At 43.4% G+C, this 144,179-nt stretch overlaps 2 protein-coding genes across 4 annotated transcripts in view; both read right to left on the bottom strand.

Moving 5' to 3' along the window:
• METAP1D (methionyl aminopeptidase type 1D, mitochondrial) overlaps positions 1 to 5,111 on the bottom strand; it is a 333,044-nt gene extending 327,933 nt beyond the window's left edge. For both annotated transcript variants that reach the window (XM_077448002.1, XM_077448003.1), the window contains exon 1: positions 5,018 to 5,111. In XM_077448002.1, the coding sequence (XP_077304128.1) occupies positions 5,018 to 5,057 (40 nt within the window). In that variant the 5' untranslated portion in view covers positions 5,058 to 5,111. The remainder of the gene's footprint in view (positions 1 to 5,017) is intronic.
• Positions 5,112 to 27,395: 22,284 nt separating this feature from the next.
• Positions 27,396 to 143,771, bottom strand: HAT1 (histone acetyltransferase 1). Of its 2 annotated transcripts, none has more exons than XM_077448001.1 (11): positions 143,649 to 143,771; positions 135,781 to 135,852; positions 129,487 to 129,562; positions 128,043 to 128,163; positions 92,690 to 92,869; positions 89,711 to 89,832; positions 89,103 to 89,207; positions 85,034 to 85,140; positions 47,540 to 47,691; positions 29,999 to 30,115; positions 27,396 to 28,092 (listed from the first exon to the last, which is right to left on the bottom strand). In XM_077448001.1, the coding sequence occupies exons 1-11, from the start codon at positions 143,653 to 143,655 to the stop codon at positions 27,925 to 27,927; spliced, it is 1,227 nt and encodes a 408-aa protein (XP_077304127.1). In that variant the 5' UTR covers positions 143,656 to 143,771; the 3' UTR covers positions 27,396 to 27,924. The 2 variants fall into 2 exon arrangements, with proteins under 2 accessions (XP_077304127.1, XP_077304126.1); XM_077448000.1 differs by lacking the exon at positions 143,649 to 143,771 and adding an exon at positions 137,577 to 138,050.
• Positions 143,772 to 144,179: the final 408 nt, after the last annotated feature.

Below are 144,179 nucleotides of genomic sequence, written 5' to 3'. Positions count from 1 at the left end.
GAGTTCCTAGTCAGTGTTTTAGTGTACTGTGGGAGGTTCTTTTACTAGGGGGAAGAGATGGGATTTGCTCCTTGCTTTGCAGAAACACAAATTCCATCCCTTCCCTCCTGTCATAATGGCGATCTGCCTTGTTTAAATAGGCAGACCACTGTTCTGTGTCTTTCTATCTTCACAGTCAGCTGGTGTCCGCGGACATCAAACCAGCAGGTCCTGCAGATCAGCTAATTATACAAATCGGGAGTGACCCGCCACCGGCGAGCATGCGCGCCCTCTACCCAGAAGTGTCGAATCACGTATATATACACACACATGTGATCTGGCACACAGATGCTGCCCTGTAGCAGTAAAATTGCTATAGGGCAGACCTGAACCAGTTAAACTTTGACAATAAAGCCTGGAAGCTGATTGGTTATAACGCAAAGCTGCACCAGATTTTGCATCATGGCATTTTAGTAAATAACACCCTGTGTGTTCCTGTGCAATTCACTTGCTGAGTGCAGTTCGATTTCAGACCGTTCATTTGAATGGGCGGAAATTGCATCTGACCATAGCAAAAGTAGTGCATGCACTACTTTATAAAACGCAGAACAAACGGATCACTTGGTATATCTGTATCATGTGATCCGGTGCAGGCAAATGCGTTGCTTTAGCAAACTGTGTCAATAGCATTGCACTCATACCTGCTGCAGATTATAAATGCAGTGAGTTTTTAACAGGCAAGGAACACAGAATTCCTGCACCGCATTCCAGTGTATACTGGCCCTAAGCAATAATTTATCTCCTTTCACACTTTCTTGGCTTTACTCTAGCATAGCGAAGGCAAATTTTTTTAATGTCAGGAGGAATGGAGTATTGTTTTAAACTGCTGTAAGGGTACCAACAAATCTGTCCAGGTCTGTATACATGTATACACACATACAAATACTGTAAAAAGACACATATATAGTAAAACCTTGGTTTGAAAGCGTTTTGCAAGACAAGCAACATTTTTTAATTCATTTTGACTTGATATACAAATATCGTCATGTCACAACTGAGTATATAAGAGAAGAGAGGTGCCTCTAAGTGTAGCAATATGGTTCCATTTAACCACCTGACACGGCCGAATGATGGCCACAGCGCGGATGTGAATTCCCGGGAGGACGTCATATGATGGCCTTCTCTGCGCACGCTCCCCCTATAGAATTGGCAGCAATAAGAAAGAAAAAAAATTGTCAAAAAAACACAGTGCGGGGTCCCCCCGCACCCCAACCCATACCATGCCCTTCGGCCCAAATATTTTTTTTTTAAATGGCGTGGGGTCCCCTTTAAAATCCATACCAGACCCTTATCCGAGCATGCAGCCCAGTGGGTCTGGAAAGGGAGGGGACAGACAAGCGTTGCAGCCCCCCCCCCCCCTCTTGAATCATACCAGACCACATGCCCTCAACATGGGAGGGGTGCTTTAGGACAGGGGGGGGGCTCTACCCCCCCACCCCAAAGCACCTTGTCCCCATGGACACACACAGCCCAGCTAGGGATTGAGCCTGCACAAGTGCCCCCTTAGCAAGTGGGTTGCAATGGAGGCACTTGGAAGGGGGGGGGCCAAGAGCACCGGCAGGGGCCCCATGCAGGGAGGATTTGGGCTGTTCTGTGCAAAACCATTGCCTTAATATAGGCTTACCTATAGGTAAAAATCATGCATGGTGTTAAAGCGGAGGTCCACCCTAAAGTGGACCTTCCGCTCATTGGAATCCCCCCCCCCCTCGGCGCAACAATTGGCACCTTTCAGGGGGGAGGGGGGTGCAGGTACCTGTACAGTACAGGTATCTGCACCCACTTCCGGGATATCGCTCTGCGGAAAGGGGCGTAGATTCTGCAGAATCTACGCCCCTTTCCGAAAGTCCCCCGCTGCCTGCTGGGAAACACACAGATCCCAGAGGCAGCGGGTCCATCCTTATTGCGCAGCGCGACTCGCGCATGCGCAGTAGGGAACCGGGAAATGAAACCGAAAGGCTCCACTTCCTGATTCCCATACCCAAGATGGCGGCGGCAGCACCCGAGAGATGATCGAGAGATCGGGTGCCGACATTGCGGGCGCGCTGGGCGGGCAAGTGTCCTTATTTTAAAAGTCAGCAGCTGCAGTATTTGTAGCTGCTGGCTTTTAAAAAAAAAAAAAAAACGGCGGAACTCCCGGCGGACTCCCGCTTTAACTCCCATTTTAAACTCAGCGTGGCTCTGCCTGCATAGCTGTGTCATCCATTCCATTAATGGAGATACTACAAGTCCCATCTACCACTATGGGACACACAACGGTGATGTCACCACAATCGCAGCCCCATAACGCAAGGTCTGCAAGTGCAGGCTCACACCAGAGTGTGTGCATGTTAGTGAGTCAGTTGAACATTAAGTTGGAAGCAATGAAGATAACAAATGGGGTGACCCACTCCGAGGCCGCCGCAAGAAGCCAAGAGCAGATCATCCCATGTTAAAGCATACAGTACTGAGACGAAACTCAAGAAAAATAAATAAAAGGACCGTTATATCCTATAAAGCATGAACCAACAACACAGTAACATGGTATATAAGAGAGCTAAAATATTACAAAAACAGTGAAAAATAGACAGAAGAGATGGGCCACAAAGCCCCAGAAAGGAAGGAGGAAAGAAAGAGGCCACGCGGTGTACAAAAGGTGATTAAGGAGCGGCTTAACTGCATTAAATGTACCCAGAGTATTCCGCAATCTAGCCATAGATAAGCCATAAGATCCTCCAGTCTGACTTCTCTAACCTGTTGTAGAAGGGCAGAAAATGTCGGGGGGGGGGGGGGGGGGGGCTCTGCTTCTATCGAGCAGAGATTAAGCATGTAATCGCTATGCGTCATCAATTCTTTTAGGGATGTTCCTAGCTCCATTGGGGAGGCCCATAAAACGTGTCAAGCGGATCGTTTTTGACCGCCCATTTTCTTTTATGGACTGCCAAACACGTGGAAATGTGTGGGGAAAGTTTGACAGAAGCGACTTTTTAAATCGTGCCACACCAAACCGCATGGTACTACGGCATCACACGTTTTAATGGCTGCAATGTGCACGTTTGCTAGCTGCATTTGGGATGTCATTAACAATTAAGAGCACCCCGCGCCTGTTTAACTAGGGATGTGTGTTCTTGTGAGGTGCAGCAAATGCCATGCAGAAACATGGGCCTGAACTCCGTACACACCTGGGGGAGACACTACAACAGCCTGTACAGTGCGCTTATCTTGATTGCAAAGTTCTGCAGGCCTGAGTGCAAAAATATAATAAACGCAGATTTCTGATGGCCTGTCGCTGCAATTATGACATTAGCTGGTAGACTGTGCCTCCTGGGAGCTGCACTGACATTATCTGGTAGACTGTGCCTCCTGGGAGCTGCACTGACATTATCTGGTAGACTGTGCCTCCTGGGAGCTGCACTGACATTATCTGGTGGACCGTGCCTCCTGGGAGCAGCACCTACATTATCTGCTGGACCGTGCCTCCTGGAAGCAGCACTGACATTATCTGCTGGACCGTGCATCCTGGGAGCAGCACTGACATTATCTGGTGGACTATGCCTGGGAGCAGCACTGACATATCTGGTGGACCGTGCCTGGGAGCAGCACTGACATATCTGGTGGACCGTGCCTGGGAGCAGCACTGACATATCTGGTGGACCGTGCCTGGGAGCAGCACTGACATATCTGGTGGACCGTGCCTGGGAGCAGCACTGACATATCTGGTGGACCGTGCCTGGGAGCAGCACTGACATATCTGGTGGACCGTGCCTGGGAGCAGCACTGACATATCTGGTGGACCTTGCCTGGGAGCAGCACTGACATTATCTGGTGGACCTTGCCTGGGAGCAGCACTGACATTATCTGGTGGACCGTGCTTCCTGGGAGCAGCACTGACATCATCTGGTGGACCTTGCCTGGGAGCAGCACTGACATTATCTGGTGGACCGTGCTTCCTGGGAGCAGCACTGACATCATCTGGTGGACCTTGCCTGAGAGCAGCACTGACATTATCTGGTGGACCGTGCCTCCTGGGAGCTGCACTGACATTATCTGGTGGACCGTGCCTGAGCAGCACTGACATTATCTGGTGGACCGTGCCTGAGCAGCACTGACATTATCTGGTGGACCGTGCCTGGGAGCAGCACTGACATTATCTGGTGGACCGTGCCTGGGAGCAGCACTGACATTATCTGGTGGACCGTGCCTGGGAGCAGCACTGACATTATCTGGTGGACCGTGCCTGGGAGCAGCACTGACATTATCTGGTGGACGATAAACAACAATGAAATGTGCTACTACCCCAAATTAATGAAACTCCTCCTGAGCCGTCGGGTGCAGGATGTGCAGTTGCTCAGCTGCCAAAGTGATGAATGGATAAAGGACATTCCGCAACTCCATTCATGCTCTTTATATCAGTCCAAATTTATTATATCTCCATAAATATAAAAGTACAGCAGAGGTAGACACGATTCAGCCACAGCGGCCTTGTTCACAACATGTACGGAGTTGCGGATTGTCCTTTATCCATTATCTGGTGGACTGTGCCTGGGAACTGCACCGACATTATCTGGTGGACCTTGCCTGGGTGCTGCACCGACATTATCTGGTGGGCCGTGCCTGGGTGCTGCACTGACATTGGTGGGCCATGCCTGGGTGCTGCACTGACATTGGTGGGCCGTGCCTGGGTGCTGCACTGACATTGGTGGGCCGTGCCTGGGTGCTGTACTGACATTGGTGGACTGTGCCTGGCTGGAAGCTGCACTGACATTATTTATGGAACCCCCATAATGACAGGCGAGATGCCTACAAACCGCTGCATGTACACAGCTACAGAGCCGATATTACAGTATAAAGTATATGAAGAGTAAAGTGTCCGGCATGCAGCAAGTATGTGACATTAGGTGAGTGGACACAGGCACACATTCCGGCTCCTTCCCGAGTTCCCGCTCTGCTGGAACTATTTATCCACAACATGCCGGAATGTGACCCCTCCGCCGCCTCTTACCTCTCTGCACAATACAGCGGAGTGCTCTACACGCCGGCATCGTGATCAGCGCCTCCAGTCAGATGTCGTCACGTGCTACAGACCCGTTTCGGCCGATTGGCTATTACTCACTGGCGGAAGACCTATCTTTAGCGCTGGGCACCGCCCACTAGTGGGCAAATCTGGCGCCAGCGACGGAGCTGAACTGAGCCAAAAAACTGAAACGCGAAGTCTGTGTGCTGTGTCAGTGATGAGATGTGTGATCGGTTATGTAAAATATCTTAGGATCCTTACTCCCTCATATGATCGCTGCTGATATCACGTCATCTATTTTTAGTAAATTGCACGTCTCTTTGGAATCTGTATTGGAAGATAAGCCCAAAATCCAGCACCTTAAAGGGAAACACACATTTAATGTTAAAGTGTTACTAAACCCCTTAAAAAAAAAAAAACATGGTATACTCATACCTCCCAAAATTTTGAGATATTAACCACTTGACAACTGGGCACTTAAACCCCCCCCCCCCCCCCCCCCTCGTGACCAGACAAATTTTCAGCTTTCAGTGCTCTCACACTTTGAATGACAATTACTCAGTCATGTAACACTGTACCCAAATGAATTTTTTGTCCTTTTTTTCATACACATAGACCTTTCTTTTGGTGGGATTTGATCACCTCTAGGTTTTTTATTTTTTGCTCTATAAATTCAAAAAGGCTCGAAAATTTTGAAAAAAAATAACAAATTTTTCTTTATTTCTGTGATAAAATTTAGCAAATTATTAATTTTTCTTCATAAATTTTGGCCACAATTTATACTGCTACATATCTTTGGTAAAAAATAACCCAAATTAGTGGATATTATTTGGTCTTTGTGAAAGTTAGAGAGTCTACAAGCTGTGGTGCAAATCATACATGGATGCAGAAAAAAAAACCACACTGGACTGCATGCAGTGTGAACTGACCCTAAATGATAAGTTCACCTTTGGGAACATGTTACACCCAATTTAAGGGTGGAACATGTAACATGTTCCCAGTGCTGAAGTCGCAGCGGTGTGGGATTCCACCCACATAGTCATGTCATTTACACACACAGCTCAGTATGTGAATGAACTACAAGCCCTGACATCCTTTGCGGTTGTCAGCTTGTAGTTTTCAATGAACTACCGGGCGCTGTGGTAGTTCATTGAGTCTTCCTGTCAGGGAGTATTGGCTTAGCTGTAGGTGATGTATGGGAACACAGATACACTGACAGTCTACAAGAGACCTGCATGACATCAGTAATCTGCTGATCTCTGGTACAATGCTTTCCAGGCTCCTACTACAAAAAATAATAAATGCACATTATTTTACCTGCAAAAGCATTTTTAAGGCTCCATTCACACTTTTGTGACTTGTCATGCATGACAAGTCACTCCCCATGTTTCCCAATGATAACCATTCATATATGCAACTTGGGTGCCATAGACGTCAATGTTGTAGTGAAGATATTTGCCAGCACACCATGGAATGACATAGATAGCGTCCAAATGGGCGAATCATTGCATGATCACAACACAAGAATAGTGCAATGTTTCGGAGCCACGCAGGACCTCTTCATCAGGCATGTGATAGACTTCAATGTTAACTCCCAGAAGCTGCATAAAAGTCATACCTGAATGCTATACAATGCAACTTATGTGCAACAGTTGTCCATTATCACTGGTCAAAGCCAAAGCCGTATCCAAGTGTCACCCATCCAAAGTTATGACTCCAAAGTTGTGCAGACTTTGGAGTGCAAAACTATGAATGGAGCCTTAATGGATGATCATCCATTCTCAGATGTGTGCAATGTTCCACAGATAACAATGCAGCTCATATCAGACAACTGTTGCACACAAGTTGCATTGTATAACATTCAGGTACAACTTTCATGCAACTTTTGAAGGTTAACATTGAGGCTGGGTTCACACTTAGTGCGGACATGGGTGAAAGCAGATGTCCGGTGTGTCCCCGTTCTCCGTGCAATCCGCTCCACGACCGCCAAGAGATGTGTGAACCGGCACAATCTACTGTCATGCGAATATGATGTGGGGAAACCCACATCCAATTTGCACTAGTGTGAACCCAGCCCTCAAGTCTTTGGCCCTCAAGTTGCATGAAAGTTGGATCAAAGTAGTGCATGAACAACTTTGAAGTTGCTGCAACTTTGAAGTTTGAAGTTGAAGTTTAAGTCGTACATATATGAATGGTTATCATTGGAAAACATGGGGAACGACTTGTCATGCAACAACTTTAATGTCCAAAGTTTCATGACAAGTCTCGCAAGTGTGAATGGAGCCTTACAATATTTTTTCCATAGAGATGCATTGATGTCCGTTTTCCATCCATCAATGGATGGATGAAAAACGGACAAATGATCCGCATGTGTGAAAAGGACCTTAGCCTCCAAGCTGGTGAGAACAATCAAAGTGATTTAACTGAGGCAGCCACACCTTGTAATATAAGAGGGCAAACGCTTACTTCTCTGGGTGAGACTTTATTCTTTGCTGTCTTCCATCACTGCTGCTATCTTACACTCCTATGGTGCTGTAAAGCAAAGTCCCTGCTGGGCACCTCTTCCCACTGGCCACCATATCACTACAGGCTCCAGCAACGAGAGGAAGCACTGAAGAATTTTGTCTGACATAACCAGTAGTGTGGTATAGCAGTGGTGTCTTTTGCAGACTGCTGAGGGGTTATAGATTCACTAGGCACCAGGGAAAGCCAGAAGCCAGTCATTTAACCCCACTCAACCCTGTGAGAACAGTTGCTGTGAAACCAGAGAGGGAATCTTCAAGGTAAACCTTAAGCCTCATACACACTATCAGTTTTTCTGCTGAGTTTTTCCTTCAGGTTTACCAAAACCATGTAGTAGAAGGGCCTGCCTGATTGCATACACATTGAAACTCCTAAGGTTTGACCTCATATTATATGGTTTTGGTCAATCTGAAGGAAAAACTCAGCAGAAAAACTGATAGTGTGTATGGGGGCATTGCCTTGATCAAACATGCAGAAGGGGTCATCATAAACTGTATCTAGGCAGACAATTGTTGGATTGGTGAGGGGCCTTCTTGGCCACCTTCCTGTGAGTTTATCATACCTATTTGAGGAAACGACCGTCTTAGGTCCCATTCACACCAATGTGTTTTTTTTTTTATGCCTTTTGCAGAAACGCAAGACATTATTTTTTAACATGGGTTCCAATGGAACACGTTTACATCAATGCATTTTTGTACCTCTGCGTTTTTGGAAAGGGTCAGGGACATTTTTTAACACAAAACGCAGGTTTTTTTGGTTCAATAGACTTCAATGGAGAAGCTCCAGAAAAGCATGTAGTTCGTTTTTAATGTGATTTGCATTTTTAGTACAAATTTGACGAACAAAAAAGCATAAATGCAAATCGAGGCAAAAAAAATACAAAAAAACATGCAACATGCATAGGTGTGAATGGAGCCTAAGTAGCTGCTGGATTGCTGGATTTTGTGAAGACACCTTTAGACCCCTTTTACACTGCCAGCGGGCTGTGTTAGCGGTAAAAAGCCGCTAGTTTTAGCGCCGCTTTTCGGTTGCTAGCTGGGCACTTTTAACCCCCTCTAGCAGCTAAAGAAAGGGTTAAATGGGCCCGAAAAGCACCACTGCCAAAGCGTTTTGGCAGTGTTGCCCGTTAATTTCAATGGGCAGGGGCGGTGTATACACAGCTCCAAAAAAGATGCTGCTTGCAGGACTTTATCTAACATCCTGCAAGTGCACCACTCCAGTGTGAAAGCACTTGGGCTTTCACACTGTGGCTGCAGGGGAGGCGTTTTTCAGCACTATTTTTAGTCCTTTATTGCCTGAAAAACGCCTCCAGTGTGAAAGGGGTGTTAATCACAAGCGAAAAAACAGATGGGGAAAAAAATGTAATTTTTTTTGTTTGTTCTAAGATTTTGCACTGATGTGCGCTGATAGGCTGCACTAATGGGCACTGATGGGTAAACCCCAGATATCTGCTATTGGTGTATCGGTGTACTATTGGGTCTAGTTACAGGGAGAGTTATCACTAGAAAATGAAGCAGAACCCAATATTTATAGCAGCTCCTTCAGGGCATTGCAACTGTCAGATTTTTATGTTTATTGAGGTTTCATCTGTTAACTATTCTGGTGACTGGTGCCACCTGGAAATGAAGAAAGAAAATCACAGCAACAATCCATATCTAAATTCAGTTCCCAAGGAATTTCATGGCACCATTACAAATGCAGCATACAACGTATATTATCAAATATGAGTATGCATTTATAGTGTAAGTCCGCCATAAACTAAAATTCCCTGCATCTACAGATATCCATATTCTAAAGCCTCATACACATTAGATTTTCTGCTGATTTTTTTCTTCAGATTTACCAAAACCATGCAGTGCAAGGATCTGCCTGATTGCATACAAATTGAAACTCTTATGCCTTGTACACACGATCGGACTTTCCACCAACAAAACCGTGAAATTTTGTCCGAAGGGCGTTGGCTCAAACTTGTCTTGCATACACAGGGCCACACAGATGTTGGCCAACAATTACAAACATAGTGACGTACTAGATGTACTACAAGCTGATAAAAAGGAAGTTCACTAGTCATGCGCCACTCTTTGGGCTTCCTCTGCTAATCTTGTGTTAGTAGAAGTTTGGTGAGTGTCGATTTGTGCTTTTTAGCCTCATGCTTGTCAGTTTGTTTCTGTTCTTCAGTGCATGCTTGTCAGTTCATTTGTTTCTCAGAGCGTTCTTTTTGGTTCGCTTCTGATTTTCAAAGCGTGCTTGTTAGGTCGTTTCTAATTTTTAGGTCGTGCTTATCAGGTTCTTTCTGATTTCCAATGCCTTCTGTCAGTTAGTTCTGAACGGCCATTCGTATACTAGCCATGTGGCGTTCTCGTTGGAGAGATTGTGCTATTGTTGGGCTTAGAGTTATTGCTTTAACCCAAGTCCAGTTCAGGGACAGGGGGAGGAGGAGTTCTTGGACCAAGAATTGGTTGCTTAAAGAGGAAGTAAACCCTGATGAGTTTACTTCCTTTTTGATTCCCTGCAAAGGTAAAGCATAATGGACTACTATGCATCGCATAGTAGTCCATTATGTGTCACTTACCTGACACAGGAGCCAGCGAAGTCACCGCTGTCCCTTGTAGTCCTGAGCATCCATCTTCTTGGTGGATCTCGCTGCTCCGCCGCTGTCATTCAATGAAGCCGTGATGATGTCACTCCCGCGCATTCGCACGGGAGCCGCCACTCGCGGCATATCGCCGTTGACAGCGGCGCGCTCAGTGCGCCGCTGTCTACGGCGCATGCGCCATAGACAGCGGCGCCTGTCTTTCAGCAAATATCTCCTAAACCGTGTAGGTTTAGGAGATATTTCTTTGACCTACAGGTAAGCCTTAATCTAGGCTTACCTGTAAGTCTAAGTGGTTTGTAAGGGTTTACAACCACTTTAATCGTGACCAGTTCTCTCATATGCCTTTGTTGCGTGAGCTCCAGGAGAATAATCCTGATGATTTCAGGAATTATCTCCGGATGATGGACCCCTGCTTTCACCATCTATTGGCTTTGCTGTCCCCCTATATTACTAAGCAGGACACATGCATGCAGCAACCCATCAATCCTGAACAAAGGCTTATCGCCACCTCGCGGTATGTGGCGACAGGGGAGTCTCCAGGATCTGAAGTTCACGACTGGGATCTCTATTCCAGAGACCTGTTCTGCCATCATCCAAGTCCTGCAGAAGGACTATATTCAGGTAAGTTTTAGCCTTAAACATCACATTCTATGTATTTAATGTTTGCTAATGTATTGTATTAATTTCTTCATTCCATAATTACCATTATTGTAACATTATTGTAATATGCTATGAATGTCCTCTTTGCCTTCATGCATGCTGTTAGCTTTTATTGCTCTTTTTTGTCCTTTATGCATATTTGCCTTTACTAACCTCCCCAGCGTGCTATCTTGGGCCCATACACACCTAGCCTAGTAACTTAACAATGTATTTTGTCAGCTACATTTTTGTGCTTACCGTAAACACCCCCTAAAATATGTACAAATGTTATTGTTGTCCTCAAATTCAGGCAGAGTGCAAGAGGCTATTTTTTTGGGACCCAATCTCATTTTGAATCCTCCCTTCCCCCAACCGCTAAGTCAGCTAATACCAATACTCTATCTGCTGGCTTTGCCAAACCCATACACACTATACCTCTTTTATAGATTAATTCGCCAAAGCATGTAGTGCAAGGGCCTGCCTGAATACTTTAAAATGGTACTGTTGAAAGTTTTGTTCTCCTATTATCTTGGTAGGTAATTTCAGAATGTAAAAATGTGCTTCAATTTGGACAGTGTGTATCCATATTTTTGGATTATGACACTTTTTACCTGTCCAATGGGCTGCCAATAGTGTAAGGAGGGGCTGGTCAAAGTAACACACATTATTTATGCATTCAGCTCTCAATGAAGTGGAGAGGGTTACCTGACCAAAACATATACCCACCCCTCCCCCCCCAATTTTTTTTTAATGGGCCACCAGAGGGGGTGAGGAATCTGAAAGTTGACCTTATACTTTTGTCTTTAAGTACTCATTTCAATAAATGTTATGTTTATTACATTTATTTATAACATTTATGTTAGTCAAGAATGTTTGTGTCTAATCTGCTTGCAATGTTATGTGCAAAAGTACTAATTTTTATTTTCTGTTTGACTCCACAGTCTCCACAGTTTCCTTCAAACCCACAGGAATAGCAGACCGTGGCTTCCCAATTTCAGCAGTGGGATTTTCCCAATTGTGGTGGTGCTATTGATGGGAAGCATGTGAGGATTGTCCCACCACCCAACTCTGGCTATTATTGCTATAACTGCAAAGGCGTTCGTAGTATTTGTCCTGTTAGCGGTGGTGTCGGCCAATTATGAGTTTTTGTACCTGGATGTTGGCAAGAACAGACAAAACTCTGATGAAGGAGTGATAGCTCAGACAGAGTTTTACCGGCGGCTACAAAATGGCACCTTGCGGCTGCCATCTACTGAGGAGAATGTGGAGGGCCTCAACTTTTTTTGTAGCCGATGAGGCCTTTGCTCTGGGGAACATCTCATGAGGCCATTTCCCATGAGGAAGATGACCCCAGAGTAGAGAATTTTCAATTACCAGCTGTCTTGTGCCAGAAGAGTGGTGGAGAATGCCTTTGGCATCATGGCAAGTCTTTTCTGGATTTTCTTGACAGTGATGAACCTCAAAGAATATAAAGTCAACCATGTGGTGTTGTGCTGCAGCATTCTTCACAACTATTTAAAGAGGAATGCAGCCAGCTATCTGGCCTCAGTTTCGACTGAGCCCAACTTTGCAGCAGAACCAGCAGTGATGACAGCTCTAAAAAGTGGCCGTGCTGGCTTACCCACCAAAAGTGCCCGAGAAGTCCGACAAAAATACTTTGTGGGTAGAGGGGCAGTTGCTTTACAGCAAAATGTGGTGGATGTCCAATAAAACTTTTTTTGAAAACTAAACTCATATTTCATTTGAATTACTGTTTGTGTTTCTTATCTGTCTCCTAGGTTCTCAAATGGCCTTTTAATTTTGTCCATTTTCTTCAATAGTACAAACGTAACTTGTTTGCTCCATGAGGTGACAATCTCTTCTTCAGCTATTATGTTGTGCTGTGGGTCTACTACACACACACAATCAGGGCTCGAGTCCTATGGGAACGGCATCCGTGCACTTTTTTCATAGCAGGAACGCTGTTCCCTTTGCAGGACTAGAGCCCCCTGAGCCGATCCTTCACTAAGCGCCATATAGTGAAGGACGGCGTCCTCCCCTCCCTCGGTCCTTCTCCTCCAGCAGCCGCGGCTATACTATACAGAACTATGCCTGCCAATCTGGAGAGCTAGATCCCCGCTGCAATACTCTCATTGGCTGCTAAAACTGCCATTGTCCCAACAACCAATGACGTCACCTGTGCTCCCTGCTCTCATCACCAAGTTCCTCCACCCGGCTTTTGCCCCCCTGCAGCATGCTCCTTCGTCAAGGACTTATCCAGGTACATTTTTTTTCTACTTTGTGATGGCTCAGTCACAACTCTGATGGGGAACTCTGGGGACACTCTGATGGGGGGCTCTCTGATGGGGGTATTTAATGCATTAATGATAAAAATATTCAGGCTTTTAGTCCCTAAAATTGCCTGATTTTGGCACATTTTACAGCACATTGGCACTAACTACACCAACTTAACAAATACAATGGTATTGAGCATTGAAATAAGAAGCCACACATTGTTGAGTATAAAACATTTTACTCCAAGCACATTCACATGTGTGGTAGAAAACGTTTTTGAACAAACCAACATCTTGCTGTATAACATGTTGTTTGACAGTATTTAGCCTTTTTGGGGCTAAATAGGCATGTTTAAAACCATAACCTGGCAAGAAGAACCGAAGAGGGGGACAAGACCCCCGAAGTTGGAAGAAGAGGGCGGTGGTGACGAAGAAGAAAGCCGGGCTCCTCCGCTAGCAAAAGAGCTAGCAGAAGATAGCGGAGGAGTCCGGCGAGAAGACCCCCGAAGACGGAAGACCCCCGGAGCTGTGCAATAAACTATTTTAACCCTTGTGTGTTGTTTTTTTTTTTCTTTTGTTCACAGGTGAATGGGTAGGGGTACATTGTACCCCATACTCATTCACATAGGGTGGCCCACCCGCAGACCCCGACAACCCTGGCCCTTGTCCTCATCAACATGGGGACAAGGTGCTTTGGGGTGGGGGGGCCGCGCGGCCCCCCTTCCCCAAGGCACCCCCCATGTTGAGGGCACGCGGCCTGGTACGGCTCAGGAGGGCCCCCTTTCCTGGCCGGCTGGGCTGCATGCTCAGGTAGGGGTCTGGTATGGATTTTGGGGGGGAACCCACGCCATTTTTTTCGGCGAAGGGGATTCCCCTTAAAATCCCTACCGGACCTAAGGGCCTGGTATGCCTCCCAAGGGGGAACCCACGCCGTATTTTTTTTTACATTTGACGCGGAGTTCTCCCTTAGGATTCATACCAAACACAGTGCCTGGTATTGGCGGGAATCCAATTCGGATCTCCGCACCAGTGTCAACCCGGCCAGAGATGCTTGTCGCTTATCGGGAAAGGAAAAGAAACATTTTTCCTTTCCCGATGCGAGCCAGCTCGGCGCTGGCTCCCGTGACGGAGCTCGTAGGGTGTCAATCTCACCGCTAGAAGCGTTTGCCATTGCTCTCAGCACTCTCAGCACTTCCTTCCACATCAGCTGAGACTCCTGAGGTCCACCCTGGGCCTTCTACACAGGAAAAGGATGTGGAGGAGCCCAGCTTGAGCCAAGTATAGCATTGTTGAACATATTTGTGGGCAAAAATTAAATGATGTTAACTAGATGTTATTGATCCCAAATTTCTGCTTTAACAATGTGCTTTACATATCAATAGACAGTAGTGGCCAAAAATGATTGGGACAAGAATGAAAAATGCTGGGGTCAGAATGATAGTCTTTTCTATAAGTTAACATTCAACTTGCAACAGTCATGAGCCCAAAATTATGTGTGATTGATGAACAAAAACCTAACACTAGGGGGCGTGGCTTGGACATGGCCGAGTGAGGAAGCAGACCTCTTGAGCTCCTCAAACTCAGCAGCTTCATCAGCTTGATCCGGCGGATCCATATAGGCCACAGGGACCACAACGGCATGTCCCGACACCGGAGGGCCTCCTCCAGAACTCAGGCCATGGCAAAGCACGGCAACGGCTCCATCGGCTCCTATTTCTGCGGCGGAACACAACCGCGTGGCGAGCCGTCCAAAATGGCGGCCGGGAAGGACAGGGGGACAGATGCTGCAGGGAAGGCCGCACCAGCACCTTAGCCGCAGCACGGAGGGTCTCCTATCCAGAAGCCGCAACCGGTAAGCGATGCGACCCCCCCGAATCCCCTGGCTCATCGGCCTCACTAGGCCTGGGACCAGACCTGTCTGAGCTGGCAGCAGACCGGGACGGCAACATATATGGTCACTCCCCACCAGAAAGGACCTGGACCGCTTTGCTACCAGGGTGGAGAAGGCCTTCAAGCAGGATATAGAGCAGTTGAAGGCTGATATTACTCAGCTGGGCAACAGGCTGGAAACCTTAAAACAGACTGTTGAGGAGACGCTGCCAGCTATAACACAGCTAGGAGACAAGTGTGCAGCCCAGGATGACCACATAGAGGCTTTAATCTCGCAGTTGGATGACTGAAAACCGTAGTCGCAGGTCCAATATTCGCATAAGGGGGTTGCCAGAGGCAACAGGAGCTAGAGGCATTATGCCCACCTTACAAGGCATATTCACAGAATTGCTGGGCCTCCCACCTAATGAAAAAGTGGAGATTGAAAGGGCACACAGGGCCCCCAGACCCCCCTCACAGGATGCAGACAACCCGCGTGATGTCGTATGCAAGCTCCATAGATATACAATCAAGGATCGAATTATGCAGCTTATGCGGAAGCGCCCCCATTTTGAATTCGATGGAGCCCACTTGTTCTTCTATCAGGACTTGTCCCGCCGCACCTTCATGCAATGCAGGGCACTGCACCCCCTTTTGGAATTGTTACAATCAGCAGGCATCACTTATAGGTGGGGGTTCCGCTTTAGCCTTCATGCAGACAAGGGTGGCAAGTGTGCCACCCTACGCAATAAGGATGACCTCCCGCGTTTTCTGTCACAACTGAAGCTGGGGCCTGTAGACTTTCCTGACTGGAGGCAATCTACTGGTCCTTTGATGCTGCCAGCGCCCCAGCCTTGGCAGCAGGTTAGGAACTCCAGGAGGCACAAACGGACCTCCTCTGTCACAGCGAGACAAGGGTCCCCCGCAGGGGACTGAAGAAACACAAGGACTCTCATTCTCTCAGGGACAGACCAGAGCTGGATGTTGTGAAGCGCCCATTGACTGATCCACTCTCTCTTGCCACATAGGCAGGAAGGTTGCCCATAGTTGGCACCTGATCTGACAAACAGACTGCCGCTGGACTTGGTCCACTCCCGACCTTTGCTGGTCACTTTGATAGGCCCAAGTTCTTGACATGACACTGTATCCTGGACACTCAACGCTTTAGTTTGTGTGGGGAGCGGGGACCTCCTGGCTTTCCATGTCCGATCACGACTCCCCAGTAGGCCCACCCAATTTGGGTGACTGCCCGGTTATGGGCACCTTGCCTCACTTGCGCTGCCCCCCGACTCTGGGGGGGGGTTGCATGAGTCAGGCAAACAGTATAGGGTATTACCGCGGACCGCCTCTGAGGCCTCCGTGGTCCCATATTGTATCTTCGATGTTATACTAATGTTTATTTCTCTCCTCCCACCCTCCTTTGCTCCTTTCTCTCTCTTTTCCCTTTTTTACTCTCCCTCTCCTCTATGCACAGAAGGTGGAACAGCTCTCACCGGTCCTGGCAGGATGGGGAATTGGCGCCTGGACGGCACTCCCAGCTACACCATGGCAATGATTAAGGTAGTATCATATAACGTACGTGGCTTATGCTCCCCTAATAAGCGGAACAGACTGTGGTTGGAACTAAAAAGACTGGGGGCAGTGGTGCTCTTTTTACAGGAAACTCACTTTACCGATTCCTCACCCCCCAAATTTCCCACACACCTATTTCCGCAATGGTACCTTAGCAACTCCCCAAAACCTAAATCAAGGGGCACAGCCATCGCAATCCATAGGCACTGCCAGTTTCAACCCTTGGATCACAGGGTAGACCCTCAGGGACGGTATGTTTTTTTAAAAGGCACAATTATGGGTCAAAAGTACACTTTTGCTACCTTATACGCCCCCAACACACAAAAACTTACATTTATTGACCAGGTCCTTGCCCAGTTGGCTGACTTCTGCGAGGGTAGACTAATCCTAGGGGGGATTTTAATGTTAGCCCTGACCCTCTCTTGGACACGCCCTAGGTACCTCGAATTTGTTTCATATGCATTTAGGGGAAGAAAAAGAACAAAAAAGGTAGTCAAATATGTTTCCTCTAAGGAGCTGGAGCATGGGGCACCCCTCTCACCATTACATGGTGGGGGAAACCTGCCCCAAAGGGATCGAATATCCGGGGCGGGCAGGGAGCCCTTCTGCTCACGCACCATCTAAAGACGCTACTCCCCGCTGCTGTGATTGCTGTGTTTACTTATGCCCAGACCGTGTCACATCAACCATTTGATGACCCTCACCCCCCCTACCCCTTCTCCCTGTGGCCCCACCCCTCCCCTGCCCCCCCCTTTTTTTCTTTGTATTCCTTGTTTTGATTGGCTGTTTTGGCTATGTTGTAATGTTAAGCTGGAAACATAGCTTGGAAATTAAACTGAAAATGAAAAATGAAAATAAAAAGTTATTTAAAAAAAAAACTAACACTATGTACCATTTTCATACACAGGAAAGTCTCAGCCAAAGCCAAGAGGCCGTGCCAAGCAGCCAGACTGAATGCCAGGCTCCTCCCCTCCTCCCTCCAACAAAAAGCACCAAAAAGTTCAGAAACCTGGATGAGGCCACAGCTGCATTTCTCCAGCATGCAAGAAGTGCGATTAGGATGGCCCCTGATTCCCAGGGGGTTTTGGCTGCATGACAGGTAACAAACTAAAAGAGATGGAGGAGGACCAGCGCACAATGTGCAAAGAAATCATCCTTAAGGTCCTGAACAAGGGAAGAAGGGCCAAATCACCCCTAAAACGCGTCTCTGCGAATTTGACCACCCTCTTCCACCAACACAACAGCCACCCCATCCACCACAACAGCATGGCGGACCGTGGCCAATGCAGAAACAATGCCACTGGGCTGGGGATTATCAGCACTATAATTTATACTTTTATTTTGTTTAATTAGATTTTTTTTATATTTATATATTTGGTGCAGAGAATGCATTTTTGATTTAATTTCTTTAATTTGTGTTGAAGAAAGTGTTGAGAGCGATGGGTTCGTTGTGGTCTGGCCAAAAACCCAGGCTGTTGTAAGACCACAGCCTCGAGACATGGATGTCATCTGCTGCTGCTCCCGATCTCTCGGAGTCCGGGACCATATTGTGCTCCCTATTAGACTCCTCAGGTTACCATCAGGTTTTGAAATTCAAATAATTGATGTGTGCCCTGGGGTACAAAAGCTTCACCAATTCCAGCTGTTTATCCATTGTTGCCTTCTTCTTGATTGTTATGACCTTTTGCTCCCTATTGAATAAAAATGTTTGGTTTGCAAAATACTTGTGTTTTACTTAAAAAAGGACAATTTGTTTGTGCGTAGGCAGGTACATTTCAAAAATACAATGTCAAATTAACAAGGGACACCAACATAGTATCTTTGAGCTTTAAAAATACGAGATAATAATGGTGTTGTGGTAACTTGACACAAAAAAAATATTATTCTGGAGACCACTATTTAAAAAAAAAAAAATTAGTTTAGAGATCACTAGAAATTTTTTTTATTATTCTGGAGATCACTAGAAAAAAAAATATTATTCTGGAGATCACTAGATAAAAAAAATAAATGAAATATGTTTGTCAGAACTCTGCAAACATCACCAGCAATGCAGTTGCATTATTATACCATTATAAAGAATAGAATGCGCTGCAATGAGAGATTTCATAATTTGCTGCGTCGCAAATGTGATATCTCCATTACAAACGCTATTTTTTCAAGACAGAGTGCTTCCAGCTTGTCCTTGCTTCCAAGCATGCGTGTTTGTATTTAGGGCTTTTGTACGATGGACTTGTGTACACACAATCGGAAAATCCAAAAACACACATTTGTTGGCGGGAAATTTGAAGTCATGCTAGCCAACATTTGTTGGCGGAAAGTCCGACGATTGTCCAATAATGCATACACACGGTCAGATTTTCCGCCAACAGCCTGATATTGAACATTTCCCGTCGGAAAGTCTGATCACGTATATGGGCCTTTAAGGGTTGACCTCATATTATATGTTTTGGTAAATCTGAAGACAAAAGTCTGCAAAAAATGTGTATTTATGGAGTCTCAGATTAACCTATCTAGCCCTGTAAAGAAGAAATTGCTATATATACCTTTTCTGAAGCTGATCTGATCCAACCTCCAGCAGTGGAAGCTCTGCAGAGAACACAGCCTACAATGGCTGTGAAATGAATGGGGAGTGACGTCACCCATAGACTTACTATGGGGCTTCCATTGTCGAATGTGTCCTCTGTAACAGCTTCTATAGCGAAGCCACAGCTGACAGCTCAGCGTGGGATCGGGTCAGATCAGCTGCAGAAAAGGCACATATACTGATTTTATTTTATTTACAGGGTTAAATAAATTAGCGTTAGTGGATCTCTGTAGATCCAGGGATTTTCGTTTTAGGATGGACTTTTACTTTAAACATTCAAACACACTGGGTATTCCTGAATTATTAGGTTTACCGAATATGGCAGCATGTGCATTAGACACAGCCAATCAGAATTCTAGATTTACTGTCTGTGTGTGGTAACTAGGGCTTAATGCACACGTCTTTATCTCATGATATCTCTTTCTACAAATTTCACATGGTGGCTAACCTATATATTTATTCTTCATCCTACCTAAGGGCTTCTTTACACATGCATTGCCCTCCACAGTTGTTGCTTTTCAGAGGGCCGTTTGACAGCCAGTGAGGAAGCAATGTCGCCTCCTCGCCACCTGTTTTAACTCCTAAAAGCCTGCACCATGGCTTAATTCACTTGAAGGGGTTACGTTCAGCAGGTGGTATAATTCTTGCATAGAATCCTGGCTGTTGCAACTATACAACTGCTTTTTCACATTAAAGAGATCTTAACCACTTCCCTCTCAAGATTCATCATATGTTGTCCTGGACTTTAGTGGTGATATCTGAATGATGCCTGCAGCTGCAGGCTTCAACCAGATATAATTTTGTTCAACGGGTGATTCCCTGCACCACAACTCTCCATAAAGAGGACCTGTCACACACTATTCCTATTACAAGGGATGTTTACATTCCTTGTAATAGGAATAAAAGTGATCAAAAAAAAAAGTTTTTAAAAGGAAAGTGTAAAAAAAAAAAAAAATGTAAATAAAAAAAAAACCCGAAAAAATAAATAAATGTAAATGTCCCCATATGCAGAAGAGAACGCATACATTTGTCATGTCCGCATTTGTAAACTACGTTCAAACCACACATGAAGTATCACCGCAAACATTAGAGCGAGATCAATAATTATAGCCTGACACCTCCTTTGTAACTTTAAACAGTTAACCTGTAAATAATTTTAAAGCGCCACCTATGGAGATTTTTAGGTACCAAAGTTTGGCACCATTCCATGAACATGCACAATTTTAAAGCATGGCATGTTAGGTATCCATTTGCTCAGTGTTACATCATCTTTCAGATTATACAAAAAAATTGGCCTAACTTTAAAAAAAAAAAAAAAAAAACGTTTGAAAAATTGCTGCACAAAGACCGTGTGACATAAAAAGTTGCAACAACCACCATTTTATTCCCTAGGGTCTCTGCTAAAAAGACACATATAATGTTTGGGGGTTCTGAGTAATTTTCTAGAAAAAAATGTGCCAGAATAGGACTGGGCTGGAAGTGGTTAAAGGATAAGTTCACCTTTCATAGCATGTTACACCCATATTCAGGGTATAACATGTAACATGTTATGAATGCACGAGCCCTGCAATCCCTGCTGTGACAGCAGACCGGGATCTTCTTCCCATGTCTGCTGCCACAATAAAAAAAAAAAAAAGTGTGGTGCTCCTCCCACCCGGCTGCGTCACTCATTCACAGTCCTCTGTGAATGGAAAAAAGAAGGTCTGGCAGCCTTTGCTGTGAGCACTGTGGTAGTTCATTGAGTCTTCCTGTGAGAATGTATCGGCTTCCTCGTATGAGGTACGTATGAGGTACGAGCAAGCCGATAAACTGACATCTACAGGAGACCTGCATGGCATCAGGCTCCCAAAACAAAAAAATAAATGCACATTTGTTTACCTGCAAAAAAAAAAAAAAAAAAAAGGATTATTTTTTGGCAATACACCGCTCCTGCCCATTGAAAGGAATAGGCATCGCTGCAGAAGTGCCTGCAAAACTATTCAGCAGCGGTGCTACATAGGCGCATTTAACCCTTTATTCGGCCGCTAGCAGGAGTTAAAAACGCGGCACTAAAATGGCCTATTTTTTACCAAGAATATGTAGAATACATATCGGCCTAAACTGATGAATAAATTTGTTTGTTTTTTTAGAATATGTATTATAGCAGAAAATTGTTGCTCTTTTTTTGTTTATAGCGCAAAAAATAAAAACCTCAGAGGTGATCAAATACCACCGAAAGAAAGCTCTATTTGTTGGGGAAAAAAGGCATCAGTTTTGTTTGGGTACAGTGTCGCACGACTGCGCAATTGTCATTTAAAGCGGCGCAGTGCTACATCGCAAAAAAAATTGCCTTGTTATTAAGGGGGTAAAAATCCTTCCGGGACTGAAGTGGTTATTTAAAAAAATAACAAACATGTTATACTAACCTTCTCTATCCAATGGTTTTGCACCGAGCAGCCCTGATCCTCCCCCTCTCTGAATGCCACTATAGCAAACTGCTTGCTATGGGGCACTCCTGCGTGCTCACTCCCTAGCCCTGCTCTGTGTACATTCCTCCTCACTGGCAAAGACAAAGTGATTTATATAGCATTTACTTCCTGAAATCCATCTGCCCTTAGCTAAAAAAAATAGTTAATGTTGATTGAGAGTTTAATTTGTCTTTAAGGAGGTAAAAATGCAACTCAGCCATCTGTTATTACCACCACCCTCAACTGCAAGTGTAAACTTAACCATAAGAGTAGTATTAGAAGATGCTGCAGAGAGTAATTAGGGAATATCAGCAGAATAGTAAGCCTCTGTGACATTAGAACCTTGGAACATAAATGGCAGCTTTCTGGTGCTAAACCAATTTAGGAAGTATTGTTTTCTGAATGGCCAAAATGAACTAACCATTCAGATGTTATTTCATAATAGTGAGTATAGACAGGTAATCGGTATAAGACTGACTCCGATTGGCCCATATGGGTTTGTGCACAGCACATTCCACTTTAGCTTAAAGAGGAAGTAAACCCTGATGAATTTACTTCCTCTTTGATTCCCTGCAAAGGTAAAGCATAATGGACTACTATGCATCGCATAGTAGTCCATTATGTGTCACTTACCTGACACAGGAGCCAGCGAAGTCACCGTTGTCCCCTGTAATCCGGAGCCTCCATCTTCTCGGTGGGTCTCGCTGCTCCACCGCTGTCATTTCGACGAAGCTGCGATGATGTCACTCCCGCGCATGCGCACGGGGCCACATATCGCCGTTGACAGCACAGATGGGCATGGAAAGGCAGCACAGATGGGCACTGATAGGTGGCATTGTATTGTTTTGTACTGATGCATGCCAGTGATGCCCATTGTGGGCACTGACTAGCATTGCTGGTGGTCTAGGGTGGCATACCTGGTGCTGGGCATCCCTGGTTGTCTGGTGGAATCCCTGGTGGTCCAGAGTGGGCATCCTCGATCAGCACACAGACCCCCCCTGTCAGAGGAGCAGCCGATCAGCTCTCTACTCGCGTCTGTCAGATGCGAGTGTGGAAAAGCCGATCAACGGCTCTTCCTATTTACACTGTGATCAGCCGTGATTGGACACAGCTGATCACGTGGTAAAGAGTCTCCGTCAGAGACTCTTTACCAAGATCGTAGTTGCGGGGTGTCAGACTGACACCCCGCAACAACGATCGCCGCGATACGCACCCCCGGGGGCACACATCAGCTCAAAATCCTGAGGACGTCCAGTCAGGATTTTGAAACCAATTTGCAGCCGTCATTCGCCTATAGGGTGGGCGGCAAGTGGTTAATAAATGAGCCAGCGTAAGGTAAAGCAAGAAAATGATCATTCCTGTCCCTCCAGATTGACACTTTACAATCCACGTACAACCTACTAAGCTTTTTCTTTTTTTGTAAAGCCCTCTTTGCTACAGTAACCTTAGACAACCAAATGCACAGTTAAGCTGGGTATACACTAGTAGAATTTCATTCCCACATTTTCTGTTGTAACAACATTTGTTCGGCTTTCTAATCATGGATGGGTTATAATGAAAATGGTGGGCAGGGGACAGGGGAGGGTGGAGACAAAGTAACCCCACACTCATGAACATAAAAGGTATCAAATTGCCTCATCTTAGAATCAGAAAAACAAATGTCGGACCACGGTCCATGGACTTTATAGGTACAACACAATCTATAGAAATTGAATACAAACTTTAAGTAAACACAATTAAAAAGTAATTAAATTCACATCAAAAATATAGTAGCATCCTGCACCCTTATGGTAATAACAGTACACATACAAGATTAGTGGTACATAACATACATGTATTCATCCAGTGGTTGTCACTATCCATTTACATAAAGCTCAACATGTTTCACATATATCACTTCCTCAAGAGCAGATGTGCAAAATGTGGATTGTTACACAGAGTGTCAGCAAAAGGGGAATCCCAAAAATGATATGCCGCAGAAACCAGCCGATTCCCTTCAAAGAACAGGGGAAGAAATTAGGATGGTGACAACACCTAGATGAATACATGTATCTTATGTATCACTAATCTTGTATAATGTGTACTATTACAGTAAAGGGTCACCACCGTAACCAACATTAGGGTGCAGGATGTTACTACATTTTTAATGTGATTTTAATAACTTTTCAATTGTGTATTAATAAGGTTTGTATTAAATTCCTATAGATTGCTATTGTGCCCATAAAGTCCATGGACCGAGGTCCGTTTGTTTTTCCTTAATCATGAGTGGGGTAAAACCCACCGCTTGACAAGAAAATTTGAAGGTGCAAGATAGAAATTTATACATTCAAGAAAAAAATTCCAGCAGTATACGTGGTTTTCGTTTTTGTAAAGTTCATTTATTCCAAAAGTGAAAAGCAAACAAAACCTTGAACTACTTTAACATCACTTTTTTTCTGAGAATTTTCATTCAAAATTATACTAGTGCATACACAGCTTTAGAGAATGCACGAATACAGTATCTACTTCATCCTAAAATAAGAGACACCGTCACTATAGTGTCAAAACTAAAATTAATCCAACCTGTAAAACAAGATACTATATACCAGGAATATGCAATTAGTGGATCTCCAGCTGTTGCAAAACTACAAGTCCCATTCATGCCTCTGCGTGTTATGCTTGTGGCTGTCAGAATCTTGCTATGCCTCAATGGAAATTGTAGTTCTGCAACAGCTGGAGGTCCACTAATTGCATATCCCTACCTTTCAAGCAGACCCGGACTGGCCATAGGGCAGAACAGCCATGTGCCCACTCCATGGCCTGTTGATGATCAGGCCGTACAGCGGGAGGTAAGTGGAGGCTATGGCTTGGACAGGGTTAAGACAGGCCGCCGCTCACCTCCCACTATGTGGCCATGCCTGTGTCTTCCCCGGTGGAACTCGCAGCTGCATGGGCTGAGCTGTGTGCATCTCTCACACACAGCTCAGCCTCAGAGCCGACAGTTCCGCTCCTACGGACTCCTCCTCCAGCCATGGTCATCCGTATGGTGGGGCAAGGATGTTTCCCCTGCACGCCCCCCCTCATGTCAGCAGCATGGGAGAAGAGAACACTTCCTGCCTATTCTTCCATCCCCATTGGCCAATCAGAAGAAACTAGAGGGGCATCATAGGAAATGTAGTCCTGGAGATTGGTGGCCTAATTGTTCTCAGCAGTGAGCCGGCTACAGTCCCCAGCATGCACTCTGCTGGGGGGAAAAAAAAGGGACAACTCGGAAACAAGTGTAGCAGCTACAGGAAACATGGAAAAAGAGAGGACTGTGCTGAGGGAACCAATAGCCCCAGCACCACCAGATAGAGCCAAGCTGTACCCGCACCACCAGGGAGCCACGCTGTACCCACACCACCAGAGAGCCACGCTGAACCCGCACCATCAGAGAGCCACCCCTGCGAATAAAATGGCTGGGCCTATTTTTTGTCCCACTCCAGGCTTGCTTTCAGGTGACGTAGGTGTGTACAATCTGCTTAGTTGTCGCTTTCCAGCCACTCCAGGTATCCGTCCCTGCAGGGGGTGTTGAAAACCTACACCCCTGCCACACACTGTGGTTGCTTCCATTAGCATACATCTTATCGTGTAACAATAAAGTCACAGTGTGACACAAGGAGCAGGTTATCCTCACACATCAGAAGTGTCAGTTACTTACAGCGGCCGGGGAACAGATATAGGTGCAGAGTTCTTGAGCATAGACTGCTAGAAAAGTATTGAACATCTTGTATTACAGGTATGGTTTATTTTAGTTTCAAATTGATGTCAGCATAAGTACTTTCAAGAATATTCTATAAACAGTACGAATGAGATCAAGGATGTGCTGAGGGCAGTAATCCATAAAAACTCAACATTTTGGGTTACAAGAAGCCCACTGCTATGGATTACTGCACTTTTTGCATTATCATTGCTCTGCACTGCCTACTTGCTTTTCTTTTTCAGCATTATATGACATATGGGAATATCATCCCCAACTACCATTTTGAATGACCCCATCAAAGACCAAGAAAGCATTTACATCTGTAAAATAACCCCTTGCATCCCTATCCATTCCTGGGAAAGTTGTCTTCCTACTACTTCTCACCTATGGCGTCTCTGAGAGCTCCCAACATAGGGAGTCTGGATTTAAGACTCATAACTGCCTAAGGAAGTCCTCCTTCTGCAAAAAACATTGTAATAAATGCACAGAAATTAGTACATTAAAAGTTGGTCATAGATGGGAAGAGGTTTTTCAAACGAAAATTCTTAGGAAAAGAAAGTTCTAAGAAAGTTTGTTTTAATAATTATTAGTGGGCCAAATCAATGTTAGTTTTACACCACAGTGACTTGAAAATTCAAATGAGCAAGGACGACATTTTTTCCATCAAATTTCCAACAGTGCATGTGGTTTTTATTCAGTAAACTCCGTTCAACTTCATTCCAAAATCAAATGTGTAAAGCAAATGTTCTGAGAATTTCCAGTGGAGACAAGACATGCACACAGGTGCATAAACAATCTGTGTTTTGATCCATAACACAAGATCCAAAAATCTGCACATGAGAATATGCGTATGTATTCTGGGATTGAAAAAAAAAAAAAAAAAAAGGAAAATTTTGGATATAAAAGCAAGTATCATTTATGCAGAAAACTTTTGTGTCAGTAACATTTTTATGGTCATGTGAGTGTAGCCTTAATGTGCTTTTATAGTAAAAATGTGCATTTATAAAATGTTTCATGTCACAGGTCATACACCAAGGCAAAACTGAGCACAGCAACAAGACAAAGGTTATATTGCATCAGTAAGTTCTCTCTCAGGCAGGCTGGGGTTTCAAGATGTGCTGTTCAAGCTCTTTTGAAGGAGCACAAAGAAACCGTCAATATCGGGGACCATGGATGCAGTGGTCAGCCACCAAGGAAACGTAATGCAGCAGACACCAAAGATGTCTAGCAGTGCCATCGGCATAGAACTGGTGGAAACCAGTGGGACCCAAATAAACCCTTTTTACTATCTGGAGAAGTCTGGCCAGAAGTATTTTTTCCGGAAGAACGGATGTCAAAAAGCCATAGCTGACATGGAAACAAGGCTAAGCGACTCAACCATGCACAAAAACATAGGACCTGGGGTGCAGAAAAATGACAGCAGATGCTCTGGACTAACAAGTCAAAAGTTTTAACATTTGGTTGTAGCAGGAGGCAGAAGGGCTGGAGCGCGGTACAATAATGAATGTCTGCAGGCAACAGAAAAGCATGGTGGAGGTTCCGGACAAGTTTGGGGCTGCATTTCTGCAAATTAACTGAGATTTGGTCAGGATCCATGGTGTCCTCAATGCTGATAAATGCAGGCTGATACTATCCATCATGCCATACCACCAGAAAGCTGTGCGATTTGCCACAAATGTATTCTGCAGCAGGACGATGACCCCAGCCAATGTCATTAAGAACTATCTTCAGTGTAATGAACTGGGATTACATGAAGAGACAGAAGGATTTGAGGCAGCTTACATCTACAGAAGATCTGTGGTTAGTTCTCCCAAGATATTTGGAATAACCTACCGGCCGAGTTCCTTCAAAAACTGTGTGCAAGTGTATCTAGAACAATTAATGCTGTGTTGAACGCAAAGGGTGTTTACACCAAATATTGGTTTGATTTCGACTGATTGCTGTTCTGTTCATTTACTTTCCATTTTGTTAACTGATAAATATAAAAACTATTAACACTTCTATTTCTGAAAGCATTCTTCACTTACGGCATTTTTCACACCTGCCTAGACCTTTTTGCCAAGTAGTGTATGCATATTCTGAAGTGTGAATTTTACCATATCAAGAATTTAGGAAAATGTGTTTTACAAAGACAATGCAAAATTACTTTATTTTTTTTTATTTTAGAGTTTTAAGTGCTACTGAGTAAATATTGACATTTGAATTTAGTCAACTAGAAAAATAAAACCGCAGAAAAGCACAGAAAACCAGAGAGCTGTATTTATAGGAATCATGACCAGGGCAAGCAGTACATGGTATATTTACATGTGAAAATTGTTGCCATTAGTGATGCTTGAATAACCTCAGAATTATACAAAAAAAAAAATCACCAAAAAAAACAACAAATTTTGCCCAAAGATCAACTTTGCACCTTCAAAGTAAAGGCACCCATCAGGTAATGCAATCTTCAACAAGTGGTGTTTGAACCAGTAATGTGTTGGTTGATAAACTTTATTTAAGCAGCAAACACAAACAGTTTATTGCTGTCATTAACAGGTTACAACTGAATGCCATGTCTGAATTTAAAGTCCACAATAAAGCAACAGTACTCAGTGGGCTTTGTATGGAATAGACTGACTGGCAACATCAGGCTGTAAAGTAGTTGAGAAGTTTCAGCGCACCAACGATAGATCTATACTTGGGCAAGCCTTTCCACTGTCCTTCTGTACTCAGTAACCAGCTCCTGATAGCTCTCCTCAAGCTGTTCATGTTGTGTTTTCAGATCTATTTGGTTCATCTGGTTTGTAAGCTCCTCTGGTTTTAAGCATCTCCTCATCTTGGCCATTTCTCTCTGATTTTTCTGTTAAAATACAAACAGAGTATAAAAGCACTGCAAAATATAGGAACAGATCTTGGAAGTGCAGCTGATTTAGATGTGGATGGTGATATTTTTGCAACACAGGAAGTAGTAATAAAAAAAAGCTCTTCGCTCCAAGCTGCTCCTCCACAAATGCCACTCAAGAGGCCTCAGGTGCCAGAGATAAACCAAGAAGCCGCCCTAGCTCACAGACCCCATTGCAGATAACAAAAAGATGCTCCACACCAGAGGGATCACCAACATCCATGTGGTTTGTATAGGACATCCACAGGCATTGCAATGACAGTCACCACTTCGTCATGGAGATGGGGAGGCTTCTTTTAAAAAATATTACAAGCAGCACCTAAACACATCTCAAAGCACAGTTAATACCCCTAAAAGAATACCGAATGTGTTGGCAGTATTAACAGTCTTCATGGTATACTGCCCAGTGCAATTCAAACATAAAACCTCATTCTTATTAAGCTTCAATTTAAACCTATTAATGTCTGAAAGGCTATTTGCATCATATACTAAAGATGTTTTCCACATGTTACAGTTCGGAATAAAATGAGATAAGACTTATCACTAAGAGATGTACCCTTTGTATATGGTGTTAAGGACATGAGAAAAAAGTTATTGTCACATGTCCAGTTTGTGGCAAGATGAGCAGCTACAATAAGTAATATGTTATTTGTGATTATGTGCATCTCCAGAGCTAGTGTTGGTACCTGGTTGAGTACTACAGTGATGTACAGGTGTGGACATTCTCGACGCTCAAGTTGTGTTCATCTTGGGCAGGGAATGCCATTGCAATGCCTGTGGATGTGCTATACAAGAAACATGGAAGTGTGTGATCCCTCTGCTGTTTTTTTTTTCCCCATAGGAAAAGTAGTTCACACGGTTCACCTAACTTATAAAGGCCATAGATTATGCAATTTTCTTTCCTGTAACCATGAGTTGCAGGAAAGAAAAATCTCTCCTATGGTGCTATTGTGTTCTCCCAGCAGAGGGGCATGGGGATCCGGCCCTGCCGGGAGAACACACCGATTACTGTTAGCAGCTATAGCTGCTGGCAAGAACAGGTTGCTAAAAATCCAACATGCTGACTGTACCCAAGTTGATTGATGGACCGACTTAGGTACAATCAGCTTGCCCATAGATGGATCGAATCTCAGCCAGCCATCTATAGCCAGCTTAAACTTGGCCATAGATGGGTAGAATTTCAAATGACAATTCTTAGAAAATGAATATTCCAAGAACGTTTGTTTATTTTTGTAATCATTAGTGGGGTCAAATCATTTTTTGTTTTCAATTACAGTGACGAGAAAATTTGAAGGATGAAAATTTTTTAGAAGAAATAAATATTACTAAAAGTGTGGTTTTATGGTAAAATGCATTCTAACCAAAATCAAAATGTTAAAAGCAAACAAAATCTTTAACACAACATTCAAATGTTCTGAGAATTTTTATACACATTTTCGTGAGACTTTTCCTAAATTCTATCAATCTATGACCAGCTTAAAGTGAAGCAACATTTCATTTTGTTGTCAGTGCTAAAAAAATTACAGCTGGTTTGAATACATTTTAAACAACATTGAACTACAAAATGGCTTATGTAACAGGTGTTTTTTTCCCTTCCTACGAATGTGGACTTCTACAAATACAAAATATGGTTAATGGTTAATAGTGTTCCTTTAATAATAAGTGGTGAAGCGAGTATAAGCCACTATTGACTGGAAAGAACAGCAAGAACAGCTATTGATCTTAATACTATGTGATCCCCAGAAATATATGAATGAATAGAAAGTATATATGTTAAGCTACCATGATAATACTCATGGAGAAAAAGTGTACATTGGGATTCCATCAAAGCCGCTATGATAGAGATTGCAAAACACATCCATACCTTATATGGACCAACAAGTCTCTTTTTGATTTCTAGTCTGTAAGCCCTGGATTTTTCAGGATCACTCATGTCTGTTGCACGAAGCCGAAGAATTTCATAAACACGTCTTGCATGTTGCTAGTGATTAAAAAATACAAACAATACAACAGAACAACATTACAATGTTTCCTCTATTCACAACAGCATAAAAGAATACCTTTTCAAAAAAATAGAAACTTTACAGAAAGACAAAAACAGTTTTAGGGATTCTGGATAATAACTTACTAGTAATGTGTTTCTAGAACTGTAAATGTGCTTCTAGTCATTGTTATCACCGTAGGTGATATGCAGCAAAGCTGTGTTTATGTGAATGCTCAAATCCTAAAGCTATGGCTTTCACCCCACCCTCCTACCCTAAAGATACTTCATTGTGTACACTCTGAATGGCAAATCATTTTTATATTATATGATTTTTCTAGCACATGATTGGCTGATTGATGTGAATATAGCTTCATCTAATTTACCATACACCATGAACATTCACTCTGCAAAAGTAGTAAACAATCGCTACTCCTTTTTTAAATAAATCAAATTCTATGGTTCCCCAAGATTGGTATCCATCATATTTTCTTTCTAGGCAGTAGACTTGCAGGAACCTGCCACAGTGCATGTCACAACACCTGGGATGGATTAGACCAGGGATCTCCAAACTAGGGCCCTCCAGCTATTGCGCAACTACACATCCCATGAGGCATTGTAAAACTCTGACATTCACAGACATGACTAGGCATGATGGGAATTGTAGTTCTTGGACAACTGGAGGGCCGTAGTTTGGAGACTCCTGGATTAGAGGAAGGTTTGGGAAGCCATGAAGACCCGAGCTTGTGGATATTGTCTTAAGTAGGAATATGCAAACAAAGTACTGTTGTTGCATGTAACCGAAAGGATAACTTCACCTTTCGGAGCATGTTACACATTACACTCATTTTTAGGTTCTACCGTGTAACAACTCCAGCACATTTCCCTGTTTTCTTCTACAAGCAGGGAGAAATACCTTTTGATTCAGCAGAAAAGAACTTTGCTCCTAAATCCTGCTGTAGGCTGACAACATAGCATTTTAGTGGACTGAGTGGTGTCAGCTCTACCCAGTTGTCTTTTACTAATCAACTCCAATACTCCTGCTCTCAGGCCTCCATAAACATAAAAGGTAAACCATTCTGTAGTCCGTGATAAGAAATAAGATTTGAGAGTGCAGGCAGTGTACACATGAATTTCTGACAAGATCAACACACCCCCCATCACAGATGTATTTAACAGACAAAAAAGAAAAGCAAAGAAGCAAATAAGAAAATTCCATTGTTAGGGTTTAACATGCACTTTAACCAGTTAAAGACCACTCACTGTGTATATACTGCAGCAGGGCGGCTCTATTGCATGAAACATACCTGTGCGTTGTTTCGTGCATGAGATACTGTCACCATGCACCGGAGGAGCGCATGCATGGGTCCGCCAGGCTCAGTGTCCGCCGGCCACCTGCAATCTATCCACAGAGGCTGGACGGCCCCTTTGTGACAGGGGGGGAAACCGAGATCGTCTGTTCCCAGTAATCAGGAACAGCAATCTCTGTGCTGTCCCCATCAGTTCATCCCCCACACAGAACGCATCCAGGGAACCTAGTTAACCCTTTGATCTCCCCTAGTATTAACCCCTTCCCTGCTAGTGTCATTTTTATAGTGATCAGTGTATTTTTTTTTTATCACTGATCACACTGTATTGGTTCCACTAGTCTCCAAAAAGTGTCACTTGGGGTCAGATTTGTCTGCTGCAGTCCCACTAAAAATTGCAGGCATTACCAGGAAAAACAAAAAATAAATATATCCCAAAATTTGTAGGCGCTATAACGTTTGCGCAAATCAATCAATATACACTTATTGTGATTTTTTTTTTACCAAAAATATGTAGACGAGTACATATTGGTCTAAACCAGAGGTCTCAAACTGGTGGCCCTCCAGCTGTTGAAAAACTACAAGTCCCATGAGGCATTGCAACGCTGACAGTTAAGAGCAAGACTCCCAAAGGCAATGGCATGATGGGACTTGTAGTTTCGCAACATCTGGGGGGCCACCAGTTTGAGACCCCTGGTCTAAACTGATGAAGAATTGTTTTTATTTATTTGGATATGTATTATAGTAGAAAGTCGAATAGTGTTTTTTTTTTTTCAAAATTGTCATTTTTTCTTTATAGCGCAAAAAATAAAAACCGCAGAGGCGATCAAATACCACCAAAAGAAAGCCGTTTGTGGGAAAAAAAGGGCATGAATTTTTTTGGGGTACAACATCACCTGACCGCGCAATTGTCAGTTAAAACAACGCAGTGCCGCATTTCAAAAATTGGCCTGGTCATTAGGGGGTAAATCCTTTTGAGGCTGAGGTGGTTAAAGAGACCCCACCCATTCGTATTACCGTGAAAAAGTTATGTACATTTGCCACACTTCCTCAGAAATGCCAGCCAGATGCCGGCACTTCTCTTCTGCTCCCATCCCAAGCCCTGATATTATCCTGATAGTCTTGTAATATCTGCAAGGGCTTGCTGGCTGACCCCTTACCTTACCTTCACTGATTGAAGGGAAAACCTGTCTGCAGACCATCTGTTGAGGAACTTTTCACAAAATTTGTTTAAATTCAGATTAAAGTTCATCACATAGTTTTGTCTCAGCTAAGTATGACTATAATGCTTGGGAAGAGACACCCAAAATTTATGTTATTGGCTTATTCTTCAACCACCTAAATACTGGACACTATCACCCCTTTCCTGCCCAGGCCAATTTTCAGCACCGTCACACTTTGAATGACAATTACTCATGCAAACTGTATCCAAAAGACATTTTTATCATTGTTTTTTGAGACCGCACTTTCTTTTGGTGGTAATCACTTTTTTTTTTTATAAGCAAAAAATAGGATTTTTATTACAGCTTACCTGTAAAATCCTTTTCTTCGAGTACATCATGGGACACCGAGCCTTAATTACTTAATGGGTTATGGGCCACCTTCAGCTGTTGACACTGGTATACCCAGTGGCGTAACTAGAACCTTCAGGGCCCCGATGCAAGAAACCATGAAGGGCCCCCCTGAACCCCAGCCAGGGCCCTTCCCTCCAAGTCCGGCGGTGGAACTCCAGGGCGTGGTCAAAGGTATGACCTTTGTGAGCCCTGTAGTTCCACCATTGGCATCAGTAGTTTTTATTATTAGTTTTTTTTTTTAATTTTTAGGTGCCCCATTGGGGGACTGTCCCTAGGCAGGATGGGGTCTCCGTCCCCAGAAGAGATGAGGTCCTTTTCTCCAGGGCAAATGAAGTTACTGCCCCCAGGTGAGAAGGGGTCCCTGTCCCCACGTGAGAAGGGGCCCCTGTCCCCAGGGGGAGAAGGAGGGGGTATGTAATGGTGTGTGGGGGATGGGGTCCTCTTACTCACCATGTCCAAGCTGCAGGCCGTGCACTCATCAATGTTGGCCTGGGCTCCATCCAGTGTGCTGGACGGGTGATCAGCATATCTCCCAGAAAGACCTTTCATCACCTGTGTATGACGGGGAGGAGGGGGGCTGGCAGACAAGCCTGCAGTGTCCTCCGGGAGCCGGCTCTCATAGGGCTGCACTGCATCTGTGTGCTTAAAGTTTGTTTACCCGGGAGAAGTATGCAGTGCAGTGTGGGCCGGACTCGGGGGGGGGCGGGACTCTGGCTGGGGAGAAAAGACATCGGACTGAGCGGCAATGCATGGAGCAGGAGAGGGGTACTCTGAGGACACAGGTCATGCGGGGAATGCACAACTAAAGAGCAGCCAGTGCGATAGTCGAGCATGGAGCTCTGCTAGTCACCCTCCACCTCCAGCCACCCGTGTGCATGGTGCACTGGTACCCCTAGCTGCCTATGCTGCTGCCGGCCATATGTAGAGGGGGCTGCATGGGCCCCCTGCAGCACAGGGCCCAGTTGCGGTTGCGACTGCTGCACCTCCTATAGTTACGCCCCTGGGTATACCCAATCAAGGAATTTCACTCCCCATAACTCCTACCAGGAGCACATTAGTTTTTGTAGCAAAGCAATATACTTAAATCCTGAAAGAGGGGAGGGACCTATGTGTCCCATTATGTACTCCAAGAAAAGGATTTTACATGTAAGCTGTGATAAAAACCCTATTTTCTTTATCGTACATCATGGGACACAGAGCCTTAAGTAATTACTTAATGGGACGCCCCATAGCAATTCTACTTGAGGGGAGGGAGAAACAACCCGCAGGGTACCCACAGACTTGAGGACTTATACTGCTTCCTGCAGTATACTGCACCCAAAGGCGATATCCTCATACCTCCTTACAACCACCTGATAAAAAAAAAATTTTTTGTGAATGTATGCACTGAAGACTAATTTGCGGCCTTACCCATCTGAGTCATGGAGGCCCGGTGATGCACTGCCCAAGAAGCACTAACGCTTCTGGTAGAGTGTGCCTTAACTTGAAAAGGAGGAATCTTACCCCTTAATTTAGAAGTTTGAATTATAACTTGCTGAATCCACTTAGCAACAGTGGATCTCGACGCTGCCTGTCCTATCTTAGGACCCTCTGGCAGAATAAATAAGACATCAGTCTTACGAAACTGAGCAGTTGCCTTTAAATAGATTTTCACTGCTCTCACCACATCAAGACAATGTAGTGACTTTCCTTCCCTGGAACATTGTTTTTGAAAAAAACAAATGGCAGGACAATATCTTGGTTCAGGTTAAAACCTGCAAATACTTTTGGCAAACACCACTCTGTTCTCATGTATAATCAAATATGGCTCTTTTCGAGAAAGAACAGCCAATTATGAAACCCTCCTTGCTGAGTATATAGCAACCAAAAAATACCAGCTTCCTTGTCAGGACTAAGGGAATATGTTGTATTGTTCAAATGGCTCTTTTTGTAACACTCACAAAACAAAATTCAAGTCCCAAGGTCTTAAAGGTGATTTAACTGGCGGAGTAATCTGCATCACCCCTTGCATAAAAACCCTGGACTAAGAATGCATAGCAAGGGGAGCGTGGCCAAGATGGCAACCAGCTAGGACGTGTTGGAAGAGAGCTCCGCACCTGGCAGGCTATTTATCCGGCAATTAGGGACATACATCTATCCTGTTGGGCCGTTGAAGTGGTGGTGAGGACTGGGTATGCGCAGGGGCAGCTCCGGTTCCCATCGGAAGAAACACACAACACCGGGAACCCCGCCACAGACCCGCGCTGCACGCGGGAAGGCCCACACCAACATGGCGTCTCAGACGGAACAAGCCGACACGCCGCCGCTGGGAGCTGAACAGTTCCAGGCTCTCATGCAGGCGATTACGGGCTGCCAGACTACCCTAACAACTAAGATAGAACAGATACAGCTTGACATGGGGCTTATCCGGCGTGACATGGATAAACACCGGGAGTGGCTCACGGAGGCGGAGCGGAGGATAGGGGACGCGGAAGATGTAGTCCGCGACCATGATGCCTCCCTCCGCACACTACAGGTGAAAATGAAGGCGCTGGAATCCAGGGCGGAGGACCAGGAGAAGAGGAACAGGAGGAATAATTTACAGTTGGTGGGCCTGCCAGAAGGTGCGGAGGGCCGAGACACTGAGGCTTTTACTGAACATTTGCTGCCCACACTGCTCCCGCTGGCTGTGTTCTCCCCTCATTTTGTAGTGGAGCGGGCACATAGAATGCCGTCTGTTCGAGGCCCGCCAGGAGCCCCGCACATTTATTTTCCGCCTTCTGAACTTTAGAGACAGAGACCTGGTTCTTCGGGAGGCGAGAAAGGTGGGCGAACTGCGCTCTGAAAACGTCAAACTAATGCTCTTTCCTGACTACTCAATGGAGACGCAAAGGCAACGCAGGACATTCAACCAAGTCAAGGCCCAGCTGCGCACCAAAGGTCTCAAGTACAACATGATGTTCCCCGCGAAACTCAGAGTGGTTGATGGTGAATCCGTCCATTTCTTTAACTCCCCGAGTGAGGCCTCCAGATGGATTGATTCCCTCCCCCGGCAAGGCTGATCCTGGATGGAGAATCCCTGACTGGGGTCCACACGCATCACCGGCTTTGCCCTGCGGTAAGCACACCTGTCCCCCCCCCCCCCCCCAATTTTGACCCTCGATCTCTGAACTTGGAGATCCGGTTAGACTGCCTCCCCCCCTTCCCATCAGTTGTTTTGTGCAGGGGGCGAGGGGATGACATGGAGTTGCTGCTTATGCACTGTTGTTCCGCAGGGGAGGGGGTCCATGTTATTATCCTGCTGGCCTTCTGGCCTCACTTCCAACGAGTTTGTGCCTGAGGGGTGTACTGCCCCATTTGTAAGGATACCTCTGGACATGGACATGCTATACTGGGGATGCCGGACTTGGACACTCTGATAGCCCTAGCTCCCGGGGCTGCACCTTTTTCTCCCCCCTTGTTTTGTCTTATTCCCTTATTTTTTTCTTTTTCTAATTTTTGTCTCTTCCCTGCTGGAAGTGTTGCAACTAAGAATGGGCCCTTAGAACAATCCAAGCGAACACTGTACTTCAGTCTGAGGTGTCACCTATACCCTTGTTTGATCCCCTTTGACATGTATTGCCTCCAGGAAGCGGCTGCGCTGGAGTCTGTCTACTCTAACGCAGAAGACTCTGTCCTAGGTGTGCTGGTTGGTACACACCGCCCCCACAGGAGATTTCTCCTGTAAATGAGTTCAATTACCCCGGGGCTGTTTTTCTGGGGTGTGGGGTGGGATGGGAGGGGAGTTCTGTTTGTTTTTTAGTTGTTTTTTTGTTACATGCTTATATGTTTTTTACTGCGGACAGCTCTATTACAACAAATGTACTGTGTATGTCATTGCATTATTCAATATGAGATATTCGTGCCTTGACCCTGGTCAGGCGGTCATCTCCGTTGGCCCCCCCCTGCCCTTCCGGGTTATGGCTCCATTGAAGATCCTCTCCTGGAATGTTAGGGGGCTTAACCAAAAGATTAAACGCTCTCTTGTTTTCGATTACATGAAAAAATATGCACCGCATGTTTGTATTCTTCAGGAGACGCATCTAGTAGGGGGAAGGATTATGGGCTTGAAAAGGCCCTGGGTGGGATACCACTATCATGCCACGCATTCTGGATATGCCCAAGGGGTTAGCATACTGGTCCACAAGTCCCTTAATTTTGAGCCTCTTGATATTGTTACAGATCAGGAAGGGAGATATGTGCTGGTGCATGCCAGAATAGATATGATAGAGATGGTGCTGGTGGGTCCCTATATGCCACCTCCGGCGAACCTGTCTCTGCTACACAAATTGACTGCCCTGATCGCCCAATTCCATACTGACAATGTAGTTCTAGCGGGGGACTTTAATATCCCTCCCAATCCTTCACTAGATAGGTTATGGCCTGACCAGGCTACGGACTCGCCACTTTCTCGCTGGGCCCTAGGAGGTCCGACTAGCACTGGGGTCCATGCAGTCGGGGAAGACCCCTGGGGAGGATGGGATACCCCCGGAATTCTATAAACGCTATTTGGAAGAGGTGACTGTTAGGATGCACGACATGTTTACCGCATCTCCCCAGGAGGAGGATCTCCCTCCATCTATGGCACAAGCCATTATAGTGGTGATCCCTAAACCTGGGAAGGACCCCCAGCTGTGCTCGTCATACCGACCTATTTCCCTGCTCAACTCGGACGCAAAAGGTCTGACCAAAATCCTTGCCAGGCGACTGAATGATGTTATACTTACCCTAATCCATGAGGACCAGTCAGGCTTTATGCCAGGGAAGGGGACAGACCTTAATATCCATAGGCTCTACACTGTCTTGGCCTCGGGGGATGCAGAAGGTGGGGGAGGAGGTAGTGGCCTCCCTAGACGCGGAGAAGGCCTTCGACTCCGTGGAGTAGGACTATCTCTGGGAAGTCCTCCGTAAATTTGGATTTGGTCCGGCCTTTGTCTCCTGGGTCAGGGCAGTGTACAAGGCTCCCACAGCTAGAGTGCGCACGGTCCTCTCCCTGCTTTTTTCCCCTCCACAGGGGAACCAGGCAGGGGTGCTCCCTGTACCAGGGGCTTTTTGCGCTGGCAATTGAACCTATGGCGGGTCTGCTCAGTTCCTCCCCTGAGGTTCGGGGCCTTGTCAGGGGCCCTTTGCAGGAAAAGGTTTCGTTATATGCTGATGATACCTTGTTGTATCTCAGAGATGACGGAGCCTCTCTAAAAGCAGCATTGTCGATTATCGACAAGTTTGGACAGTTCTCGGGCATACGAATAAATTGGGCAAAATTGACTTTATTTCCATTACATGATGGTGCTGGCAATCCTCAGGTGGATGGGCAACTGCAGAGGGTTTCTCAATTTAGGTATCTGGGTGTGGAAATACACCGAGACCTGAAACAGTTTATTACTCTTAACCTGAGTCCAGTGGTCACCCAGTTAGCCCAGAAGTGTAATGTGTGGAGATCCCTGCCGCTTTCACCTGTGGGACGGGTCAATTTAATCAAAATGGCGGTTCTCCCTAAGTTTACCTACCTTTTCCGCCAGACCCCAGTCCATATCCCAATTAGATTCTTTAAGCAACTAGACGGCATTATCTCGTCCTTCGTTTGGAATGGTAAACCCCCTAGAATAGCTAGAACAACCCTCCAACTGCCCCTTGTGCGCGGAGGTCTGGCATTACCCTGTTTCTTGAAGTATTACTGGGCGGCAGTCCTGGTGACTATTAAGTGGTGGCTCTCTGAGGGCCCAGCCAACCCTGCATCCTCGGAGGCGGCGTTGTTGGGCTCTTATGCGGAATTAAGGAACTTAATCCATAAGGGACCCCGATCCAACCCTGGGATAACTCTTCAAATGCGCACGACTCTTAAGGTATGGGAATTGGTCAACAGACAGCTGGTGGGCCCAGGGGTGTGGGCCCCAAGGACCCCCCTTTGGGGGAACCCCCGTCTGCCCCATTTTCAGTCCATCCCTGATCCAATTGTCTGGGCCAGGCATGGAGTTACATCACTGGGGGACAGTGTCTCAGGGGCAACTACTTTCCTTTGACGCACTAAAGCATGATAGAGACCTGCCGAATCATATGTTTTTCAGACTTCTGCAGCTGCGGCACGCCTTCCGGTCTTAATTCCCATCCCGAATGAATCTGGAGGTGTCAGCGGTGGAGGACATGCTTGGTTCTGTGGGGGGGAGCGCACAATGTCTACGATATAAAACGCGCTGGCTACACATGACAAGACTAGGATCTCCCATTTGTTTGAGCTCTGGCACAGTGACATTCCAGAACTTACTGAAGAGGACTGGTAGGAGGGTATACAGCAATACCTGACCCTGGCGATTTCGGCAAGGGACAGGTATATACAATTGAAGTTCCTTCACTGGGCATACTTTTCACCGGCACACCTGGCAAGGATTTACCCTGACCGACTGACTACCTGCCCTAGATGCAACGAAGACTATGCTGACTTTTTTCACACGGTGTGGTCCTGCCCGGGGGTGGGGGTATTTTGGAAAGACGTCCTGGCTGACAATGCTGTGGGGGAGCTTACGATCTCACTTAGCCCAATACCTCTCCTGTTGGGTAGCTGCGATTTTTTGGAAATCTCCTGGGGGAAGAAACTGTTTATTTTCTACACCACACTATATGCGAGGAAAGCGATACTATTGCAATGGAATCAACCTCTCCCTCCTACTAAACAATTGTGGCAGTCCCTGGTAAATGTGGCTCTGCCGCTATACAAACTGACGTATCTAGGCAGGAACTGCCCCAGGAAATTTGGGAAGATCTGGGTGGCATGGGTTGAGGCGAAGCATTTGACCATTGATTAGGCCGGGGGGGGGGGGGGGGTGGAATCCCTTCTTGTTATCTTATGTGGTTTTTGTATTGAGGAGGGAGGTCTCGGGCAATGTCTGATATCTGTAACGTAATGACTAGTGACTCTACGTAATACTAGGAAATGAATGTGATGAGCATCATCTGCTGCAATGTGGATATCTGTTTGCGCATTTTATTTTTGTAACCTGTTAACCACTTGCCGACCGCCGCACGACGATATACGTCGGCAGAATGGCACGGGCAGGCATATGGGTGTATATATAAGTCCCTGCCTGCCCGCGGGTGGGGGGCCCGATCTGGCCCCCCCCCCGGTGCCTGCGGCGGTCGGCATTCCTTCGAGAGCGATCCGGGATGAGGGGGCGGCCATTCATTCATGGCCACCCCCTCGCGATCGCTCCCGACGAATAGGAATCCCCCGTGACATCACTTCCTCTCCTGTAATGTAAACACAGGAGAGGAAGTGATGTATTCTCTCCTCCGTGTCGGTATTTTTCGTTCCGACACGGAGGAGAGCGGATCGGTGAGTTGCACCAACACTCTACACACACAGTAGAACATGCCAGGCACACTCACACCCCCCCTTTACCCCCCGATCACCCCCCCAATTACCCCTGCCCCCCAGTCACAGTGACACCAATGTCTTTTTTTTTTTTTGCATTGGTGTCATTTGTGACTGTAATAACTGTTAGGGCAGTTAGAGTTAGCCCCCTTTAGTTCTAATGTACCCCCCTAACCCCCCCAATAAAGGTTTAACCCCGTGATCACCCCCCGTCGCCAGTGTCACTAAGGCTGGGTTCACATTGCAGCGGTTTATGAGAACGAATGTGATTCGCACCGCACTGCAGTGCAAATCACATCCGATCTCTGTGCGATTCGAGTTCAGCCATTCGCCGCACCCGCCGCAAATTCGCACGGGACCCTTTTTTTGGCCCGCAGCAGAATCGGATCGCATGGGTGTTCACACCATGCGATCCGAGTTTGCAGATCGCACTGCGATATGCGAACTGATCTGGGGGTGTCAGTAACATTTCACTGACACTCCCAGCAGTTCGCATAGGGCAGTGTGAACTGCCGCCGGGAGGCATGCGATGCGGGAACCCGCCGCGGATTCGCGGCGTTTCCGCATCGTTCCAGTGTGAACCCAGCCTAATAAGCGATCATTTTTCTGATCGCCGTATTAGTGTCACAGGTGACGCTAGTTAGGCAGGTAGGTATTTAGGTTCGCCGCAGCTTTTTATAGCGCCAGGGACCCCCATATACTACCGCATAAAGCCCCCTGATTGCCCCCTAGTTAACCCTTTCACCTGTGATCACCATATAACTGTTACAGGTGACGCTGGTTGGTTAGTTATTTTTTTTATAGTTTCAGGGCACCCGCCATTTATTACCTAATAAAGGTTTAACCCCCTGATCACCTGGCGGGTGTCATTTGTGACTAATAACTGTTAGGGCAGTTAGGGTTAGCCCCCTTTAGTTCTAAGGTACCCCCCTAACCCCCCCAATAAAGGTTTAACCCCGTGATCACCCCCCGTCGCCAGTGTCACTAAGGCTGGGTTCACATTGCAGCGGTTTATGAGAACGGATGTGATTCGCACCGCACTGCAGTGCAAATCACATCCGATCTCTGTGCGATTCGAGTTCAGCCATTCGCCGCACCCGCCGCAAATTCGCACGGGACCCTTTTTTTGGCCCGCAGCAGAATCGGATCGCATGGGTGTTCACACCATGCGATCCGAGTTTGCAGATCGCACTGCGATATGCGAACTGATCTGGGGGTGTCAGTAACATTTCACTGACACTCCCAGCAGTTCGCATAGGGCAGTGTGAACTGCCGCCGGGAGGCATGCGATGCGGGAACCCGCCGCGCATTCGTGGCGTTCCCGCATCGCTCCAGTGTGAACCCAGCCTAATAAGCGATCGTTTTTCTGATCGCTGTATTAGTGTCACAGGTGACGCTAGTTAGGCAGGTAGGTATTTAAGTTCGCCGCAGCTTTTTATAGCGCCAGGGACCCCCATATACTACCGCATAAAGCCCCCTGATTGCCCCCTAGTTAACCCTTTCACCAGTGATCACCATATAACTGTTACAGGTGACGCTGGTTGGTTAGTTATTTTTTTATAGTTTCAGGGCACCCGCCATTTATTACCTAGTCTCACTAGTGTACCCCTAAATTTAGGGGTGTCTACTTTCCAAAATGGGGTCATTTGGGGGGCGTTTGTGCCATCTTGGCATTTTATGGCCTTCAAAACTGTAACGCCCTTAGAAAGCCTGAAGGCGGTGCTTGGTTTTCGGGGCCCCGTACGCGGCTAGGCTCCCAAAAAGTCCCACATATGTGGTATCCCCGTACTCAGGAGAAGCAGCAGAATTTATTTTGGGGTGTCATTTCACATATGCCCATGGCATGCGTGAGCAATATATCATTTAGTGACAACTTTGTGAAAAAAAAAAAAAAAAAAAAAAAAAAAAAAGTTTGTAATTTTCCCGCAACTTGTGGCAAAATATAAAATATTCCATGGACTCAACATGCCTCTCAGCAAATAGCTTGGGGTGTCTACTTTCTAAAATGGGGTCATTTGTGGGGGTTTTGTGCCATCTTGGCATTTTATGGCCTTCAAAACTGTAATAGGTAGTGAGAAGTGAACTCAAAAATTTACGCCCTTAGAAAGCCTGAAGGCGGTGCTTGGTTTTCGGGGCCCCGTACGCGGCTAGGCTCCCAAAAAGTCCCACATATGTGGTATCCCCGTACTCAGGAGAAGCAGCAGAATTTATTTTGGGGTGTCATTTCACATATGCCCATGGCATGCATGAGCAATATATCATTTAGTGACAACTTTGTGAAAAAAAAAAAAAAAAAAAAAAAAAAGTTTGTAATTTTCCCGCAACTTGTGGCAAAATATAAAATATTCCATGAACTCAACATGCCTCTCAGCAAATAGCTTGGGGTGTCTACTTTCTAAAATGGGGTCATTTGTGGGGGTTTTGTGCCATCTTGGCATTTTATGGCCTTCAAAACTGTAATAGGTAGTGAGAAGTGAACTCAAAAATTTACGCCCTTAGAAAGCCTGAAGGCGGTGCTTGGTTTTCGGGGCCCCGTACGCGGCTAGGCTCCCAAAAAGTCCCACATATGTGGTATCCCCGTACTCAGGAGAAGCAGCAGAATTTATTTTGGGGTGTCATTTCACATACGCCCATAGCATGTGTGAGCAATATATCATTTAGTGACAACTTTGTGTAAAAAAAAAAATATATTTTTTTTTTTGTCATTATTCAATCGCTTGAGGCAAAAAAATAAAATATTCAATGGGCTCAACATGCCACTTATCAATTTCCTTAGGGGGTCTACTTTCCAAAATGGGGTCATTTGGGGGGGTTTTGTACTGCCCTGCCATTTTAGCACCTCAAGAAATGAGATAGGCAGTCGTAAACTAAAAGCTGCGTAAATTCCAGAAAACGTACCTTAGTTTGTAGATGTGACAACTTTTGCGCAAACCAATAAATATACAATTATTGACTTTTTTTTTACCAAAGACATGTGGCTGAATACATTTTGGCCTAAATGTATGACTAAAATTGAGTTTATTGGATTTTTCTAATAACAAAAAGTAGAAAATATCATTTTTTTTCAAAATTTGCGGTCTTTTTACGTTTATATCGCAAAAAATAAAAATCGCAGAGGCAATCAAATATCATCAAAAGAAAGCTCTATTTGTGGGAAGAAAAGGACGCAAATTTTGTTTGGGTACAACATTGCATGACCGCGCAATTACCAGTTAAAGCAGCGCAGTGCCAAAGTGTAAAAAGACCTCTGGTCATTTACCAGCAAAATGGTCCGGTCTGAAAGTGGTTAATGTATGTCAGTTCTTTATTTATTTTTTGAAATATAAATAAAATATGTTAAAAAAAGAAAAGAAAAAAAGAATGCATAGCAAGAGGTCTTTGAAATAAGATCGATAAGGCTGAGACTTAGCCCTTAATAGCACTCAGGGCCAATTTCATCTCTACGCCTATTTGTAGAAAGGCAAGAATTCTGCCTATGATAAAACTCCGTGGGTGTCAACCCTTGGATTCCCAGCAGAAAACATAAGCCCTCCAGACTCTATAGTATATAGTTCCGGAAGCTGGTTTCCTTGCATTAATCAAAATAGAGATAACTGACACGGAAAGCCCACGTTTTCTCAGAACGTGGGTTTCAATAGCCAGGCCATTAAATCTAGCGTTCGTAAAGTAGGATGGAATATCGACCCCTGTGAGAGCAGGTCTGGCTTTAGTGGAAAGGACCATGGATCCTCCACTGCCATCTTTACGATTTCTGCATACCATGACCTTCTGGGCAATGCTGGTGCTGCCAGAATTGCCAGTTTTCTTTCCAGCTTGATCCTACAAAGAAGTCGAGGCAGCAACTGAATAGGGGGAAAAGCATAGATCAGTGAGAACTGATCCCACGGTATCACCAACGCATCTGTTCTGCATGCAAATGGATCCTTTGTTTTGGACACAAAGGTAACTTTATGTAGAACCGGACGCTAGAAGATCTACGTCCGGAGTCCCCCACATTTGACAAACAGCCCAAACATATGTTGGGGTGAAGAAACCATTCCCCATAGGAATAATCTGCTGGCGACTTAAGTAGTCCACGTGCCAATCTTCTATTCCCAGAATGAAGACTGCCGATAGGCACGGAATATTTCTTTGTGCCCAAGTTAGAATATGGTTCACTTCTCTCTGTGCGGAGAGATTCTTGGTGCCCCCCCTTGGTGACTGATATAGGCCACAGCCGTGGCATTGATGGATTGGATCCTGTCAGGACAATTACTTAAGATGGAAGTCCAGGCTTTCAGAGCCAGACGCACTGCCCAAATCTCTAGGATGTTGATGGCAAGGCTCTTTTGGTTCTTGAACACTGTCCTTGGACAGTTGTCTTCTCTGAAGGATTTACCTTCTAGCAGATTCTTTAGTAACCGATTGACCCTTGGGGACAGCCGCATTGACAAGTCCAAAGCTTGGATTGTTTTGTTCCAAGAAAATAAAATACTGTTTTGTAACAGTCACGAATGGCACTGGGCATAGAGAACTGCTTCAAATGAAGCCACCATCCTTTCTAATAACCTCATGCAATTGTGAATGGAGGGATCTCCTTTTGACCTGACCATCCACACCAACTCTCTTATGGAGTTGTCCTTTGCCTGGGCAAGAACACCCTTTTTCTGGGCTGTTTCTATGATCAGACCCAAATACTCCAGCTTTTTTTAGCGGTTTTAAGGGAGACTTCACTAGGTTGAGAACACAACCCAGACTTTTCCAGGTAACTGGTTGTAATGCATACACCTTACTCCGAACACTGATTGGTCTATTAGCAATAGATCGTTTAGGTATGCCAAGACTGTTTCAGCCCTGTGCCCTTGACCTGGCTAGAGGTGGGGCTAGCACTTTTGTGAACACTCGGGGTGCTGTAGCTGGACCAAAGGGCAAGGCTATAAACAAATGCTGCTATTCTACTTTGAACCACAGAAACCTTTGAGCGGGAAATATATGGACATGCAGATATGCATCCCTGATGCCAATAGGCGCAAGAAGTTTTCCTCCTTGTAGGATAGAAACTACTGACCTGATTGACTCCATAGAAAGGAGTGGATCTTAAGGAACCGATTTAGATTTTTTTAGATCTAGAATGGATCTGTTGAATTTCTGCATGGATCTGTACATGCACAGGAAACGCATGAAAAAGGCAGTAAAGGTTTTAAGCAACCTAAGAAAAAAAAGATCGGCTGACTCTACTAGAGGTAGCTTGAAAGAGGCACGAATCATCTTGGTAAGAGATTTGTACCAGCAATTTCTCAGATTGCGAGGCTGAAAAAGGTTCAACTCCAGTTGTCTCCTCCACAGAGGAGTAATTGGTTTGCCTTTCTTCCTGATCACTTGAGGGTATCCCTTACCCACTGTTCCCTTGATAAGGGATCTAAGGTGGGGGAGGGGGATCTAACACGCTTCCTATCCTTGGATAGCGGATGCGGTTAAAGTCGCTAAATTTCCTTATAGGCCCTGCAGGGCGGAGGAAAAACGCATTTTTAATCATGTACACAGGAGCTGAATGTTTTCCCCACTTATAGAGTCTGACGGTGGAGGCCGTCACCACTGCCTACAGGCAGCAGACCCTGGCACAGGGGAAGGAGTCAGTTTAAATAAAAGGACGTTTATACCTTCTTGGACAAAAGAGGACCTTTCCTGCTAGAAATTGGATGTATTTGACCAAATCTTCCCCAATGAAAAGGGATACTAGTCAGATGCCTTTTTGTAAGATGCTTCGGCTGAGCAATTTTTTAACCACATGGTCATACACATGTGTTTTAGCACAAGCACAGGCCTTGACGCTTGGTGGATAGAGTCTTATGGCGTCTATGGCAAAACATAGCACCTTTGGTAGGAGGATTTTAACAAAAAATTCCAACTTCTTATCTGTTGGATTCTTAAGCATTTATGCGTCTATTGATGCTGGAAATCACAGTGTCTACTGATGGCACTTTCCATCCTTTGTGAATTTTTCCTCCATGATAGAGAATTGAGAAACACTTTGGAGGGGAAAAAAGCTTATCCGGATGATCCCATTTAGCATAAATAAGCTCTTCTAGAAATGCATGAAAAAGGCTTTAAAGTTTATTTATTTATTTTTAACGCCAAGGAAGGGACCGAACTTTCAGCGGACTCTGTTAGGAGTGGCATAAAAAGTGGAATGAACCATCTCTGTAAGAGTTTGTACCAATCTGTCAGATTGCGAGGTTGCATAAAGGTTCAACTGTTTTCTCCGCAGAGGAAAATTCGGCTTGTTTTTTACCGTGATCACCTGAGGGTAATACCTCATCCTGTGCCCAATGTTCCATTGGAAAAAGGGGTTTGGGGTGGGGGAGAGGGGTCTAGCATGCTTCCTATCCTCTTAGATGGAGGATGCGATTAAAGCTGCCAATATTCCTTCTAAGCCCTGCAGGGCAGAGTCACAGTCACATATAGAGAAGTAGAATAGCATCCATTCATCCAACATGTACAGCGATGATTGACCACAACTATCATATGGTACAGATGCAGTGCGATTGGCCGTGCCTGTACCATGTGATCACAGAGATCAACACAACAGTACACAATGAACGGCTATGAATGAAAGCCATTCATTGTGAACTCATGTGATCTGTCGCAGTGATCACATGGTACTGGCAGTGGCTGGGTACAAGGATTTGTCATCCACTGTGTCTGGTAGAAACAGTGGGTGACAGATCATGTCGCAGCGTGGTGTGATCCTGGGAGGACATGCACCCAAAATGATAGCTTGGCCTTCATTCATTCAATTATAGGTCGGGCAGAAAGAGGTTAATGCATGCAAATATGGCAGCTTCTACCACAGAACATACATAATCCCACAGGTATAGAATGTGCAGTGTACTCCCTTCAGTTTTTCTATCCATTTAAGGAGATTTAAAAAGCACATAATGTATATTTGTATCAGAATTGAAAGTTCATGCTTTTCCCACTATATGTCAGCATTTCTAGGAGTGTAAGCTAAATTCCCATGAAAGCCAGATAATGATATGGAATAGTCTGCAGCATTCATGTCAGGAAGAAGGGGGAAATATTCAGGCTTTAGGAATTTTTCCCGAGTCAACAGCACGTCAATGTAAAGAGTAATACTGTGCTCACCAAGTCATCACAGGCGATGCTATAGCTAAAATACCTTATTTATCTTGAGTTTCTGTTGAGCCTCTGTCACCATTTCTTGACTGAATCCTTCAAGAAGTTTTTCAGGAGAAAAACACGGCAGATTCTGGCAAAGCTTTGCAAGAACAAAGTCTCGGAGCCTGACAAAGTTTTCTGATGGATCTTCAGCTGGACAAAAGAAAAAAAGAAAAGAAATTAAACTGTCAAAATCTTTTTTTTTTCTTCCAAAACCCCATTATTTCTCTGCCTTGCATTCTGTATACAAATAACTAAGCAAATAGGAATCAGGCTTTAATGTTGCAATCATTGGTACAGCCTTAAACTTCATTTTTGTTAAGAAAAATATTTTTTTTTAGATAGATTGGAGAGGGATTAGAATTGTCAGTTATTGTTGCCTGTTCCCCTGTTAGGGAGATACATCCTCACTATTTGTCCCACTTACTCTTATTAGTGAAAGTAAAACAAAATCACAATTTTTGGGTTGACATCAAAACACTAACAGGGGAAAACTTCCAATTGGGACACTAGTTCTGGGGACACAACAGGATTCCCTTACTTTGGAGGGATTTACTTTCACTTCCTGTTTGGTTATGGGACAGGAAGCCAAGGGAAATCTCCCTAATAGGACACAAATGGCAAAAATGGTCAGGGGGTGCAACGCTCCCTTATTCCATTTAAAAAGAAAAAATAAACAAAAAAAAAAGAAAAGGTTTTGCCTTTAGTTACACTTTAAAGCCACATTCCTCAAACTATTTTTAACCCCCTATGCTGCTAGCATTAGTGAATACAGTAAAGCATATCAGAGAATGATTTGGGGATTTTAAACGTGCACAAATACAAGTAAATAAAAAATTATTGAACATTAAAAGCAATATAAAGACATGAATATATCCAAAATGATCATACAATACATAGACAGGTGCAAACTGATTGACCCTCTACATGTTTCGCTATACCAATTGCTTCTTCAGGAGAATTATCAGGCACTGTACAAATGATCGCTAAAGAGTCAAAAATAGAAAATGATTTTGAGAGAAAAACAGAATATTACAAAATATACAAATATACATTTTAAATTTTAATTTCCCGAGTTGGCAAGGATCGAGCGACAACAAAGACTAGATTAACCAACCACTTTACGACCAGCGCACGCCGATGTACGCCCATTTTTGAAGAGGGATATCTCAGTAACGGCAGCAGCTGCTGCCACAACCGAGATATCCATCTCTTCAGGCGCCGGTCGTGTGTGCGATACCGGAGCCGTCCGTAGCGGCGGAGGCGATCGGGTCCTATCAATGGCTGGGTATGGAGACGAGTGAGGCTAAATTGGCCCCCACTCATCTCTATACCATAGGAGGGCGGAAGAGACGTCAAAACGTCACTTCCGCCCATACCTCTTAAAAGAGATATATATATATATAGATAGAGATATATATATATAGATAGAGATATATATATAAAAAAAATTTTTATATTGCATTTAAGTTCAAATATGAGATCTGAGGACTTTTTGACCCCAGATCTCATATTTAAGAGGACCTGTCATGCTTTTTTTCTATAACAAGGGATGTTTACATTCCTTGTAATAGGAATAAAAGTGATTTTTTTTTTTTAAATAAATAAGAATAAAAAAAAAAAAAAAAAGGTTTTTAAAAATACCCCGTCCCGACGATTTAGCGCGCAGAAGCAAGCGCATACGTGAGTAGCACCCACATATGAAAATGGTAGTCAAACCACACATGTAAGGTATCGCCGCCATCGGTAGAGCGAGAGCAATAATTCTAGCCCTAGTCCTCATCTGTATCGCAAAAAATGCAACCTGTAGAATTTTTTAAATGTCTCTTATGGAGATTTTTGAGGCTAAAATTTTGACATCATTCCACGAGCGGGCGTGACATGTTGGGTATCAATTCACTCGGCATAACATTATCTTTCACAATATAAAAAAATTGGGCTAATTTTACTGTTGTCTTATTTGTTTATTCAAAAAAGTGGACTTTAAGACCGTTGCGCAAATACGGTGTGAAAAAAAGTATTGCAATGACCGCCATTTTATTCTCTAGGGTGTTAGGAAAAAAACAATATAAAATGTTTGGGGGTTCCAAGTAATTTTCTAGCAAAAAAAAAAAAACTGTTTTAAACATGTAAACACCGAGTCAGAAAAAGAGGCCTGGTCCTTAAGTGGTTAATTACCTGTATATTCAATAACTAAATGTAAAAGATTTTAAAGGCTCCAGAGTCATTGGGATGAATCAATTGGTGTAACCATAGAGAGCAATATATCTGTATAAATAAATGCCCAATAATAGTCCATCTAAGGGGGGAAACTGAATAATCAATATCAAGGATTTTTATCCATCAATCCTGAAAATAAGGCAGAAAAGCCTACCTGAGGCTAGCAATGTTGATGACAAATTCCAAAGATTCTAAATAATTCCCATTATTCCCTTCTCAGATATTTTATCTGAATTTTTTCTACAAGATTAAATTCTCGTTAATCATATTTGTATAGAAATTTTTCTATTTCAAATTTTGTCTGCAATCAACCTGTAACCTGGATTGGCAAGGTTTTCTTGATTGCGCTTCATGCCTTGTATAGGTAATTTGCTTTAAAGAATTTTAACAATGGGTCAATGAGTTGTTTTGTCTATTAATAATATATGTCTCTCCTACTTTGAGACACTCTAATATACAGTTATCTGTCTGTTAAATTGATTTATAGGGGATTGGATCTGGATTAGGTGACCATATGCAAAGCCCAGAGCGTAATCATTTGTGGTGTCCGTTCCCTTGGACTCCGCTAGATAGCACCTCAGTGTCCCATTCCATGACCGGCATCACAATGTGTGGCCTTTGTCATCTAGGGCACGGTTGTGGAGGGCAGTAGTTTAGAGACCATGGTGTCATCATGGCGCAGGTTCCACGTTTCTACGTGGGATGGCCGACACCATTAGGGCACCGACATCTGCGTCGTTTACCTCTAACATCCTACGTCTTTAATGCGCAATGTTTGTATCGTCTGGCATCATTTACCGGTGGGTGCTGTCTTTTGACTCTATTGTACTCAATGTTTTTGACGCAATTTCCGGCACGACCTCGGCATGCGCGCTGGAGCAACAAGGCGTCCTCACCCCCATTTGGCACCAAATTGTCTCCATTGGGGGTGGAGGGGGATATAAAAGGATGGCAGCCACAGTTGGTGGTTATGGTCCAGCACAGGAGGGGGGAGAAGATATGGTGGTCTTTTCATAGCAGGTAATTATGCTACTTTGGAGCCAATGTTTTACTGGCTCTTATCCTTGACTGATGGGAGACGTATTTGTATTGATTTGGTCATTTGTTCTTGGTTTTAAAGGTGGCCTCTGATGAGTTAGAGCTCTAAGGAAAAAAAAAATAAAAATGTTCTCCCCTCCACTCCCCTCTTATATAGTTAGTAAAATTGAATAAGGACACCAGTCCACCCAATTCAACCTGAGAGTGGATGCGTGTCTATAGTTGTCCCTATCCCTGTACATTGTGTCTCATTAACCCTTTCATGACTAAGCCTATTTTTGGCATTTGGTGTTTACAAGTTAAAATCCATATTTTTTGCTAGAAAATTACTTGGAACCCCCAAACATTATATATATTTTTTTAGCAGAGACTCTAGAGAAAAAAACGGCGATTGTTGCAATATTTTATGTCACACGGTATTTGCGCAGCGGTGTTTTAAATGCAACTTTTTGGGAAAAGGGACACTTTCATGAATTTTAAAAAAAACAGTAAAATTAGCCCAATTTTTTTGCATAATGTGAAAGATAATGTTACGCCGAGTAAATAGATACCAAACATGTCACACTTTATAATCACACGCACTTGTGGATTGACGACAAAGTACGGTACCTAAAAATTTCAATAGGCGACACTTTAAAAATTACGGTTACCAGGTTAGCGTTACAGAGGAGGTCTAGTGCTAGAATTATTGCTCTCGCTCTGACGATCGTGGCGATACCTCACGTGTGATTTGAACACCGTTTACATATGCGGGCGCGACTTCCGTATGCGTTTTCTTTGCTTCGCGAGCGCTTTAAAAATTAATTTTTTATTTATTTCAAAATGACTAAATTGTTTAAAAAAAAAAAAAAAATTGATCACTTTTATTGCTGTCACAAGGAATGTAAACATCTCTTGTGACAGTAATAGGTGGTGACAGGTACTCTTTATAGAGGACCCCCCGACCCCTCCTTTACACTTCAATGTATTCAGATCGCCGAAAACTGCGATTCTGAATACCGTATACATTTTTAAAACCGGCACCATTGGCAGCCGAGTAAATGGGAAGTGACGTCATGACGTTGCTTCCCTGTTTACTATGAGGAGACTGGAACGAAGCCGATTATGGCTTTGTTCCAGTTCCTCCCCAGCGGCATCGCACACGGAATCGGTGCTCCCGATCTAACGGGAGCACCGGTAACAGCGGCAGGAGGGGGATGTCCCCTCCCACTCCTCCGGCATAACAGCCGAGCGGCTTTTAGCCGCATCGGTTGTTATGGCTGGAAAGCCAATCACCCGCTGAAGAAAATGGTACCGGGATGATGCCTGCAGGTGCGGGCATCATCCCGGTATACCCCCCAGAAGCCGAGTACGCACATCTGCGTACGCTCGGCGGGAAGGGGTTAAGATGCTCATCAATTATATTGTTTTATTTAAGGTACCCATATAACACTGTCAATTTTATGCAGCGCTCCACACACACATTGGTCTCTACCCTCAAGAAGCCAACAATCCAAGGTCCCCAACTCACATTCATATACTGGGGCCAATTTTGGACAGAAGCCAATTAACCTACCAGCAAGTTTTTGAAGTGTGGAAAGAAACCGGAGTACCTGGAGGAAACATACGCAGGCACAGGGAGAACATACAAACTCCAGGCAGGTAGTGTCGTGGTTGGGATTCAAACCAGCGACCCTTTTTACTGCTAGGCGAGAGTGCTACCAACTATACCACTGTGCCGCTCTTGGTTCCTCCGTTCATCTGAGAAAGGAATAACGGGAAATATTTAGAAATTTTGGAATTTTTCATCAACATTGCTAGCCTCAGGTAGGCTTTTCTGCCTTATTTTTTGGCTTAATGGATTTTTATCCTTGATATAGATTATTCAGTTTTTCACCTTAGATGGACTGTTAGTGGGCATCTGTTTATACGGCTATAGCCCTCTCTATGGTTACATCCCCTGATCCATCCCTATGACTCTGGAGCCTTTAAAACCTTTTAAATTTACTTATTGAATATACAGGTAATTAATTGAAGTCCTCCTGTCGCTCAATCCTCAATTCAATTTAAAATGTATATATTTTGTAATATTCTTTGTTTTTCTCTAAAAATCTTTCAATTTTTTGACAATTTAGTGATCATTTGTACAGTGCCCAATAATAAAATTTCCTGAAGAAGCCATTGGAATGGCAAAACATGGAGAGTCAATCAGCACCTGTATGTATTGTATGATAATTTTGGATATATTCGTGTCTTTATATAGATTTTAATGTTCTTCAATAAATTTATCTTTTTTTACTTTCTTGTATTTGTGCACCTTTAAAATCCCCAAATCCTTCTCCGATATGCTTTGCTTATACAAGGGATCTGGTGCAAAATGACTCTGCCGAAAATCTGACTTGTATCTTAGTGCAGACTTCTGGGAAAAAATTTTGAGCCAATCAAGCAGGAAATTACTTTTCGGGGAAGGTTCTGTCCACCAACTGCATACAGAAAGCCTCCAGGTTGTCATATTGCACTGAATTTTACAGAAAATTACAGTGCTTTAGATTGAAAAGGAAAGGTAATTTTTAATAACATTCTATTACAATGTGACTTGCGTAGCAACTGTATGTGCAATTTTTTATTTGCTATTGTTTCACCCACGTGGAGATATCTTAAGTGTATTCTGTGTAAAATATATACACATACACCCCCTTATAATAAATATATATATATATATATATATATATATATATATATATATATATATATATATATATATACACATACACACACACACACACACACACACACACACACACACACACACACACACACAGTACTGTTGTTCTAGACAAGTCAGACAAAAGTGAGAATGCTGTCAAAAATAATGAAATAATAAAATAATTTTGTTTTATCAATTAACCTACAAAGTTCATACAGAGAAACTAAACAAACAATAGTTTGAGTGTCCACCCATTTCCTTGAAAAAGGCATCAATCTCTCGGATACACTTGTGCACAGTGAAAGGTTTTGCAGGCATATGATCTACAGCATGTTTGAACGATTATGGCAAATGGGTGCTAATGACCAATTAGATCAAATGTGGGTTAAATACAATAATTGAACCAACATAACCAGCTGTGCAGGAGGAATGATATTGGGTGGGGAAAATCCATGCTTAAATGAACCTGCAGTGATCACTGCTGGGTGCATTGAAAGTACGTCCAACAGGATCACAGCAAGTAATCACTGGCTGTGTGGACAGCCCCGAATACCTGCTTCTGCCGGCGACCTGTCATGGTAGTGAATGGGGCCATTGGCTGCACCTAGCTGCTGAGAGCTGGAGGAGGAATCTGCGATTCCAGGCATTACTATTCATATCAGACCTAATTACCAGTGGGAACATAGCCCAACTAAGCTGAGGTCACAGAAGACCGGTAAATATTAAAAACATCTTACACAAAGACTGAGCACATCAACACTGTTTTATCAACATCTCTTACAAGAAGACATATGGAAGCAAGATGGGCGATTTCAGATGTACTGTCTAAGCACTTCTGCAGACGCACAAAAACAGGCAAAGCCGAGGACCAAATGTGCAGTGGTCAGCTAAGAAACTTAGTGTCCCAGATGAAAGATAAAGTCGTTTGCAATTGTAAGGGGTCCTGTAGCACTAGCAGCCCAGTCTTGGCAGAAACCACTGGGACCCTGGTACACCCACTAAAAGTCGGGCAAGTCTTCTGCCATGGAAACAAGGCCAAGTGACTTTGCTAAACATAAGCACAATAACTGGTGTTGAGAGAAATGGTTGCAGGTGCTCTGGACTGATGAGTGCAAATTCAAAATATTTGTCTGTAACAAAAGGCAGTTTGTTCACTACAGGCCAGGATAACAGTATAAGGTTGAACATCTAAATGGCAAAAGTGAAGCATGGTTGAGGCTTCTTGCAAGTTTAAATGCTCTGTCTCTAAACGTGGAACTTGGCTGAAATTATTGGTTTCCTCAATTCTAGAAAGTACAGGCGGATTTAGTCCTGGAAGAAATCTCAATGAGTCTGAGATTACTGAAGAGACAGAAGCAACTGAAACTGCCTAAATCCAACTGTGTTTGTCAGGGTCTTGCAACGTCTATAGGACGTAGTTTCAAAACAACTGGAGGGCAGAGGTTGCCTACCCCTGCCTAAACGCTGCTAAAAGCCTGTGTTGTGCATGGGTACATGGGCCAACATGCAGGGGAGTTAGAGGGTAATGAAAAAAAAAAAAAGCCAGATGGCTCTAAAATCAGCTGGAAAAACATCCAGTGTGCATGAGACCTTAAAATGAAAAACAAAAAAAAACACACACCCCTCCTAATGAGGTTCAATGAAATCTCCTTAAAACGTATGTTACCCCAACATTTCATATTTTTGATCGGTGTCTGATACCATGTACGTGTATAAAAAGTATCTTGCTCTCTTTGCATTGCTTCCTTTGTATGGTCAGTGCATTCTATTTTGGAGCACAGCCAGCCTGCACACCAATGGTTAGATTTGTGCTGACACATCCCCCTGCACAGCTCTTCACTGAAAAGATGAAAAAACAGTGTACTGCAGAATATATTATATAGTATAATATATTTTAATTGCAACAGTTTCTGCACAGTGCATCTCACAGCAGCTTTTAGACCTGCCAACAAAGCTGGAGAAAACTACTACACATATGGAATCCTATATAGGAAATAAAATTGACAAAGCTTGTGGTACTTTTAAAAAGATATAAACCTAAAGGAAACGAGTAAGCGCATGAAAAAGCTGCAATCTTCAGAAAGGAAAGGTGGAGTTTCACTTTAAGATAAAAAGTAAAAAAAAAAAAAAAAAGTCAAATTAAACACTTGCCTATTTTCCTTTTCATATGTTAATTATACTTTGCCAACTCTGCCTTGTTTAATGAAAAGATCAATACAAATAGACAAACGATCATTTTGAGGTGGATGGGTAGACCGAGACATTTACACATTATATTTTACTGTGTAAAGGGCTTACTAATCTTAAGAATCGACACAGCTGCCTGGGAAAAGCAGCCTGGCTACCATTATCCAAGGTCATTAGCCACTCCATTGTACGGTAAGCACATAAATACCCAGCATTTCAAAGAGAAGGAAACAAAAAGATTTAATTGTTCAGAAAAGCCTGTACCCTTTTACTGCCAAATCACTAAGCCAATTCTGGCATCCTTAACCCCATGGAACATCAACAGGTCAATGAGAATTTCAGACCCTTAAACATTTACAATAAAGAAAAAATCTTCTAGACAGATATCTCCATGTGTAGAAAGGAATCAGGTCTTTTACCAAGCAACTTTTTTTAAAAATAAAGCTCTCACCAACACAGATTGGGCAACTTGTTGAGGGACACAGTCTTTCACATTCAGGATGTACTGCCACCAACAGGAGTACTGGACAATGGCAAACTAAAACCCTGTAGGCCAGCCCAGGAAACTTCTACCATTATCTACTACTTGCCTCTGTTCTGTAGTAAAGCTTGAGTCTCTATTCATACTAGATTAACTGAAAAAAAACACAACCCCCCGCTGGCAATAGCTTTTGTAGTAGCGTTTTAGGACCGTTAACGCTTTCACAGCAAAGGGGGGGTGGGGGGCGGGTAGCTCAAAAACGCTACTACTAGTAGCATTTAGGAGTGCTGGAAAAACACTCCAAGAAACAAAAACAAAAAAAAAAAAACAGAGGCCTTAGTCAAGGAATTATGAACGGTTCGAAATACCAGTCAATATTGGCACAAACTTCAGACATCTGCTGGAAAGCTGAACATTAAAGTGATATAATTTTTTTTTAACATACATATCATACTTAACTCCACTGTGCAGTTTTGCACAGAGTGGCCCGATCCTCGATTTCTGGGGTCCCCTGGTGGATCCTATCAGATAACTCCCCTAGGAGAAGCGCTCTCCCGGGAGATTATCTTGCAGGCGCACTCCTGAGTCCATCATTCGGTGTCCATAGACGCCAAGCGTAGGACTTGGCCCCACTCCAGTCTTTGGATTTGATTGAAAGCAGTGGGAGCCAATGGCTATCAATCTATAAAATCAAGAGCCAAGAACCACAAGCAGAGGGACAGCACGTCTCCACCATGGGAAATTCCAGGGCTCAGGTAAGTAAAACAGAGGGGCAGGGGGGGCCGGTCACTGGCAGGTGTTTTTTTCACCTTAATGCATAGGATGCATTACATTCAAATCAACAAAGGAATGGCTTTACCAGGAGATTCAAGTTTTGGAATGGCCCAGCCAGAGCCCAGGCCTGAATCCGATTGAAAACCTGTGGGGTGATCTGAAGAGGGCTGTGCACAGGAGATGCCCTTGCAATCTGACAGATTTGGAGTGTTTTTGCAAAGAAGAATGGGCAAATATTGCCAAGCCAAGATGTGCCATGCTGACTCATACCCAAAAATACTGCGTGCTGTAATAAAATCAAAAGGTGCTTCAACAAAGCATTCGTTTAAGGGTGTGCACACTTATGCAACCATATTATAGTTTTTTTTTTTTGTTTTTTTTACTTCCCTCCACAAAAGATTTCAGTTTGTTGTTCAACTGAGTTGTACAATTTATAGGTCACATTAAAGATGGAAAAAGTTCTGAAATGATCTTATCTTTGTCTCATTTTTTGACATTACAGAAACCTGACATTTTAACAGGGGTGTATTAGACTTTTTCATTTGTGTAATCCTACCAAGCTGTTCACAACATACAAGGAAATATGCCATCATAGAAAAATTCTGCAATGCTGAGGATGTAAGACCTACAACATCTGGTGAACACATTTAACCCAAGAGAAAGAAAAAAAAAATATCACATCGAACATATCCGGTGCAGGACATACTGTTGACATGCCTAACATTCTTGTAGAACACATATGTGCATTTCCTTGTCAACCAAATGATCAGAACATTATACACCCCATACAAATTCCATACAAAAATGTATCACATTTGTCAGTTATATTATAATCAATTGTGTGTGTGTGAAGGACTGCCCATGTACATACAAGTGCGTGTGTGTAAAGTTGTGCTCATAAGTTTACATATCCTGGCAGAATTTATGATTTCTTGGCCAATTTTCAGAGAATATGAATGATAACACAAACTTTTTCACTCATGGTTAGTGTTTGGCCGAAGCCATTTATTATCAATCAACGGTGTTTACTCTTTAAATCATAATGGCAGCAGAAACTACCCAAATAACTCTGATCAGAAGTTTACGTACCCCAGTTCTTAATACTGTGCATTGACTCCTTTAACATTAATCACAGCTTCAAGTCTCATGTGGTATTTGTGGATGAGGCTCTTTATTTTCTCAGATTCCTCTTGGCAAAAAGCCTCCAGTTCCTGCAAATTCTTGGACTGGCTTGCATGAACTGCACTTTTGATATCTCCCTAGAGTGGCTCAATGATATTAAGGTGACTGAGGAGACTGAGATGGCCACTCCAGAACTTTCACTTTATTCTGCTGTAGCCAATGACAGGTCGACTTGGCCTTGTGTTTTGGATCATTGTCATGTTGGAATGTCCAAGTACGTCCTACACGCAGCTTCCTGGCTGGTGAATGCAAATGTTCCTTTCATCATAGGCCTTGACTCCTTTCCAAATGTAGTGTTTATGGTTGTAACCAAAAAGCTAAAATTTTGGTCTCATCATTCCAAATGACTTTGTGCCAGAAGATTTGAGGCTTGTCTGTGCTGTTTGGCGTATTGTATGCTTTGTTGCATTTGTGTAGTAATGGTTTTCTTCTGGCGACTCGACCATGCAGTCCATCTTTCTTCAAGTGCCTCCTTATTGTGCATCTTGAAACAGCCACACCACAGGTTTTCAGAGTCCTGTATTTCACCTGAAGTTATTTGTGGGCTTTTCTTTGCATCCCAAACAATTTTCCTGGCAGTTGTGGCCAAAATGTTAGTCGGTCTACCTGGTTTCAACAGAACCCCTAATCTTCCACTTCTTGATTAGTGTTTGAACACTGCTGATTGGCATTCTCAATTATTTGGATATTTTGTTTATCCCTTTCCTGTTTTATACAGTTCAACTACCTTTTCCCACAGATCCTTTGACAATTATTTTGCATTCCCCATGACTCAGAATCCAGAAATGTCAGAGCAGCAGTGGAGGAAAGATGTGAGGGTCTGTCGGCAGACCAGAAAATCATTGACCTGTTATGCACACAAGCAAACATATCACAGGTGAGGATGGTTACCTTTAACCACTTACCCACTGGGCACTTAAACCTCCTTCCTAACCAGACCAATTTTCAGTTTTTCTCACACAAATAGAGCTTTCTTTTGGTGGTATTTAATCACCACTGGGTTTTTTTTTTTTTTTGCGCTCTAAAACAAAATATACTGAAAGTTCTGTAAAAAAAAAAAAAAAAAAAAAAAAAAAAAAAAAAAATGCAGTATTCTTTGTTTGTTATAAAATTTAGCAAATTAGTAATTTTTCTTCATGTGTTTTGGACAAAATGTATACTGCTACATAGCTTCGGTAAAAAATAACCCAAATCTGTGTATATTATTTGGTCTTTGTGAAAGAGTGTCCACAAAGTATGGTGCCAATCTGAAAATGTATCACACTTGATGTACTAATGGCCCCTCTCACAAGCCAGGAAATACCTTGGAATGTCTTTCCCCCAAAAGACCTCTTTCTGGAAAGCAGACATTCCAAGGTATTTAGTAAGAGGCATGGTGAGTTTTTGGAAGTTGTAATTTTTTTCCCCACAATTCTTTGCAAAATCAAGATTTAGATTTATTTTTATTTTTTCACAAAACTGTTATATTAGCAGGTTATTTGTCACACACAGCTTATGCATAGCACAAATTACACCCCCAAAACACATTCTACTACTCCTCCTGAGTATGGAGATACCACATCTGAGACACACAGCCTGGCCACATACAGATGCCCAACATGCAGGGAGCACCATCAGGCATTCTAGGAGCATAAATTACACATATAATTTGACTACCTCTTGCACTTTTGAAGGCCCTGGAGCACCAGGACAATGGAAACTCCCAAAAAATGACCCCGTTTTGGAAAGAAAACATCCCAATGTATATCTAGGAGGCATAATGAGTCTTTTGAACATGTCATTTTTTTCAAAAAGTTTTTGGAAAATGTGTAAAGAAAGACCAAGTTAGACTTACCGGTAACTTGTTTTCCAGAAGTCTTTCAGGACAGCACCTGAGAGATAGCGACTCCACCCTCCTCGTTAGGAAACACCTTCTTCCTCCAGACTTTAAAGGGAGGCGCCTCCCTACCACACATCAGTTGTAGAAGAGAACCTCCGGCCCCGGCTGGAACACATAAACACATACGTTAGTCACAGCGTAGCATAATATAATACCATAGGGCCGGATGCTTGCTGTCCTGAAAGACTTCTGGAAAACAAGTTACCGGTAAGTCTAACTTGGTCTTTCCCAAGGCGTCTTTCAGGACAGCACCTGAGAGGATAACAGAGACTTACCCCTTAGGGCGGGACAACAGCTTGCAGGACCTTTCTGCCAAACGCCTGATCGCTGGCAGAAGTGAGATCCAGTCTATAATGTTTCACAAATGTGTGAAAACTCGACCACGTCGCCGCCTTGCAGATCTGCTCAGGGGTGGCACCAGCTCTCTCTGCCCACGTAGACGCCAGAGCTCTGGTTGAGTGTGCACAAATTTCTGCTGGAGGAGATAACCCTGCCTGGGAATATGCCTCTGAGATAGCTAATTTCAGCCATCTAGCTAAAGTAACTTTAGAAGCCTGAAAACCCTTTTTTCTTCCTGAGAAGAGTACAAACAGTGAATCTGAACGCCTGAAGGACTCCGTCCTTTCTAAATAACTCAGCAGAGTCCTTCTGACGTCCAAAGTATGGAAAGAAGTCTCCTTATTTCCTTTGGGGTTAACACAAAACGTTGGCAGTACTATGTCCTGTATACGGTTCTGAACTGAAGCTACCTTCGGTAAGAATTTTGCATCTGTTCTAAGAATAACTCTATCAGAAAAAATGGAAAGATATGGTTCTTTAATTGACAGAGCATTTAGCTCACTGATCCTGCGTGCAGAGACAATGGCAATCAGAAACACGGTTCTTAATGTGAGAAACCTAAGGGAATCCTCCACAAGAGGCTCAAAAGGCCCTTTTGTTAGAGACTGTAGGACTACCGACAAATCCCATCTAGGAAAAACCTTAACAGGAGCTGGCCTAGATCTTTTAAGAGCTCTAAAGAACCTGATCACCAGCGGATCTGAGGCCACAGATTTTTCTAAGAACACTGTCAGGGCTGCTACCTGCACCTTCAGGGTACTAACTGCCAGTCCCTTGTCTGCACCATCTTGTAAAAACTCCAAGATGGAGACAAGGCTCCCTGGCACCTGGGCGGCTGACAAACACCAAGTTTTATAACGCTTCCAGACCTTAGAATAAATGGCCCTCGTAACCCTTTTCCTACTTGCTAAAAGGGTCGAGATCAAACGGTTGGAAAACCCCTTGCTCCTAAGGAGCTGCCTTTCAGAAACCAGGCCGTGAGAGCCAGGCTGGCCACTCCTGGATGGTTCACTGGGCCCTGCAACAACAGATCGTGTCTGAGGGGCAGACGCCAACAAGGCTTGATTGCCAGGCCTAGAACTGTCGAAAACCAAGCCCTTTTTGGCCAAAAGGGCGTGATTAGAATAACTGGTACCTTCTCCCTCTGAATTTTCCTTAAAATTAACGGGATTAACTGAAATGGGGGGAAAGCATAGCAAAGACGAAATTCCCATGGATAAGCTAGCGCATCTGTGCCCAGCGAGCCATCGCGACTGTCCAGGGAAAAGAACTGCGGAACCTGGGCGTTCACCCTTGAGGCGAACAGGTCTACTTCTGGTAAACCCCATTTTCCGGCAATCATTGTGAATACCTCCGGGTTTAGAGACCATTCTGCTTCCCGAATAGCGTTTCTGCTTAGGAAGTCCGCTACCCTGTTTAGATCCCCTTTTAGGTGGACTGCTGATAGGGATAACAAATGTTTTTCCGCCCACCGAAGAATCTCCATGGCCAGTACCTGAAGCGACCTGCTTCTTGTACCCCCCTGTCTGTTTAAATAAGCCACTGCCGTGGCATTGTCTGTTAGGACCTGGACGTGATGGGACTGAAGCTCCTGAACAAACAACTCCAGAGCTAAGGCAATCGCCTTGAGCTCCCTCCAGTTTGAGGACCTTATTGTCTCCTCTTTGGCCCAGGACCCCTGAGTGAACCGTGTTCCTAGATGGGCTCCCCACCCCCAGGAACTGGCGTCGGTTGTTAGTCTTTTTCCGACTGGAAAAGCCCAGACTAACCCTTCCGATAAGACATCCTGTCTTTTCCACCACCATAGGGACCTTTTTACCTGGGTTGACACTCTTACCTCTGCCTCTAGGGATGCCACTGTGTGATCCCAAGATTTTAGAAGGAAAGCCTGCAGACACCTGAAATGCATTCTTGCCCACTGGACTGCTGAAGTCAGAACCCCCAAAGCTGACATAACCTGTCTTACTGTCAGATTTTGGCTGGTCTGTAATAAAGACACTGCACCGGAAATCCTGTCCTTTTTGTCTAAAGGAAGGAAGATTTTTTGCTCCGTCGAATTTATCAGAAACCCTAAAAACCGAATCTCCTGAGATGGGTTTAGGGACGACTTTTGGAGGTTCAAAATCCAACCCAACGCCTCCAGATGGCTGCGAGCTTTGCCTAGATTGGTCTGCAATTCCTCGCTGGATGGGGCGAAAAACAGCAGATCGTCTAAATAAGGAATAACTGCGATTCCCTGAAGACGCAGTGGCGCTAAAGCTTCTGCCATTATTTTGGGGCCTTCGTAGGTATGCGTCTTTTCGGGGAGATGATGACAGGCCGAAGGGTAGGGCCCTGAACTGGAGATGATGAACCACACCCCCCAACCTCACCGCCAGCCTGAGAAACTTCTGAGACTGGGGAGAGATCGGAACATGTAGGTATGCGTCTTTTAAATCTACTGACGCCATAAAACATCCTGGCGTCAACAGATTTCTGACCGAAAAAATTGAGTCCATTTTGAACTTCCTGTACCTTATGGACTCGTTTAAAGGTTTTAGGTTGAGAATCAACCGAAATTTCCCTGTCGGTTTCTTTACTAGGAAAACATGGGAATAAAACCCCTCCTGCTGTTCTTGCAGGGGTACCTGTACTACTACGCCCTGTTGCATCAGTTCCTCTAGAGAGGACTTCGTGGCCAGGGCCCTTACTGGGTCCCGCGGGGTGTTGGTAATCAGGAACTTTTTTGGGGGGTTGTTGACAAACTCGAGTGAGTAACCCTGCGCGAGAGTGGTCAGGACAAACTGATTTGAAGTTATCCCTGACCACTGCGGAAGAAATTTTTGTAGTCTTCCGCCCACCCGCAGAGACGAGTCATTGCGATTTTTCGGCCTGTGTAGGAGGACGGAAAAGAATTCCGCCTCTACCCTTCGGCTTCGGGGCGGACCAACTTTTCCTTCTCCCTTGCAACTTGCTGTCCTGATCCTGAGTTTTTTGAGGTCGAAAAAGACGTTTTGGTACCTGCCTTTTCTTTTTGACCGGAAAGGATCTCTTTTTATCGGCTGTCCTGTCAAGAATATTATCGAGGTCAGAGCCGAAGAGCAAGTCTCCTGAAAAGGGTAACCCACACAGCTTATTCTTTGAAGCCGAGTCACCCGGCCAGGTTTTAAGCCATAAAGCTCTTCTTGCAGCATTAGTTAACGCTGCTGACCTGGCTGATATCTTAATTGCCTCAGCTGAGGCATCTGCAACATAGGCCACTGCCGTAATCAGGGTAGGAAAAGAATCTAAGATTTCCTGTTTAGGGGAATCTGCAGCTATATGTGACTTTAACTGGTTAATCCAGTATTCTAAATTTCTGGCTACACACGTTGTGGCCATTGCTGGTTTTAAATAACTGATTGCCATGATCTCTTGAGCAAAAGATCCATCCGTTTATCCATCGGATCCTTCAAAACTCCCATGTCCTCAAAGGACAGATCTGTGGACCTTGAAACCTGGGAAAAGGCGGCATCCAGTCTGGGCACCTTGTTCCATACTGCTGCAGGGTCCTCCTCGAAAGGAAAACGCCTTTTGTGGGCTTTTGAGAAAAAGGGCTTTTTCTCTGGATCCTGCCATTCTTTCCTAATGGCCTCAGAGATGACCGGATGAACTGGGAATGTTCGGCCCCTAGGCTCATCCAACCCAGCATACATGCGGTCATGGAGTGATAATTCCTTTTTCTCCTCACTTAAACCAAGCGTAGCATGAATGGCTTTAAGGAGCCCATCGACCTCTTCAAGGGACAGTTTGAATTTAGAGGGGGCTACCTCAGAATCCTCCAACTCCTCTTCCGAATCTTTAACGGAAAGAGTAGTGGACTGCTTTTCCCTATCTGAAGAGTCTTCAGGCAGAGATTCTAACACCGGGATTGAGAGAGATCCCTGGGAAGACTCTGAAGTGGAAGGCTGACTAGCAGCCGGGTTAGCTAGTGAGTCACGAAAATTCTGGATCGTGGCGTACAGCTCCTTCTTTACAGAGGCCACCAGATCCTCACATACAGAGGCAGATTCCTCCTTAACTAAAGAAGTAATGCAGGGACTGCATAAGGTTTTCTTCCAATTTTCTCCCAGCTTGGCCCTGCAAGAAGGACACCTTTTCTTTGGGTCAGAGCTCTTAGCCTATGAAGAAAAAGACAAAAAAGGGAAAAAAACCAGGGAACCCTTTGTGAGACCCAGTCTCAGCTTTGATAGGGATCACCACACAGGTGCACTGAGAAGAAACCAGTCAGCTTCTAGTGCCCAGACAGGCCCCTTGCCACCAGGGGGGAAAAAGGAGAGAGAGAGCGAGACCAAACGCCAGGAAATCGAAAAAAAGAAAGGCAGACTTTAACTGCTGCCTCTTACCTGGGCTTTGCTGGTGCCTGTGCCTGTCCCCACCGCTGCAGACGCTGAATCTTCCATAACAGCTGTGCAGAGATCCACTTGTGGCTAAACGCCGCCTCCGGAGTCACGCCGTGCAGCTGCACCGGACCGGAAGCGGAAATAGGCACCAGCACCTGTCCTCCCTCCTCCCCCCTGCGTCCACGCCGGAAACGACGTTTCAGCTGACCCGATGACCCGCTCTGTCACTTCCGGCGCGACCGCCGAAAAAAATATGGCGGCGGCACACGCGCGCCGCCGCGCCTACGAACGTGCGGGCCACCGAATCTTCGGCTCTCTCCGAGCACAAGAGGGGAAGAGGAGCCCGCTTGCTACCGCTGACAAGGCGTGGGTAGGTCGGGAGGACAGCGGGTCTCAAAAGGAGGAAAAAAAGGGAAAGAAGCCTAGTCCCTCAGGAACACCTAAGAGAAACAGACTCCCTCCCAAAAGGTGTTCCCTCCGGGCCGGAGGAAACACAAAAACTGATGTGTGGTAGGGAGGCGCCTCCCTTTAAAGTCTGGAGGAAGAAGGTGTTTCCTAACGAGGAGGGTGGAGTCGCTATCTCTCAGGTGCTGTCCTGAAAGACGCCTTGGGAAAACTAAAATGCTTTTTTTGAAAGTTGTCCATTTATACAATATTTCTAACACATAGAAATACATGTACATACCAAAAATTACACCCCAAAATAGAATCTTCTGAGTACGGCGATAGCACATGTGGGAGACTTTCACGCAGCCTGGCCACATTAGTGAAAGAAATGTTTTGTATTAACATTCACATTCTCTGAAAAATGGCCAAGAAATCACAAATTCTGCCAGGGTATGTAAACTTATGAGTACAACTGTATGTATCTAGTTCTATTCCACTTCTACCAAGTAGTGTGAGCATAACTAATGGAAAGTAAATAAACATAAGAGAAATCCAAATTAAAGCGGTTGTATACCCGCTGAAGTTTTTTTGTTTTTTTTCCCCCTGACCTGCAAAGGAAAAGGCATAATGAGCTAGTATGCACCGCATATTAGCTCATTATAAAATACTTACCCTAGAACGAGACCCCGACATCTCGTCCGATCCACTCCGAGGGAGCCGACATGTTCCCTTGGAGTTTCTTCCGGGTATCGCGGCTCCGGCGCTGTGAGTGGCCGGAGCCGCGATATCGTCACTCTCGTGTATTTTCGCGGGAGATCTTTCCGGCAGGGTCCGGCGTCTGCCGGACTTTCAGCCGAGAATCCTGTGCGCATGCGCCACTGCAGTCAGTGGCGCATTGCGAGGGGAATATCTCCTAAACAGTACAGGTTTAGGAGTTTTTTTTTTTACCTACAGGTAAGCCTTATTATAGGCTTTCCTGTAGGTAAAAGTCATTTTTATGACTATACAACCCCTTTAATATTTGGTGTGACCACCCTTTGTCTTCAAAACAGCATCAATTCTAGGTACACTTGCACACTGTCTCTTCATGTAACCCCAGATACACTCCATGATGTTGGGATCAGGGCTCTGTAGGGGCCATACCATCACTTCCAGGGCTCCTTGTTCTTTATGCTGAATTAGTATCTGCCTGTATTGCTCAGCATTGCGGACACCACTGATACTGACCAAATCTCCAACTACATTTGTAGAAATACAGCCTTAAATTTGCAAGGAACCTCCAACATACTTCACTGTTGCCTGCATACACTCATTGTACATCATTTGACTCATTGGGCCAGAGAACCTGCTGCCATTTTTCAATGCTGAGAAATACAGGAAGATACTTATCCATCATGCCATAGCACCGGAGAGGTGTCTGATTGGCCCCCAGTTTATTCTGCAGCAGGACAACAACCCTAAACATACTGCCAATGTCATTAAGAATTATCTTCAGTGTAAAGAACAAGGACCCCTGGAAGTGATGGTTTGTCCCCCACAGAGCCCTAATCTCAATATTATTGAGTCTGTCTGAGATTACATGGAGACAGAAAGATATAAGGTAGGCTACATCCACAAAAGATATAATGATGACTTGATTTTTTTTCTTTTCGCTCACTTTGCATTTTATGAATTGATAAATATAAAGAATTAAAATATATATATATATTTTAAAGCATTTTTATTTTACAGCATTTGTTCCCACCTGCCTAGAACTTTTGCACAGTAATGTATATTATATGTAAAAAATATATACACAGTATAGTGTGTGCGCATGTTTGAGAACACATACTTTATTTTATTTGTGTTTGTATGGCTTGTAAAATCCAACTCGCATATTAAAAGTAACTCGCCATTGCTGGCAATTGTAAGAAAAAATATTTTAGGGTTATAAAAAAAAAACAAAAAAAAAAAAAACACATTTCTTGTTCAATCCATATATAAAAACTACAGAGGTCTGGAACCATCCCCTTTGGGCAGAGAAAATATGTAATAAACACTTAAGTAGCACTTAAAATGTGCATAAAAATAGCTCATGCATGTTAATCGTTTCAAAAATTCTACCTCTTCAACAAAGCCCAGGCAGATCTTGTAAGTGCTCTTTCCCTCCCTACATTTACAGCTGACGGGCCAAGATGCAGGAAGTGCGGGTACTGCCCATTCTGAAAAGTATAGGGGGGCATACAGCCACAAAGACATTCAGACAGATCTCTTCACAAAAGGGAAGGCTTTGTGCAGCCTGCAATGATTATACAGGGGACATGCAGGTGTTTGAAAAACTAAAATTTTCCACACATTCAAAAAAAAAAAAAAAAAAAAAAAAAAAATACTGACATATACAGTATTCTGCAAACATTTAATGATTGTACCTCTATCCTTCACGGTTTTAACTACAAATGATAAATACAAATGAAAACTACTACAGATTTATATTATGTACTGTGCTTAGTAGCACTCACAAAATAACAAAAAATGTATAGTATGTTTACATAAGCATAATAAATTAGATCCTCAACAAGAACTCTAGTGAGCAGTGTTACTTATAAAGTGGCCACATAACTTAGAATTTTATAAAATAAAGAAATCACTGTGAAAAACACTTCTATTGCCATGGCTCAGACATCCACTCTGTCACATGATGTTAAAAAGCGAGCAGGCTGAGACATTATTCAGACCACCAGACATTGGGTTAAAGGTCAGCTGCTATAGTTATAATAAATGATTTCAACTAATTTGTAAAGAGAACCATTTCCTCTACTATAGTATTTCCTGAGAGAAATATGGAGGCTGAATTGGCCTGGGCAGGAAGGGGGTGAAAATGCCCGGTATTGAAGTGGATAAATAATAAAAATAAAAAAAATCCAAGTTTTTAACCACCTCAATACCGGGCACTTTCACCCCCCTCCTGCCCAGACCATTTTTCAGCGCTGTCACACTTTGAATGACAATTACATAGTCATGCAACAGTGTACCAAAATACAATTTTAAGCATTTTCTTCACACAAATAGCTTACAAATAGAACCAGGTTTGCCATTTTTTGCTAAAAAAAAAAAAAAAATAAAAAAAAAAAAAACCGAACATTTTTGGAAAAAAAAAATTTTTAGTTCATCAGTAAATTTTGTAAATAAGTGATTTTTCTCCTTCACTGATGTGCGCTGATGGGCACTAATGAGGTGGCATTTATGGACAATGATGAGCAGGGCACTAATATGCCACACTGATGGGCAGTCACTGAAAGGCAGCACTGACTTGCATCACTAATGGCCACCGATTGGTGTCACTGGGGGAGCTTTACTGTAATCAGGGCACTGATGATCAGTGTCCCCCGATTACCTGTGCAGTTGTATAATGAATAAATGGAACTGGTGTCAATAATAAAACAAAAAGGAAAAAAAAGGGTTGCTGCACCTGAAATTAGTGAAGACTAATGAAGAATGAATGTTGTGGTAAAGGGCCTTATATATAGCATATCCCGCTGGTCAGATAGCGCTGTCTGAACAGACCTCCACCGCACTAGGCGTTTCTGATATATCACACTCCCCTGCTGGAAATATTGTGAGTGACATTTTTTAACAATAAACAAACAATACTACACTATATCTGCCTTCCCTGGCTCTTCTTGGTGGAGCTCGACTTTCAGATGTGGGAGATTGGAGCCGAGGATAGATAAAGATTTGATATGGCTGTTCCTGGGCTCATTCAACCAAGTTCACCATACATGTGAACAATCGATTGGAAAAAAGATCGTTGAATGGTTTCCAGGATTCGAGGAGGTACTTCATGTCTTATGGTCACTTGCTAGCCAGGGCCATCTGGTGAGTGCAATTTGTTGTCACTTTGGGTGAAAAGTCACAAATATTATTTGGAACACGGATTATCTCTCACATGGTGTTGGAGTGGAATCATATAGAAAGAATTTGAGCGGTTTTGAACTATCATAAATATAGTAATAATTTTTTCTGAGACATTTGTGCACATGTATAAAGTGAATTCTTTCACCAATACACATTTATACATGGTTTTGAATGTATACATATTATTTGTATAAGTCGCTTTTTGCATTTTAATGATTGCATTGGGAGCGCTCTTTAACACGGCATTCACCTGTGCGGTTGTCCCCATTCTGTCAATGTGAGGCGAAGAGAGCAGATTACCGGTGTCCCGTCAGATAGTGTCCCCCTACGGATAGTGTCCGCTGTGTACTTCGAAAATAGCCGAAGATGAACGGCGCCTGTGCCGTGAGTCCAGGTTCTAGCCCCACCATCCAAGTGGACATAGAGTTAGAATAAAAAAAAAGCAGAGCGAAGTGAGGACATGCCTGAAGCGTGGCGAGCCAAGCAAGCCCATGAGGGGCCCTCTAATATGTGCAGCCCTATGTCCACTTAGATGGTGGGGCTTGCACCTGGACTCACGGCGCAGGCGCCGTTCATCTTCGTAGATTTTCCGGATCTCCTTCTGCTCCATACTGCGCCTGCGCAGTACGGGGCGGACACTTTGATGGCCGGACTGAATATGTCACAACACCAGCACTTCCGCATTTACTATGTGACCGGCTGTGATTGGACGCATTGTTTGAAGAACCGTTGACACGGCTCTTCAAAGAGATCGGGGTCGTGCCGTGACCTAGCAAAACGGCATGTAGCCGGTCTGAGGCGATGTCATATAACGTCACCCCCCCCCCCCGGCTCGCCGATATCATCGGCAAACCAGAGAAGGGATCAGTCGGCCCCGGATGCTGACCATAGAGCGTTCCCGCAGACCAGATGGTCCCCGGGGTCTCTGATTGTTCAGAGGCCGGGTGCAATGTTATGACGCCACGGCTGGCCTCTGCATTAAAAAAAAAAAAAAAAAATAAAAAAAATGTCACCACCTCGGCTGGGAAACTGGAGTTTTTTATATATATATATATTTTTTTTTTTTTTAAATGCGAACCTGTCCCTGTGTACTCGCACGCAGAAGCACACACATACGTAAGTCGCGCCCACATATGTAAACATTGTTAAAAATCACACCTGTGAGGTATCGCCACAAACGTTAGAGCGAGAGCAATAATTCTAGCCCTAGAGTAGACCTCCTTTAACTCAAAACATGTAACCAGTAAAAAAATATTTTAAAGAGTTGCCTATGGTAATGTAATGATGATTTTTACATGTAGGAGAGAAATGGCAGAATTTGCCTGGTAGGCAAGTGGTTAAAAGACTGTTGACCTTCCATAACAAGCTGCAACCATATTCAAGGTGTAACATGTAACTAAATCAGCAGCCACTACACCCCACCTGAGCCCCCGTTGTGACAGCAGGCAGGGGAAAGCCTCTGCACACCCACAATTTAAAAAGAGCACGGCCCTGTGGGGCTCCACCTCCAGGCTGAATCATTCATTCACAGAGTCCTGTGAAAGAGAACTACAACTACCATCATCCATTAAGGCTGGCGGCTTGTGGTTCTCAATGAACTGCAGAGGCACTGGTAAGTGCTCTAGTGGTACAACGATTCTTCCTGCCATTCAGTAACTGCCTGTCTACACAAGGTACAGGCAGACAGCTACAATGACAGTCTGCAGGAGACTGACATTGCACCTGCAATCAGATGCTTTACAGCAGGCATGTCCAAAGTCCAGCCCGCATTCCGGTTTCGGATGGCCCACCTGGTAATTTTGACAAGTATCTTTTGTGGCCCCCAAAGAATCCCCGAGCGCCGGGGGTCACAAAAGATATACATGCTGGCTGCCTTGAAGGGAACAGGGAGGGGGCGGGACGAGTGCCGTACATACAGGATTATTTCCTGTTTACACAGCAACCTCTGTAATAGGAAGTCCCATCTGCGCTGCCATTGGACGACTTGTGTCCATCATAGGAGGCGGGACTTTCTATTACAGAGGCCACCAAAAAAAACAGGATTTTCTCCTGTAGGTCTGTTGGCGCTCGTTGTGTTGCATTCATGGCAATGGTGGGGCTGCAGGTGGGCACTGATTAGGCTGCATTCATGGGCACAGACCCTTATTTTGCTTCACAGTTCTTTATTTAAAATGTAAGATTTTTTTCCTGAAACCTCCCTCAATAAATACGGTATAGCCAAATAAACCCAAGCTCATCTCTTCACCACACACAGCCTCAAAAGGCAAGCTAATCCTTGTTGGGCAGTTTTATAAGTGCTTGGACAAACACACTTAGACTGAATTTTAATGGTTCAAAGAATGTCGGGCAAAATGGTCGGCTCTCACGCATGTTCATTTCATTAAATCTGACCCTCTTTGAAAAAAGTTTGGACACCCCTGCATTACAGACTCCTAATATATAAATGCATTTTTTTCACCTACCAACAAGATGTGATTTTATAAAAAAAATTTTTTTTAAAGGTGAACTTATATTGACAGAAATAATTAGGCTGCCATAGTAGACTTCTATGTGAAAATTCAAGTCTCCTTGCTTGTCTAAGGCTTCAGGAATCTAAGTCACCAAGTATGCAAGCACACAAAATCAGGATGAGTCAGAAATCTGCGTACTTTTTCCTTATCCGTTACTCAAATGCTATTTGTTTACTATAATAATTTACATTTTCAAAAGGAGAGGTTGGAAATGGCAACCTGAATACTTTTCTTGGTATACATTTCTGTCCACTATTTAAATGTAAAGCATATAGTGATTAGGAGTAACGCCTAAATCCTCAAAATAGCCTTTATTACAATTTGGAAGCACCCAGTCTCCAACACCCGACACCCATATATAGCCTAGGGCAGTGATGGCAAACCTTGGCACCCCAGATGTTTTGGAACTACATTTCCCATGATGCTCATGCAATCTGCAGTGTAGTTGAGCATCATGGGAAATGTAGTTCTAAAACATCTGGGGTGCCAAGGTTCGCCATCACAGGCCTAGGGCAACACAAGCTCTTGTACAACAGAGAAGTAACTACTTATTGCCCATTATCTCATTAGCTGCATTTGGATTTCTGTTGTAAGAGAGGCAGCCCATTTTCCGGCATTTGCCTATGTGACGCTGGTGCCCGGTGTCTCTTGGGATGCATAAGTTGCAGTCCCATTCAATTAGGAGGAGGGGGAAGGCCTAGTTGCACCCAGAAGACCTGGCAGCTGTCAAGAGGCAAAATGGCAACGCTGTACCAGTGCAGGGGCTGCAAAGAGGAGGATCCCAACCGGTCAACGCTGGATCCACTGGCTAGGCGAGTATGCTTACTGTGCAGAACACATCAGGTAAGCCGGGGGAGGGGAAAGGTTAGAGTTCCTCTTTAAGCCTCAATTCCTATTCAATGATCCAGTAAAATCTTTTATGATAATAGACTGTTAGCTCCTCCGACAACAACATGTTGAGCAGGGAGCTAGGCTAAGCTAGAGTAACAGAGCCTCAAAATCAGTGGCCAGTTTGGGTGGGTCATCTGTCTAAGATTAGGCACAAAAAGCAACCTGTAGGATTCGGAGCCCTGGTTCACACTGGTGCAACTTGTCATGCAATTGCCAGCAAGGGAACCATTCAGATCGCAGCAACTCATGCAGCAACAATGAAAAAAGTTTCCTGCAGTAATTTTTACCTATTTTATTGTGACTTGCATAAACTTAAATGGAGTCACAAGCCGCACCGATGTGAGACTTTAAAATCGTACTTAAGTAGCACGATTTCAACGCCGGGCCGGTGTGAAGAAGGGCTAAAGTTTCTTTGGAGGCAATTTTCACTGATTGCTCTTTTAACACTTTGCTAATTTTACATGTACTGTATACCACAGGTTTCATAATATTGTTGGTTATATATATACTAAAAAGAAACGTGTCAAGAGATCTATGGGGTGTGTAACTGCTGAGATTTACCTTTTAAAAAGGCATGCTGCCTGGCTGTCATGATGGTACTAGCTTCCATATTTTCTGAGCCACTGACCAGGAACAATTGAGCAGCACATGGACTTTGACCTCACTGTCTACTTGTTCCAAGACAATGGACCAGAAAGCAATGAAGCCAGAGAGAGGCAACTAGCATTTTCAGAAAAAGGTGACCTCTAAATAGTGAAGGAAGGTATTTTGAGGCTGCTGTCAGAGGTCTTGCAGACGTGCCATGATGCCAGTGTTGCTTCACATGTGTGCAACAAAAACCTCTGCTTTTCATCTAAATATTTAAACTACTAACTATATGTACCAAGTGCTGGGTAATTGTTGTATTGAGTGTACTGCTCTACCCATGTATACCTTTCCTTTTCTATTTATAAACCGATCCAAGAGGTTGCCATTTTCTGCTTAGCAAAAATGCTCATGGCCACCACTTGAAGCTTTTTCAGGCACTTTGTTGACACGTAAAAATCTGTCTCTCAAGAAAATTACTTTTAGCCCACAAAAATATTATATTTTATTTTTTTTAGCACACACCTTAGGGAATAAAATCGTTGCAATTATTTAAGTCACAGGGTAGTTACGCAGTGGTTTTTCAAATGCTAATTATTTTATTTAATTTTTTTAAATACAGAGCTTCGTTTTGGGATTTGATATTTACTGGTTTAAAACAGTATTTTTTGCTAGAAAATTACTTAGGACCCCCAAACATAATATTTTTTTCTAACACCCTAGAGCAGGGGTGGCCAACCAGACGAAGACCAAGAGCCACATTTTTTACCGAGTTACCGCAAAGAGCCACATCATACGCATGGGCACACATGAACATCACCCCATCCCTTCCTCATACACACATACTTTTGCTCAGCTGGATTTATTGTAAATGTCACACACTGTTTTAACACTACAAAGACCACAGGTCAGTAAACTTCCTTTGAAAGTACATCCATGCGACAGAAGACAGCAGCTCATCTAATTTCCAAAATACAAATTGTCTTACAAACAGTGAACTGGTCAGGATAACAATAAACAGTTAATGGGTCTTCTAGCCTGAACTAGCAGTAAATTCTTCCAAAAAACATCACAGAAAGCATGCAGCACACACAGAGCTCTGGATAAATAAGTGAAAAGAAGCTGAAATGGGTAACAGCCAGTAGTGTGTCACACTATCAACAGACAGAGAATGTGCTGAGCAGATCTTATCAGTGTTCAGGTAAAACCGTTATTAAAAAAAAGTACAGAGCAAGACAGAGGGAGAAGGGAGGACAGATCAGTAACCTGCACACTTGTGGTCATACCTTTTTGTATCTTATCGGCTTCAGATACAGCGCGTTTCTCCTTCCTCTGCCCCCCTTCAGCCTCACTCCAGCGCCTATGTATTCAAATGTGGCGGGCTGGGGACACTACATGCTGATTGGCTGTTGATGTGTGGGAGGAGCGGAGGAGTGCAGAGACTCGGGCTGCCTGTCACCGCAATGAAACAGCCCGAACGCAAGAGCCGAATGAACCAGCCCGAATGCAAGAGCCGCAGGAAACCGATCAAAGAGCCGCGGGTTGGCCACCCCTGCCCTAGAGAATAAAATGGCGGTCGTTGCAATACCTTCTGTCACACCGTATTTGCACAGAGGTCTTATAAGCGCACTTTGTTTTGGAAAAAACGCACACTTTTTTTTAATTAAAAAAATAAGACAACAGTAAATTGATACCCAACATGTCACGTTTCAAAATTGCGCCCGCTCGTGAAATGGCGACAAACCTTTACCCTTAAAAATCTCCATAGGCGGTGTTTAAAAAATTCTATAGGTTGCATGTTTTAAGTTACAGAGGTGGTCTAGGAATATTGCTCTCACTCCACCGATCGGGGCGATACCTCACATGTGTGGTTTGAACACAGTTTACACATGCGGGCGCTACTCACGTATGCTTTTGCTTCTGCACGCAAACTCCATGGGACGTGTTAAATTTTATTATTTGACTTTTTATTCTTTATTTTTACATTGTTCTTTAACCACTTGCCGACCGCCGCACGACGATGTACGTCGACAGAATGGCACGGGCAGGCATAAGGGCTTACATGTACGTCCATGCCTGCGGCGGTCGGTATTCGTTCGGGAGCGATCCCGGACGAGGGGACGGCCATTCATTCATGGCCACCCCCTCGCGATCGCTCCCGACGAATGAAAATGTCCGGTGACATCACTTCCTCTCCTGTAATGTAAACACGGGAGAGGAAGTGATGTATTCTCTCCTCCGTGTCGGTATTTTTCGTTCCGGCACCGAGGAGAGAGCATCGGTGAGTTGCACAAGCACTACACTACACAGTAGAACATGCCAGGCACACTCACACCCCCCCCTTTACCCCCCGATCACCCCCCAATTACCCCTGCCCCCCCAGTCACAGTGACACCAATTGCTTTTTTTTTTTTTGCATTGGTGTCATTTGTGACTGTAATAACTGTTAGGGCAGTTAGGGTTAGCCCCCTTTAGTTCTAATGTGCCCCCCCTAACCCCCCAATAAAGGTTTAACCCCGTGATCACCCCCCCTCGCCAGTGTCACTAAGGATGGGTTCACATTGCAGCGGTTTATGAGAACGAATGTGATTCGCACCGCACTGCAGTGCAAATCACATCCGATCTCTGTGCGATTCGAGTTCAGCCATACAGATAGTATGGCTGAATTCGTGTCGCACCCGCCGCAAATTCGCACGGGACCCTTTTTTTGGCCCGCAGCAGAATCGGATCGCATGGGTGTTCACACCATGCGATCCGAGTTTGCAGATCGCACTGCGATATGCGAACTGATCTGGGGGTGTCATTAACATTTCATTGACACTCCCAGCAGTTCGCATAGGGCAGTGTGAACTGCCGCCGGGAGGCATGCGATGCGGGAACCCGCCGCGGATTCATGGCGTTCCCGCATCGCTCCAGTGTGAACCCAGCCTAATAAGCGATCATTTTTCTGATCGCTGTATTAGTGTCACAGGTGACGCTAGTTAGGCAGGTAGGTATTTAGGTTCGCCGCAGCTTTTTATAGCGCCAGGGACCCCCATATACTACCGCATAAAGCCCCCTGATTTCCCCCTAGTTAACCCTTTCACCAGTGATCACCATATAACTGTTACAGGTGACGCTGGTTGGTTAGTTTTTTTTTATAGTTTCAGGGCACCCGCCATTTATTACCTAATAAAGGTTTAACCCCCTGATCACCCGGCGGGTGTCATTTGTGACTGTAATAACTGTTAGGGTTAGCCCCCTTTAGTTCTAAGGTACCCCCCTAACCCCCCCAATAAAGGTTTAACCCCGTGATCACCCCCCGTCGCCAGTGTCACTAAGGCTGGGTTCACATTGCAGCGGTTTATGAGAACGGATGTGATTCGCACCGCACTGCAGTGCAAATCACATCCGATCTCTGTGCGATTCGAGTTCAGCCATACAGATAGTATGGCTGAATTCGTGTCGCACCCGCCGCAAACTCGCACGGGACCCTTTTTTGGTCCGCAGCAGAATCGGATCGCATGGGTGTTCACACCATGCGATCCGAGTTTGAAGATCGCACTGCGATATGCGAACTGATCTGGGGGGGTCATTAACATTTCACTGACACTCCCAGCAGTTCGCATAGGGCAGTGTGAACTGCCGCAGGGAGGCATGTGATGCGGGAACCCGCCGCGCATTCATGGCGTTCCCACATCGCTCCAGTGTGAACCCAGCCTAATAAGCGATCGTTTTTCTGATCACTGTATTAGTGTCACAGGTGACGCTAGTTAGGCAGGTAGGTAGGTATTTAGGTTCGCCGCAGCTTTTTATAGCGCCAGGGACCCCCATATACTACTGCATAAAGCCCCCTGATTGCCCCCTAGTTAACCCTTTCACCAGTGATCACCATATAACTGTTACAGGTGACGCTGGTTGGTTAGTTATTTTTTTTTATAGTTTCAGGGCACCCGCCATTTATTACCTAGTCTCACTAGTGTACCCCTAAATTTAGGGGTGTCTACTTTCCAAAATGGGGTCATTTGGGGGGGGTCTGTGCCATCTTGGCATTTTATGGCCTTCAAAACTGTAACGCCCTTAGAAAGCCTGAAGGCGGTGCTTGGTTTTCGGGGCCCCGTACGCGGCTAGGCTCCCAAAAAGTCCCACATATGTGGTATCCCCGTACTCAGGAGAAGCAGTAGAATTTATTTTGGGGTGTCATTTCACATATGCCCATAGCATGTGTGAGCAATATATCATTTAGTGACAACTTTGTGTAAAAAAAAAAAAAAATTATTCAATCGCTTGAGGCAAAAAAATAAAATATTCAATGGGCTCAACATGCCACTTGTCAATTTCCTTAGGGTGTCTACTTTCCAAAATGGGGTCATTTGGGGGGGTTTTGTACTGCCCTGCCATTCTAGCACCTCAAGAAATGAGATAGGCAGTCGTAAACTAAAAGCTGTGTAAATTCCAGAAAACGTACCTTAGTTTGTAGATGTGACAACTTTTGCGCAAACCAATATACAATTATTGACTTTTTTTTTTACCAAAGACATGTGGCTGAATACATTTTGGCCTAAATGTATGACTAAAATTGAGTTTATTGGATTTTTCTAATAACAAAAAGTAGAAAATATTTTTTTTCAAAATTTGCGGTCTTTTTACGTTTATATCGCAAAAAATAAAAGACGCAGAGGCAATCAAATACCATCAAAAGAAAGCTCTATTTGTGGGAAGAAAAGGACGCAAATTTTGTTTGGGTACAACATTGCATGACCGCGCAATTACCAGTTAAAGCAGCGCAGTGCCAAAGTGTAAAAAGACCTCTGGTCATTTACCAGCAAAATGGTCCGGTCTGAAGGTGGTTAAAAAAAAAAAAAAAAAATTGTGTCACTTTTATTCCTATTACAAGGAATGTAAACATCCCTTGTGATAGAAAACAAAAGCATGACAGGACCTCTTAAATATGAGGATCTGGGGTCAAAAAGACCTCATATCTCATATTTACACTAAAATGCAATAAAAAAAAAAAAAATATATATAAAAAATGTCCCTTTAGGAGCTATTGGCGGAAGTGACGTTTTGATGTTACTTCTGCCCTGCAATGGTATGGAGCCGTGTGGTGGTCATCTTCCCCTCACTCAGCTCCATACCATAGACCGAGAATGATCCGATCACCTCCACTGCTACCAGTGGCTCCGGTAAGCAGCAGAGGGCACTGGAGTGAGGCGGGATACCACTGATAAAAGCGATCTCGCAGTGAATCCGCCGCAGAGACCACTTTTTATCTGTAAGCCGACCGCTTGCTGAAGAAGCAGCTAGCTGCTGCCATAACGATATTCCTCTTCAAAATGCCGACGTATAACGAAGGCAGGCGGTCAGCAAGTGGTTAAATACACTTAAATGGAAAAAACAAACACACACACACACACACTATATACCCCAATTTGTTTTTTTTTTATGTGAAAGATGATTTTACGCCGAGTAAATTGACACACGTCATGCTTTACACTACGGTACTTAAAAATCTCCACAGGCAACATTTTAAACATTTTCAGAAGTTAAATGTTTAGCGCTACGGAGGAGGTTTAGTGCTAGCATTATTGTTCTTGCTCGAACATTCATAGCGAAACCTCACGTGTGGTGCGAACACCGTTTACATAGGTGTGCGTGACCTACATATGCGTTAACGTCTGTGCCCAAACAGAAGGATTTTATTTACATTTTTACACTGTCCCTTTAATTTCTATTTTTATTTTATCACTTTAATTCCTATTACAGGGAAAGTAAACACCCCTTGTAACAGAAATAAGGCTGCTAGGTTCTCTTTATGGAAAGATTTGGGGTCTCAAAGACCCCAAATTTCTCCTTTACGTTTGAAACCAAAAAAAATAAAAAAAATTGTTTACTTCTACCCTGGACCGGAAGTGACATGGCATCCCCCTCCCCCCCAAAGCCAAAGAGGTGATCATAGATCTATTCTTTTAATCGCTTCTGTGACCAGCCGACCGTACTGTTAATTTCTCAGGTTCGCCCTCCCGCCGCTTCTGAAAGTATTCCAGTGGCTCATGAGCCTCGGAACGCTTTCAATAAAAAAAAAAAAAGCTTTTAGTCGGACGAAAAAATAAAAAAGCTCAGCCATAGACCTGGTAAAACTATTTGCATACTGAAATGTATAGTGTCTGTGTGTGTGTATATATATATATATATATATCTCTATCTCTTGTCGGCAAGTAGTTAATGTGTTCTAATTTTGTTTAGGTATATAAGTGTACAAACAAATGTGACCACCAGAAATGAGAAAGTCTTTGGCACATAGGTCAGTGTACAGCCCTCTCCACCATCACAAAAGTAAAAAAAAAAAGGCAAAGCTTGGAAACCAGACAGCATGGGTTGGCAAGAGAAAAACATATCTAATGAAGACTTTGTGAAATCAGCAACACAAAAAAACATCTGTTCTACAAAAAAAGACCACCCCAGCTAAGTGGAGGCTCTTCTCTGATCATCACTGCCATGTAAACCACTGCAGGAGGCTCTTTTTTAGGTGGTAATTCAATAAATCTTGAAAGATGCATTAGAAGCTCTGGCTAGATCGCTTATGATAAACGACTGCTGCCAACTCAGCTCCCTGGCCTTAAAACCACTACTTTATACGTGCAAATATACATATTGGATTTATTATTTTTGAACACATTTCAAAACCCTGCAACAAAAAAGCATGCAAGAAACTGACAAACCACGTGCCAAAACAGTTCAAAACGATAATTCCTCAGCTGCAAAAAAACGGTTAGAGAAAGTCACTCTGGAGGGCAGATTTGCTATGTCTACAGTAAAATATATACATGTTTACAAGCACAGGGTTATGGGGACAGATCTTATCTACGCAGAACATAAGCAAATGCTGATCTCAAGAGTAACAGGCAAAAATGAGGCCCATCTGAAACGGAAAACATTACAAAACTTCAAAGTAAAGTGCCGTAATCGTATAATAAACTACAATGTAATCTGGAAAACATTTTCTTAAAACAGGCTTTCCTGATTAACATGACAGATACATTTCAGACAGGAGAATATTGGCGGCTTATCTTTCCACAACGGATCTTTTCATGCTACTACTACATACACTGCCTGCTTGGCAAAAGAAGCCGCAGTCTACAAGCTTGCTAAAGTCTGCTTTTCGCTTCTACTGCACGGTGACACAAAAGAGTGTGGAGTTGTAGAGTTAATGGAAAAAACATTACTACCCAATCAATTATCCCCAAAGCAAATACTACAAAAAAAAAAAAAAGTTTGCCGACATTGCCGTTGCTGACAAACTCCGTTGTGGCATTTTCTTTTACTAAATAAATGCCTCTTCTGTCCTAGTGGCACAAGCAAAGAACGGACACAAAGAAGATAATGGCTCCATAAAGAAGTCTTGTCATGGTTTTTGTTTACTAGGGTCCAACTCTTTGTGACCTTGTGGACTGCAAACTGCACCTGTCTGTTCCATTTCCCCAAGTTACTGTGTGTAAAGCTTCAAACTCCATCGTCCTCTCACTTTGTCTTCAACTCTTCCCAGAATGACAGTCTTTGCCATCGAGGCCTGCATTCCTATTATGTGACCAAAACATTTGATTTTCGGTTTCAGTATCTGTTCATTCAGTGAACAACCTGTGTGTTTACTCCCGAGTAGCTACTGATACATTTGCCTTTTAATCCAAGGAACTCTCCAGTGTTGATTTTCCAGTGCTCGGCCTTCCAAAAGGGACCCACATTTGCCGACATATTACTGGTAGGATAACAGCTCTGACTCTACCAACCAATAATGACAATGTGATATCCTGTTGACAATATAATACAGGCTGAGCACTACCGTCGGGCCTTCTCGGCGGCCGAAAACCGCAAGAAGGGCCGAAGGCGGCCGAAAACCGCGAGAAGGGCCGAAGGCGGCCGAGAACTACCGGGCGCCGCCGAGATACACAGGACATCTCGGCGGCGCCATTTTTAAAAATAAAATCTGAAATGAACACGGACAAGGCTGCAACGATGGACAAGGCTGCAACGATGGACAAGGCTGCAACGATGGACAAGGCTGCATGACACTGATAAGGCTGCATTGATGGGCATTTAAATGCAAGTTGTTTTTTCCTTAAAATTCCCTCCGAAACTTGGGGTGCGTGTTATATGCCGATAAATACGGAACTTCTAAATTGGGCACACAACATAATCCACTGCTCTAAAAAAAAAAAAAAAAAACACAAAAAAAAAAAAAAAAATTCTATGCAAGTCACGTGGAAATATTATATTAGAACAGGGGCCTCCAAACTTTTTAAACCAAGGGCCAGTTTACTGTCACTTAAAACATTAGAATTTCAGACAAACCGGGGAATTAGGCAGCGGCTGCAGCATTAAAAACAGTGGAACTTGCAAAGGTGAACTTATCCTTTAAATTTTGCGGTCAATCTGCACATCCCATTGCTCAGCCTTTCCATCAAACACTTGCTGTAAGGTTATTACAAAGATCAGTCATTCAAGTTGCATAATTAACAGATGGTTTGTCCTGGTGTTACAAATGACGGGAAGAGGTCTTCTCCCCCACACTTTGTAGGGACACATTTGCATTTCCAAGACTAACTTGGTAGTACTAACCTTGTAGTAGGGACACCTATCGAAGATCCTAAGGTAGGGGTGAGGACTGGTTCTACATGTGCTAAAGAACTGCAAACGTTGCTGTTGCTATAAATATGAGAAATACAAAAAACTCAAGCAATACAACCAGTCTCCTTGTTGTGCAGTATATCTAATTTCAAACAATCTAGGCAGTATCATTTCGGGGGTTCTTATTTGTGCTGTGGTAAAAGAAAAATCAAACTAACCACGGAATCTTTAATGCAATGGAAACCTATGCATGCTTATTGCAATTTGTATTGCTGACCTACCCTAACTACAATATAAAAGAGCACATCAGAATCAATTTCAGAAGTTACTTACAAAACACAAGAGACTCCTGATGTTTAAAAAAAAAAAAAAAAAAAAAAAAAAAAAAAAAGAAGAGGTAAAGTACACGATGGAAATGAGTACCATTAGACACTTCATATACTGTGCAAGAAACAGTGGCTTCAGAATTCTCTGTGTTCAAGAAACAAGTCCATTGTTCCCAAGTGAGCAGCCTCAATGTTCTCAGTGTTCTTCACTAAAGAAAGTTCAACCTCTTTCTAAAATAAGTCTTTACAACACTTCCATAGACCCTCTAATTACATTAAACCGTTCTATGGGCAGCAGCACTTACGTATAATAGATTATTATTCCACAAAGCCTGCAAGGGGATACTGAGCAAGCTTTGGGAAGAGATAAAAAAAAATAAAAATCTACGAAGGGGCCAGAGAACTGACAAACTTGAAATAGGCTAGCATCAAAGGTTTCGATCATTTTATTTAGGATTCAACCTGGAACAACTTCATTTTATCTCAATTCAACATCATAACACAACAAAAAGCAAGTTATCAGCAATTAGTTTGTCTAAACATCTAAACGAAAAAATCCAATGATCTGGGTACACAGGTGGCTGTACTATGCGCCCATATTTATCTGCATCAGTGCAGCTGGAATAGGTCTCACACCGGCTGCTTTCTGAGCCCATAAACATACGATGTGTTTTGCTGTAGCATTCATTTTACAGCAACCCATTGTACTTCGTGCAGTGCTATGCACTGCCTTTATGTTGAATTGCACCTCAATGTAACTAAGAAACACACCTCAATACATGCTAGTGCAATAAATGGGGCAGGTACATTTTCTGTTCAGTGAAGTGCACCTCCAGTCCATTCAAAATTAATAGGATGCCTAAAAGCAACACACCCCAGTCCATGAAAATGCAATGCATATTATAATTGGGACCCTTAACTTAAAAGGGCAACTCAACTTTCGTGGGAAAAAAAATAGCAAATAAAGAAAAAAATATAGCACATATAATTGCAAAACGAATCATATTGTAACAATGTCCTTTTCTTTTCAAATCTGGAGCCACTGTAATTTTCTGAAAATGCATTGCAACATGGCTACCTGGAATTATGTACACAGCGTGTGTACTGACCACTCCCCAGAAACAATTTCCTGCTTGTGTGATTGGCTCACCAATTTTCCCACAAGTCTGCCTAAGAGACAAGTCAGATTTCAGGCACCCCCTGCAACAAAAATGTAATTTTTGGAGAGATACTTTCAATAGAAACACGTCTAAAGGGATGCAGGCCCAGCAGATTTCCTCATTAGTGCTCTGCAACTGCACACCTGGCAGTTAATTATGGAACCACTTCTATTAGGCCCACTCCGGACAGAAACACAGAGGGATTTCTTCAGAACAAAAAGGTAGGGTTCTGCAACAAAGTTTGTTATAATCTTTGCAATGTACATCGATCACCCAGAGGGGGATGTTTTTTTTTTCCTTGACAAAAGTAGTGTTATGCGTTAAGGTTCCACAATCTAGCAGTCTGTAACGTAGGGTACACGGTTCTGTGAAACTTTGCCAAATGGAAGGATAGTAGACGTGGCATATTCCAATACTCATGGCTTCCATTGCATTCACCAAGACATTCAAAGTTCTATGAAAATGCAGGCTCTGTGGATTTTAATGAACCCCAAAAAAGAGCAGATGTGACCCTGTAATCACCACCATAAAATATCAGTATTCAAACAGTGGTTCAGGAGTAGGATGTGGTTCTCAAAAAACAGAAAAAGAGCCAGTACCATGTTGTATTCTTTGCAAACATGGGTTTTTTCAGTAGTGGCTACTGTGCATGTTTTCTGAATAAAGCCCATGTTTGCAAAGGATATACCACGGTGACAGAGGCTTCAGCTGCCTTAGCCTGGACACCAGTATTCTAGCCACAGAATAGAAGGAGAGGTAATAGTACCTATATGATTGGTGGTTCTGACAACCCTCTGCTCATTAATCCCTTAATGATCATAAAGTGTACACCTATATCGTGCATTACCACACCACAACTGATTTGTTTATTGAAACACTGAACTTCGTAAAATGCTGCATAATATGTCATACTATATAAATACTGCAAACAATGATTATAATACCAGGAATTAAATGTTAAATGTACATTAAGTGTTCTTTTAATAGTGGACATCCAGCTTGCAAAACAGTGATCTATGACTACCCAGCTAGAATGAACAACACTTTTGTATCTGCTTTGATATTTGGTTCAACAAGGAAAAAAACTATATGAAAGCATGTTCTGTGTAGGGTTATGCCCTCCTTTTATTTAAAAACAACATGTTATGCTTACATTTTACACCATAGTGTAGAGCAGGGGGTCTCAAACTGGTGGCCCTCCAGCTGTTGTGAAACTAAAAGTCCCACAAGCATTGCAGGGCTGACAGTTACAAGCACGACTCCCCACAGGCAGAGGTATGATGGGGCTTGTAGTTTTGCAAAAGCCGGAGGGTCGCCATTTTAAAACCCCTTGTGTAGAGAGACTAGGTGTCTACCAACTGGAAAGAATTATCAGAGAATGGGCACCATAAAGCAATAGCCAATACAAAATCAAAGTAGGACTCCAGTTAAATACAGTGAGAATAAAATTCTGAAACACAGCATGTTTAAGTTTTTGGTATTTTGGCCAGTTATGCTCATGCTTCACCCCTGCTAGTCAGTAATCTCACTCTACTACTCACTGGGTCCGTTTACTGGGACAAAGCCAGTGCTCACCACACAAAAGGTTTTGATGACACAAATTAACTGTCTAGTGAGTATGCAGAAGATAGATGACATGGGAAGCTGAATCGCTGAACCTAGAACTATGCATGCTACTTTTTTGCTGTACAGCGTTGTAAATCACAAGGCTGTACTGAGTTACAAATGCTTTGGCAGGTAAACAGGAGATTATATATATATATATATATATATATATATATATATATATATATATATATATATATATATATATATATATATATATGCACATACTGTATATGTATTTCAACAGAGTATTTAGCGGTTTGCCTGGAGTTTGGCTTTAGGGCTTTCTTTCATCAAAAGTCATACCTGAAATGAAGGGGATGTCAAATAGAATGTAGCAAAAAAAAAAAAAAATAATAATAATAATAATAATATAGGGACAATACCTGTAACATCCAAAATATTGGGAGAAGTAACATAATATCTATGAACAGTTTCTAGTAGTTGGGCGCCATGTCCCTCACCCTGGAATGGAGGCAAAATCAGCATCTGGCTGCAAAGGTAAACAAAGAACATGTATTTTCATCATGGGAACCCAAACATATCCATATTGTTATGCAGCAAGTCAGGATTCTTTGAATGAAGAAGCTATGAATGTATTCAGTGGTCATTCATTTTTATTTATTGTTGCCAAGCTCAGACTGTATGTTACATGCATTAGCCTCAATCTTTATCTAAACCTGGACCAATAGAAATACATAAGCAGATAAAGCTCTCCTTTTTGAAAATGCTAGTTCTTTGCTTGTCTTACACAATGGCTCCAATAATTTATGGGTCACTGAAATGTATTGGTGCTCAGGAAAACCTACAAGGGTTAGCTAATATTAATAATAATAATAATAATAATAATAATAATAATAATATGTGGCAGATGAAAACTTTTGTTTTATTTATATTTTTGTTATTAAATCCTTTGAGGTGTACATAGTTGTGTTTTTGCAATATTATAGATTTGACAATACTAAAATCTTGTACAACACTTATTTCTCCACACTGTCAAGACATCTAAGATCTACCGAGGATCCCCAGGTCCTTGACAGCCTAGGTTTAGAGGAAGTGGGCTTAGGCTCGGGTTCACACTAGTGTAATCCGTGTGTTCCAGATGCAGGAATCCAATCAGTTCCCAAACCCGCAACCGCCCGTGGCAGAAATGACCTGCTCTTGCATTCTGAAAGGAGCGCATCTCGACACGTAGCACATTCGCGGGTGTGGAAACCATTTTTTGCCATGCCCAAGCAAACACAGGATGCATGGACCAAACTAGTGTGAACCAAGCCTTAAAGAGGCTTGTTGTCATTCAAACCAAAAGACAAAGGATATTTATTTAGTGACAGGAAAGTACTGTAAAGGACAGTTCTGGATTAAACTACTAAACCCAACTTTCAGGCTTAGAACATTTTCAGCGAGTACAGATCATACATGTTGATCTTGCCAGAAATGCAATGCCCTTGTCGCTTAGTACGAATCCAATCACCCTATGTAAAGCAAACCGATTGAAGTCCAGTCCAGTGTGTGTGTGCGTGTATATGTATATTATATATATATATATATATATATATATATATATATATATATACACATATACATACACACACACTATATATATATATATATATATATATATATATATATATATATATATATATATATATATATATATATATATATATATATATATATATATATACATATACACACACACACACATACATATATAGACATACACACACACACACACACACACACACACACAAGTGAGAGTAGCCACTCAGGGAAAGGAAGTGTTATTCATAATATTAAATAGGTGAACAAAGTGAGCTGCGCTAAAAACAATGAAACTAGAAAATAATCAAACACCAAAAAACCTAATCAACCTATACCAATAGACGTAAAAACAATATTAAATTGACAGAAAAATGTGATTAGTGAATAGTATACATGAATACTAACGTATCGTCATAAAGTGAATAAAGTGTATACTAGACCTAAAATGACATTGATGTGAATATTACAAAGAAAACCCCCACAATAATTAATGTAGATTGACACAAAAAAAAGGGTTATAATGTGTGCTAGATTTAAACGAATAGTATTAGCTAAAATAATATTCAAAAAACCATAAAAAGTTCATATGTGATGAAAAAGAATATTTTTTTATAGTCCCAAGATTAATATTGGTTCTTCAGACTTGACATTAAGGTGCAAAAATATCCACAAATGCGTGTATATAAAAACAAAAAATTTTTTTCTAAACAATCCTCCACCAGTGAGAAGAGGGGCCGCTTACCAGAGCTTTAGATCCCAGTGTTAGTGAGATCAGTAAGGCAACAGCACAGAGGTTTCTGGGTGAACCGTCACAGGCATCCCACCATCTCCATCTCCAATATGAAGCCTCCAATCGAGAAACGAAGGTGTCGTAGATTGCTGACACCACGCTGTCTCTATCTCCAATACGAAGCCTCCAGTCCGGGAACGAAGGTATCGTGGATCATATAAAAAATCAAAGACACTCGCATAGCGTAAAACCACTTGGTTTAATAAAGTAACGTTTAAAAGATTTACACTCACATGCGTAAAGAAAAAACGATCATATAAAAACGAGCCGGCCGGACTCGTGTGCCGCCCGCACTTCCTGGTTGGGCGTAGAACGCGGAGACGTCAGAACGGGGAGATAGGCGTTCTGACGTCTCCGCGTTCTACGCCCAAACAGGAAGTGCGGGCGGCACACGAGTCCGGCCGGCTCGTTTTTATATGATCGTTTTTATATGATCGTTTTTTCTTTACGCATGTGAGTGTAAATCTTTTAAACGTTACTTTATTAAACCAAGTGGTTTTACGCTATGCGAGTGTCTTTGATTTTTTATATGATCCACGATACCTTCGTTCCCGGACTGGAGGCTTCGTATTGGAGATAGAGACAGCGTGGTGTCAGCAATCTACGACACCTTCGTTTCTCGATTGGAGGCTTCATATTGGAGATGGAGATGGTGGGATGCCTGTGACGGTTCACCCAGAAACCTCTGTGCTGTTGCCTTACTGATCTCACTAACACTGGGATCTAAAGCTCTGGTAAGCGGCCCCTCTTCTCACTGGTGGAGGATTGTTTAGAAAAAAATTTTTTGTTTTTATATACACGCATTTGTGGATATTTTTGCACCTTAATGTCAAGTCTGAAGAACCAATATTAATCTTGGGACTATAAAAAAATATTCTTTTTCATCACATATGAACTTTTTATGGTTTTTTGAATATTATTTTAGCTAATACTATTCGTTTAAATCTAGCACACATTATAACCCTTTTTTTTGTGTCAATCTACATTAATTATTGTGGGGGTTTTCTTTGTAATATTCACATCAATGTCATTTTAGGTCTAGTATACACTTTATTCACTTTATGACGATACGTTAGTATTCATGTATACTATTCACTAATCACATTTTTCTGTCAATTTAATATTGTTTTTACGTCTATTGGTATAGGTTGATTAGGTTTTTTGGTGTTTGATTATTTTCTAGTTTCATTGTTTTTAGCGCAGCTCACTTTGTTCACCTATTTAGTTTGATATCGGAGTATTACGATTAGGGTTGCTGCTTATAGGTTGCTTTCTTTTGTTGTTTGAGTAGCGCGGTTTACCTTTTGTACCGTATTCATAATATTACTAAGTAAAAATAATAAACCCGGAATATAGAAAACGAATGCAGCTACTACATCTAAGGACTGGTAAAATGCAATATATAAATTTTTTTATTTTTGGGTTTAAATACAGTTTAGTAGTATTGAAGCAAAAGTTGATTTTAAAATAACTGTATAATTATAGTATTGACAACTCAATAAAATAGTGTTTTTTTATGTTTCTATGCATTTACTGCCATTAATATATGAACACTTTGCAATGAAATTTCAAGTTCAAATTTAGATTATTCAGCATCCTATTTTTTTATCCTGGTAACATTTTAGAATATACTGTACATAACTACAGAAAGTCATCCAAGTTTATCATTAATCCTAACTAAAATATATATAGACCTCTATCTCTCTCATATATATATATATATATATATATATATCTATATCTATATATCTATATATCTATATAATCTATTTTTATATAATTCGATTTTAAGCCTTCCCAATAGCTTACAGCTCATACCAGTGAGGGGGGTGCAATCTTTATCCTTTTATGCACCTTTGTGTAAATTTGGCTTTGCACAAAAAGACACAATTATAGTTTAGCATTAACAAAGATCAGTCCAGCTTTAACTAAAAAAAAAAAAAAAGTCAATCTTCATCCTTTTTCCCACTTGTCCCCTAAAGGGAAAAAATCTAAACACAATTATAAGTAAAATTGGGAACGTGAGTGAGACTCAATTGTGAAAAAAAAAAAAAAAAAAAAGCAGAAAGAAGAAGAAGAAGAAAAAAAAAAGAAGAGGCACGTGCATCGTTGGCAATTACCTTACACGTGGCCGGGTTTTGTCTGGGTACACATAGTAATTATAGACTGTCATGTAGCCTACAGTCGCAAAGAGTGTAGTCCCGTCCTTATTGTACTTCTCAAATCTGCAGATAAAACAGAAAGCCAAGCAGGTCAATTACAGGCAAGCTCCCATGCAGGGTCCATTTTCCTTTTCCATTCTCTGAGAGAGTTTCCAGTGTCAGCAAGCTACGCTGTGAGGGCCCAATGGGTACACCTGCTTTATTCTGAAATGTACAATTCACTTAATTGGTGAGCTCAACTTGGATAAATCAGCCCTCTTTGCATCACTTCAGTGCACTTGCCCATTGTGCACTTGAATGGGTGGCTAGTAAAAGGGAACACAGGCAAAGCTCATTTTACTCTTAAAGCCCACATTCAGAGCTCCCACAGACAACAGAGTTTAATTCAGCGCTATTCTGGAGGCCTCCAAAAACACAATGAAGGGAAACTGTGAGCCTTGTAAACAATAGTTTATCATGCCTGGGAAAAAATATCATTATACTGTTGCTGCATAATTGGTGTCCGCCAATTAAACCTCCAAGATTTGTTAGAGGAGAGTCGAATGTTGATTTGGAAAGCCACTTACACCAAAAAGTAGTCCCATCGCTCATCATCCACATCAATGTAGCTGGCCGTTTCAATGAACCACATCAAGAAAGTCTGGAGCCTTTCATGGTACTCTCTGAAGCCTGGACAGGTCATGTCAGCCTAGAGCAACATGCAAAGTCAGGGTCAGACATCAAATATGGCGTGTGGCATCTCGAAACTGATATATTAAAAGTAAAAACATTTATCATGTTTCTGAATTAAAAAAAAAAAAAAAAAAGTTATTGCATCATGACACTTTTATTGTCCTTCTCCAATGAAAGCGCTTCAAACTCACTATGAAAATCATCTCTATCCTTGCACTGACATGAATAGTACATGCACAAATTCAAACCTATTTTTTTGGCCTCTAGAGTCAGGAATATAAATGTGCATGTTGTGTTGTCTTGCAAAAAAAAATAAAAATAAAAGGGTACTGTAGTGGAACTCCAAGATTCTCCTCCCCACAATGCTCTACTTCTGCAGTATGTATGTGTGTGTAAGTGTGTGTGTGTGTATGTAAGTGTGTGTGTGTGTATGTAAGTGTGTGTGTGTGTCAGTGTGTGTGTGTCAGTGTGTGTGTGTCAGTGTGTGTGTGTCAGTGTGTGTGTGTGTCAGTGTGTGTGTGTGTCAGTGTGTGTGTGTCAGTGTGTGTGTGTGTGTCAGTGTGTGTGTGTGTGTGTGTCAGTGTGTGTGTGTGTGTGTGTCAGTGTGTGTGTGTGTGTGTGTCAGTGTGTGTGTCAGTGTGTGTGTGTGTGTGTCAGTATGTGTGTGTGTGTGTCAGTGTGTGTGTGTGTGTGTCAGTGTGTGTGTGTGTGTCAGTGTGTGTGTGTGTCAGTGTGTGTGTGTGTGTGTGTGTCAGTGTGTGTGTGTGTGTGTCAGTGTGTGTCAGTGTGTGTCAGTGTGTGTGTGTGTGTGTGTGTGTGTGTGTGTGTGTGTGTGTGTGTGTGTGTGTGTGTCAGTGTGTGTGTGTGTCAGTGTGTGTGTGTGTGTAAGTGTGTGTGTGTAAGTGTGTGTGTAAGCGTGTGTGTGTCAGTGTGTGTGTAAGCGTGTGTGTGTCAGTGTGTGTGTGTGTGTCAGTGTGTGTGTCAGTGTGTGTGTGTAAGCGTGTGTGTGTAAGCGTGTGTGTGTAAGCGTGTGTGTGTGTAAGCGTGTGTGTGTCAGTGTGTGTGTGTGTCAGTGTGTAAGTGTGTGTAAGTGTGTGTGTGTAAGTGTGTGTAAGTGTAAGTGTGTGTGTGTGTAAGTGTGTCAGTGTGTGTGTGTGTCAGTGTGTGTGTCAGTGTGTAAGTGTGTGTGTGTGTGTAAGTGTGTGTGTAAGTGTGTGTAAGTGTGTGTAAGTGTGTGTACAGAATGAACCAGGACGTGATGCAAGAGGTGTCTAATGCTGTCTACAATGGATTGTTTGCACCATTAGTGCTGTTTTTTTTACTGCTTGTAAGAGTCCATTTTGGCCTTTAATAAATTGAGTTTAGTTAAACGTTTTTATAACATCTGACAACATTGAAACCATCATATAATCGGGAGCCTGTAAAGTCAGAGACACTGGTGGAAAACCTGTAGCCGTGTCCAGCATTACCAGAAACCGCAGTGTCCTTGTGGGATCAAGAGATGGAGAGTTGATCTGTCCCAGGGAGATTGTTAAGGCGGTTTATATTCCTCATTGAGGTGAGAGCTCTGGGAGCATTAAGGTCACACATAGAAGAATCATTACAAGAATTGTTTTTCACAAGATTTGTAGATCTCACAGGAATTTTGGCACATGTTTGAAAAGGACTCTCACAGCAATTGACCGATCATTATTATAAATTTTTGTGCATTTTTTGATGGACTTTGTCAAAGTAATAATTTCAGTGCAAGTTATCCAATTATAGAAAGTTGCGCTGATCACTTTTCATGCACATTCTATTCACTTATATTTGTCACTGACTGCATGTGACTCGATCCTCTTTAGATTTAGCCGGCAAATCACCTTTCAAAAGAACATGTCATATGGAATATGGTAGCTGTAATTTCTGATGTTTATTTTTATTGGTGTACGTTCCAGGGATGCCATCTTATGGCCCAAAATAAGTTATGCACATATCAGATGTTCCAGCATTTCATTGGCTGCATGTGGATGCATCAGGTCACTCATTCAGTAAGTCTTAAGAGCAAGGAGAAGTATGACTTCTCCAGAGCTACATAAAAAAATATCAGAAATTAAACCTGCCATATTCCATTTTAACAAGTCCCTTTGAAAGGCGATTTGCAGGCCAAAATCTAAACAGGAGCTCCAGGCTCCTTGAGAAAATATGAAAACTCAGCAGCTACAAAGAAGTGGAGCCTCCCCTTTTTGGTGGAGCTGCACACATATTTAAGGAGGCACACTGTATCTATATAGTCATGCTGCAATGCCATATTTTTCCAGAAGGTAAGAACTAAAGCCCGGTATACACACACCGAAATTTAGCTGATTCAGCAGGCACTGGACAAAGTTCATTACCGCTGTCTGTTTACCAGAAGCTGGTCCAAAGACAGGCTTCTAACGGTCATGCCGGAAAACAAGCATTTGCTCTGTGCTTGTGCGTATTCCGATGGGGGTTGATGTCAGTTTTTCTCTTTTTCGTTTAACCCGCTGGTATGTGTACCCTGCTTAACTCCTCATCCCCACAAAACATTATTGTATGGAACAAAGATATAGGCAACTGTGTGCCTGGAACCGCTTGGATTTTATTATTGTGTGGTCCACTTGGATTGAATTTTTCTTCTCATATAGAATTCCTAAAAGCCAGAAATGGGAAAAAAAAAAAAAAACACACAGCCTTCCATGGAACAGTTGAATTTTTGCATCAAGTTAAAAAAAAAGAAAAAAGATACTTTGCCAAACTGACTCAGTCATCTGCTGCAGTTTTGCAAATGTAGTTGTAGCAGGAGTGGAATTTCCAGACCTGTACACACACACACACAACATTTTTAGAAATAACACACTTAAATAACTTACCTTACATATCTGGTATGTGATTTCTTCCCCAGCGTCTTCATTAAAAATGTTATAGCTGTGACATACAGTGCCAAACGGCTTAAAGTTAACCTCTTTTTCCAATAACGTTATAAAGTCATCTGTACCACAGCAAAATCCTGGAGGGATGATTTCCCGAATTTTGTTTTCAACATCATCAGCCTAAAACAAGAGAGTTAACCAGATTATAATAGAAAGAGAAGAGTCACCGGGCATGGAGTCTAATGTTAAATTAAAGAAAGCAAATCTATAAAATAAAATAACCCAAGCTAAAGTGTATGTAAACCATAACAAAGCTCTCTTATTTGCTCCATTTTGGTCTGGTAAAGTAAATCTGTGGCCACAACATACACTTTCTTTTTATAACATAAAACGCGTAATAGCAATACAAACAATTTTTGACAAGCCAATAGAAATCTCCTTCCATGTGAGTGCTGCCTGTCCGCTGCCGATTACAGAATTCAAGGAAGTAAATGTGTGTGAATCTTCAAAGTATTTTTACAAACTTAAGGTCACAGGGCCGTCTTTAACGCAGGGCAAAAGGGGCAGCTGCCCTGGGCCCTGTCATTACTGGAGGGCCCAAGGCAGCTGGCACTTAAGCCCTGCGCTTCCCGCAGAGTAGAGCGTGCAGCCGATTTCAAACATGACATGGGGATGTACAGTGGGGGACGGGGGTACAGAGGTGGGCGGAAGGATAAAGAGATGAATGTGGATGGGGGGGGGGGGGGGATACAGAGGTGGATGGGTGATATAGAGGTGATCTGTGGATGGGGGGATGCAGAGGTAAACATGGATGGGGGGGGTAATACAGAGGTGGATGGGGAAAACAAAGGTGGACATGGGGGGTACAGAGGTGGACGGGAAGATATAGAAATGAACATGGATGGGGGGGTAGAGAGGTGGAGGGGTGCTACAAAGGTGGACGGAAAGATATAGAGGTGGATGGAGGGGTACAGAGGGAAGCTGTGGATGGGGGGGGGGGCTGCGGCTACAGAGGTAGACAGGGAATACAGAAGTGAGCTGTGGATGGAGGGGGAAAAGAGGTGAATGTGGAATACAGAGGTGAGCTGCGGGTGGAGGGGGGTATAGAGGTCAGCTGTAGATGAGGGAGCAGAGGTAAGCAGATCAATGTGCAGAGGTGACCAATAGACTTTGGGGGAGGATATGCAAGTACTGCCCCTTGTGCCGATTTTTTTCTGTGCCCTGTATGATACAAACACCTCAAAGTACACACCCCCATCCCTGTGAGTCATCCTGGACTCCTATCTCCCCCCTACACCGAACTCGCCCATCCCCCCCCATATCATCATCCTGGACTTCTCTCTCTCTTCCATCATCATTTATATAGCGCCAAAATTTTGTGCAGTGCTTTACAACATGAGGGCAGACAGTAGTTACAATACAATACATAAGTTTACGTGTGTGTTTTGTTTTTTCGAATGTTGGGGTGGAGAGAATGTGTATGGGGGGGCCCAAGATTTTTTTTTGCCCAGGGCCCAATCAATAGTAAAGACGGCCCTGTAAGGTCATACAGATTAAGAAGCACAAGCCCAGATATAGTTGAAATATAATAATATACAAATATACGATTTTTCATTTTCACCATAGATATACCTAGAATAAAAAATACCATCAAAAATGTTTTGTTCCGGAGTGATAAGACAGCCGATGCCATATAATATATATATATATATATATATATATATATATATATATATATGTGTGTGTGTGTTTGTCACCCCATATGTCCAAAAACAGAGACTTCCACACTTTCAGGCTAGAATGCCAAAATTATGTTTCCCACACATTTGTCGAAATTGCATTAACATATTTGTTCTATTGTTTAGGCTAGAATATTTGGGAGTATAGATTTATGATGCTGTCACAAACATGTATCAAGTTTTGAGTTCAATCCAAAATGACAATAAACATTACAATAATGTGCCAAAAAAATTTGATCACTTTTTTGTGCCCTAAAAGAAAATGTATTTGATGGTGATACACAAGCAAACTTATCAAATTTTTCCAACTCCTCTGATAATTTCCGTTTTGGTCGGATGTTAAAAAAACAAAAAACAAAAAAAAACAAACACATTTGGTTCAATTTGAATACATACTATAAATGATTTGATTATTAAAAAGGATCAGATGGAAACGTGTGGACACAAATAAGAATGTTATAAGAGAAACAATTATTCCATCTGGGAGCCTGTGGAAAATTAAAGCCGGCCCTACATGGAAATGGCCAAATTTCAAACCATGCATTGGCACTGTGGTTGTACAGAAATCGACTTCTGAACATCTACTCCATCAGATTTTCCCCACTCCATTAGCTCTGCAGGCTATAGCACTTGGGTATAGCAATAAAAAAAGCTGAGGATATTGCATCGTCTGCAAACATCTGGAGGAAATGCGCAGCGCTCGAGGATTCCTCAATAGAGACTTCCCGGCGGTCCTCCTGCGACACTGCACGTGGAAGCTTCCACGCACTCTAGTACTTTGCAAGTGTGCCAACATTTTTTATGCAAGGTTTTAGTGTTTTATACTTATATACTGAATAAAATCCTAAACTGTTTAAAGGATTGGCTTGGCACTTCTCTCTCCTCCTGAAAACATCTACATCTCTGAAAACACAATGCAGAGCTGCATATGGAACAAAGATCTGTACTTAGAATGTCTAAGCACCATTTTTAACAGGTAAAACACAAAGGGATCAGAAGTATGGAAAGTGGAAGTTAAAGTGATACTAAAAGTCTTTTTTTTTTTTTACTTACCTGCTCTATGCAGTGGTTTTCCACAAAGCAGCCTAGATCCTCCTCTTTTCGGGTCCCTCTTTGGTGATCCTGGCTCTTCCCTCCTGTTGAGTGGCCCCATAGCAAGCAGCTTGCTATGGGGTCACCAAAATCTGTGTGTCCATTCAGACGCTACACTACTGTCTCATCGCTGGAACTAGATGGGGCTCGGGTAAATATATTAGTGGGTCTTCGGACTTTACAACTCACTTTAAAATTAGAAGCATCCCTTGAAATACAAGCTACATTTATGCTGTGATACAAACACTCACCTTATTGCTAATAGGTTGCCAACAATTATTATTTTCTGATCCGAATATGTCTAGTAAATAATCCAAGGTGCCCTTCAAGGTAGATGTATGGGAGACCCCTGAGATTTCACTGAATAAGTGGGGGTATTTCAATCTCGTCTGTTCCAGACTATGAAATTTGAGAGGGCAGTTTCTCCTTCCATACATAAAACTTTCTTGTAGAGAATGACTTGGTTGATTAATACATTTCCACTGGGATAGACTAGGGGAAAAGGGTTTATCTAATACTTATGTCCTTATTGGGCCATAAACATTGTTTCCCATAGAAATATTCTTGTGTGGTGGTGACCATCACTCTCCATATAATAGACCAAATAGGCAAATCTTAGGTGTACACATTATAGGGAAGCATAGAAAGCAGTTCCAAAAATCAGCTATTCTAGCCAAATCTAAATAAAGTGCATAAAATCAGCTTGAGGTTGGGTGTATCAAATCCAGTTTGAGGGGGGGGGGGGGTAATGCTGTTCATGGAGAAAGACCAGGGATAGATAGGCCATATGAATAACAATTAAACTGTATTATAAACTAGCTATTGCCACTAAAAATGCACAAGCAAAATACTTTATCCCAATCTTTGCCTGTCGAAGTAGGCATAAGAACTTGCCATTTAGCTACGTCAGCAAGAAGATATTTGACCAGTTTGGTATGTAATAAATGGGAATATAAAGTAGAAAGCAACCGTTTAGCATCTTGTGATGTCAATATATATATCTATGATGTCAATATAATGGGGGGTAATATATATTATATAAACATATAGACAGTGGCCATAGGAAACACTAAACTAAGGAAAGCACTGGGACTTGATGGCCTCGCGCTCCAATACTATAAAACCCCTCTGCCCGCTATGGGAGGCCACGATTAAACCACCTTTACAACCCCTTTAAATAAGCTAAATTTTGGCTTGCCCTTTCCTTCCCCCACTTTTGGTCTAGAACTATGATTAACACCTTCAATGACCTTCACTGAGGCACAGGAGGAGTTGAGCACGAGGAATTCATTAAGTAGTCAGTATCTATCTGCACACAGAGCTGTATAGATTTGGCCTACTAGTACGTTACCAAACGTTTAGGCATTGCTGGATGGCACCATATCAGTTTAGAAAAATTGCACCAGTTTAGACAATTGTTTCTCAAGCTGTGCTCCATGGCCATGCTCTTGGTGGTCCCTAACTAGATATATTATGCTTCAGAATAGGGATGCACCGAATGGGTTTTTTGGTGCCGAAACCGATACCGAAAATGAAAAATACACTAGACCGAAAACCGAAACCGATACCGAAAAGGACTGTTTTTAAAAATATTTTTATACAGGAGGTGGTCAGAGACTGGCGACATGGTACAGGAGGTGGTCAGAGACTGGCGACATGGTACAGGAGGTGGTCAGAGACTGGCGACATGGTACAGGAGGTGGTCAGAGACTGGCGACATGGTACAGGAGGTGGTCAGAGACTGCATGCATGGTACAGGAGATGGTCAGAGACTGCATGCATGGTACAGGAGATGGTCAGAGACTGCACGCATGGTACAGGAGATGGTCAGAGACTGGGGACGTGGTACAGGAGATGATCAGAGACTGGGGACGTGGTACAGGAGATGATCACAGACTGGGGACGTGGTACAGGAGATGATCAGAGACTGGGGACATGGTACAGGAGATGATCAGAGACTGGGGACATGGTACAGGAGATGATCAGATACTGGGGACATGGTACAGGAGATGATCAGATACTGGGGACATGGTACAGGAGATGATCAGATACTGGGGACATGGTACAGGAGATGATCAGAGACTGGGGACATGGTACAGGAGATGGTCAGAGACAGAGGACGTGGTACAGGAGGCATCCCCCATTGCGGCCAGTGTGTCCCATTTTTGCGGCCAGTGTGTCCCATTTTTGCGGCCAGTGTGTCCCATTTTTGCGGCCAGTGTGTCCCATTTTTGCGGCCAGCCTGTGCAGGGAAGAGCCGCCTCCGCCGCCTGTTTGATCACAGCGCCGGGAACATCACAGCTTTCATTTGAATAGCTGTGTGTTCCCGGCCGCGCGCCGTCACACGCAGCCCCTCCCCCTTGTCCGGGCACTTTGATAGACAGATCATCCGTCCAATCCTGCAGATGATCTGTCTATCCAAGTGCCCGGACAAGGGGGAGGGGCTGTGTGGCAGCTCTCCTGCGCTATGCACCCCCCATGATTGGCGTCACCAGGGGCGGGGGCGGAGCCCGCCTCCACCCAGGCCACGCCCCATTTTCGGCTCCATTATCGGCCGTTTTTCTCTTTCGGCAAATTGCCGAAAAGGGCATTTTCAGCCGATATGTTTCGGCGGCCGAAATTTCGGTGCATCACTACTTCAGAATGTTATTGGTGGCAAGCCGATTGGGCTTTTGCTGCTATGACTTCCATCCACCCCAAACTAATCATTGACCCCAGAGGAGAATCCTTTGTTTTTTGTAGCTTCACTCTCAGTAGCCAAAGTGTCATTCTACACAGGATTGGAGCTCCTGGCTAATAATACAGTGATAATACATGACACCTTGGGGGATATTTACTAAAACTGGTGCACACAGAATCTGGTGCAGCTGTGCATAGTAAGGGCCGGTTCACACTGCGGGCGATGCGAGGCGACACCGACTTGCCTCGCCGCGACCTCAGCGGTGACTTGCAAATGACTTCTGTATAGAAGTCAATGCAAGTCGCCCCGAGGTCGCCCAAAAGTAGTACAGGAACCTTTTTTCTGAGTCGGAGCGACTCGAGTCGCTCCTCTCAGAACGGTTCCATTGTACAGAACGGGGGCGACTTGTCAGATCGCGGCGAGGCAAGTCGTGTCGCCTCGCATCGCCCGCAGTGTGAACCGGCCCTAACAAATCAGTTTCTAGGTTTTATTGTCAAAACTTATTTGAACAAGCTGAAGTTAGAAGCCGGCTGGTTACTAAGCACAGCTGCACCAGATTCTGTGTATACCTGCTTTAGTAAGTCTCCACCCTTGTGTGTTCCATGAGCCAAGATTAGGTATAGTCATTTGGAGAGATGGGGTAGTTGGTAATGGTTCTGACAAGGGTGTACTGCTGTCTTTGGTGAAGACTAGATCTGAGCACTGACAAGAAAAATAAGAGCACAGAAGGAGAAATTTAAGAACATAAACACAAAAGAAGAGGCAATGCTTATAAGAGTATATAAAAGCCTTACAATACAAAAGCAGAAATATAGTGAGGAGCCATCTAAAATCAGCAACATGGGTTGCCAAAGTAATGGCATCTGGCCCTAGGTGATCGATTTCAAGGTAAACTGTTTCTGAGGGCAAATGTGGTTCACTAGATCCTCGTCAATTTAAAGGGGCCAAAAGACTATAAAACATTGGTTGTAGACCAACGACTGGTTTACATTAATTAAAATCTAGCCCTGTTTCAGCATATCTTGTAATGAGTGTTTTTCCAGTAGTACACATTCAGAGAATGTATACGCTCTTTTTCTGATACAAGTAAAACTATATTTTCACATATACAAAAAAAAAAATAGATTTAGGAAAATTTGTGGTGCAGATAAAGTCTCACCCTCTTCAAAGAAAGACAGGTGCAATTCTGCTTGACAAAAGGAAACGTGAACGTACATAACAGAGCCAGGATTAACAGGGCCGAGGGGGCAAAATTAAATAAAGAACTCCCAAAAAGGTTGTCTAGAAGAGATTAAAAAAAAAAGAAAAAAAAAAACACAACAAAAATGTGTTTAAAGAAAACTGAAGTGTAAGTCAAGATCCTCAATTTGGGATTACAAGGCATTACAAGTTCTGAACACGGCTGATTTTATGCAGATTTCCAACAATAAAAGAGGAAATCCTCTCAGACAAACCGTAATCAGAGATTATACGTAAGCTTGTTAAACAAGCGCCGTCTCCCTGTAGACTGTCAGCTGAGCAGACTCCATGTTTCTTTTCAAATCCCCCTAAGACCACTTGAATGAATACATTTACTACTTATGAATGTTTGATGAACTTACACAATAACATATTACAGCTTCTCACCAGGCAATAAAACTTAATGAATTGGTCTCAACGTAACAAAAAACGTGCCCCCTCAGTGCAGTCCCTAAAAGCCTAGCAGTGCACGGGACAAAATGAGCTTGCACTCCTATTCATGGACTTTCTGTTCTCACTGTGTAGGGGAGGGTGCTTAAACAATGAAAGCAGGTTTTTACTCAATGGAGTCTACAGCGAGTTCATCTGAAATGTTTGTATTGTATCTATTTCCACAAGGGCGGACACAAGAACACTCTGTGTTCACTTACCAAGGGACCCTTTTCACACCGTTTACATGCATGATGAGTATTAGTTGAAAACCCACACTCTTGCTGCTTCCCATTCAGACAGGGAAATTAAGATGCTTAGTATAAAATACGCTACAAAAGGCTAATGCAACATGCCACTAATTCCAGTCCTTTCAACTATTATTCCTCCTAGTTAAAGCAATGCACCTGCAGTTGAATAGCACTTACATCGGCATTCACTTACCCCTGTAAGTTACTGACTGAGAAAGGACTGACACACTTTATGCTAACTCTGGCCATTTTATTATCACAGAACAAGGAACAATGACAGGCTCACCGATGACCCCGTACTTTTTATTTTTGTGAACATTTCAAAGACTATTAGTTGTTTTCTTTATTTTTTATAACCTACGGGGTAGACTGATATGATATCATATAAGCTACCGGTACTTGTTTCATTGTCAGTTTTTCAAACAATATTGTACCTTTAAAGGGCTGCTCTTTCAATACTAAGAGGCCTTACCTTTTAAAGGGCTTCTCAAACTTGTTCTGTACATTTTAATCCAGAATGTTGAACTTATTACAGCAATGTAAATATTCTGTTGTGCTATACTCTAATACCACCTTTGTGTCCATGCTATTTCAAAACACAGATGCCAAATAGATCAGCAAGCAACTTTAAAAAAGAGACAACACGTTCCAGTTGACAACCAAAAAGGCTTAAAAAGGTTTGGAGCAAAATGTATTTTTAGTAATACACGTAACAGTTGTACATCAAGCTAATGGACTAGCTGGAAACAAAAGTGGTGAGCACAGGACCATTAGATAAATTAAAACGTGTGTGTAAAGGCAGTGGGGAGGGGAAAGATACCCACTCAAGTATTTTGTTGCTGTGTTCCTACTTGGGAGATTTAATTCTCTATTTGAAGAGGTGACCGCTGTCACCCGATTGAGAAAGTGAGGAGAGATCCAACATTTTCAAGCTAAAGTCTTACAATGGGAGCATACCTGTTTTGGTGTCAACTATAAATAAGGGGCTTCCCCTCACTTTGGGGAAATTTGCAATCAATTTCTGCTGTGTCTTTTGGACAGAGGTGAAGGGTAATACATACACTCATTTCTGGACTGGATTTACATGCAAGAAACTAAGAGTTGGAATGTATAGCGTAAACTTGCCTGTGCAAAAAATGCAAGCACTGACCACCATTGGATTCTGAGAGCCTGACAAATTAAAGAATATGTAAACCCCACATTTCATATTCCTTATATGTCCCTACTGTACCATGTACTTGTATGAGAAAGTATCCTGTTCTTTTTGTATTGCTTTATGTGAAATCCCTGGTGTTTGACAGTTCCCCCCCCACACCATGGAGAGCGCAGCGTTGTCAGTTCTCCAATGAAAAACTTACAGGTTTTGTCCCTCCAACCCCTTTGACTGGAAAAATGAAGAACGAGCAGACCTTCTCTCTGTCAGTCTGCACTCTCCTCCTATCAGCATGCTCCTTACACTGCAGTACAACTGACTGGCTCTTTTGTGCCTTTTCTCCCTCTTCTAGTCTCTGCCATACAGAGGACCGCAAGAGACATACAAATTCAACTACAGGTACTTACACAGCTTGTGTAGCTATAAAAATGAATTTCAAGGGAAAAAAAAAATCACCTTTATAAAAAATAATTACAATGAATGCACATCTTTTTGCAGGTTAATGAATGAATGAAATACTTGTATAGCGCACAATGCGAACTGAATCGCCTCTAGGCGCTGTGGCGAGGTTTGATCATCTGCTAAAAGAGGAAGGTCTTGAGTTTTTTCCTATAAGCCAGGTGATTTTCTTCCAGGCGGATGTTGATTGGTAGAGCATTCCATAGCCGAGGCCCTTGGACAGCGAATCTCCGATCACCCTTGGATTTATACCAGGCTTTGGGCACGAGGTCGAGGTTTTTGTTGGCTGATCGAAGACTGCGGTTTGGTGTGTAATGATTTATTTTCTCCATTAGGTTAAAAAAAAATGTGTATTTATTTTTTAATAGGAGCCTGTAAAGCATTTCCCCCTGTGATCACCAGACTGCGGGTGCAATCTCAGGCTCCTGGGGACTAAGTGTAGCTGTCCATCCATAACTCTATGAGCAGGCAGTTACTGAATGACAGGCAGAACTAAATACCTAGAGCGCTCATCTGTGCCCTGGTAGTTTATTGAGAACAACAAGCCGTTAGCTGCAATGGCTGATGGTAGTTGTAGTTCTCCCATTCACAGAACTCTGAACGAATGACACGGCCAGGTGGGCAAAGCCCCACGCAGCCTTTTTTTTTTTTGACAGCTGGTGTGGTGGCTGCTCAGTGAGTAACATTACACCTTAAATATGGGTGTAACATTTAACATGTTACTTAGGCTGGGTTCACACTTATGCAAATTAAATGTGGGTCTCCCCGTCCAATTAGCATGATAGGAGATTGTGACCGGCTCTCAATGAAGCCGGTTCACACAACTCTGGGCGGCCGCGGAGCACACTGGAAAAGTCCTGTGCATCTTTGGCTCAGTTTCCAGTCCGAATTCCTGCAAAAATTCGGACCCGATTTGCTCCTGAAATGGAGAGCCGGGCCGCACCAGACCTCCTGGTGCAAGCCACGGCCACAGCTAGTGTGAACCCAGCCTAAAGATGAACTTATCCTTTAACTGCTTCACTACCTGGGCTATTTTTTTTTGCACATATTGATATTGCACGTGCATTATACTTTAAAAGCCTTTACAGGTTATTAGTTTAGAGTTAATCATGAATGACGATGGTCCTAGAATTACTGCTCTCACCCCAATGTTGGCAGCAATAGCTCGTGTTACAAAATAGTTGCTTTTAAAAGTGCACCCGTGACACGTTTCTCTTCTCTCCTACGTGTATGTACATTGGTGGGGTAGTTTAAATTTTATTATGTTTTTTTAAATACTTTGCTTAGCCAATATCCCCCTATGTAATAGGACACTGTATTTACAGGTTCAGTTTACTGAGACATCAGAGTTCAAACAAACCCCGGATGTCTTCTCTGTCACTAATGGAGCACCGAACCTTCCCCGGCAGCAGCAGCCAGGGGAATAACAGCTCAACTTAAGAAGTGTTGTAAAAACACATGCAGTAGGTGTGCCTACATATGAAAATGACGATTAGACTAGAGGTTACATATCACAAAAGGTGTAGTAAGAGCAATAATTCTAGGGGCGTCTTTCTTGGATAACGCTATACACTGATGACCTCCAAAGGCTTTTAAACATCTATGGAGAATTTGGGGTATCAAAGTCACTGGGCGAGTGCAATTTTAAGGCTTGATAGGTTAGGTATCTATTTAATCCTTGCAGCCTCTAGAAATGCCTATATTTGCTACAATAGCAAATACTCAGGAGGAGCAGCAGAATGCGTTTTGGAATGTAATTCCAAGTATTTTGCACACACAGAAACAAAACATTCCTGCACACAAACGAACCACCAGATCAGCAATACACAAACACAGGTCTTGCTGCCCTCGAGTGGGGGAACCCTAGAAGTCAGAAATGGAAGAAAAATAAAGAGGGCACACCAGCCATGTGCGTTATCCTTGAGTAATATTTACTAGAAAGATAAGAATCAAACTACTTACAAACAGTAGTGAAGATTCTTGCCATATGAGCAGTCAACAAGTAGCAGCATCCAGTTACAGATGAACGAGACTTCTCAAAAGCATCACAAAAAAACTCACAAGAGTTACTGCCAGCTGATGCTTTTCGAGGGACTCGTCCCTCTTCCTCAGAGCTCAGCCAAGAAGTCTCGTTCATCTGTGACTGCTACTTGTTGACTACTCATATGGCAAGAATCTTCACTACTGTTTGTGAGTAGTTTTCTTCTTAACTTTCTAATAAATATTACCCAAGGATAATACACATGGCTGGTGCGCCCTCTTTGTTTTTCTTCCATTTCGTAATTCCAAGTATGCCTGTGTTGTATGGTAGAAATATGTTATTTACCAGTTTGTGAAAAAAAAAAAAAAAAAATACACTTTAATTTTCTCTTTCTGTGCTTGTAGCAGAAAAACAATATTTTCAAACAACTCACCATGCCTCCTAAAAAATACCATGGTGGCTTTACTCTCCAAAATGTGGCCATTTTGTGGATGTTTCTATAGTCCTAGTACTTCAGGGCCTCCAAACACGTCATTGGTAGTCAGGAAATTAAATGCCCAATTTATGCCCCTTGAAAGCTCTCCTTGAATTTTGGAGCCCATTATGCAGCAAGGCTGCAAAAGAGTCTCGCATAGGTGGTATCCCCTTAGTCAGGATTAGGGTCCTTTCACACGGGGCGGATCAGTTCTGATCCACCCCGTGGATATCCGTTTGCTCAACGGGATCACTCCGTCAATCCCCGCTGAGCAGGGAGATGACAGGTCCGTCTCTGCACACTACGCAGGGACAGACCTGTCACAGCGCCGCTCTCCCCTATGGGAGATTGGATGACGACGGACCGCAGTGCCCGTCGTCACCCGATCCGATGACGGATGGAAAAATAGCTTTTTCCTCCATTACACTTTTTCGGATCGGAGCAGGTCGGATGTCAGCGGACATGTCACCGCTGACATCCGACGCTCCATAGAGCTCTATGGAGCACCCGTTCAAGTCCGCCTGAAAAACCGACAGGCGGGCCTGAACGGAACGTCAATGTGAAAGGGGCCTTACACCTCAAAATGCGTTCTGCTATTCCTCCTAAGTATGCCCTATGATGTGTGCAATGCAGCTTGACAGCTGTGTGTTAAAAATATTTAAAAAAAAAACAAAAAAAAAAAAAACAATGTTCTCTTTATTTTCCAAAAACTTGTAAAAAAAATATGATCTTTAATAGACTTAATGCCTCTAATTAAATATGTTGGAGGGTCTACTTTGAAAAATGGGGTAATTTTACAGGCGATTCTCCCATCCTGGCACTTCAGGACCTCAAGAAATGTCTGTGAAAGTCTGAAGGTGCTCCCTGGAATTTTGGCCCCTCTAGGTATCTTGGCAGTTAAAAATGTTTCACACATTTCATGAGCAGGGAAAAAAAACAAACAAAAAAAAAAAAAAAAAAACACAGAGGGTGGGGTGGGATGGGGGGTACAGTTAATCGTCAGCCTATCAGAGGCGATCACAGCAACTGGGTATGGCGCCTCCCAGTTCCTGATTGTCAGTATGGAGCCCGGGGCTCGCGGCGAGAGCCTGTCTCTGTGCTGGGAGCATGCTGTGCAATGTGCTCCCTGCACAATTACGCATATATACATCCTCACGTATGAAGATCCACTTCTGTGAGGCTGCATATATGTGTACAGTTAGCAGGAAGGGGTTAACATGCCAGTCTTCAAGTGGGTAATTTGTGTCTGTAACAGCTGGGCTCCTGAAAATGCTAGTTACCTTGGTGTCCCTTTAAACATTAAGGTTACTATTGCACTACAGTAATGTGCGTTAAACATATGCCAACCCACCATGGTGCTCCCCCTGTATAAGCTGACCTATGAAAGTAGACAATGCCCAGGGAAGTTTGATAAAGTCTGGTCCTCTTGGATAGATCCCTCTGCTGACCTCGATCCCCCTCCCCCTAATTATGATTCGGACCACACCAGTTGAGATCTCCCCTCTCCTGTTTAACAGCCATATCTTGTCTCCCCCCTCCCCCCCCTTTTTTTTTACTCTTCCCCCATCCCCCCTGCGCTCACATGACCTACATAATGAATGTTAGATCTCACACAACATATGGCAACCCAAGTGCAGTAAATAGAACCTTAATGCACTCTACCAGGGTTCGACAACACCCAGGCACCAGGACGCCATGGTGACTACAAATTCTGTCCTGGTGCCTGGGCTTTTGTCAGGGCACCAGGTAGTTTACTTGTCATATGGAAGCATTCGGGTGGCTGCGCTGCCACCCAAAAGCTTCCACACACCCAGTTGCCCCTCTCACTATATATCTCAGACTCCGCTTGCCCATCTGTGGGCCCGGGACTGGCACAGTGGTGCTGCTGGGTCGATGGGAGGGAGGAGAGCCAACACGTCCACTCTCCTTCCCCCCTTTTTGTTGGTGTCCCAGAAGTGGCATGTATGACCTTACTTCCAGGCTCCCCGTTGACAGTTTCCCTAGCCATCAAGGCCGGAAAAGAATGTAATGCAGTGCGATGTGCATTGCATTACACACTGTGCACAGGGGAGACATCCAGAGTCTTTTATACCCTGGATGTTTCATTAAAGAGAACTTGTCAAAAAAATAAAATCGCCACATAAAAAAGGGACTTTTTGTCTCCTATGTGATAAAAAAAAAATGCTTTAATTGTAAAAAATGAGAGCAATAACTGTAGCACCAGACCTCATTTGTAACGCTAAATTGATGACCTATAGGGGGCTTTTAAAATGTTGCCCATGGAACATATAGGCTACTGAAGTTCGTCGCTATTTCACTGACGCACACAAATTTAAGGTTTGACATGTTGGGTATTACGCGGTGCAACCTTGGATTTAATTTTAATTTTTACCAAATAATTGGGTATTTATTGTGTTTTTGGGAACGCTAGAAGTAAAGGAAATGTCATACTTAATCTGTGCAGTTGGTTTTGCACAGAGTGGCCCCAATTCTCCACTTCTGGGGTCCCTCCGTGGCACTCCTGGCTTCTCCTCTTCTCGAGTGCCCCGTTGGGGAGCTGCTCTCCCTTGGGCACTGGTGTGGGCACGCTCCCGTGTCCTGCTGCTGTATCCATTGACACAGACAGCAGGACTCAGCCACGCCCCCACGTCTTTTGTCTTTATTGACAGCAGCGGGAGCCAATGGCTGCGCTGCTATCAATCTAAACAATCAGGACCCAAGACACGGGCTGGAGCTGGTGTGCTTGCCCCCGTCACTGGAAAGACCAGGTTCAGGTAAGTAAAGGGGGGCTCTGGGAGGCTGCTGCATCACAGGTTTTTCACCTTAATGCATAGAATGCATTAAGGTGAAAAACCTTGGCGATTTACAAGCTCTTTAAACGTATTTTTTACTGAAATTTTGTGGCAATATTGTGCAACATAAAAAATTGTAACCACCATTTCATTCTCTAGCGTGTCATAGGGCTATATAGGAGAAGGGGTTTTGTCTTTGAAAATAAATCTGTGTTAGAATTATTATTTTTTTTTTTTAAAACTAACTTTTTTGCTGGCTTCGAGATTCAAAACAAATTTGTCAAGCCCTGCACTATACAGTAGAAGACAACACACATGCACTGCAATGCGTCACTGGTGCATGACCTGGAACAAGTATGAACCTTGGGAGATTCACAAAAGGCATGTTCTGAATAACTGATTCAGTTCAGTAACAGTTCAGTAAGCAAAAAACAAAATTAGATTATATCTATCTCTATCAGCATGACAGCCAGGCAAATAGCATTTTCACAAGAACAAGGTCAGCAAAAGCAGCCTCAATATTCCATATAGAACAGATTCCTCTAACATTACATTGCAATAATTACTTAAAATATGGTTCTCCCGGGGGAGCGTGGCCTGACTAAGCATGGAGTAGGACGCACGAGAGGAGCTCAGTCTATTAATTCTGCAAACCCGGTAATCCTACGACCCCAAGATATCCTGCTTGACCCGATTTAACTTGGGAAGGATCCCTCGTCTGGCGCCAACATGTCTCCACCTAAAATTTAAAAGGCCACCCTGGCAAAACTCGATCATTATCGCCTGCAGGACAAAGACAACCCAGGGGAAGATGGCAGCGCTGCGATCAAGAAGCAGCGGAAGGAGACACTGAAAAACAGCTGGAGGCAATCAGTCTGCCGTACCTCACTGACTGCAAAAATTGAGGTGGTTAAAAGGTAGACATCTCACTCATTAGGCAAGAATGCCAGAAGCGCCGGGAGCGGGTTAAGACAGCCAAGACTCAACGGGGGGAAGTTGAGGATGCCATTCCACCACTGCAAACAGAATCAGATTGCATGCAAATGCAGATTAACCAACTGCTGAATAAACAGGACGATATGAAAAACAGGCTCAGAAGATGTAATCTCCGCTTCATCTGGCTCCCTGAGGGCGCAGAAGGTAAAGACCCAACAACCTTCTTAGAACAGTTACTCATCGCCACATATGGAGTAGGGCCTTCTCCCCCACCTTGGTGGCAGAGAGCGCTCACCGCATGCCTGCTAGACCACCTCCTTATTACCCCCTTCCCAAAGTTTTTTTTTTTTGCTAGGCAAAAGATGTTCGAGCATGGAGAGAGAGCAGGTAAACTGCTGGCGTACATGGTCCACAGTGAGGGTAGGCCCCCGATTGTTATCTCATTATACGGTCCCAATGGGGAACAGATTAGAGGACTTTCTGCCATCACCGCCAGATTGAGGGATTTGTTTGCAAAGATATACACATCACAGGTCTCTACCGATGAAGACCCATTAAAATATCTGTTGGAGGGAATCCCTTTCTCACAACTAAAATGGAGGAGGACCAAGTAGACATGCTAGATGCTCCCTTTACGACCAAACGAAATAACAATGGCGATGGCTAGTTTTGCCAGATCTAAGTCTCCGGGCTCAGATGGGTTACCCGTAGAATACTATTCACAATATTGCGAGGTACTCACCCCTAAATTGTTAACACTATATAACCATCTCTGAGACTTTCACATTGCCCTTATACCTAAGGCAATCATAGCCCTTATACCTAATCCAGGAAAAGACCCAAGTTATCCAGAATCATATCGACCTATATCACTATTACAAGTCAATATTACCCAAGGTTCTCAACCAGGTGATACTAAACCAAATTCATGCAGACCAAGCAGGTTTTATGCCAGGTCGTAATACCTCCTTTAATCTCAGAAAGTTATATATCAACCTGCAAGCTATACACAAGAAAATGTTGGTTCACGAGTTGTGGTGACTTTAGATACGGTCAAAGCATTCGACTCGATGGAGTGGCGGTATCTTTGTAAATGTCCCACATGGTTTGGATTTGGTCCTAACTTTATTAAATGGATTCAATTGCTGTATCTGTCACCAACGGCTAAAGTGGTGGCCAACGGCTGGCCCTCTCAGATGTTTAGACTAAATGCAGACAACACATTGTTATACCTAGCTGGCTCACCTCTCTCCAAGCCGCACTGCAAACGATAGAGCCAATCAGTTCCCTCTCTGGACTCAAAATGAATTGGGAAAAATCCCAAATCCTACCCATTGATAGCATTCCCCCTCCCAGAATACACGAACAGCTACAGTTACAGTGAATAAACACTATTAAATATTTAGGAATATCTGTGCCTCGGGAACCGGCTGATTATCCCTTAACATAGGACCTCTATTTGCCATAAACAAATCCAAAATTAAAGTATGGGGCCGTCTTCCACTAGGCGTATGGGGATGCATTAAAGCAGGGGTGTCCAAACTTTTTTCAAAGAGGGCCAGATTTGATGAAGTGAACAAGCACGAGGGCCGACCATTTTGCCTGACATTCTTTGAACCATTAAAATTCGGTCTAAGTGTGTTCGTTCGAACACTAATACAGGGCCCAACAAGAATTCTCTTGCCTTTGTGGCTGTGTGTGTTGAAGAGATGAGCTTGGGCGTGTTATTTGGATATACCTTATTTATTGGCGAAGAGGGAAGTTTCAGGAAAAAACCTTAAAAAATTTTAAATAAAAAACTGTGAAGCAAAATAAGGGTCAGTGCCCATCTGCGCGCCCACCATTGCTGGGAATGCAGCCCCCACCATTGCGGGGAATGCAGCCCCCACCATTGCGGGGAATGCAGCCCCCACCATTGCGGGGAATGCAGCCCCCACCATAGCGGGGAATGCAGCCCCCACCATTGCGGGGAATGCAGCCCCCACCATAGCGGGGAATGCAGCCCCCACCATAGCGGGGAATGCAGCCCCCACCATAGCGGGGAATGCAGCCCCCACCATAGCGGGGAATGCAGCCCCCACCATAGCGGGGAATGCAGCCCCCACCATAGCGGGGAATGCAGCCCCCACCATAGCCAGGAATGCAGCCCCCACCATAGCCAGGAATGCAGCCCCCACCATAGCCACGAATGCAGCCCCCACCATAGCCACGAATGCAGCCACCATTAGCCACGAATGCAGCCACCATTAGCCACGAATGCAGCCACCATTAGCCACGAATGCAGCCACCATTAGCCACGAATGCAGCCACCATTAGCCACGATTTCACTCACTATTAGCCAGGGATGCAGCCACCATTGCCAGGAATGCAGCCACCATTAGCCAGGAATGCAGCCAACATTAGCCAGGAATGCAGCCAACATTGGCCAGGAATGCAGCCAACATTAGCCAGGAATGCAGCCAACATTAGCCAGGAATGCAGCCAACATTAGCCAGGAATGCAGCCACCATTAGCCAGGAATGCAGCCACCATTAGCCAGGAATGCAGCCACCATTAGCCAGGAATGCAGCCACCATTAGCCAGGAATGCAGCCACCATTAGCCAGGAATGCAGCCACCATTAGCCAGGAATGCAGCCACCATTAGCCAGGAATGCAGCCACCATTAGCCAGGAATGCAGCCATCATTAGCCAGGATTTCACTCACTATTGCCAGGAATGCAGCCACCATTGCCAGGAATGCAGCCACCATTGCCAGGAATGCAGCCACCATTGCCAGGAATGCAGCCACCATTGCCAGGAATGCAGCCACCATTGCCAGGAATGCAGCCACCATTGCCAGGAATGCAGCCACCATTGCCAGGAATGCAGCCACCATTGCCAGGAATGCAGCCACCATTGCCAGGAATGCAGCCACCATTGCCAGGATTTCACTCACCATTAGCCAGGAATGCAGCCATTAGCCAGGAATGCAGCCATTAGCCAGGAATGCAGCCATTAGCCAGGAATGCAGCCATTAGCCAGGAATGCAGCCATTAGCCAGGAATGCAGCCACCATTAGCCAGGAATGCAGCCACCATTAGCCAGGAATGCAGCCACCATTAGCCAGGAATGCAGCCACCATTAGCCAGGAATGCAGCCACCATTAGCCAGGAATGCAGCCACCATTAGCCAGGAATGCAGCCACCATTAGCCAGGAATGCAGCCACCATTAGCCAGGAATGCAGCCACCATTAGCCAGGAATGCAGCCACCATTAGCCAGGAATGCAGCCACCATTAGCCAGGAATGCAGCCACCATTAGCCAGGAATGCAGCCACCATTAGCCAGGAATGCAGCCACCATTAGCCAGGAATGCAGCCACCATTAGCCAGGAATGCAGCCACCATTAGCCAGGAATGCAGCCACCATTAGCCAGGAATGCAGCCACCATTAGCCAGGAATGCAGCCACCATTAGCCAGGATTTCACTCACTATTGCCAGGAATGCAGCCACCATTAGCTAGGATTTCACTCACTATTAGCCAGGAATGCAGCCACCATTAGCTAGGATTTCACTCACTATTAGCCAGGAATGCAGCCACCATTGCCAGGATTTCACTCACTATTGCCAGGAATGCAGCCACCATTAGCCAGGATTTCACTCACTATTAGCCAGGAATGCAGCCACCATTGCCAGGATTTCACTCAGTATTAGCCAGGAATGCAGCCACGATTGCCAGGATTTCATTCATTATTGCCAGGAATGCAGCCACCATTGCCAGGATTTCACTCACTATTAGCCAGGAATGCAGCCACCATTAGCCAGGATTTCACTCACTATTAGCCAGGAATGCAGCCACCATTGCCAGGATTTCATTCACTATTGCCAGGAATGCAGCCACCATTGCCAGGATTTCATTCACTATTGCCAGGAATGCAGCCACCATTGCCAGGATTTCATTCACTATTGCCAGGAATGCAGCCACCATTGCCAGGATTTCACTCACTATTGCCAGGAATGCAGCCACCATTAGCCAGGATTTCACTCACTATTAGCCAGGAATGCAGCCACCATTAGCCAGGAATGTACTTACCATTGCCATCAGTGCAGCCTTGGAGGGGACATGGAGGGGGCAGGATGAGCGCCAAAGAACAGGAGAATCTCCTGTTTACACAGCGGCCTCTTTAAGAGAAAGTCCCACCTCCTTTGATGGACAGAACAGTCGTCCAATGGCGGAGATGGGACTTCCTATTAGAGGCTGCCGTGTGAACAGGAAATACACCCGTGTGCACGGCGCTCATACAGCCTCCTATCTCCAATGCAGCCAGACTATATATCTTTTGTGGCCCCGGAGCTGGGAGATCATCGGGGGCTACAAAAGATATACATGTTTAGATTACCAGGCGGGCCGTTCAAAACCGGACCGTGGGCTGCGATTGGCCCGCGGGCCGGACTTTGGACATGCCTGCATTAAAGTAATAGAAATGGTATTGTTGCCCAAAATACTATGGCACACACCAGTATACCTGCCCCTGAAATATTTTAAGTCAATGGAAACTCTGCTTAAGCGATTCGTTTGGAGTACCAACCGACAAACTTGCCTGGGAGGATTCTTAAGAATCCTACTGATCTAGGCGGAACAGTCCTACCAGATTTAAATTTGTACTATCTTGCTTCAACTATCTCAATTGTACCATATAGACAAAACGGATAGAGTAAGATTTAGTATACCCCTTTGTCCGATGTGGGCCCAACAGACCTCAAACCCACTTAGCACAATCGCGGTGGGCTCTGGGGAAGATGACTCTGAAGGAGACCGCATTATAGGCGAATATGGGATATCACCTCCGAAAAATTAGGGATCCCCAAACATAACGAGTTTACCTCGGAATTTCCGACAGATCCCAGATACGGAGATCTGGAGTACAAACGGCATATACTATTTATATGGTTTTCCCATACTGTCAAATGGCGAACTTAAAACTTTTGATGACCTCCAAAATACGTTTATGCTTTCCAATTTCATGTTTTGAAACAAACAACACTACCCTACAAAAAGTTTGTATACATTAACAGAGGGTGCCTAGACAAGTACAATACAATTTGGGACAGATGGCTACGGGTCACAGAAACCTGCACAGAATCAGCCTTGAGCCTGTAGATAAATGCAACGACCCAACCCCAAGTAGATACTCATCAACCTATAGGAATTGTTGTCTATCTTTTTTGCTAGAAGGTTTTCCCCACTTTTGAAATTTGGTTTACAGTAAACCAAGATACCAGTCTGTGTCTAAGATATCCAAAGCTTTAATGCATAATTGCTGTATTGCCCTATAACATGCAAAATTATGTTTATTATGTACATTGTTCAATAAAAAACGTTTGAAACAAAACCAAAAAAATAATAATAATAATGTTCTCCCTAGACAAGCACCATACTTTCACACCTTTAGCATTCAAGCTGTAAGAACGTACACTTGTGGTAATGGATGTGTAGATGAGAAAAATAAAAAAGATTCTCTGTACTGAATTTCTTTTCCTTTTATATAGAATGAAAGAAAACATTAAGGCTGAATAGCAAACAGAGAATACTTAAGCTGGGGCAAACAAAATTACTACATTAGACTGAAATTGCTTTAAAGAAACGGCTAAGACAATATCAGCTAATAAAAACGTTTTAACATTCATTATGACACAGCAGGTCTAATACCAATACTGTATGTACTTGTATGTTTTATGAAGTATCTCTAGGGTCCAGGCTCAAAACGTCCTACCTGATGTTCTATTCATGAATAAAATAAAATAAATTCTTCTTCTGTCCAATGGGAATATAGTAACAAAAAAAAAAAAACTTTTGTTGATCAGCCACTGTGCATTTTGGCAGTAGAAGAGTCCCTCTGTCAGAATACAAATAGCATAGCAAGGAGGATTCCTCCATTCACCTCGCTTGTGTGAATGGGGGAAATCAGCTTTTTTTTTTCCCCAACTAGTCCCCTGGCTGATCAAAAAAAATTAAAAAATTCAATTTTTAAATGAGTTGATTATTTATCACATATAATTTTTCATTTTTTACTTTGACTACAAGAGCATAGTATTTACTGTATGTATATAAGGGGAGTGCAGCACGTTATTGTAATTATCACAAAATAACTGTTAATCGAATTACATAGGCGGGTATGCAGTCTCCAAGGAGTAGGGACACCGCAGTAGCAGCATAAGCACAGGATCTTTGCCGTTTTTCACCTGCTTTCAACCACAGCGCAGAAATATATTAGCACAAGCGTACACACGATCAGAATTCTCGTCGGAAAAAGCTCCGATGGTTTTCCCGACTGATTTCGGCTCAAGCTGTCTTGCCTACACGCGGTCACACCAAATTCCGATCGTTTATAATGCGGTGACGTACAAAACGTACGACGGGAATAGTAAAAGGAAGTTTAATAGCCAGTAGCCAATAGCTTCTGTCTCGTAGTTAAATCTGAGCATGCGTGATTTTTGGCATGTCGGAATTGCATACACACGATCGGAATTTCCGAAAGTTTTTCCGTCAGGAAAATTGAGAACATGCCATCAATTTTTGGTTGGCGGAAATTCGGACAGCTAAATTCCGATGGAGCATACACAAGGTCGCATTTTCCGATGAAAAGCTCTCATCGGTCATTTTATGGCCGGAATTCTGATCGTGTGTACGCGGCATTACACATATAGCTAACTCGGTAAATCCACTACCGACACAGTGAGGATCCATAAAAACACATCCAGGCACAGCAGCATCAGGTAAAAACATTATCGGGATGCAAGTCAGTATATGACTGCCATTGTTTGCTTTGACTGCTGCTCAGTGTCCACACTGCTCCTCAGCACCAACAACGCCCAAGTTCAATTATTGCTTATTGTAAGCTTCTACAGTCATTAGAAACCACATAATATTGTACTGGTGGGAAACCCTTTCTTCACCATCTCCATCTGTCCCTTTATTGTAATCTATCTCTAGGTTTATACATGAGGTTTTCGGCTCCAGACATACACTGAACCATATTACTCGACAACTCCTAGGAGCCCATACTTGCTTATTGCCACTACTGAGCCAACCACTCTGTTTTCCTCCCAGAGGCTTTAGGAAACCTATAGCTAGCCCTGTACTAAGTACTTGAGTCTATGTTAAAAATTAACACTTCTAATGTAGATGGATGGTGGATCTGCAGCTAAGCTAACTTTTGATGTGTACATGGTTAATTACTTTCCTTTATTATTTTTTGATTGCAACTATGAAAACCTCCAATAAATACTCACTGAAAAAGAAATGTACTACTGTTAAGGCCATTTGATTTTTCTATAATTTTATGTGTAATAAAAAAAAAATGACACCATCGCCTTTGGCCACAACAGACTGAGTGTGGACTTGCCATCCACTTTTGCTGGCTCCATATTTACTGCACCCTTATCTACACCATGAAAAACTATGGTAATTCCTGTATCAAGTTTAGGACCTTAGGATTTGGTTACAATGCAGAAAGGATGAAAATACAAGTGTGTGTGTGAAAACTCCTGTGAAAAGGGATTTTTCAATTAGGCATGAGGATGAGATGATGGATGTAGAAAACAAGTGCAGGGAAACAGACACGGAGGGGACAGACAACAGGGCAAAGATCACATCGCAAAACATCTGCAATTATACTCATGTTACTACTTTATTTGGAGGGAGTAAACATATTCCATGCAGGCGCATTCATGAGGTACATATAGATTTGTGATTATTGCCTATGTCTAGGCATATTCATCAATAGCTGGTGGCACCACCAATTTCACCAACTGAATACAGTAATGACACATTTTGCCTGGAGGGTATTACAAAGGCTGTTGCAAATATTAATTATGAATAAAAAAAAGTTTCTTTCAAGTGTTGAAGGAAGTACGGGTGCTGTCATTGCTGGCCTCTTGAACAAAATGCTAATGGCCTGGCTGTGTCCGATGCCTGAAACATGAAAAAACTCAATACTCTCCTCAAAACCTTGGTCTACACTGCACTTACACCGTTTTGTACCTTCCTTTCTTCCGGGATGGCTCAGAGCAATTCTCATTGGTCAGTGTGGTCACGGGGCCAGCACAGACCAACGCTCGTTCATCCCCGGGATAGAACAAGGCCTCCAGGCTGTTTACTGCATTTTTTAATCACAGAAGAGAACATGTATGCTTTGAATGAATGTGAGAAGAGTGTCAAAATCTCTTATTACTAGATTTGGTCAAAGTCAGTGACTCAGATTTTCCTAAAAAAAAAAAAAAAAAAAGAGAAGAGTAATGGCAGCTTCAATGAACGTCTCTTGACAGCATTGATTTACATACAAGTACAGCCAGATTAGGCATTCCAGCTAGGAAATTAAAGTTTTTGGCAGAAGTCCTCTTCTAAAAAGGCAGATGACGCCAAATAGTAAGGCTCTAAAGCAGCCGTCGTTAAATGGTGGCCCGCGGTCCGGGCATGGCACGCTTCTGCCTGGGCCACCAGTGCAGTGCTAGTCATTGGTTGCTTGTTTCCCAGCAAACAATAACGTTGCGTGTGTGCGCCCCGCTTACAGCTCCTCACCGTGGCTCTCTCCCAGCAGGGCATGACATCACACACGCGTGCGCACTCCCCCACAACAAAATGTGCCCATCGTCATGCCCCTTAACGTAACGTGTACCCCAGAGCGTCCCCTAACATAAAATAAGGGGCATGCTGATGGGAAACACTGGATGTAAGGGAGCCTTCAGCGCGTGGAAGAAACCATAAGGAAAGCACCAGGGAGCGCGGCTTGCCCCCAAAAAAGGAAAGGAAGACTCGTACAATTGTTCATGGCACAGACTTGTGATTCAGACCTCAGCCGGAATTTTTTTTTTTAGTGACTGGATCTCCTTGAATTTTAATTCACTACCCCTGGTCTAAAGCACCGAAGGACCTTTCAGTGGATTTAGAAAACTGCTTTAAAGTGGATGTAAACATGATTTGTGAAATTTGAGATGAACTATTCACAAAACAGCTCTGCAAGTCTCGGTCTATGGGGGGGGGGGGGGGTTGCATTTCCTCCAATCAGCTGTCTTGGCTGTTTGCCCAGACTTCACTCCCTGTGCTGAACAGGAAGATAAAATCTCCTAACATGATGTGCACATTCTAAAGAATATATAAAGCTGAAGAGAGCAGATGTACATGTTAAACTTATGTAGGGAGATCATCTGAGGCTGTTCAATTAACTGGGTATATGGGAGGGTTTACATCCACTTTAAACTTTTTAATTTAAAAAATAATTAACCCAGTTACAGAAGGGTTGTAGAAACTAGTATCTTCTCTCACATCAACTCGTTTGTTCTGCTATGGAGGAGGGGAAGAAAACAGAAGTACAGAGAAAACGTAATGCAAAAATAGGATTTTTATAACAGCTTACCTGTAAAAATCATTTTCTTGGAGCACATCATGGGACACAGGGCCTAAGTAATAACTTGGGTATATAGGCACCTTCAGGTGATGGACACTGGTATACCCAATACAGGAAGTTGACTCCCTATATAACCCCTCCTTCCAGGAGTACCTCAGTTTTTGTAGAAAAGTAATATATCTAAAGCCCAAAAGAGGGAAGGGACCTCTGTGTCCCATGATGTACTCCAAGAAAAAGATTTTACAAGTAAGCCATTATAAAAATCCTATTGTCTTTACTGTACATCATGGGACACAGAGCCTAAGTAATAACTTAATAGGACGTCCCATAGCAATGCTAATTGAGGGGAGGGAGACAACCCGCAGGGTACACCCAGACTTGGGGATCTATACTGCTGCCTGCAGCACTCTGGGCCTGAAGGCGATATCCTCATACCTCCTTACATTCACCTGATAAAATCTGGTGAATGTATGTCCTGAAGACCAAGTTGCGGCCTTGCAGATCTAAGTCATGGAGGCCTGGTGACGCACTGTCCAAGAAGCACTAACCGACCTGGTAAAAAAAAAAATAGACCGGGGGGGGGGGGGGGGTTTACCCCTTAAATCATAAGTCTGAATTATAACTTGCCGAATCCACTTAGTAACAGTGGATTTCGATGCTGCCTGTCCTTTCTTAGGACCCTCTGGCAGAATAAATAAGATATCGGTCTTCTGAATCTGAGCAGTGGTCTTTAACCCCTTCCCGCTGAGAGTACGCAGATATGCGTACTCTGCTTCCGGGGGTATACCGGGATGATGCCCGCACCTGCAGGCATCATCCCGGTACCGTTTTTTACAGCGGGCGATTGGCTATCTAGCCATAACAACCGAAGCGGCTAAAAGCCGCTTGGCTGTTATGCCGGAGGAGCGGGAGGGGACGCACCCCCCCTCCCGCCACTGTTACCGGTGCTCCCGTTCAATCGGGAGCACCGATGCACTGTCTGATGCCTCCGGCTGCTGGGGAAGAACTGGAACGAAGCCGTAATCGGCTTCGTTCCAGCCTCCTAATAGTAAATACGGAAGTGATGTCATGACGTCACTTCCCGTTTACTCGGCTGCCAATGGCGCCGGTTTTAATATACAGTATTCAGAATCGCCATTTTCGGCGATCTGAATACTTTGAAGTGTAAAGGAGGGATTGGGGGACTTTTAGACACCTGATCCCTCCATAAAGAGTACCTGTCACCACCTATTACTGTCACAAGGGATGTTTACATTCCTTGCGACAGCAATAAAAGTGATCACATTTTTATTTTTTTTTAAACTAATTTATTCATTTTAAAATAAATAAATAAAAAAAAGAAAATTTTTAAAGCGCCCGCCGTCCCCGCGAGCCTGCGAAGCAAAGAAAACGCATACGGAAGTAAACGGTGTTCAAATCACACATGTGAGGTATTACCACAATCGTCAGAGCGAGAGCAATAATTCTAGCACTAGACCTCCTCTAACGCTAACCTGGTAACCGTAAAAGAATTTAAAGCGTCGCCTATTGAGATTTTTAGGTACCGTACTTTGTTGTCATTCCACGAGTGCGTGCAATTATAAAGTGTGACATGTTTGGTATCTATTTACTCGGCGTAACATCTTTCACATTATGCAAAAAAATTGGGCTAATTTTACAGTTTCTTTTTTTTTTTTTTATTCATGAAAGTGTCCCTTTTCCCAAAAGTTGCGTTTAAAACACCACTGCGCAAATACCGTGTGACAAAATATTGCAACAATCGCAGTTTTATTCTCTAGAGTCTCTGCTAAAAAAATATATATAATGTTTGGGGGTTCCAAGTAATTTTCTAGCAAAAAATATGGATTTTAACTTGTAAACACCAAATATAGGCTTAGTCATGAAAGGGTTAAATAGACTGACCGCTCTCACCACATAAAGACAATGTAGTGACTTTTCTTCCCTGGAACATGGTTTTGGAAAAAATGATGGCAAGACAATATCTTGGTTCAGGTGAAAACCTGAGACCACCTTTGGCAAAAAATCTGGACGAGGGCGTAACACCACTCTGTCCTCATGAATAATCAAGTATGGCTCTTCACAAGAAAGAGCAGCCAATTCCAAAATCTTCCTTGCTGAGGATATAGCAACCAAGAACACCAGCTTCCTTGTCAGAGGGACCAAGGGAATATGCTGTATTGGTTCAAATGGCTGTTTTTCTAAAACTGACAAAACCAAGTTCAATCCCAAGGGCTCAAAGGTGATTTAACTGGCGGATTAATCCGCATCACCCCTTGCATAAAAACCCCAGACCAAAGAATGTGTAGCAAGTGGTCTTTGAAATAAGACTGATAAAGCTGAGACTTGACCCTTTAGTACTAAAGGCCAACTTCATCTCTATCCCTAATTGAAGAAAGGCAAGAATTCTGCCTATGATATATCTCCAGGGGTGCCAACCCTTGGACCAACCCTTGGATTCTCACCAGTAAACATAAGCCCTCCAGACTCTATAATATATAGTTCTGGAAGCTGGCTTCCTTGCATTAATCAACAGAGATAACTGACCCGGAAAGCCCACGTTTCTTCAGAATGTGGGTTTCAATAGCCAAGTCGTTAACTTTAGCGTTAGAAAGGTAGGATAGAATATCGGCCCCTGTGAGAGTAGGTCTGGCCGTAGTGGAAGGGACCATGGATTTTCCACTGCCATCTTTACGATTTCTGTATACCAGGAACTTCTGGGCAACGCTGGGGCTACCAGAAATAATAGCTTTCTTTCCAGCTTGATCCAGGAAAGTCGTTGTGGCAGCAACTGAATAGGGGGGGAATGCATAAATCAGTGAGAACTGACCCCACGGGGTCGCCAAAACATCTGTTCTGCATGCGAATAAATTCCTTGTTCTGAACAAAAAGTTGACTAACCTCATGTTGAATCTGGACACTAGAAGATCTACATCCAGAGTCCCCCATCTTTGACCAACAGCCCGAAATATGTCGGGGTGAAGAGACCAATCCCCTGGGAATAACTGCTGGTGACTCAAGTAGTCCGCCTGCCAATTCTCAGAATGAAGACTGCCGATAGGCATGGAACATTCCTTTCTGCCCAAGTTAGAATATGGGTCACCTCTGTCTGTGCTGAAAGACTCACAGCTGTGACATTGTCGGATTGGATCCTGACAGGACAATCCCGTAACCTGAAAGTCCAGGTCTTTAGAGCCAGACGCACAGCCTGAATCTCTAGGATGTTGATGGGCAGAGTTCTTTCAGTTCATGATCACTGTCCTTGGACAGTTGTCTTCTCTAGTACTGCTCCCAGCCTGAAAGTCTGGCATTTGTCGTTACCAATTTCCAGATGACTGGTCTGAAGGATTTTTCCCTTCAGCAGATTCTGGGTTAGTAACCACCAATTGAGGCTTTGGGACACTCTTGGGGACAATCGCATTGGCAAATCTAAAGCTTGAATCGTTTTGTTCCAAGCAGACAGGATACTGTTTTGAATGGAACTGGGCATAGGGAACCGCTTCAAATGAAGCCACCATCTTTCCTAACAATCTCATGCAAAGGCGAATGTAGGGATCTCCTTTTGACCCGACTAGTCGCACTAGATCTCTTATGGAGTTGTTTTTTGCCTGAGGCAAGAACACCTGTCTATGAGCCTTTTTAGCAGATTTAAGGAAGATTTCTTTAGGTTGAGAATCCAGCCCAGACTTTCCAGGTAACTGGTTGTAATGCGTACATTTTGCTCCAAATGAGCCACCGACTGGTCTATTAGCAACATAGGTAGGTAGGCCAAGACTGTTATGCCTTGTGCCCTGGCTAGAGGTGGTGCCAGCACATTTGTGAACACCCGGGGTTCTGTAGCTAGCCCAAAGGGAAAGGCTACAAACTGAAAGTGCTGCTGTTCTACTTCGAACCGCAAAAACCTTTGGTGAGTGGGAAATATAGGGATATGCATCATTGATGTCGATAGACGCCAGAAGTTCTCCTTGTAGGATGGAAACTACTGACCTGATCGACTCCATGCGATGGGATCAGATCTTCAGGAACCGATTTAGATTATTTAGATCTAGAATGAGTCCGACATCTCCATTTGTTTTGGTACCATAAAGAGTTTTGAATAAAACCCCAAACCTTGCTCTTCTGTGGGGATCTGTATGATCACCCCTTGAGCTAGTAATCAGTCCAATGCCCAAAACAGAGATTGCCTTTTCTCTGGATCTTTGGGAACGTTTGATCTCAGAAAATGAGACGGTGAAAATTCCTGAAATTCTAGTTTGTATCCTAGAGACACCGTGGAGATGACCCATCTGTCCTGAATTTCCTCTTGCCAGACGTCGGAGTATTGCAGAAGTCTTCCCCCCCAACTCTGGCGAGTGGGGCCGCCTCTTCATAACGAGGCTTTTGAATTCTGATTTGCAGATTTCCAGCCCCGGGTCTTTTGTGCCTGGGCCTGACCCTGAGATTTTCCTCTAGAGTCGGACGTTGCCACTGTCTAGAGGCAGATGCCCCTGGCGCAGGGGAAAGAGTCTGCTTAAATGAAGGACGTTTTTTTTTTTTTTCCATTCAAAAGAAAGTATAAAGAAAGAGTACTCTTCCCACTAGAAATCATTTGGATGTATTTGTCTAAATCATCCCCCAAATAGTCGATCCCCATTAAAAGGGAAACTAGTCAGAAGCCTTTTGCAAGGTGCTTCAGCTGACTAATTTTTTAACCACAGGATCCTCCGCATGTGTATAAGAAAATTTGGAAAGCTGCGCCACTGGCCCTATATAGTAATAAAAAAATATCCACAAATGAAATGTCAATAAGGGGTTAATAGCATGCATACAAAATAAATGTTTGTTGCCAATAACACTCACATTATACCCATTAAACCATCAAAAAATATAAGAAATATAAAACTGACATAAAACAAAAACAAAAAACAGCTTATAGCTGAGACTGGAAGATAAAGTCCAATATATCAGTGATTATCGAGTCACCACAGTGAGTCCAAACAAAGCTGCAAATCAGTGCCCATCACCAGGTTTTTGATGCGCTTACCAGATGCGGATTAGATAGTAGCCTTAATAATATTTATCCGAAGCAGGTTGTGGTTTTAGTGATAAGACATCCGATCATGATTCTTGCATCCTGATTACACTTATCATAGGTATATGGCAGTACCACAGCCTTTAAAGCTTCAACAGTCAGCAATCGCGTATGTCACCAGCATCAACCCCAGAAAGAAAAAGATGCCTCCATAGCGTAAAACCATTCAAATATTTTATTAAAATAAAAATATCGCACTTAAGTAAAGATTTCTTTAAAACAGCATCAAACAAAATCACATAAAGCCGGCCGGCATTCAAGAGAGCGTCCCGTCCTCCCCTCATAGAGCGTGGTGGCGTCACTGCGTACCTTCCCAGACGCGTTTCGTCATAGATGACATTATCAATGGGGAACAGGCAACGCAGCGACACGCCACCTTTTATGCCCAGACCTCGTTCTGAGATGCGAGGTCCGGCCTACAACGCCATCTTAACTGATGGCAAAAATAACTAATAATTCCATATTAAGGAAGGGAAAAAAAGGTAAACAAAAAAAAGACATATTACAAATTAGCTCGCGATGACAAAGTTGTAATATACAATTGTGGCTGTGATAAAGGATAAACACAGAGGGGATCACCATAGGTTCGATATTAGATAAACCATGTCACGAGTGGAAATCTAAAAAAAATCGGTATATATAAAATATGTGATAACTAAGTGTGAAAATTTTTTTTTATTAATATGAAAAATTAATATATAAATACAACAAATACCATAAACTTATGCGGAAATATGCGTGTATGAAAAATACATATCCCCACATAGACATAATTGTTAATTTATAAGACATTAGATACGTGATGAAAAAATGAGAAATAAATATATATGAAGTGCAAAATTAATAGTGCAAAAATCAATAATAAATATATAAATACCCTAAATTAAATATGTGTATGTATATACTTAAAATATAAAATTTGACTGTATCAAAAATTAATATGGATAGAGTGAAAAGTAAATGATACACCAATCCATTGAAGAAAGTGTGCACATAATTTATATGTACAATCAATAACACACCCATTTTAATTATATACTGCAATAGTGGTATTTAAGGCCAGTTCCGCATCTCAGAGCGGGTTTACACAAAAACAATAAAATTAAACATGCCCATAACACATATGGTAATCAGGACAGGTGTAACTAATAAAACATAAAATAAAAAAGACAGGTTCAGGAATTATCTATGAACGCATTAATATCTGTATCAATATTCAATCCATATGGGAGTATATGATTTTAAATGATGGATCCAGGACATTTCAAGTCTTGAGATCCCTATCACCAAAGAGCTACCACGCCAATGGGGCTTGAATTTATCTATTCCCAAAAATAGGGTATTTGAAGGATCTTTATTATGCGCCACCAGATAATGCTTGGACACCGAGTGTTTGGGGAACCCTATCAATATATTGGTGATGTGCTCATTTAAACGCACCTGTAATGGGCGCTTGGTCCGACCCACATATTGCAGCCCACAGGGGCACTGCAGCAAATAAAACTACCCCAGTAGTGGAACATGTAATGCAAGGTTTGATGACATGATTCTGCCCTGTGACTGTACCAACAAATGAAGTAGTACGCCTACGTGGGCATGAGTTTAAAGAACAGACTCTACATCTTCCACATTCGTAGAAACCAGTCAACTGATCAAAAAAAAAAAAAAACCTTACTCCTCAATGGTGGGTCAATGACGTTAGGGGCCAGACGATTTCTCAATGACGAGGCACCTCTGAAAACTATTCTCGGTCTCTCTGGGACTACCTGTTTCAATACCGTGTCACTGCTAACAATGTGCCAGTGTTTGTTAAGTTGTTTTATATTCCTTTGTTGAATGGAATAAGTGGTCACAAAGGGAACAAACCCCTGGACATTGTTAGCTCGTGGGCCTTTCTCAACGAGTAATTCCAGTCTACTCATACTAGTCACTTTACTGATAGTCTCAGACAGAAAATCTGGCTGATAACCCTTCTCCAGGAACCTTGTAGTGAGAGTCTCTGCCTGTGACAGGAATTCCCCAACCTCTGAGCAATTCCATCTCAGTCGTATATACTGGCTCTTCGGGATTGAGTTGAGCCAAGGGGTGTGGTGACAACTATCAGTGGGAATGAAAGAGTTCCTATCTGTATCCTTGAAAAACGTAGAAGTGACAAAACGTTCTTCTTTCACGGTAATGACAAGATCTAAGAAATTAATCTTGGATTGGCTCGTCTCGTAATTGAGTCGTATGCCCCTTTGGTTCCTGTTCAAAGATTCTAAAAACTCTTTCAAATCATGGTCACTACCGTCCCATAGGAGGAGGACGTCATCAATATACCTAGCCCATAGGACTATTTGTGGTATATTTTTTGCATAGATGACGTTGTCCTCTCATCGGGCCATAAAAAGGTTCGCCAGACTGGGAGCATATTTAGCCCCCATAGCGACTCCCTTAACTTCCCTGTAAAATTGATTACCAAACCAAAAATAGTTATGTGAAGCCACAAATTCAAGTAAACACATAATAAAAGTAACTTGCTCACCAGACAGGCCAGAATATCTATCCAAATAAGCTTGAACTGCTTCAAACCCCAAATGGTGTGGAATGATGGTATACAGTGATGTAACATCAGCTGTAACCATCCAGATACCAGAAATGGCTGCCAACATAATAATATGTCTTGAATCCTTAACATAGGAGGGCGTATCCTCTGCATGTGTACTAGCACAAGGGCAAGGCGGGATGCTTGATGAATAGAGTCTTGCATGGCATCTATGGCAAAGCATAATGCTTTTGGTAGTTGGCCAAATCACGTTGTGCAGGGACCTCTTTAAGGGCCTGTCTAAACTGGTCATAAGTTTTTCTAGGAATGCATGTACAGGAAACGCATGAAAAGGTTTTAAGGAACCAAATGAGGAAACAGAACTTTCAGCTGACTCTGTTAGGGGTAGCTTGAAAGAGTAACGAACCATCTCCGTAAGAGATTGTACCAGCAATGTCTCTGATTGCGAAGCTGAAAAGTGTTCATCCACTGTTGTCTCCTCTGAAGAGGGGTCATTGGTTTGCCTTTCCTCCTGATGGTAACACCTCATCTTGTACCCACTGTTCCCCTGGTAGGGGGTCTAAGGCGGGGGACGGGGATCTAACCTACTTCCTATCCCTTTGGATGGAGGATGCGATTAAAGCTGCTAACCTTCCTTCTAGGCCCTGCAGGGTGGAGGAAAATGTATCTTTAGTCACGAATACAGGGGCTGAAATTTGAGAAGTAGCTGCACCACCATTTGGTTCTAATGAGTCACCCTGGCGTGCCAAAATTGGCAATTCAGGAGAGGATGACAATGTGAAGGCACGACTGGAGTTTGGAGGTGGATTTTTTGGTACTTTTTTGTGGTGTCTTTTTTGGAAGTCATAGCCACTAAGCACAAAAAGCAGAGGCACTAAGTAAATGCACGATTTGCTGAGCAATAGTTTAGCAAAACAATTCAGCTATAAGTTCAGCTTGGTGCTGAGTATTTACCATGTATTTTTTGTACTGAAAATGCCTGCATACATCCCTTACGTCCCCCAGACTGTGTCAGACTGCCATCTCTGCAGTTGTTGATCTGATAGAGATCTTCTGTGAATAAAAAGCGTCTTTTTAAAAGCCTCAGGTGTGCTGTGTGCCTGGCACGTGGTGTTACGCTTAAGCCACGCCCCTTCGCCACTAACCCTCCCCTCCCTTGTTTCAAAAGAACGGCGTGTGCGGACGGCTTCGTGTCTGCCAGTGCAGACCCATGGAAGAGGAGCTCTGTCACCTGTTTCCATCAAGAGAGCAAGTATGCTATGTGGGCAGGCCTTTATTCAATTAAGAATCCCCCCTTGCTGCTGACCACACACATGATGTACTAGCTGACACTGAGCTGGCTGAGAGCAACGTAGCAAGGAATGTGCATACACTCCATCTAGTGGAGACATACAACATTATACTCACAGAAGAAAAAAAAACATAGGTGGACTTTTTACAGTTCCTAGGTTTTTCCCTTCCTTACCTTTTCCTCACTGCAGGATACTGCCGTAACAGACAGATCCAAACTTCACCCATAATGGTGGGCTGCGTTAGCAAACCTTCAATGACCGGGCCCCTATTATAGGGGGTCCACTGCCTTGGACCTGTATAGCACCCCTTAGGACAACTTTAGGTAATATAGCATGACCAAAAAAAAGTCTTGAGTCCTGCACTGCAAAGAGAGGCTTTACAGAAAAAACTTGTGCTTCGTATACGAGGCCCGGATACCATCCACCTTGGTCGCAGTGGAACTTTGGATGGAACCCCTCCATGGAGGCTGTTTAAATCCAGAATGGGATCCCTCCAGCTTGGAGCTCTTCAGAGCACATCTTCACTCGTGACCAACACCTTAGACACGAGCGAAAAAAACTCAGGTACTCCTGGAAGGAGGAGGGGTTATATAGGGGAGTGAACTTCCTGTATTGGGTATACCAGTGTCCATCACCTGAAGGTGCCTATACACCCATTAAGTTATTACTTAGGCTTTGTGTCCCATGATGTACGATAAAGAAACATAGAAACCATGTGCCAGAATAGAATGGTGTACAATTCTAGATAAAAACCATATCAGTCCAGGGGGCACTGTAATAGATATTCAATTCCTGCAACTACCATATTTATCGTTGTATAACACGCACCCAAAATTTAGGAGGGAAGTTTAAGGAAAAAAAATGTTTTCACAGCCCCTTTTACAGTAAACGGCCCCCCTCCTCCTGCACAGTACACAGTCCCTCTCCCCATACTCAGGCCCCCAGTGCACAGCCCCCCTGCACTCCCAGTCCTCCTCCAATCTAAAGCTACACTCAGATGAGGAGGAAGAGAGCAGCCATTAAAAAAAACAAAACGAAAAAAAAAAAAAACGAAAAAAAAAAAAAAAACTGAGCTACTGAGATATTTAGAAGCTTTGGTTTACAATGACACTGACACAGGAGGAGCAGTGTATGAGAAGGGGCTGGAAAGTGATTTTTTTTTCTCAACTTTAGACTATACAGGCAGTGCTGTCCCAGGGCCAGGAGAGGCGGGGCGGCAGGCCTGACACCCCCTCAATGGGTGGTTCCCGGGGTGGATCACCCGATCCCCGCCCCCGTTTGGTAAAACATATTATCGGCGTATAACACACAGGCACTGTTTACCCTCTGTTTTCAGGGGGAAAAAGTTTGCGTTATACACCAATAAATACGGTATTTATTTATTTTAAAGGGAACACAAGCCAGTGTTCACATGCCTGTTGCCCAACCTTCATCGAATCGGTACTTTTCGTGCCTACAAGAGCCCAGAGTGCTGCAATCTGTCTCCTTATTGCACGTCATTGCAGTGATTTCTAGCAGTCTCATGCAATGTGTCTCCAGTCAATGACCGTCTTCTGAAGCATATCCCTGTCTTCTCTAGCACGGCGGCAGCCACCGACCGTCTCCTCTAGCACGGCGGCAGCCACCGACCGTCTCCTCTAGCACGGCGGCAGCCACCGACCGTCTCCTCTAGCACGGCGGCAGCCACCGACCGTCTCCTCTAGCACGGCGGCAGCCACCGACCGTCTCCTCTAGCACGGCGGCAGCCACCGACCATTTCTTGTCGGTAAACATCACATAAAATGATTTTACGCAGATCATATTGAACAAAGGGATTTGAACAGTAAAGGGACTTACCTGAACACCATCAAATTTGTCATCAACCTTAGCGCTATATTGTACGCGGAACATGGGGGAGAGGTTTCCTGCACTGTGGTACAGTAAGATCTGCAAACCCTTGTATCCAAAAGCCACTTCACTGATAAGACAAACAGAACACGTTATTAGCAAATGTATGCATTTAAAGTAAAAAAATAAACGCTAGAGTCCTAGGTGGCATCCTAAAATGAGGCTAAGATATTGGATATTTATCTGAGCATTAATTTGGCTGCTATGGGTCCCGGGGGCTTTTAGCAGTGAAAGTTCTAGCTGCCGCTGGCAACCAGGTTCCAGTGCTAAGCCTAGGATCAGAAACGATCAGCTCCTGGGCTTCCAATCTGCTACTTTATAAAAGCTCAATATCAACATGTTAGGATTCCTTATGTCAGCTGAAACAAGATTCAGGATATCCACCAGTTCAAAAACTACGTTTTTCTCCAGAATGCTTACTGTGATGGGTGAATATTTTTTGATTGTCTCCTGGTTGCAATTGTAGCCACCAGAAACCTCTAAACAGTGTGTGGATGAACAGGTCTGGCTCAGGACAGTAAGGTTACGTACACTTTCTCTTTCTCAATTCTTGGGTATTCTGCAAACTTGTCAGCATGTTCTCAGCACAGAACGTTCCCCATGAATGCACACTAAGTGCAGTGGCTGCATGTTAAGGACCACCCACCCTGCCACTGCATATATACATAAATCTATTGGAAACAGGTTAAAAGAGTAACTCCACTTTTGTTGAGAGAAAAAAAAAAAAAAAAAACAACATTCCCCTCTGGGTGATCTATGAACATGGCAGGGATTTTGCCAAATTTTTTGCAGATATCTACCTTTTGTTATTCTGGAGAAATAGCTGTTTGCGCCTATGTGCAAAGTCAATCTGTATGGGAGTGGTTCTATACAGGGCTCAAATTGAGGAGATTTGCATTGTCTGCTTCCCTTTAGACTTAAGTTTCCCCTTTAAGAATATCTCACCAAAAACTGCAGCTGATGCTCAAAATCTGATTTGCAGATTTTGGGAAAATCAGTAAGCCAATCACACAAGCAGGAAAATAAAACTTTTGGTGGGCATTCTGTACAGAATACCTCCAGGTAGCCATAATTCATAGCATTTTACAGAAAATTACAGCTCTTCAGATTGAAAAGGAAAGGTAATTTTTTTAATAACATTCATTTACAATATGACTTGTATCGCAACGGTATACACTAATTTCTACAAAAGTGATTACCTTTTAAGGTCCAACTCCAGCCAAAACTTTTATTTTGTTTTGGGTGTAGAAGGGTTAAAGCCTATTACAGCCTGTCACTTTTTTTTGTAACCCTCCAAATAGGGTTACATGCATAGATACAAATTTTAGTTATTAATACTTTGTTTAATGTAATTTTTGCTTGAAAAATCTTATATTATACATGTGTTACTTACTCATCTCCAAATATTTGGTGACTGAACTCTGGATTAAAGGTTGTGCCATCATCATCAATATCCTCAGGAAAACGCACTAAAATAAAATGGGAAAATATAAGAATATATTTTGGTCTGGGATTAAAGTCTTGTTTAGCTAAAAAAATAATCAGAACAAACAGTACTATACATGCGATCTGTCCCTTGTACTGCCGTCTCCTGGTTTAGGCGAAATCTTTTTCCTCCAATCTCCCCTACCCTCAATGTAATCTTCCAGTGAGGCCGGCATTAAGAGGTGAAAGAGCAGCAGGAGGGTCTCATCAAGAGTGCCAACTATGCCACACCTTTCCACCGACCTCTTTCATTCATAGAAAATATACTATTTCCACTATGAGTCAAACACAATCTATGAATTGGGGGGGGGGGGGGGGGTTAGCGTTTATAGAAGCTATAATAGAGCCTGTCACAGCTTCTCCAAATGTATTAACCTACACCACATTGGAAAGAACAGCAGTAGGAGGGGACAGGAGTAGGAACAGTTCTACTAAACCAGAAGACAGCAGCACAAGGGACACAGCATACAGTAACTTTCCTTGTGCCGATTTATTTTCTTTCTATACGATTTAAGAATTGCAATCCACACTGCAAGTAACTAAATGTGCAAAGTGCTTGTTAGATAATACGGATGCAACTCAGATCAGATTTGCGACTTTACTGGATAATGCATGGACCCTTTACAATTGAGAATTTTAGCCTACTGGCCTGTGTAGGCACACATAGAATCAAGCTGACAATGACTAGGAATCTGCACATGCACAGCTTACTGGTTTGGAAGAAGTGCCCAGAGATGCTTTTTTTTAATGGGTGAAACAGCTTCACAGATGCATGTTTTAAATCTGTGATCCTGAACTTGGCTTCTGCAATTAGTGGGTCACTGACCTAGAACAAGCATGTAGGCAGTGAATAAAAAGGAAGGTCAGTGATTTACTAGATAGTAAAGCCATATTAAGACTTACAGACCCAAAGCTTGTGCTTTTACAAAACAGGTCAGTAAAGTAGCGTCCATATTTCTAAACTCACAAGTTCATTTTTAGGCTGCCATACTTGGATCAACAGATCTCGCCAATTCTGGTGTCTCCATTCACTGATGATTTCGCCCTGGCTTATGCAACTTGAGAGTTCAAAGTCACGCCCCATTGGCACCAATAGAACTGTTCTAATAGGAGCGACTTAAGTGGCTCAGACTTAAGAGGTTTGTGCACTACTTTTGGTGTGACTTCAATACGACTTGCATTAACTTCTGTTAAAAAAAGTTGTACACAAGCCATGATGAAGTTGCGCCGGCATGTCGGATTCAAAGTCACGGCAGTGTGAACCGGAGCTGAATAGATTCAGTTTTATCATCTTGCCAGAAATTCAGCATACTGGATGTCAAGTTGGGTGAACACTGGGACACCTAAGGGGCCAAACTGTTAAATTTTGATCCCCACATATGCGCCAACATTTGGTATGGAATGTACTGCATAAACCAGATTTTTATTCTTACAATCTGCTTTTCATCCGTTTTTGTCAGGTATAAAAGGAGTGGTTATTATATCTGATGGCCCCCCAACATGAACAGTTTACAATAGTTGATAAGTGAAAGCCCAACTCCAGCCAAAATGCTGTCATGGTTCTTTGTCGTGTCCTGTTAGGGAGATTTCCACTTGCTATGAAGGCAGGAGAAGCGATCAAAAATCTCTCCAAAAATAGGTGTCCGTTTATAAAACAGATCAGCCGTGATCCTCAGGATCTCTGGGGTGTATCAGTTTATATAGCTGAGATAAGGAGCAGAGAATGAGCTCTCCGCTTCTCATCACAGTACAGGACCATTCTGTCACAAACGGGCAGTTTTTTAAAGTGAGATCTGAAGATCTCACAGCCATTACACTGAAATATCTTCCTTCCAGATTCACCAGCTCAGAGGTGGAGAATCTGGGAGAGAAGCTGGTGTGATAAGAGGAAGAAGGCTTCTTTCTTCATAATATCAGCAAAAGTGGGTTAAAATTATATATATATATATATATATATATATATATATATATATATATATATATATATATATATATTAGACCTCTTTCACGCTAAAAAAAAAGCACCTGAAAAGCTCACGAAAACCCAGTTCCAATAAAATCAATGAATGTTTTCACTTTGGGGCAGGGCTGTGAAAAACGCCCCTCTCCATGGAAATTAATGGAAAGCTCTTCAAAAGCGCTGTGTTTTACTGGCAGTTTACAAGCGCCTCAGTGTGAAAGGGGCCTTCCTCATCAAATGTCTGAAAACATGTAATTACATGCTCTTTTAAACTTTAGTTTCACTTTTTGAACTCAGCTGCACCATAATCTCACAATATCTCACAAGATTATAGGCAGCACACCCATTTTTACACTGATCTCGGCCGTTTTCAGAGGAAACACTTCTCCTTTGTTCTCCCTCCGAGAACTGAACTGAGAAAAAATGTCTCAGTTTTAAGCGTACACCATAGGACACAGACAAAACTTTTTAGACAAGTGAGAAGTTAGAACTTCTGATAATTTCTTTCCACACCTTCGTTTTCCATTAACATTTGCATGTCCCCCTCCCCCACATTACAGGAAAAGGAAAAGATCATCTTCACAATGGGGGTCACAGACAGAGATAGACAGCTATGCTTTAAAGTAGAGATACAATTACATTTTGTGCTTTATTCCTTTAACTTTTCTGTCAGGTCTTAAAAACAACAACAACCTCTCATACAGTATACTGTCTGGCTGTCAGGAACACTAGTGGATTTTCACTTCATTAGTGTCATCAGGTAGACTTGCAGTAAGAAATGAAGGTCAGCAGGGAAAATGTACTTAGACCATCATACCAAATTTTTTTTTTTTTTTTTTTTTTTTTTACATTTAGACATGGACTCAATTGCTGGCATCCTTACAGCTTCATTCCTACTCATCAATAGTGATTAAAATATAAGCAATTACCTCATGTAAACCTGCATGCCTTTGGCATGCAAAGAAAGTGTGAAAGTATATACATTATTGCTTATTCTACAAAAATACTTTAAAATAACCTGGACGATTTGTTGGCAGCCCTAAAAAAAAATTATATTTGGAGAAAGGGGGATGCCGCTGTTGGAAGGAAAAAAAAAATAAAAATTAAAAATCATAAAAAAGCCAGACTGGGATTTGCTAAACTGCATATTGCAATGCTTCTTTGGACAGATGAGACAAAGTTGGAGCTTTTTGGCAAGTCATATCAGCTCTAGGTTCACAGACGAAAAAAATTAAGCTTTCAAAAAGAAAACTGTGAAACATGGAGGAGGCTCGGTTACATTTTGGGGCTGCACCTGTCATTGGGTGTCTTGAATCTGTGCAGAGCACAATCATATTTTAAGACTATAAAGAAATTCTGGAGTGAAACACACTGCTCTATCTTAGTCGCAGGTCACTGGCCCTCCAACAGAATAGTACCGTATTTATCGGGGTATAACACGCACCTGCGTATAACACGCCCCCCAAGTTTAGGAGGGAAGTTTAAGGGAAAAAAAAAAAAAAAAAAAAAAAAATAAAAAACTTACATTTAAATGTCAGTCAATGCAGCCTTATCAGTGTGCATCTGCAGCCTTGTTCATCATTGCAGAATGATCAGTGTCAATTGCAGCTTGGCCAGCGCCGTTTGCAGCCTTGCCCATGTTTAAATTTCCCACCGCCGAGACAGACCGAGCGCCGCCGAAAAATACCGAGCCAACTTGCTTGGCTCCGCTCGTAGTCCCACCTCCCTGCTGTTTCTCTAGCGAGCGCTGCCGAAAAAGACCAAGCCGTCTGTACTGTGTATTCGGCTGGGCTCCGCTCGAGCCGAGCCGAGTACACAGTACAGACGGCTCAGTCTTTTTCGGCAGCGCTCGCTAGAGAAACAGCAGGGAGGCGGGACTACGAGCAGAGCCGAGCAATCAGCTCGGTATTTTTCGGCCGCGCTCGGTATTTTTTGATCGCAGACAGTGGGGATCGGCGTATAACACGCACCCACAACTTTCCCCCGATTTTAAGGGGGGAAAAGTGCGTATTATACGCCGATAAATACGGTAACTGAAAACACATAGATAAATAGGAATTTTTCAATGATCTGTTCTCAGCCATACTTAAGTCACTTTCTTAAGCTGAAACATATGACCCTTTTCACACTGCAGCGCCGTAACGCTAAAGCGCGGTTATTTTTGCAGTGCTTTTTTTTAAGGGGCATCAGCGGGGCAGATTTAAGGTCACGCGACAACGTAACCTTAAAAAAAAAAAAAAAAAAGGTCCAGTTTGGCAGTGCTTTTAAAAATCTTTTAAGGTGCTTTGGAAGCACTGCCCATTCATTTCAATGGGCAGGGGCATTTGGGAACGCTAGCCGCACCAAAAATGCTGCTTGCAGGACTTTTTCCAACGTCCCACAAGCGCACCGCCCGGGCGTGAAATCACTCATTGCAATGAATGGGAAGCAGTTTTCAGTTGCTTTTTAGAGGCTATTTCTAGCGCTAAAACACCTGAAAACTGCCTCATCTTGAGAAGGCTTCCACCAGGCTGCATTTGCATTTTTACCGTAATTTTGTTCAGGTCGCCAATGTAAATGGCAGAAAAAGACCAGTAATCTGCCCCAAAGAAACTCACGTTATTTTTTTGAGCTTAGGAAGTCCTTCAGGCATTTTGCTTCAGGTAACAAAATGCTCAGATGTGAACAGGTGCTATTGAAATTAATGGGATTTTGCTTGTTGGGCTTTTTAGGAGTGTTTGAGCTGAAAACGCTCAGGTGTTAATGCAGCCTAAAACTTGAGACATTTGAAAGAGATTGCTCAAGAGTGGGACAAAATATCTGTTGGCAGGTACCAAAGTCTCATTGAGAGCTACAGAAATCGCTTGTTTGCAGTGACTGCCTCCAAAGGTTGCATCCTTTTTTTCCCCATATCATTTATATAAAATATTCTGTTGAATCAAAAACAAAAAGCAAAAATCTACTTTTTTAAATTAAATATGAAACAATGATGCATGCAAATTATTTTATCACTCTCAAATGGTTTAAGAAAAATGAAGGGTTGTTTTTTTTTTTCGTGAAAAGGTACCAACAAATCTGTCCACAGATGAACACATGCACATTCAACAGATCTACATAAAAACACTTTTACATAAGTGTACTTAAAGTAGAACTATATGCAAAACTTTTTTTTTTTTTTAATGTTGCTAGATTAAGATAGTGTTATAACTCCTGCTAGTTTTTTTTTTTCCACCAACTTTGTCCTATTATGGAGATTTCCCTCCACGTCCTGCCCCATAGCCAAAACAGGAAGTGAGAGGGAAAGTACTGCAAGTTAAGGGAATTTCTTGGGGACCCCCAGGTCATCAGAACCCCATTGGATGATTTACCCTCTATTACTTTTCAGGGGACAACCCAAGATTTTGTATTTTCTTTTACTTTCAATGATAATGGTAAACAGGACAAACAGAGCGTGAATCTCCCTAACGGGGGCACTGACAGCAATAAAAACCTGACAAGCATTCCTTCTTCCCTCTATCCAAACTAAGTAAAAAAAGTTTTGCCTTTAGTTATACTTTAACATAACTGTAACTGTCACACACTTTTTCTCTTTCTATATCTGTAACTACATCCAACTACCAAGAATATAAAGACTAGGCAACACCTGTGTTTAATAGTACCACTGGGTTTGGTAAATGTCTCTGTTCTAAGCAACACTACAAAGAAATCACGTATTGATGGAGGTTCTAGGTATGCATTGTGGAAAGGTGGGCAGCAACATTTCTGAAACAACTAAGCAGAGCCCAGTCTATAATTGTAAGGCTGCTTTCACACTGGGGCGGTATTCAGGCGTTACAGCGCTAAAAATAGCGCCTGAAAAAAAACGGCCCCTTTCACTCCAGTGTGAAAGCCGGAGGGCTTTCACACTGGGGCGGTGCGCTGGAGGACAGTGAAAAAAGTCCTGCTAGCCGCATCTTTGGAGCGGTGAAGGAGCGGTGTATTCACCGCTCCTAAACTGCTCCTACCCATTGAAATCAATGGGACAGCGCGGCAATACCGTCGGCAAAGCGGCGCTTTGCGGGCGGGTTTAACCCTTTTTCGGCCGCTAGCGGGGGTTAAAACCACCCCGCTAGCGCCCGGCAGACCGCCGCTAAAACTACGGTAAAGCGCCGCTAAAAATAGCGGCGCTTTACCGCCGACGCCCGCACCGCCCCAGTGTGAAAGCAGCCTAAGGGTCCTTCTAGTAGTGACAAGTTTTATTTAAATGACATCTAATAAACACACCTAATTTCAATTTAATGGCTTCATTTGTGTTACACTTGTACTCAGCAAGCTTCTTCTCCATAGCACTGAGGCCTAAAATAAAAAGACAAAAAAATAAATCACTGAGAAGCATGATTATGTTCAGGTTTAAAAACTAAAACAGCAAGATTAACAACCTCAATACTGGACACTTTCACTCCCTTCCTGCCCAGGCCATTTTTCAGATTTCGACACTCTCACACTTGGAATGACAATTACTCAGTCATGCAACACTGTCCCCATATTCATTTTACCTTTTTTTGGCGACAGATAAACCTTTTTTTAATTAGTATTTAATCACCACTGGGGTTTTTTTTTTTTTTTGCTATATAAAAAAATAAAATGAAAATTTTGAAAAAAATATAATTTTATTACATTTTGCAAATAATCTTTCTTCATCGATTTATGCCAAAATGTATTTCTGCTACATTTCTTTGGTTAAAAAACAAAAACAAAACAAAAACCCAAATCAGTGAATTATTATATAGTCTATGTGAAAACTATAGCGTCTACAAACTATGGTATATAGATGTGAAAGTTTATCTATCCTGATGTAATGCCCGGATAATTTCTTGTGGCCCTAAAATGCCAGGAACAATACAAATACCCCACCAAATATCCCCTTTTTGGAAACTAGACAGTCCAAGGTATTTAGTGACATGTTTTTCCCACAACATTTTCAATTTAACAAGGTGTTCCTCACGCACAGCATAGGCATACTTTCAATTGCACCCCAAAACACATTCAGCAACTCTTCCTGAGTATGGGGATACCACGTGTCAGACCTTCACCCCATTTTGGAAATCAACCACCCAACGTACATTCTAAGAGTCTTTTGGTATTTTTGCCAAAAGTTTTTATAAATTGTGGAAAGAAATTGAAAATGTACTGAGCACAATTTGGAGATTAAATATCCCAATGTATTTTTTAAGAGGCCCGGCGAGTATTTCAAAGACTTCATTTTTTTGCACCAGATTTTTTCAAAGTGCAGGATGAAAATAATTTTTACATTTTTATTTTTTTATTTACAAGTTATCATTTTTATAAGATATTTTTCACACACAGCATGGGCATACCTAAAATTTCACCCAAAAACACATTCTGCTACTCCTTCCAATATGGGGAGATCACATTAAGAGACTTTTTCTGAACTGATTATGTACCAGCCACTGTATATTGTGTATCACAAACTTTAAAACTGAGCTCCACAGAAAAGGGGAAGCTCCGCTTGTATGCTTCCTGCCTCCCCCCTCCCTGCTGCCATATTTTGCACCTTTCGGGGGGGGGGGGGGTACCTGTTTGAAAGATTACCACCCCAACTTCCGGGATATCTCTCCGCTCAGGCCCTCCTACCCCGCCACCGGGCAACGCAGTGCCGTACTGCAAAAAAATGGCCTGGCATTAAGGGGGTAAATCCTCCCAGAGCTGAAGTGGTTAAAGGACACAGCCGCTGTTCCTAACCTGACTGCTTTCAGGTCTTGCACCTCTATGGACGTCAGATTGGAAGAAACAGCTGCATCCGCGTGGACACCGTGTCCCAATAGACATAAATGGAACGGGATGCACAGAACGCCTGAGTATCCCTGCGTGGGAAAGCATGGCCCCTCGCATGCAGTACACATTAATATGCCCCGTTCTGAATCAAGTCCTCAGAATAATACTGGGACTGATGTGGCAGTGTTCAGGGACACGGTCACTGGCTGCAAAGGTGTGGTGGTGAGTGTGTAAGGGCTAGTTTACACTAGAGGTAAAACTCCATGGTTTAGTCGCATTTTTACCCATTTCCTTTAGGCGATGTCTTACAGTTCGGTCACAGACATTGACTCCAAGTTCTGACCATTTGTTCCTCATTTGTTTTGTTGTGCATTTTCTGTTTTCAAGGCATATTTCTTTTAGTTTTCTATCTTGGCACTTTGAGGTCTTCCTTGGTCTACCAGTACGCTTCCCTTTAACAACCTTCCCATTTGATTTATACTTGGTCCAGATTTTAGACACAGCTGACTGGGAACAACCAATATCATTGGCAACATTCCGTGAGGATTTTCCATCTTGAAGAAGTTTTATAATCCTCTCCTTTGTTTCAACTGACATCTCTCGTGTTGGAGCCATGATTCATGTCAATCAGGTTGGTGCAACAGTTCACCAGGGTGTGCACGCACTCTTTAACTCCAGACTAATTAGCAGATGTAATCTGATGCAGATGTTTGTTTTAGAACCGCAAAGTACATGGTGATTCCATAATATTTTCCTCAGTATTGAGTGATTCCATTTTTTTTTCCTCTGCTTGATCTGCAAAAACAGTTGCAATTGACTACGTTTTTTTTGTTTTGTTTTTTTAAAGCCAGAAGGTTGGAATGTTAATTAAAAATAGTTTTGGAGGCATGTCTGCGATTCCTTTTTCTTCTACACAATTAACCAGTTCCCGACCAGTGCACGCCGATGTAAGTCGGCAGAATGTCACGGAAAGGCAAATGGGCGTACAGGCACGTCCCTTTAAATTTGCCGCCGTGCCATCGCGTGCGCGCCGGACAGGACCTCCGTGAGTCGGGGTCGCGGGACCCGCGGACTATCACCGCGGGGATACCCGCAATCGCCTCACAGGGAGATGCTAATATAAACAAGCATCTCCCCGTTCTGCCTAGTGAGTGTCACTGATCTCTGCTCTCTGTGATCAGGAGCAGAGATCAGTGACATGTCACATGAAGCCATGCCCCCCACAGTTAGAAACACGCCCCAGGACACACTTAACTCTTACACTGCTCCCTAGTGGTTAACCCCTTCACTGCCATTTACACAGAAATCTGTGCATTTGTATAGCACTGATTGCTGTATAAATGACAATGGTCCAAAAATGTCTGACGCGTTTTCCATAACGTCGCCGTCACGATAAAAAAAAAAAAAAAAAAAAATTCTAAAAATGCCATAAAGCTATCCCACATTTTGTAAACGCAATAACTTTTGCGCAAACTAAACACTTATTGCTATTTTTTTTAACCAAAAATATGTAGAAGAATACATATCGGCCTAAACTGAGGGGAAAAAAAACTTTTTATATATTTTTGGGGGATATAGCAAAATGTAAAAGAATGCGTTTTTTTCAAAATTGTTGCTCTTTTTTTGTTTATAGCGCAAAAAAATAATAAATAAATAAACACGCAGGGCTGATCAAATACCAACAAAAGAAAGCTCTATTTGTGGAAAAAAGGACATCAATTTTGTTTGGGTGCCACGTCGTACAACTGTCAGTTAAAGCAACGCAGTGCCGAATCACAAAAAGTGCTCTGGTCAGGAAGGGGGTAAAATCTTCCGGGGCTGAAACAGTTAAATTTACCTTTTCCAAGAGATTCCATACTTTTTGCCAATGGCTATTACTACCTGCTGAGCTCAACACATTGAATTGGGCCTTACTGTAACTGCGCCACAACTGCACACATTGCAGTGTGGTAGTCAAGCATTAAGGGGGTTAAAAATTTTATTTTATTTTTACAATATAAAAAAAAAATGAATGGATCACTCTCAACAGAGCAGTGCCACTATGGTGACATTGTAATGCACTGATCAACGATCAGAGACACCGTATGCTACAATGGTATACAGTGTCACTGATCACTAACCAGAGAAATACACTGTTACCATAGTGATACTGCACTGATCTGGAGACAGTCATTCTGTGGTATTTGTGATACATTAAATAAATATTCCAGGTAAAAGCCCAAAAAACGAATGCAGCCACCATATCTAATGAATGGTAAGCTGCGGTATCACATTTTTTGATTTAATACCGCTTTAGGCCGGGTTCACACCATTGCTAATTGGATGTGGTAGCAGGAGATTTTGACCGGCTCTCTATGAAGCCGGTTCACATTTCCACTGCGGCTCCAGTGAGAATTTGCACAGGAGTCCTGTGCATCTGTTGGTCCATTTCAGGTCTGAATTCACTCAAAAATTAGTGCGGAAATCTGACCTGAAACAAAACGCACTGGACCCCTGCTGGGCAACGCATGCGACGATGGTGTGAACCCAGCCTTAAAGCGTTAATCACCTTTACAGAGAATCTGAGCTGTTAGGGCTCCCGCAAGCCCATCTACCAGTCTGGGGATATGAAATCCCCACTGCTGCCAACAAAGATTCTAATTGGTCAGTGCCATCACATGGATGGTGCTGACCAATCAGAATCCATCTGGTGAACTGACAAGTAAAACGCCTGCTGTATTAGAGTGCCTCCAGTCTGAATGAAGGAGCACCTTTGTACTACAGCATTGTCAGTCAGGGGGTAGAGGAGTTTTAGATGTATTCTAGCATATTTATTTACCCTTACAAATGGAAGCCAAACTCCAGCTTATACTTTATAAGCAATTACAGAAACAATTTAATTTTGTCTTTTGGAATAAAGGTTTTACATAAATAAAAACGGACCATTGTAAGCACCCCTGCTAGTGTGGAATGGTTTGCCTCATCCCTTTAACTGATGCATCTGCAGGAGAGCTTGTTCTTTTGAAAACAAGGGTAAGTTCACGTTTGGGAACATGTTATATGTTCCTCCTGTTTTTAGAGTGGAACATGTAACATTCTGCCCTCTCCACTGCATCAAGTGACAGCAAGCGAGGAATCTTCTCCCCCCACACGCTGTCATCATTCACAGAGTTCTGTGAATGGAGAACTACAAGTACAAACACAGCCTTTCCGGCTTGCAGTTCTCAATTAACTACCAGGGCGCTGTTGAGCACTCTTGTAGTTCGCTGTCTCTTCCTGACTGTCCGTACGAGCAGACAGATACACTGACAAGTTTGCAGGAGTCCTGCATGGAACCCACGATCTGCTGATAGCGGGTGCAATGCTTTCCATGCTCCAAGTAAAAAATAAAGGCACTTTTTTTTTTTTTTTTAGAAGTATCGGCATCGGTCAAAAAACTGACAGATATTGCTTCAAGGGGTTTTATCAGGGTGATGCTTGCAGCTGCAGGCATCACCCCGATACCGTTCTTTAGAGCGACTGGTAAGCTTTATTGTAATAACAACCATTGTGGCTCAGCTGTTATTACAAGCAGTGGGACGGGATGCGCCCCGCCCCCCATCACGTCGTCCCTTTACCATATCAGCTGTGTCCAATCACAGCTCATCACATGTATACAAATGGCAGTTATCGGCATTTCCTTTCCTCAGCGCTGTCAGTTATCCAGCGACTGTACATTTACATTGATAATCTGGGCATTGAGCTCCCCCATTCTAAGGCCTATGCTAAAGGATAAGTTCACCTTACATCCATAATTCGGGTGTAACATGCTTCAGACCTGCCCCGTGACAGCAGACAGGGGTTCTTCTCCCCGCATCCACCGTCACATTTTGAAAATAGCATGGCGGTGCAGGGCTCGGCCGTGTCATTCATTGACAGAGATCTGTGAATGAGAGAACTACAAGTACAATAGCAGCTGACAGCTTGTAGTTCCGAATGGATTGTGAGGGTGCTCATGAACCCTCTCGTAGTTCTTTTGTAAGAGAGAACACCAGAAGCGCCACCTAAGTAGTATTAAAATCAGGGCTTTATTGGCAACGTACACATACACACATACAAGCAGCAAGAAAAACATAAGCCAATAAGAAGGAGCTGGTGCTCCGAGCACGTAGCCTGCAAGCCCGTCCTCTTTCTGCGACAGCTCTGCTCGGATGTGATCCCGCTATTTGTGACGCAACTTCCATGCATTCCACGATGGTTTGGTCCCCTTCCTGGTGGCCACAGGACGTACTACGGACCTACAAACAATACAGCCACGTACTGGCACCTGCTCCAGATACGAGGAGCCCCCCGGGACCACCGATACAGATGAGCTTATGTTTCTCTTGCTTCTTGTAAATGTGAATGTGTACCTTGCCATTAAAGCCCTGATTTTAATACTACACTTAAGTGATGCTTCCGGTGTTCTCTCATCTTTCTGGGTACAGAGCCTACTCTCTGAGGACAGCAGCCGGCCCCTTGCCATCCCATTATTGTATTTTTAAATCTTTGGACTAATGATTTGTTTATAGACTGATGACTCAGTAATAGTGATCTTCATTACTACTATTTTACACTGTATTTTGCACATAGTTATTACCGTAGTTCTTTTGCAAGCCCTGCAACTTGTAAACAATCAGCCCGTATCAGAGGTACAAACAGAAAGCTGCAGGGCTTGTCTGCAGGATCCTGACACTGCACCGCTAAACCACTGATCACAGGTGCAATGCGTTGCAAGCTCCAAAGGAAAAAAAATAATAAATGCAATAAATTTTGTTTCCTGCAAAGATATGTGACTTTTTCTTTCTCAAAAAAGGGTCAATTTGGCTTTTAACTACCCTGTAAAGGACAGCCTATACATCCCCAATCTAAGGCCTCTTGCACATGAAACTCCTATTGGAGCATTGGTTGTATTAGCACATATGTGTTCGTGCATTTTTGTGCAAATGCGAACATTTATTATCACGTTCTCATTCTGAAAAATAATTAGACATTTAATGATGAAAAAAAAGATGATTTTTCTAAAAAAAAAAATATACTGAAGACTGCACGGTGCTCGTTTATGAGCCTGTGGGCATAGGCACATTACAATTAATGGGCTCAGTTAAAAAAAAAAAAAAAAAAGCTGTACTGAGCTTTTTCAAGCTGCAGTGTGCAAGAGGCCTAAGCGTGCTCCACTCCAGTCACATGATCAGCTCACCGCAGCTGGCTTCAGGGAAGAGGATAGATTGCCAACAATGGCCAGGAGCAGGAGGCAAGAAAGGGGCTGAAGAGTTAACAAGCAGGTCGTTGGTTGCTAGAATGCAGTGCGGTCCTAGGGACAAATCACAAGCTTGCTGCCTCCTGTAATTTGGACCTCTGCTGGAAGAATATCTTACTGACTGGAATTTTCATTCAATACCCCTGGTATATATAGGGCTTAGAATGGGGGCAGGTTTAGGCCGTTTGGTTTTGACTGGACATCCACCACAGATATAGTCAACCTGGCGTATCCCATCTAAATGTCGGCATGTTTATCTCTTAGGATATGCTGGAACTTGCAGTGACACTGAAGGAAAGCCGGGATGTAGCAGTGCATACTCTCCTCCATTACTAGGACATGCTGAGCCATGTAGTGCCACAGGAGGCAGAGCACATAGGCTCTCAATAGGTGGCTGGGCCTTGTAGTGCCAGATAAAGCAGAGCTGAGATCTGGCAGTGTACACCCGCTCTCCTGCACTGCTGAGACTTGTAATGCCACAGAGCAGAATGGGCAGTGTACACAAACACTCTTATATTAGCTGAGCCATGCAATGCCACATTAGACAGTTCATACAGACTCCCCCAGACATGTTGGGCCCTGTAGTGCCCATCAGGCAGTACACACAGGCCTCCACTTGTTGGTAGGACATGTTGAGCCCTGTAGGGTGCCTCAGGCAGCATAAACAGGCCCCACTTGTTGGTAGGGCATGCTGGTCTCTGTAGTGCCCCTCAGGCAGAATACACAGGCCGTTCCTGGGACATGCTGGTCCCTGTAGTGCCCCTCAGGCATTATACACAGGCTCCCCTGTTGGCTGGACGTGTTGGGCCCTGTAGTCCCCCCTCATGCAGTATACACAGGCCTCCCCTGGTGGTGGGACATACTGGACCTTGTAGTTCCCCTCGGTCAGGCCTGGCACGGTACACAGGCTCCCTTCAGCCAGCAGTGTGGATTTGGCGGGAGAATGTACAGGTGGTCAGGCGATGTACGGTGTGAGAGTAAAGCCCTGCCCCCTCCCCGGACCCAGCACCGCTCTCCCCCCCTCTAGTGTGACCCGCTGAGGGGCTCTCTGCTCCTGTGTCCTCCGCTTACCAGCCACACAACACCCGCTAGAACTTACCCGCCATGTCCGATCATCTACCTCACTGTCAACCACAGCCAATCAGCCCGCCCGCATCACCCATGACGTGTTTCCGCTTCCATCACAGCCCGACCAGCCCTCAGTGTACAACATTGGTTGTACTATACATCCCATACGTACAACACCGCACCGCGCATTCCACGCACCCTCCGTGTACAACACCGCACCGTGCGCCCCACGCACCCTCCGTGTACAACAACGCACCGTGCACCCCCATACACCCTCCGTGTACAACACCGCACCGTGCGCCCCACGCACCCTCCGTGTACAACAACGCACCGTGCACCCCCATACACCCTCCGTGTACAACACTGCACTGTGCATCCCATACACCCTCTATGTGTAACACTGCACCGTGCGCCCCATGCACCCTCCGTGTACAACACCGCACCGTGTGCCCCACGCACCCTCCGTGTACAACACCGCACCGTGCACCCCCATACACCCTCCGTGTACAACACTGCACTGTGCATCCCATACACCCTCTATGTGTAACACTGCACCGTGCGC

This window comes from Lithobates pipiens, unplaced genomic scaffold (assembly GCF_037356315.1).
Source record: "Lithobates pipiens isolate NorthernLeopardFrog02 unplaced genomic scaffold, aLitPip1_a1.2 Scaffold_22, whole genome shotgun sequence".
In the NCBI taxonomy this organism is placed as follows: Eukaryota; Metazoa; Chordata; class Amphibia; order Anura; family Ranidae; genus Lithobates; species Lithobates pipiens.
Note: the sequence above shows the minus strand (reverse complement) of the source record. Positions and strands in the feature narration are given on the sequence as shown.

Coding starts and splice junctions, on each gene's coding strand:
- HAT1 (XM_077448000.1), bottom strand. CDS start 137,907: ATGGCTCCAACACGAGAGATGTCAGTTGAAACAAAGGAGAGGATTATA. Junction 129,563..135,780: donor AGCCATTAAATTGAAATTAG/GTGTGTTTATTA, acceptor ATTTTATTTTAG/TGCGTTTTCCTGAGGATATT. Junction 128,164..129,486: donor CACCAAATATTTGGAGATGA/GTAAGTAACACA, acceptor TTGTCTTATCAG/TGAAGTGGCTTTTGGATACA.